Source organism: Passer montanus, unplaced genomic scaffold (genome assembly GCF_014805655.1).
Source record: "Passer montanus isolate IOZ18808 unplaced genomic scaffold, ASM1480565v1 scaffold60, whole genome shotgun sequence".
In the NCBI taxonomy this organism is placed as follows: Eukaryota; Metazoa; Chordata; class Aves; order Passeriformes; family Passeridae; genus Passer; species Passer montanus.
In genome coordinates, this window is record NW_024371038.1 from 3,277,848 (window position 1) to 3,417,363 (window position 139,516).

Consider the following 139,516-nt stretch of genomic DNA (forward strand, 5'->3'; position numbering starts at 1 on the left):
CACGCCTAAGCCCAAGCAGCTAAGCTCAGCTCTGGGAGCACAGGCTCAGTGCCCAAGCCTTGCCTCGGCTCCCAGCCCCGGGGCAGAACCGAGCTCAGCTCCAGAGCTCCACCCAGAGACCCTCTGCCTTCAGCCTCCCAGACTGGGCTTCCATGAGAAACCCTTGGGTGCTGCTTTGGTGGCCAAGGAAAGGAAGAATAGCATTAATTTGCCCCAGGGGCTGGCTTGTCCCCCTCCCCAGCTGGCACAGACACATCCCTGACTCCCATCCCCACCATCAGCAGGGTCAAAGTAATTGTGAGATTTGAACTTCTAACTGCAAGTTAAATGGAGGTGGACAGAAAATGGAGCCATAACCTAAGCCCCCAGTCCACAAAAATCAGCCTTTGCACAGACTTTGGAGGAGATATCGTGGCATGTGAATTATTTAAGAATTTTAAAGCTGATAGTTCACTTTGCTTAACATGCACATTTTTCTCCAGATCAGTTTGCCCTCCAACATGCCCTCCTCTCTCCCTGTTAGCAAAGAAGCATGCATTTTTTCCTGAGTCTTAAGTGAAAATAAAGGAATGCAGGGCTTATCTGACATTCTGTTTACTCTTATATATCACCATTGTGTAAGGTCTGTAAATATTTTCCATATGTTGGCTAAAGCAATCCCTCCATTTCAGCATCTGCAAGATCTGTCCACACGGCCTTTCAAATTAGGCTGAATAAATAATTTCTGATGAAAGTCAAATAAAGACAGCTCAAGGGCTCTTCACACACTCCCCACACATCCCTCCACTCTCCCACTGTTTGCTATGGCTTTACTCTCAGAGACAAATCCACCAAAGGGTTCATACTCACTGTAACTCTGAAATTTTAAGTTCAAAGGTCTTATTTAAAAAGTAAAAATCAAGCATATTCATTTCTTTAGGCTGCCTTACCTTTGCCTGCCAAGCTCGGAGTGGGCTCCAGCACTGAAGGTGGTTGATTCCTTCCCTCTGCATCCTGTACCAGGAAAGAGTCCTGGAGCAGAGCCCCACCTGGGTGTGACCCACGAGCCACACCCACACACCTGGAGCCCAGGGCAAGTGGGGACAGCTGACCCACTGATATTCCCTTAATAAACCCCCACTGGGCTGGGGTAAATAGATATTTTGCTATGTCTAATTTACAATGTGTGAGTGCTTTATTACAAGGATAATTCCACTGTATTGCTATACCTGGAGTATACAGAAAAAAACAAGAAATAGCTTGCTAATGCCTATTTGTCACTATCAGGGTTTAGTCATCACAGATGTCTCAGACAAGGTGGCCTAAATAGATATTTTGCTATGTCTAATTTACAATGTGTGAGTGCTTTATTACAGAGGTAATTCCACTGTATTGCAATACCTGGAGTGTACAGAAAAACAAGAAATATCTTGCTAAGGCCTATTTGTCACTATCGGGGTTTAAAAAGAAAGGAAATAAACACAAGCTGCTTCTATTGCAAAATGAACTCAACCTGTGAGGATGATACATACACAGAGAACAACAGTAAAGAGCCCATTTTTTATTGGATCTGCAGGGGAGGGTTTTAGAGGGAAATTCCCATTAGGCCTTCAACAGTTTATACAGAAAACTCCCTGTGCCTTGATTGGCAACAGAGCTGCAGTATTAGAGACCAGTGACACACCAGCAGCAATCAGGTTTCAGCTCTCTCTTTGCACTGCCCTAACAGGAACATCAAAGGAAAACCACTGCCAGGGAGAGATGTTTTTCTTAATTAGTATCACCAGTGAATAGCTCCTATTTCTGTGTTATGGAGAGCAACACCTGACAGTTTTGCAAGATTTATATGATAGCTTTGATCAACCAATCTTCCTCAAGAAAAAAGAAATGGGAAATCCTTCCATTATAGTGTTTTGCACTATCCCAATGACATCCACATGAATTTATCAAGTTATTTTAGAAGAATAAAACAAAGGTTTGAAATTTCCTCAGCTGGCTGCCTATTTGAATTCACAGCCAGAGGCATAGAGAGTCATGTGGTGTAATTCAGTAAATGAGTTTAAAATAGGCTTAATTTTAGCACTAGAAATCTTCAGGAAAATAAAGCAAAGTTTCAGGGAAAATGCAAGTTTTCCCATCAGATACTTGGTCAAGTCTCAGTTTGAATCACACATTAGAAGCTTTTAGTCAGGGGTCATGTAATGTGCACTTCAATGGCAGTCAGTCCTAGGGAAGGTGAGAAGTTCAGAGAACGTCCCTGAAGTTTCTTAGTCCTTGGCAATGAATCACAGAGTATGTTGAAAGCACAGCCCATGACACATGAAGAGCGGTTTCCTCAAATTTGGTGACTGATAAAAGAACAACTCTAATTCCTCAAAAATATTTTAGCACTGTGCAACAGCTTCATGTGTCTGTGTTTGCAAAACTGAAGTAATTTCTTTCCACAAACTCTAAATCTTTTCCAAAGGGTTCAGTACAATGAAAATGCTTATCCCATACAGTTATTCCCTGTCCCCCCCACCTATCTATTACTTGTCTAAGAGCACTGTGTGATTTTACTATTTTAGTTGCTATTCCAATGCAACTATTGAATGCAAGTTGCAGTCTATGTGCTTTTTTTTGCAGACTGTTATCTGGAAATATTTCTTTAATACTCAGGAATTCAAACGCCACATGCTATTTCTTTGTCTCCAGTGACATCACGTAACCTGCAAACTCACTCCCAGAAGACAAAGGCAAAAGTGCTAAGATAGAGATGTGCTTGCTTTGTCCAAAAGCATACTTGGAAGTGTGAATGGACAGCACTCAATGCAGGAATGGCAATGAGCTCAAAGGAAAAAGAGGAAAAAACCTTCCTGAAAACTTGGGTGAACAGCGCAGCTTTCAAGCCTCTCTGATGAGCAGGCTTCATCACAGGCAGTGCCAGCTAGCCCCGTGCTGGCCACAGCACGGACACATTTTAAAGCAGTGGCCATGTGGGAACATGGCCATTTTAACTGATGAGCAGGCTTCATCACAGGCAGTGCCAGCTAGCCCCGTCCTGGCCACAGCACAGACACATCTAAAGCAGTGGCCAGCTGAAACCATGTGGGAACAGGCAGTGAGAATAGGGTGTGTAAGGGGTGGGATGGTTACAGCTGATGCATGTGTGACTAATGCTGGTGTTTTCCTTGGAGACCTGAGCAAGTGTGGCTGAGAAAGGGACACGAGAGCAGCAGGGGCCCCTTGCTGACTGTCCCCTTGTCAGGAGCAAGCCCATGGCAGCCTGGAAGTCACTGACCTTCTCAAGTGCCAAAGGGACAGCACCTGGGAAACAGCCCAGTGCTGCACACATTTCTCTCCCTTTATGAGAGTGACATGACCCCAGAAAGACAATGTCCAATATAGCAAGGGGCACTTGTCTGGGCAAGCCTACAGCCACACTGTGAGTGAGGAGACCTCAAGTGCCACCCCTGTGTGCTGTGATCAGGAGTGCAGAACACCTGCTTCAACCTTTTCTTGGGGTTTTTATAGCAAAACCCACCCATGTCATTGAAGCTAGGATAGCTCTAATGCCTTGCTGCCTTGCATACCCTGCTCAAAAGACATCTTTTTAAAAATTCAGCGTGGCATTTTGCACTGGCTGGTCTGAAATGTGAGCTTTCTTGACTTAAATGCAAATAGGAGGACCAGCACTGCAATTGTCAGAACTACAGTTGGAAAGAAGAGATTTTAATGCTGATTAGAGTGGAGGAAAAGGACTTTACAGCTGTGGAGCAGAATTCACATGTTTGGAGAAAATGGGTAGTGTGCTGAACTAACATTGCAATAAGTATGACATGAGAGACTAGGGAATAGGTCCTGTTTGTAATAAAAGTCTAAAGAAGGAGGGAAGAGCTGAAGTTCAAGGAATCATCCTTGGATCTGTAATACACTGGCAGCTGTCAAAACTGTCTGCTTGCCAGATTATATTTCTGTTATTAGGTACTAAAGAACAGCTTACACACTTGAGAGATGCTCTGTTGGTGTAAATAGACAGAATCTGATGGAAGCTGATGGAGCAGGTTTGTACCAGGTGAGAATTTGGCCCTCAGTTTTCTTTAAAAATGAAAAATGTACTCTGAATAACACAAACTCTTTTTTCTTCAAATGTGGCATTGAACCTGGATCCTGGCAAATGCCTCCAGTTTTACACACATTGGTTTCTTTCCATGCTGTGAAAAATCATAAAGGTTTGTAAGCAGGGGGCTGGAGTCATCTGTCCTAGAGAGAGAAGCTGCATGCTTGTATGGCAGTGACCCTGATCTCCTCCAGTCTCCTTCCATGTAACTGTTTCCTTTATTGATTGTGCCAAAATAAACCTGTACTGTCATAGTCCTACACTGGCACCACCAGCACGTATAAGGTCTGAGAATGATGAATTCATTCAGATTGAAGCACACAGGTTTTTAAGAGCTGGTTTCCAGCATGAGCAATGCCCTCTGGAGAATTTGCCCTTGCAGATTCATCCTGGCCCACTGCAGGTGCTCAGTTAGGAGAGGGATTTTTCTCACATCTCCACAGGCTGCCTCCTCCAGCCACCACACAAAAGGCACAGGCTGATGGCTCCCCTAACTGCCTGAAGCAAGCCAGGCCTGTAAGACTGAAAGACAGCACAACTGAGTCAAAACTTCCAGATGTAAATTGCTTGCTCACAAGAGAACTGGCTTGCATACTCTACATGCTTTTTGCACTACTCATGGCCACGTGCATTCGCCTCCAATACACGTTGGAATTTTCCCTTCTTGAGTTCACCCAGTGCTAGATGGAATGATGTGTGTTTGTAAATACATGTGCATTTATATTGAAAACATAACCATGTCAATACTTTGGGTTTTGATATAACAGTTTTGCTTTTGCTCAGTAAAAGCACGAGAAATCTATAAAATGTAGCTTTGGTCTGTGTAACCATACTATTGTCGTTATCAAATAAACACTGCAATTAAAATTTCTTACAACACCTAGATGAGAGAACAGCAAATTTGGTCTTGGCTCACACTTGTTTAACCAGATATTGATTAAAAGCCATGGACTCTAAAAGTATGAGGTCTAAGTTTCAACATCTTATACATTTTTATCTTGTAATGCAAGAGCAATATAATAAATGAAAATTCACAAGAACAAACAACAGAAAAATCACCTGGAATCAGCTTGGTATAACCCTACTCCTACCATTAAACCAGAAAACAAAATTAACCATTCACAATGCCTTGCCAAAGCTAGATTTGTGAAGTTCCCCATATAACTGTGGCTTCCATGGTAGGTGATGCCATGATTCAGGTGATGGGCACAACCCAAGCAGAAGAAATCCTTCTGTCCTCAGAGCAGATCATCCTGTGCTTTCCATAGCCCACAGGGACAGCAGCTGGCCCAGGCAAGGCCCCTTGGCTTATGACAGACCCTTGTTGTCTTGCATGTAGTAAAATATGACTCACTTCAGGGACACACACTTGAGGGAAGTCACAGAAAAGTTCACTAAGCACTGCCAGTAAAAACATGGGCGTACTTTGTAATGGTACAAAGCATGTCAGTGGGGTACGTGCTTTCCGGGGCAATCATCCCTCAGGCCTCTCTAGAGAAAGCACAGTCATGCTATAACACTCACAATCACAGCATTCATCCAACTTTCTCTGTCAACCAACTTGACAATAACCTCATCGTGGATTTCTTCCTTTTTCCAGTCTTAATTATCAACATTGCCTTTCCATATCGTCAGACTGAGAGCACAACCAGCTTAGTGCATGCAAATCAAAGTAACAGCCTCACCTTCTTCACGTAGGTGTTTGTCGTCCTGTACCATCCTCCCACCTCCACCACCCTTCATCCCCTGGCACTCGTGTGTCTGCTTGTTCCGTGCTGCCCTGCTCATCAGAGCTGCCTGTCAAGCACCTTCTGTGCTTCTAACAGGGGGTTTGAGACATTTTGTCACAGGACTGGGATCCAAATGCCACCTTTGGGTTTCTTTCCACTGAAAGTGAGAGCGGGGCTGGGCCTGTTCGTGCCCGGAGCCCCGGCCTGTGCAGGGGATCCTCGGCAGGGATCCCTCCCTCAGAGCTGCCGGCGCTCCCGGGGGCTGCCGAGCCCTCACCGCTCCCCACACGGTGCGCCAGTGAGACGGCAAGTTAGCAATCAGGATAAAACCGTGAGCCACTCCCCAAAGCCCACAGGCATCTTTCACCTACAGTGACATTTAACTTTGTGCAAAAAGGGTCCCAACAGCTCTGCCGCTGCCCCCACAGCATCCCTGGGCACACGGGCAGGCACGGCTGCCCTCCTTTAACCCCACAGCCCAGCAGCCGAGCCCCACACGGCCGGCCTGAGCCGGCCCGAGGGCCGCGGTGGGGCCACTGCGCCGCGGTGGGGCCACTGCTCCATCCCGCTGCTCCTGTGTGAGCTGCACAGGCAAAAGACAGGAGCTGCTTCTTGTTCAGGATGGGGGTTTTTATTTTGAACTCCGGGAGTCAGTTTTTAGCAGCAGAGGAGCTCCCAGAGCAGGACTGGTGCTGTCCCTCTTCTCCTGCTTGCAAGAAGAACACTCGCTCTCTGACCCTCCCAAGCGCAGATGGTGATTTCCAGCTGAAGCCTTTCATATTTCACGGCCCTTCTTCCCAATGCAAAAGCCAGACAGATCCCTTAGCTCGCACACACACCTGGTTTGTGGGAAGCAGCCTGTTAAAAAACAACGGGAGTACCGCAGGGACAGCCATGCCCAGCGAACAGTAATGCCCGCCTGTAAATCCTGCCCGGCTGGCTGATGCCCGGCGCTGTGAGCTGCAGTTCCCAGTGACCGGCACTGTCCCAGCCCCCTGCCCTTGGCACGCCGGGGGCATGGCAGCCCTGGAAGTCTGCCAGACCCAGCTCCTTCCAGGCTGAAGTGTGGCATGAGTCTCCAGCCTCCCATTTCCAAACACTTCTTAACTACTTCCTTCATGTTATTTTATTTCAGTGATTTAAATTTTCTGTGACATGTTTTGGCACTCGAAGAATTTTGTGAAAACCTAAATATTCCTGCTGTGAATGCTCTGTGTGTATACTCCTCTAAAATCTTCCTGTTTATTTTATTTTTCAATACTAACAGCCAATGTTACTAATCACCTTTAGGATCATGAACTAATAAAAATATTGCGTAACGCAAAGGCTACATCCCAAGCTCTTACAACCCTATGGGATATGCCTACTTGTATAAAAGACAGAGTAAGAATTTTTTTGTCCTTTCACCCTATTTACAAAGCAAATCTGGACTTTAAATGCTTAGAGAACTGGGAAAACCAAAGCCACTTGCAGGGATTACACTGTGATTTTGCAGGCACGTAATAAAAATTTACTGACAGAACAGAGTGCTTGGTGAGCCACTTACCACATTGTTAAATACCATCAGCTTTCTCTGCTTAGTACTCAAGAGTTTGTTTTTTAAAATACTGGTTTAATTTTTTGTCTCTACAGTATGTTCTTTGCTAGAGCCGGCAGTTTACAAGCAGCAGTAACAGAGGAAAAGAGCCTCCACCCAAATATTTTTTAACCAATTCCTCAAAATATATGTGCCAAAACTGGACGGAAAAAATCTGTTATTTAAACAAGAGTGCAAGAGTAACACTTTTGTGCTGCTTATCCTCCTCATCTATCCACAAACCAACTCCTTTTCAGACTTTCCTAAGCACAGTGAACCTGCAGCTCAGCACAGCAGGCTGAGCAGCGCCGGCCAGGAGCCACCGGGGGCCACATCCCCTTCTGGGCAGGCTGCAGTGGCACCCTGAGGACTTCCAGCAAACGACAGAGAAATTTGCAATTTGAGCTGTAAACTTCTTTGGGTAGGACATAAGACGTAATTTGATCTTTCTTTTGCAAAGTGCAAATGCACGCAGGTTGGCAAGGATAGGTTCAGGGCCTGACATTTGGGAACACTCTACAAAAACACACGCTGCAATCAGGCTTCCAGCCTCATAAATATCTGCTTTACAATTACAAAGTGACAGCTGTGAAAATCTATCAAAATATTGTCTCCTTTTCCTTTTATATTGTCTTGGAAGGAATGCTGTGATAAATTTAATTCTGTTTAAATTTGAAGAGCTCTGGATTGTGTTTTTCCCAAAACTGGCATCTGGTATTTTTTGACCGACCAAAACATTTGCTTTGCTCACAATGTTTGAGGGAACAAATATGCACAACATTGATACCTTCTCTGAAATATGGCAATACTCTTACCTCTTATTGTCTAAAAATACTCATGCAAATATATCAGAATTCATTGGCTAATAATTGCATTTTAAAATTAATTCCACGTATGAGAAACTGATCATGCTTTCACACCATGTTTCAATCAAAATATAAATCTTACACGAGAAAGGGAACAGCAGCTACAGCAACTTTCAGCTGAGTTCACCCTATGGAGCTCATTTCCACAGGAAAACAGAATTATGTTGATGCAGTAACTGAAATATGGTTGTTCTGAAGCAATAAATCTATTGCACCTCTGTGAATTGTGTCATAGGCAACACATAATCTTAGAACTGCTTCTAATTAATAGCCTTTTCTGTACTGAATGAATCTTGGTTTTTAAAGTGATCTTTTAACATTTTAGATCCCCTTACTAAGGAACTCCCTTTTGTGAGTCAATAACTACAACATCTGAATAACCCAGGGAAAACCACTAAGGCTGCTCCCAAGTGCCCATAAAGAATATTCTGAACAAGAAATACAAGAAACAAATTAGAAAGCAGGATAGTAAACACCCAAATTCTTGTCCTGCTGATGCACAGCAAAACTGTCTGCTCCTGCACAGGAAGACCATTCAGTGATGAAAACAGAGTCCTGCTCACGTGTCTCCAGTGTAGCTGCAGAGCCACGGGCTTCACTGTGCTCAAGCCAGGCTTTCTGCAGAATTCTACTGAGGCTGTGTCTTGACATGCAACAACCAAATGCCCACAGGATCAGAACTCTGCACTTCAACTTTGAGTGAAAACCAGCAGCATTTAACTAAACACATCTGTTTTTTGCAAGCAGCCATGATACTGAGTAGTCAAACAAAGCCAATGGATAAAAGAACTCAGCAGTGGATACACAAAATCAAATCCTGCACACAATTCCCACTGAAATTTATGGGACACGAGACAGACTTAAATGAAGCATGACATCAATTATTAATAAATTGATATATACTTTATTATGCACAAGAGACTAAGATGACATGACACTGTGGTTATCAAAACTGTACAACTATGCATTTCCACAAGGCTCTGAAATACTGAATGCAACATGAAATACAAAATGGGGTGTTCAGACTGGCCACAGGTTTTAGCAAGTAAATTTCTCCCATTCTTTGATTTGGCATTTTCATCTAACAGAAAAACACTTATTTATTCAAAGGTGAGAATATTGTGTTTGAACTGTCAGGACACGGCAGCGAAGATCTGACAACGCTGTGAACATCCCGATGAATGACAAACAACAACAGGGCACAGCAGTCACCTCACGTGAAGGGCTGCCAGCTCAACCAACAGTACAGTCTTCTTGTGAAGCATGAGGTAGATATACATAACAGAAAGAACATACAGGACAGGAACAGTTAGGAAAGAGCAGGGAGAAGGTTACAATCATCAGCATCTACAGACATTTTGCAAAATCCATTTTCATGTGGAAAATGCTACAAAAATAGCCTGACACAGAAAGATCTGATCTCTTGAAACACATATGTAGTAATGTCCAAAACCAAATAATGTAAAAGGTTAGAGTTAGTGATTAGACAACACATGACAGAACAAGCAGTCTACTTGGGAGTTTAAGTATCCTACTAATAGCTTTTACAGCACAAGGTGTCCATTTTAAGCCCAATCCTCCCAGTCTTACATAAGAAGATTTGCAGTTGATTCCATCATGCTGAAATTAACCACTGACTCCATCCATCCAAACCCCTGCTGTAACACCCTCTGCTGGGACAGCAGAGTCTCCCTGGCCTTCTGGCCCCACAGGGCTCTGCCACGTGAGTCCAGCGTGGTGAAACCCCATGGGGCAGAGGTGGGGATCAGTGCCTCAGCGTTCAGGAGCTGCCACACCACACACAGAGACTGGCACTGGTGACACGGCTGCTATAAAACCGGAGACTAGAGGTGTGTCAGGCTCTGAGCTGAGGGCAGCTTGACAGCTGCTGCAAAGTACTACACACTTCTGTTATAAGTTAGTCACTGGGAATGCTTGGGTTTGGTTCTCTCTCTTTATTGAAGCAGAATTGACTCTTCCATCTGCTAAGCAATCATGTGCCATTTTGGTAAACTCCAACAGACAATTAACTCAGTTGTATTAAAATTGCTGAATTAAATAGCTGAGTATACCAAGTTCAGTTAATTTAAACTGTATTTCACACACAAGTCAACAAATCAAATCTTTGACCTTTATATATTTTTGGTTTATCCAATGGTATAAAGAAATCTGTAAATTATTCTAAAATTTAATCTAATTTTTGATAAAAAGATTGATAATGCAGCATGTTTCTCTCAAAAATATACAATTATCTATTTTACACAGAATTTTTCAACCTGTCCATCCCAACAACCAAATCTAATACTTCCTATGAGAAACTACTTAATAAAATATCTGAGGAAGGAAAGGGTTAAAACGGGGAAAGGAATTTACAAAATATGTAAATTTCACAGTAATTGAAATTAAACATTTCATATAGAGTAACTTACATTTATCTAAAACATTTAAATATATCTTTATACAGAAATTTAATGTAGTAAAATATAGCTATGATTGACATTAAAGACTCTAGTCTTCTTTGAAGACATCTTTAAAGACTTTACACATAGAATATGCTTTAACAATACATTCTGCTGAAGGTTAGGCAAAGCGCTTTCTTTTCAACCACACAGGCAGCACATTCATCCCCCAATGGCTCCGAGCAGAGCCCGTCCTGCACACCCTGCTGCACAGGGTAACCACGCTCACATGACACCCTGTCCAGTCACCAGCACTGCTCCCTGGCTGTAGCATCAAGGAGTTTTGCATGTGTAACTCTCAGGCCCCCCTGCCTGCATGGACACTGAGACCAGCCCTGGTTCAGAGCCCAGCACGTGCTTCCAACGTGAGGACAAGGTGTGCAGTTACCCCTTTGCACAGGTGCTTGCAGGGTTGGTGACAGATTGGATTTAAAGTGAGTAACACTCTGCCTGATCCTGGGCACTTAAATCTTTGCATGTGTTGCACTTGGACCATCCTGGCATCAGCAAGGCACAAGTGTAGAATCAGCAAGAAATCTGCAGCACAGACTTCAGAGCAGACTATCACTCGAGTGTAGTGAAGTCCCTTCCTCTCTTGCAGAACACAGGCAACCTTCACTACAACTAATGAAAGTTATTCATCTCATTTTTAGAGGAAAACAATGCTCTCTCTTCCTCAATGAAGGATCAGTAGAACACATTACAAAGTGGCAAGTAACAGTCAAACAATTATAGGTTAAAAGTGTCTTTTTTTGCTTTTCATTTTGCATCAATCTGAAGGTGAAGATAAGGCAATGACACTAAAAATAGTGTCAATTAGTACCCTTCTTCCATTTCCATATTCTGATACTACTTTGGGACTATCCAATCATAACATTCATACAACAGTTTGACACAAACAACTGCACAACTTTTTTCAGAGAATAGCAAACAACAGGCACTATTGTACATTCCTCGTGCCCTCAAACTCATCTCTTATTTCAAAGAGAGTTTAGGCTAGCTAAAAGATTAGAACCAAATCAACTTCCTTAGCTCATCTATCTACCTATTATAAACTGAAAATACAGTTTTAAATTTTTTTATATATATATGTATATATATATTTATGGATTATATGTTCATGTATGGAAGGAATGCTGTACTAATTTCCAATTGGTAAAGTGGTTAGGCTGTGTATATCCCAATATATATCTATTTTCATAAAGACATTGCCATTAAAGGTACACACCCATCTATGTTAGTGCACAAGACCATTCTTTGTCTTAATGTTTGTGTGTGCCTGTATTTGGTATAGCAGATCAAAAACCTCTTATAAAAGAGCTTTGGCCCATAAAACAAGAGAGGGAATGTTAGAGTGTGCTCTTTTCCAATTACCAAATCAATGACTATTATAACAAAAATACATGGAACAAACCTGAAGCTGCAAATACAACAGGAAAGCAAATGAGATGCTGTAGCTGTAAGCTGAAAAAACAAAGATTATTCAAAAGAGGCTAAATGTAGCTGAATAATAAAATGTTATTTACCAGGGAGATCTGACACTGATGCTTTCTTGCTCAGAAAAAGAGAAATCCTTTGACCTAAGATCATCTTTGTTCTTATGTAGTGATAGGACAAGGAGTAACGGCTTTAAACTGAAAGAGGGCAGGTTTAGTTTAGACATTAGGAAAAAACTCTTTACTGTGAAGGTGGTGAGGAACTGAACAGGTTGCCCAGAGAAGTCGTGGATATCCCATCTCTAGCAGTATTCAAAGGCACATTGGATGGGGCTTGAGCAACCTGGTCTAGCGGAAGGTGTCCCTGCCCATGGCAGGAGGGTTGGAACTAGATCATCTTTAAGGTCTCTTCCAACCCAAACCATTCTGTGATTCTATGACTGAATTCCCTTAATGAATACCTTGTGTCAATGATAAGGTTCAGGGAAAGGAAAAAATCATATAGACAAAGCAGCATTTTTCCAAACTGGCATAGATTTCACATTGAGGGCCCACAGACCCCTAGAACAGGTTGCAGTACTGTAAGGTTAGTAGCTTTGTCACATGTAGCATAACACGCTAACAAGATCCAACAGGCTGTGTTCACTCATGCATTGTGTGCTCATACACACACTCACACACACAGTGGCTTCCCCAAAACAAAATCAGTCTTTTTTTTGTTTTTCCTGTAGAAAAATCCCTCCTCATCTTTTTCAGAAGCAACCAAACGAATCCTTTCGAGGTGAAGAAGCTGCTGTCCGATGTCCCCACACAGTCCTGTGCTGCTCCTCGGCTGTGTCCCTGGGTTAGGTGGCACTGCTGCTGGAGCAGGGGGTGCTCTGTGTGCTGCCAATGCTGTGTGCTGCACTGCTGTTCTCAGAGGCTGGCGGCGATGTAGGGACCTGCTGTCTTCCCGCTGTCTCTCCTGAGGGACAGGCAAGAGAAGAAGTGGGGTCAGGAGAAGGGAAACTGAAAATCTTGTCATAGAAAACAACAATCCATTTCTTCCCAGTCTTCTTGTGGTTTATTTTCCCATGCAATTAACATATTGGGTAACAGACCTTAATTGGAGTATCTCTGAAAATCTTACTAGACTTTGGCACCTAAGCATTGCTGTGCACATGGGGAAAATACAGCGCTGTTTCCTTGAGCATTTTACAAGCAGCTGATGGAAACTGCCAAGATCAACATTGTCTATCTTCTGTTGTCAGCTGTCACTCAAAATGGGTCCTTTTACACAACTCAGACACTTTACAGCTTTGCTTTTTCCAGGAAAAAGGCCAGGAAATGTAGGCTTTAGTTTTAATGCCAGTTTATAGAGCAGCATATTTACTAAAAGTATAGCTCAAAACAATCTTCTTCAATCAGCTGGATACCACATATCCTGAGACACAGCCAGTTTTCTTCATGTAGAAAAACAACAGGCTATCCTGAAAGCTTGACTTGATTTACTCCTAATACAACATGCAGGAAGTTTTCCTATAGCTACCACAGTATGTGCAGCACTTAGAACCCATAGTGAGAGCATGATTCACCATTTCTTGTTAACTGTTTACTGACAATAAATTAAAACCCCTTCACTATTTAGATTGCCAGGCCGAGCACTTGGAGTCTCCTCACACCGTTCTGCACCTGTGGCTGGGATTGAAAGGAAAAAGCCAGCTGTCAACTAAGCACGAAGTAATAATTATACTATGTAATGCCTGAAAGATCATAATAAGGCCACATAGGAAACATAACTGTGGCATTTTTAAAGTTACAGTGCTCAAGTCTGTAACCTTAGCAATATTACAAAATAGTCTCTTCAAAACAGATGGCAAGACTTAAGTTTATATAATGTTCACTGTAGCTGCCCCCTCCCTTGAGCTCATCTCCAGCATGTGAAGCTGTGACCTCAGTGCAGTAACAGGCACACTGCTGCTGCCTGAGCTGCAGACCTGCCATGGCAGCCAGCACCAGCACAGCTGCTTTCCCAGAAAAGGAGCAAGACGGAAATGATTTGTGGAATCATGGGCAGAGAAATTAGGAAAAATCAGAGGCTAGTACATCTCCTGTCTCATGGTGACACAGCTCTCCTGCTCCACGTTATCCTGTTATTCAGAACCTGATGCCATGGGTCCAAAATTGCACACTCCAATTTTTCTTCTATGTTCAGGATTTGGTAGAGATCCCACTTCCCAGTGACAGGCTGAAGGCTGGAGGCACAGCCTGCATCCAGAGGGTTACAGTGCAAGGACGAGCCAGCTTCCTCCCCCAGGAGCTGCTCTGGCACATCCCCATGCCCTGTGTGCTGCTGCCCAGCTGCCAGAGCCAGGGCTTCTCGGAATGCGGCTGCAGAGGAAATGCGCCTTTAACGCTTTGTGTCTCAGGCCACAAAATATCCTTCTGCAGGCTGCTCAGTACTCAGAGGTGCTGCAAACTAACAAGGGGGGTCTAAGGATTTCTCACAGCAGAGGTTGCAAGTGCTCTGTGCAGTGGAGACCAGCAGATGTGCTGCTAGCTCAAGCCACAGCCACAGCTGAAGTGCACTTAAGGCCCCACAACACACAGCTCTTGTCTTACACCCCACTAGTTTAGGAATGGGGAGGAAAGAAGGGGCAGGACAGGACACAAAACCCAACAAACTAAACTACTAAACCACACTGCCAAGGAGGCCAAATAAACTTTTTAAAAGAGGGTGAAGATCTTGTTTCTACACTCAGCATTCAGTCCAGCATTTTACTCCAGTGAGCAGATTTTAAAGTCTGTTTTTCCCAGTGTAAGAAACAACTATCGTAGCTAATACACGAGCCGTGGATTTCTGCTCACAGGCAGTAGGTCAGAATCTACCCCCAGTCATCTGCAAAAAAATCAAGTTTCAGCTTTAACTTGCTTTGGAAATGGCTTTGTAACCCCCCAGAATAAACAGTATCAAATAAAAGTATGTGTCATCGTGCTGTACAGCTTTCATAAGCCTTGTTTGGATGTTTCTTCCCCTCCTGACTTGCTCCCTTCTCCTCCCGTTGTTTGTGTACATGTTTTCCTTCCTTTTGTACTACAGGATATATTTATAAAGGCAGTGATAAGCAAACTCCCTTTCATTAAAACTAAACAAGTGAAGACAAACACCAGAAAGCAGCGAGGGGGCTGCAGACCCCCAGCCCTGCTGCAGAAGCTGCTCGGGAGGCAGAGGAAGGGCGGCCGCTGGGCTCCCCCGGAGGGGCCCCCGGCCCCCTCCTCTCCCTGCAACGCTGCTGTCACCCATTTTACAGAGCACATGGTTACACACAGCTGTGGTCAGCCTCAGCACATCAATACAATCTGCAGGCATTTAAACATAAATTCATTTATAAGCCAAACACACGTTGCTTTTATTTTATGGTAAAGCGAAAGCGCAGTGCCACAGTCCCCAGCAAGCCCAATGGCTCACTCTGGAAAGTGTCCTGGGGAGGCACCCTCCCTTCTGTTTGGGTTGGAAGGCTCCTTCCTTCCACTGTAATGGCCTCTGCAGCACTTCATTTCTAGAGCACATCAGCAGCCCTGATGCACCACAATCACTTCTTGAACAATAACAAATGCTCTCTCAATGTTCTCAAGAAAAAAGAAAGTCCAAATCGCAGTGATGTTATGAACACACAGCCTAGCAACTACATCTGGACTGGCTGATTTTTCCTGTATTTTATTTCCTCAACACCTAGCTAAACCATAGCAAACCTTTTTTAAAAAGAGTATTCAAGAAAAGGATGTAAAGAAATGTAAACAATCACTGAAGAGGCATTCTCCATCTGTCTTTTTCATGTAAACAGCTTCATGTATCTCATGTTACTGAACCCAGACTGCTCAGAATGGACACATCTCATCTATTGACAGTAAACAAGCTTTTACCCATCTGAAAGCGACAACATGCACTTTATTATTCACGCTCAGGAAAGCTGCCAGTTGTACTCCCTGTCCAGGAAGTCTGAATGTTTGCTTTTCTATCTCCATTTGCCAAATATAATTGGTTGCTATGTCAGTTTACTTTAAATCAGATCTCATAAAAAAGGGAGAAGTGGGGGAGGAGGGGACACTTTTAACTTCTCAGATTTTGGAACACTTTATCCTCTTAATTTGCAGCACGGCCTGAAGAAGGGAAGCGCACTTCCTTAGAGAAGCAGGCACGGATGTTTTCTTTAACACACTTTACAAGGTTTAATGGTTGCATTAACTAATCAGGCTTGTGCTTGTCTCTCCTAAACATACTCAATGAACCCTACTAAGACATGTATTACATTGATACATATTTATATGATTAAATTATGAAGAGTTTCTGCATTCATGCACACTGCAAAATTTTTGCTTCTTTACAAGGCCCCCAGATAAATGAGGTTAATTGTGGCAAATGTCTGGTATTTCCCTTAGTTCTTGGGTGCTCTCCAGGCAGCACCAACACCTTTCATGCCCTTTAACTGACTAGAGAAAGGATCAAAAGTATTGAGGTCTTTTTGCAGACAAGTCAGCTAGAATCCCTCCTCTGTTGTTCTGATATTAGCTTTCCCTCTCTCTTCTCTTACTACCTATGTATCATAGGACATCTCTACTCCATGTGGAATTGCTTCAGAAAATCTAGAATTTTCTAAAGCCCAGCTATGATGCTTTGGCAGAAATTTTTCACGACTGAAATTAGCAAAAGCCCTACATGACAACTCAACAATCGTTGCTCAGTATCTGGAGTTGAAATTCTACCTATTTTGTAGTTCCTTTCTGCTATCACTTGCTTGAGGATTTAATGCTAATGGCCTATCAAGACAAACAAAAGAGCTCATTCACGTAACACTTTCTTTGTTGGCAGCACAGACACACTAAGAAAATTGTACCAGCAAATCTTACTATTGGCAAAAAGGTGGCCTTTTGCTGCGCTGCACATAGTGCTACAGCAACAAAATTAACCTACTTCACACATCCCAAGCTGCCATTCTCTACCAGCAGTAGCTTTTATCTGTGCTTCGAGTATCAGCAAAACAGTTTTAGAATGAACTCATATTTTCCAACCTTTTGTCTAAACCATGTCCTGGAAACCCAGTACTACTTACAACAAAAGATGCAATTTCAGAACACGATTCAGCAATGCATAAATTCTCTAATGGCAAAAGACAGCCACTCTGTAGATGAAATTTGGATTATCTTTTTTTCTTCCCCTTCTCAAGTTAATAAAAGCCTGCAGCAAGATCTAAAATGTTTCCACTGGAGCTGGATTATCTTGTCTGCCACAGCAGTTGTCCTCTAAGAGGCTGTGCCTGCCAGAGCCTTTGCTGCAGTCTGCTGCAAGTTATACTTTGCAGATTCAAGACACTACACACAGAAAAATTATGTGCACAGGAACACAGGTGCACTTTCACAATCCTTTGAAAATCTGAACCAGAAAACCTCCTAGATAATTTTTATAATTTCTGTGATTCTTTAATCTGATGAGTTACCATGTCCCCTTTCTTTCCTTATATTCATTTATTACTTTTTGTCTGACCTTTTTCTCCACTTCTTTTCATCTCTCAAGCACAAGCCAGAGCAGCTGCCCTCTCCACTACTTGTATGTGGTCACCACGACTGATGTACTTCGCCAATAGAATTCTTTTAATGGGATTGGTCCAAGTTGCACTGTTGCTGAAGGGTTTACCATGTTGGCTGCCCAGAGTTCCTTGAGTACTGACATACAATGTGTCTATAGATGGTTCTGTATGTGAATGCAGATTGAATTTCCACAAATGCAGGACCAAAGGTATTAATTAAATAATTAGTTAATTTTTTTTTGTTAATAAAGGTTATCAATATGGAGATGCAATTTCAGAACACGATTCAGCAATGCATAAATTCTCTAATGGCAAAAGACAGCCACTCTGTAGATGAAATTTGGATTATCTTTTTTTCTTCCCCTTCTCAAGTTAATAAAAGCCTGCAGCAAGATCTAAAATGTTTCCACTGGAGCTGGATTATCTTGTCTGCCACAGCAGTTGTCCTCTAAGAGGCTGTGCCTGCCAGAGCCTTTGCTGCAGTCTGCTGCAAGTTATACTTTGCAGATTCAAGACACTACACACAGAAAAATTATGTGCACAGGAACACAGGTGCACTTTCACAATCCTTTGAAAATCTGAACCAGAAAACCTCCTAGATAATTTTTATAATTTCTGTGATTCTTTAATCTGATGAGTTACCATGTCCCCTTTCTTTCCTTATATTCATTTATTACTTTTTGTCTGACCTTTTTCTCCACTTCTTTTCATCTCTCAAGCACAAGCCAGAGCAGCTGCCCTCTCCACTACTTGTATGTGGTCACCACGACTGATGTACTTCGCCAATAGAATTCTTTTAATGGGATTGGTCCAAGTTGCACTGTTGCTGAAGGGTTTACCATGTTGGCTGCCCAGAGCTCCTGGAGTACTGACACAAAATGTGTCTATGGATGGTTCTGTATGTGAATGCATATTGAACTTCCACAAATGTAGGACCAAAGGTATTAATTAAACAATTAGTTACATTTTTTTGTTAATAAAGGTTATCAATATGTGAATTACTTAACTTCCCACTTACTCACTGAAATAGCACTTACTTTTCTTCCACAATGTTTCAGTATTATATGAGACAGAATTAAACAATTTATACAGATTATCACAACCTTTAAATTTTCCATGTTTGCTTCAGTTCCAAACAAGTTTCATACACAGCTGATGCACTGAGAAGTATTAAACTGCTTATACAAAAATTGTTGCACTGCCAACTGGAAAAAATGCCATAGTTTTTATTTCCAAATTAACATAAGCTTCTAGGTCATAATATTTACAGAAGCTGTAACCCAACAGGGCCAGATTCTCACTCCTAAATAGCTTCCATGAGGTTTCAGATGCCAGAAAAAAAAAAAAAGTGCAGTGGGCTACAGGCAAATTTCAGTGCTCTAGAGCTGCACAGGCTTGGAGTAATTGACCTCACGTTTTTCCCAAGTCCCAGATCTTGGTAGGGTGGTCTTGTGAGGTCAAAAGTGGAAGTAGCTGGGAGCCCAGAATACTCTAAGGATCCTGAGATACCCCATAATCCACAAGCAGGTACGATCACATGCAGGAAATCAAAGCTCCACCAGTGTTCCAACCTTGTCTGGGCCATGCAATAGAAAGTTCCCCAAATGCCCTCTTCTTTCAATACAGTATTCCATTTTTGCTAATTTAGTTTAGCATGGGAAAAAATTCTGAGACACTGGAAGATTATCTGTGATTAGAGGCTGCACCAATTCAGACACATTCCTAAGTATTTGGTTGCACACAATTAAGATTACACATGACTTCTAGCAATTGAAAATAGTAGTTGAAGAATGAAGGAATAAATAATTGTGACAAAAATTCCATGTAATCAAGGCCCAAGAAAAATTTTCAAGTCTAGTTATACTCAGAATATGTCTGTTCAGATAAAACATTCTCTTAACCATTTGGCCCCATTTGGTCTTGCACACATCAGCCTAATGCAGTAACTGCAAAAAAAAAAAAATTAATAGTATGGGAACCAAAAGGGATCCATTAACTGAAATATTAACTAAATTTGAAATACAGAGATGTTACTAATGAGAACACACAAGCCAGGAATACTCAGTTTTACTCATGTCCCAGGTGAGTTTCCAAGACTTGTGTTTAAAATTATTTAAGCAAATTTTAAACCACAACACGTAACATCTCCCTTTAGGGAAGGGCGGGTATCATTGGGCTGAAGTGCAATAAGGCTCATGGGAGGAGCTGCTGGAAAACTCCTGAGTAAGGAGGAGAGGAAGGCAATGAAGGCCAGGATGAGCAGCGGCCGGTACCTGTGCGCGAGTAGATGAACCAGAGCGCTCCGGTCAGCAGGGCTCCGATCACGAACGCCGCGAAGGCGATGCCCACCACCGTCAGCGTGTCCAGCCCGTACAGCACGGCTGCTCAGGGAGACACAAACACAGGCACTGCTTATTTTCAGAGCCAGATACCATTCTACAGAAATTCACCCCTACACTTCCATGGAAGAGCTTTTTGAAATTTCATAGTTAACTAAGCACTGCTTTGAGAAACAGACTGGCAGATTCGCATCAAGGAAATGAAAGTGATGCTTTCAGAGTGGCTGCAGTCCAACCAACTGTTCCACATCACAAAGTAAAACTCCAGCTCAGCACACCCAAATCTGGAAAATGTTGCAAAAATTAAGCATTTTTGGTTGGGTGTTAATAACTTGCTTTCAATTAAGTATCCATTTATCTTTAAAGTATGTTTTAAAAAGGCTGAAATGTTTAGCAAAAATGCTTTTCATTTAAATGGCCTAACATTCAAGCAAACTTTCCCCTACATCTCCTCAAGTTCAGTCTGAAATCTAGGTGGAGAACGGAACTGCTGTTAAGAGGGAAGAGATGCCAGCAAAAAGTCAGCGAAAACATAAATAGAAACAATTGTTTTTCATATTTGGCAACACTTTCAATAACTGAAATTAATTCCAGATCACAAAAATAGAAGCACACACACACACGTAAATCACTTTCTAGGGGAGAGGCCCTTTTGTAGGACTATTTCAAGGGTAACAGCATTTGGTTCCTGGATGTATTGTCCTCCAGCGCTAATCATCCAAACAGAAAAATTTTTGGCCTCTGTGTTTTTCTTTTTGAAAAATAATTAGAAACACTAAAAAAAATATTAAAAAATCAATAATCATTCTGCAATCTTTTAGGGAAATTTCTTCTTAAAAACTGATTTCTAGTTTTAGTATTTTTATTATCTCCCCATGCAGAAAATTGCTTAATCCGAGGAATAACATTTTACTGACAATGCTGGCCAGGAAATGAGCTGACTGGATCTCAGTAGTAGCCTTCAGTGGAATTTTCAGTTCTCAGAACACAACCAACACCCTCACTTTACACATCCTGCATCCAGCAGATGCCCCTAAGGACATCCCTCATCCTCTTTGGACAAAAGGCTTCTCCAGCAGCTCCTGTTGGCAAGGGCCTTCAGGACCCATTTCTGGGTGTTTGTGACCTAGTTTGCATATCCAACACCTGACAGATAGTGCCTTAGAAGGTTTTTCTTTCATGTTTTCTATGAGACTGTTTCCAGTTCCTTTGGCTACTTCTAATCATTCAAATGCAAACACAAAAGACTAAACTCAACAGTTTTTTCCAGCAGGCACCAGTCAGTGTCCTCCCCTCTTAGGAGGAAACACAGTGGAGAGAAGAAAGTTGCATGGAGAAGTGGCAGAAGCATAATTGCTCACTGGCTTTGCTATTTTGAACGAATTTAGTTTTGAAGACACAGGGACAGGAGCGGAAGAAAAACCTTCTTTGCACGTCCTCTTTAAATCTCCCTTTTCTCCACTCATTCTTGCTTTTGGCTGCACATATCTGCACCTTCCTGTTTATTCTAGTGCTGCTTCTCTCCTTTTCTGGGTCACTAATCGACCCTGATTAAGTCACTACACCAAGGTAACATTAAACCCGATGAAATTAATTCATACCAAGGCAGTGCTCTCCTCTAAGCATGGCCTGTTCATGCTGGTGCTGGAGCACCTGGGGCTGTGGTGCAGGACAGGAGTGAGGCTGAAATTGGACACAGGTAGGGCACAGAAGCTCTGAGGGATGGCACTGCTGCTCTAACACTGGTGCTGGGAAGCAGTGGCCTCAGCAGAGAGGGGGAGATCACACACATCAGCACATGAACTTGCTAAGGCTGAGACTCTCAGTGGTGTTTCCCCAAACCTGATTTTCACATACACAAAAGGTCACAGTCCTCCCATCAGTGAACACTGATGGGAACCTCAATCAATGATACAGTCAGAATTCTGTTCTGTCTCTGAATTAAACACGCACACACTGAAACTTCTTATGAAAGCTTGAAGAGAATTTTCTTAATTTATCCAATGCTTTGTAGGCAAACATTTAAAGATTAAAACAGATTGTTTTGAGAGTTACTTACGTGGCTGTCTCACGTTTGGCTTTGGAAGGGAAGGATCTAATTTAAAACAAAGAAAATGCACAAAACATGAATCAGATAGAGTTCCACATGCAGCCTACAAATTATGCAGAAAGACATTAACTGTAATTTTTACAAACCATGAATTTTAAGAAAAGCAGACCAAATTCAGTGATCTCACTCATCTCAGAAAAATTATTTTCATATATTAATTATTCCTCAAGGGACTCTATCTAGAGTATAGTTCATGCACCGTGTATTTTGCTGGCCAGTACACTACAACATTTCCCAAATCAGATGTCATCAGGCATGACCCACAGTAACTCTGGTTACCCCTCTATGGAACTCTTAAAGTTCACAGATTGTGAAGGAACAATAATTGTGTTAAGGTGATTACATTCATCTGACCAATCATGAGATACCAGCACACTAAATCACACACACAAAAGCACACACTCATTAAAGAATAATGAGTTTTATAGCACAATACATACTGCTTAGTCCAAATTGCATGTATATGCATTGATTCACCCATTTTCCTGAGTCTTACATGGTATTCTGTCTTGGAAGTTGTAAGCTGTGTGGGTTTGTTTTTATGTGGCTTTTTTTGGTTTTGGTTTTTTTGGGGGGAGTTTAAAACTTTATTATTATACATAAGAAATAAAAGTTCGTAGGTATCATTCAAAGATCAAAGATATTATTTTAGGCCAGAATATCAAGTATCATCATCCTAGTGATAAAGATATCACTCCATAACAGAAAGGGACAAGTAAATGTTTGAAAAATTAAGAATTTCCCCTCCTTTTTCTTAATTGGCCTCTCTTATCTTTCTCCAAGAATGCCCCTTCAAGCAGAAGAGCTAGAGATTCTGGCTTCAGACCCAGGGACCTGTTTGGTTAGCTGCAGTTTGATTCTGGATTGCCCAGCAACTCAGGAATTTCATTTATGTTCTGGCATATCTGAGTGTAATCAGTGCAACAGATGTAGAAGGATTTGATAAGACTGTTTCAGAACTTGTTTTTGTATCTTTAGCAATGGGAAAAAATAGTTTAATTCATTTCAATGCAAATATAGCAGCCCAAGAATACTTAAAATAAATATATTCATTTATTTGAAGTGTTCTTAAATAAGACTAGGCTTCTAACTTCTAAAACCCAGATGCCAACACCAAACTTCCACAATATCCTTTAGACCATTAGGCCTTGAGACACCTGTGCCTACAAAGCCCAAAAAAGCATTTTATTCTTAAACTATGTTATTGTGTCTTGTTCTAACATGTATCTCTTGCAGATGGTACAAAACTGGTGGAACAGCAGTAGGAAACAGGTGAGGACATAGAGGGTGTGTGGGGTGGTATATGCACAAATAGCCTGGAAAGTTATCCAGTGCACACACAGCAAAAATACAACTGAATGTAAGATCTGCAAGGAGGGCTTGACTGAAACCAAGGAGCCCTGGAAAGTACAAACATGGGTAAGGGCACTGTTAGATTGTCCAAACACTCCACTGGCATATCCCAAGTGCCAAGAAAATGCCTTCTGAGCTGAGGAGAAAATGAATTTTCCATGCTATTTCTATCACTGGCCTCCCCACAGATAATATGAAATCAGCTAATGATAAGCTGTGTAGCTCATTATCAATTCTCTTCAGACATCCAGTTCTTAAATGTATTTTATTGCAATTTGCTCAGAGCAACTCAGAAGCAGTGAGAATGATTGAGGTCTATAAAACACATCGAATTTAAAAACAAGTGCTGCCAGTCTTTAGAATTACCAACACTTTCTATACCTTTCTAGGATAGAGGCACTTGTTAATTACCCTTTTGACCTTCCATGTCCTGTCTATTTTTGCCGTAGAAACAATAACCTAAAGTTTCCGCACTTAGCAAAAATCTGAACAACACTGGCAGATTATTTCAACAGAACATCTATTTCCTAGCATATAGATGGCCATCCATGTGCCTTTCATGGGAGTGGGAGAGAGCATGGGGAAATGCAGGAATGCAAAGGGAACGTATGTGGCATGGGGTTAGATTTTAAACACTTCCATTGGCATCTACTGCAAATTCTCATTTAGATATAGTATTGTGATTTATAATTCAGGCAATGATAGTTACAAGCTTGTCTGAAGAAAAAAACCACCTTTTCAACGACCAGTTTGCTCTGACTTTTGAAATGTCAAGCCCATGACTTTCACATGTGGCTTGATTAGGAGAACCAGGGGCAGTACCTCACACAGTGTGGTTTGCAATAGTGAAAGCTGGTTCTGTTCACATCAAAGAAAATGAAGAACACTACCTCTGAGAGGTAAATTCTCCTGTTCAATAACGTGATATAATTCCTTCTCCAAATCTTAGGTTCATGTATAGTCCAACAATGGCATTTGGCTTTCAGAAAGGGGTTTTGATTCACTGCAGAACAACTGCATGCCAACAAAGCTACATTGTTAATGTGCCACTTTGTATTTTGCCTGAAAGCTGGGATATGCTGGGGAGATTTCCACCAAGCGTCCTACAATTATACCAAATCACCCACAATGCAACAAAATACTCTATCACACTGTTGTCTTGTAAGTAATCTTTATAAATTTAGCTTGTCTTTGCACACTGAGACCTTGTGCCTCTGACAAAGACAACATTCTGAGTGGAGCCCGAGATGGGAGCTGTGCACAATGCTCCACACATCACAAGGACAAGAGAGCTGAAGTACGAGTCTATTTAGTGAAAGATGAATTTCAGTTGCAGGATTTACTCATTCCCAATAGAAAACCTACTGAAATAATACAAGAGCTGAGCAAAATGGAAGTCCAGAATCAGGCCCAAAGCACAATTTTAATTGTAACAGCAACAGACCAAATACTTGACTTTAATTCATAGTGGATTTGGTCTGTATTAACAATTTTGTTAAAAATCCTCTGAACTAAATATGAGCTGACTTGCAGACTTAGACAGAAACATTTGTTGCCTATATCCCCTAGCAATGCTGTATTTGAACTTTAAATTGTTCAAAGACTAACAGCAAGCACTGTCAAACAGAGATTAAAGGACTCCTGATCACCATCCTTTTGATGCTCCCTGAAAAGCATTCCAGAGGTCAAACAGCCTTTGGACACCATTGGAAGATTTTGATGTGTATGGGAAGCTACTGAAGCTTCTTATGAAACGTCAATGCAAACACAAAAAGAAAAGATAAATGAACATATTTTCTTCCAGGACTGCATCAAAACATGACTGATGCTCTTGTCAGAGGGATCTACTAAGAAAAACTTTTTAATTAAATGAAACAGAGAACAGTTTTTACTTTCCATCACTCACAGGGCATATTCTTAAAGTAGAAGTCCCATCATGCTGTTTGGCATTATTTCATAATGCACTTCAGCCTCTCCAGCTCCTTCAACTACTTCAACCGGTTACTAACCACACTCCTTTCTTTTCATGAAAGATTACATAATCAAATGAGTCCCACCAAAGTGGAGCCCCTTTGTGCATACTATCCTTTGTTCTTCATAGTTGAAGAATCTAGTGAGCCTCCAGGGGCCACCTCTTTGCCTTACAACTTATCAGGCTTTAAGATCCTTAATACCTTGTGATTCTATTGTTATTATTCATAAATTTATATTTACAAGCACAATAAATAAAGGACACAGAAGGGAGCAGAAGACTGCCTTTGATCTCTGGGCAACAAGAAATTGCTCTAAGTGCTATTGCCACATTCTTACTTCCAAAACCCATGTTATTTTGTACTACTTTCAGTATTCCTCTCTCAATGCTCGGCAAACCCACACGTCCAGAGAACAATAAGGTGGTTAAAAAATGGGTACAACTTGGCCTGATGACTGCTGCCAGGGAAATGTCCTAACAAGTAACATCTTACAGGCACAGTACCACCACAAGTTTATACAATGTCACATGCTCCCTCAAGTGACTGTATGTTACACAATATTCTACACATACAGCATTATTAAACTGGTCAAGCTCATTTTTATACCTTCTTGTTTTCCTTCATGTGTTATTACAACAAGGGGCTTGGTGAAGGTTTTCTTGTTGTGCATCATGGCCAAGATCATATCCACGTTGAGAGAGGTGCAAGCTTCATCAGGAGGAATGCACTGGAGTGCAAAGAACAGAGGTCAGAGTCACCCATCTGCTAGGACAGCTCCGCCAGTGGCACAGTTGCCTCATAACCAGTTTTACCCTATACAATTTACCAAAAAAAGAACCTCCAAACAACCTTATCTTTTGTAGCAATCAGATTACAGTATTATCTAATATGGTGCATGTCTTTGGAAATTAAAGCTAATATTGTTTGTGCTTTGGATATGCATAGAAAAGATAAACTTGAACCACTTGTGCAATAAAAAGCAATTTCTATTTGTAGTCACCCAAAGAAATTTAAACAGCAACTGCAAATTATGTAGTCAAAATGCACAGTATAATAATTCTTATCTACTAAAATTCTGAGCCTAGAGATATCATGTTCATTAGACAGTTCCACAGAAAACTATCTATTGCATTCAGGGTTCAGATGAAAAAATACACTGTTTTTATCTAAATCAGAAGTTTTGATAAATTTAATTAATTACTGACCTTTGGCAGTCCTTGAGTATCTTTGCCTTTATTTGTACACAAAGTCAACTCGCAGTGAAGAAAGAGCAGTGAGATGTTGAACATTGGTTTGAACACAAAGCTAAATCTTTTTCTGTCCTTCTGTGCATGTGGTATTGGAAAATTCTTTTTCTCAATACTGTAGAATTTAACAGATTCATCTTTAGGACAAATGTTTTCTATAATGGTATAGTCAGACATTCTATCTGGATTTGAAAACGGGGAAACAAAGCACGTTTGAATAGCAAAGCCCAACGATCTGTCAGCTTTAGTCACAGACACCTGCATTAAAGAAAGAGACAGTAAAGATCTCAGAAATGACATGTTTAGTTCACATTTCATTAATATTTTCAACAATTTCTTAAGCAGTTTTCCAGTGCCATTTCCAATCTGAAATATTGTGAAGGCTGAATGCTAAGGGTAAACTGTCAAACTGAGAGACAGAAAATCTGTGGTTTCAAAACCAGCAGCTGTTTGATAGCATAACCATGCATAAATACAGCAATTCCTTATCTTTTTGGAAGAAGATGAACCTCCACCCCCGCCCAGATAAGACAGAGAGTTAATGTCTGTGTCTGCCACCTGAGATGGCACTACCTGCCTTAGACACACAAGCTATAACAGAGCTGTACGGAAATCAATCACTAATTCCATGGTTTTGTATCTGTTCAAAATTACAATGAAAATAGAAAGAAAAAAAAAAAAAAAGGCAACAGACACACCAGAGAATCCACCCCCAGCCAAGACAGGAATGCAGAGGCAGAGAGGAGGTCATGGTCTGACGTGTGGGTGGCATTCCTGGGCTGGAGGGGGTGAGGGAGCCTCCTAAAAAGCCATCATTTCTTGTGAAAGGATCCTTTCAGCTTATTGTAAGTTTGAAATTCATATTCTTTTATTAAAAATAATTAAGACTGAAAGCCCCCAATGCCCTGATGTTGCTCAGCTGGATTGGAATGCAGACAATAAATGCTACAGAATAATTAAAAGGAAAAAAATAAATGGAATTTGTAACAAATGAGGCATGTTGCTCTTAATAAACAACAGAAGCATTTGTCCAAGCATTAACACTGCCCAATGAAATAGTTCCACAAGAAATCTTCTTAGAAGAAACGTGCCTTATATGCATATTTAATCCATATGTGCTGCATGCATCTTTAAGGAAGAGCCTGCCAAATTGTGTGGTCTGTGCAGTAATTTCTGGATACTAGGAGTTTTGCTGTGAATAAAAGCATTTCTCCTTTTTTCTCTCCCTTATGAGAGCAGCAATCAAATTACAGATGAAGGGATGTGCTGAAGCATCTAAGCAAGAAAGACTATCTTCTAAAAAGAACAGAAATAAAGATGGATGAACAAAAACCAGCCACAGATACTGAGAGGAAACAAGCTGATGGTGTAAACTAATTAAAAAGAGATTATGGAAAGTAGGACAGGCATGCTACAGTTAATTAAATAAAAAGATGAATGATGTCTCAAGGAAAGAAAAGAAACACAGGAGAAAGGTGGAAGATCAAAATATGGTAAGAAAATGACAGCAGAGAAGAAAGAATAAAACTGCAGAATCCAAAAGATTCAAACACAAAAAACCCCTTACCAAGCAAGGAAAAAGGAGATATAGAATTTTTACCAAATATATATTTATCAAAACCCAAAAATATTTTTCTTAGTAACAAATGTAAAAGAAAAACAAAAAAAAGGGGGGAAAAACCCCAGAGTCATCTTAAAAAAATGGAGTCACCAAAGTTCAAAACTGATATGTTTTCCACTGAGCAAGAAAGAAAAATAGAAAAAAAAGGCTTTTGCCAGGACAGGTGATGAAGAAATCAGAACATCTGTCTGAATAAACAGCTCCAGCAGGCTCAGAGTCAGGGGGATTCATCCCAGATCAATGAAGGAAGTGGATGTTTAAGTGTTTGTTATAAAAATATTCCTAACTGAGTGTGACAGACTTTATTTTTGCTTTAGCTGTCTTAAGGACTTTCTACTGGGTAGACAAAAAAGAAATTACAAAGCACACTGAAATTATGAAGAAAACTGCACCAAATGGGTCACTGTGCTTTTAATGTGCAACATGGGCTCACAAAGAAGAACTGACTTGGGCAAGAGAAACACAGCACAGCACTGCTCTTACAACCCCATAGCTCACACCTTCTGATTTAATTGCCTAGAAACTAGCAATGCTTCTTCATTGCCAAAGCTGCATTTATTAATGTCTACCACTATTTGAAAATCCAAAATTCTGTTCACATAGCTATTTTTAAAAATACTGACTGTATTGGTGTGAGATTCCACAGATTTCATAAGCAACTCAGCAACACATGGAAATATTGTGCAAAATGTACCTGAAGTCAAGGGTACATGGCTGTTGATTTTGTTTTAGTGTTATTTATCTAAATCTGCTAGATTTCTTATGTGGTAGCATTCAAAAGGATTATAACTGATGTTTTTAAGCAGATTGGAGAGAGACCAGAATCTGTATTAACTGTGTAATGTGAGAACACTGGCATATGAAAGACACACATTTGTAGTATTTTTTTTTGCATGTCTACATCTTTCAGACAAGGTTGAGACATACAATAAAATGAACCCATCAGGACACACCAGTTCAGAGCACGAGCTCAGAAAACACCTTAAAGTTTGGTATGGAAAAGCAGATTTATCAAGAATCGCCAATCTACCTTCTAAGTTAAATTAATCCATTTTGCAAGAATCCTTTGGGGTTTTTACCCAAAATATTGTCCTACTTCTTATCCTACAGTTTATGTTCTCTGCAGACATAAGAGAGGCCTGAACCAGCTGCCCAACAAAACCTTTCAACTGACAAGGACAGATTTGGCTCAGTCACACAGCCTTGCAAAACCCTTCTGCTAGTTTGAAGTCTTTTGTTACCTCTACATATACTGGCCCATTCTTAGCAACAGAGAAGAGTCCTTGGGAGGGAGCAAGGAATAAATCTGTTTTGTACAGGTCCATGTTGAAGGTCACATTGGTGATGTGTGGCTCAGGAGGCCATAAAATGCCTCTGTCATCCTCTGGCTGGTGCAGCGTGCAATTAAACTAAAATGAGAAAAAAACCACAGTAATATCATGAGTCAGGAGTGGCAGGACACATTTCTTATGTACAATACAGACCCACCCACGCTACATCTACTTAGTGCAAATCTTCAACAGGGTCATAAGTAACCGTAGTGAGAAGAAATGTGTTAAAAGACAAATGAATTTCTAGACAATTAATGTAATTCATGCAAAAGGCCTATTACAATAGGTATTTCTGCATTGTCAGGTGCAAAACCAAGGGTAGCATACCGCTATTTCAGGCCAGCTTGAGAAAGCCACCTCTCCCTCATCAGCATCCCCTGGAAATCCATTATCACCTGATTCCATGTCCTCATCTTCAAAGCCACTGCCTTCAGCTGGTGCTGACAGCTGAATGACAATCTGCACAGAGGGATTGCAAACAAATTAGATTAGGTGATAACCGAGCACTCTCATGCTTGTTATTTTCTGCTCTCTTCAGAATAATGCAAAGGCCACAAGAAGAGCACCAGCGAAGCAAATGCTGAAAGCATGTCTTGAACAGCCTTGTGCTGAGCATGTAGGATATGTAGCTTATATTTAAACAATGTCTGAGTTTTTTTCCAGAATTCAGAGCCAGTGAAGAAAGACACCAGTCTGGGTGTTGGTGTCTGAATGAGCAGCCCAGCATTTATGTTCTATTTTTAGTATTTCTATAGCCAACACTGAAAAAAGAAATGGCTTTCTAGAGTGATATTTTGCTACTAGCAGTTGTCCTTACTGTACTCATAAAAAAATCACTAAAAACATTAGGGTGATTAAAGGATTTTCTCTTCTGCCATTAGCAATTTTTTTTCAGACATGTACACCCAAAACCATAATATTCCTTCTTCATTTTCTCCTCTTTTTTTTCACTGAATTTCTCCCTCCTTTTTTTTTAATCATTCTATTCACATGTCTTCATTTCTTCACCTGGAAGTTTATGGTTTTGTTTTCCAGTGTTCTGCATTCTGCGTCTTTATGCTTGCAGCTTATCAGCTAGTTCCCTCCCTCTCAGGACTTCAACTTTATTTTCTTAAGACTTAGAGCAACTGCTATAAAATGACACACACACACACCCTTTGACACTCCACTGCAGGGTGTCTGTGTTTTAGGAGAAACACTCCCAAATTCTTAACAATTCCATACACGATTTGGAGTTCAAGTGTATAGCCAAGACTATTAAAAGACATGGTGGAGAAAGGAGAGGAGGTAAATAACCACTTTACTTTGGGCCATAATAGAAGACAGGGACCATGAGAGTATTTAGCTCCAGACTCGTGCTGTTCTGTCGTTTGGTGAAGATTCTATCTTGGTTTGGGACTGTTTCTAAAGTTAGGTGCTACTGACTCCCCAGCATAGAACAGTTTTAACCAGGCAAGGTCAGATCACATTGCCTGAGCTGTGTTTGGGTTGGACCACAGGCTTTCCATCATTTGCCAAAGTTACTTCTACGTACTGGAAAGCTCAGCAAGAGAAACGTGTCATTACTGTTGAACCCAGAATATCTGCATTGTACTCTGGCTCATAAGCTGAGCCAATCTGGAAGCAGTTGATTACAAACTAACTGGGCTCCTTTGCATCATCACCCATATACAAGTACTCAAGAGTCTCTTCATTATGTATAGCAGCTGCTAAAAAAATACAAATTCAATTTGTAAGAGCAAAGCATGCAAAAATAATGTCATTTTCCTCACATTGTACTGGCATCACATTTTAAAAGCATTTTTTCACACACAATTTCAGAAGAAAAAGATTTCACTTAATTCAGGATATGAATGAAGAGGTAGTGCTTTGTGCAATTACAAAACTTCATTCCTATTTCTCTATACAGCAATGTATTACTGCTTAAGTATGGATGATCAAAGCTTCACAGGGAACACCAGTGCAACTTCTCCCAGACTGGTACAGATGGTCTCCAAAGGGCAGCCGTGTTATAAAATGTATTTAACTCCAACTCCTCTGTTTTCCTTTGGGATACTGTCTGACCACAGGATCACACTGAATGTGCAGCCTTCATACCTCCTTGAATGCAGGAACCGTGGCTGCAACTAATTTGAGCTAGGCAGGAAGGATCAGGATGCCTCCTTTTTGCTAAGACTAAAGCTAACTGCAGTGGCTCCCTTGTACTACTACGATGTGCAGTACAGAAGGTGGATCCTCTTTGTAAAGTACTCACAGAGTTAAAGTAAACAATCTTGTTCAAGATATAAGCTGTCCGAGTGCCACACTTGTTGAGCGAGGACTCCAAGATGAAGTGGGTGCCGTTCATGCTGGCTTTGCAGGAGTGGTCCAGCAGCGAGAGCTCGGTGCGGGCGTAGCCGCCAGCCTGAAACAAAGGAGCTTTGTCAGGGGCTGGAGCACAACTGCGCTCGGCTCCTGCTCAACTGCAGCCCAGCCACTGTGCGTGACTGCTGACAGCAGGAAGTGAACTTCATTGTACTGACATCCCAGCAAGGCCACTCTCAAAATGCTGGTATACATGGCAGACAAGGAATAAATGTAACATGGAAAAAAAGGAAACAACAGGTTCATTATGAATCTGCTGATTAATAATGCTGACTCTGTTCAGTCTGAAATGAGCTAAAATGCTGTTTCAGGCTCTTTTCCACAATACAAATGGACAAAAGCAACCTATCAGCTGGTAGATGGTAAAGATAGATCTTTAGATCTATTTAGGTCTCACACTGCTACCAAAAGCAGCTTCTTTGGAAATTAAAATCTCAGACTGATGGCTGAGTACAGTAATTTTTTGACAGAACCAACCATGCACACCTTCAATCAGAAATCCCTCTAAAACCCACCAGATTGCTGGGAAGAGAAAACACTACTCTGAGTTATGGCAAAGAAGATCTACAGTATAGTTTCCTCACCAAACTATTTTGGGGGTGTTGTGTGGTGATGGCTGTAGTACTTCGAATGTTTATTTTTTCAATCAAAATGCAAATAAAATGGGCTGTCCAAAAAAGCCTCCCCAGTTCTGAGAATAAGATATCACACCAACCTGTAGAGAATCTTTTTCTACAGCTACTGTCATAACTTTGTCATCACACTTTATTGACAGGGCCATATCAGCACTGCCCTGAACTTCTTCAGGTTCTTTATGTTTTGAGAGGGAATGCCCGAAGTCATGATTTATTAATGTATCTACTGAATGCCTGGATGGGAAGATTTCTTCTCCCACTGTGTCATGTCTTCCTCTGTTAATGTGAAATGGAAAAGTCAGGCCATCAGTGTTCTTCGGAGCTGGCAGTGGGTTAGCACCCAGCAATTCTGTCAGCTCAGGAGGAAGGGAATGGTCTTCTTCATCATTCATCTCTTCTAAAAAAAAAAACCAAAACCAAACAAATCCCCATTATGTTACTAGATATTTTTCCTAAAAAGTATCCTGAACTAATAATTTTCATACCAAGAAAAAAAAATCCATAAAGGGAGCTCCTGAAGGCCATTAAAAGCAGCATCTTTGTACTTTTCAGGTAAGCAGTCACAACTCCTACAGCTAAGTGTTTAGCAGTTACTGAGGCATCTGATCTTGGTGTACTTAGTCCCTTGTCAGAAATCTGTCTCACCAAGATCTGAAAATAAACTTTTGATGAGTGGACCTATTATACGTAAAAGATCCAGAGAGATACAAGAAACATCACATTCATCAAATATACTATTTTGGTACTGCTGAAAGAGCCTAAGTGCAAATCATTAGGTGAAATTCTTCCACTACCTGACCCATCAGAAATTCAGTCACTACTGTTGTGAAGCTACTTATATAACCAGAATGAAGCCAAATAAGAGTTAACTTTAGAGTGAGTAAATGAGGAAAGTATCTCTCAGCTCGTGAGAGATACATGTGACTGCTGAGGGCAGAACCCATGAGAGTGCAATTGATAAAATTAATGTGAATATGAGCTTTATCAAAATTGTAAAACAATAGTTTTAGTGGTTGAAACTCAGAATTAGTGAAAAAACCGATGCAACTCTGCTAGCTTCAATGGACCCAGACAGCTTTACATCAGCAATTACTTCGGCCAAATACCCAATTTTTTTTTCAATAGTTGTATTTATTCTGTTTGCTCAGACTTTTTTGGTAAGCCACTCATGTCTGTAAACAGTTTCAATGTTTATTTAATCATCTCAAGGAAACACTATGCTCATACTTTTGGAAAAAATACACTAAAGAAAAAATCAAAGCTGGATTTATTAACTAACAAGATATCGAGTTGCTGACATCTATTTCAGTGAACACTGGGTACCATCAGCTATGAAGTCTTGTGCATTGGATAAACTATAAACATTTAATTCCACCAAATTTCAGGAAATAACACAACTTTGCCTGGACTTTTCTAATCAAAAAGCCACAGATTATTACTTACAACCACCATCCATAGATTATTACCAGCATTCTTGATGACAAGCAGTAAAAGCGCAACAGCCAAAACCAAAGCTTCAAAACTGAGAAAACACCATTTAAGTAATTGTATTCCTAGAAACACAAGATATGTTTTTTCTACATGCTAAAAGTTCATCTTCAAACTTACCTATATCTTCAAGTTGCAGATGAAATCTGTTAGCAACAGGTGCTTTTGTGTAGGAAATAACTGGACTATAATTATGCTCATAAGCCCACTTGATCAAGCTCTCATGTGACGAGGGAAGGTCAGGTATTACTGATTTACTCATAGTCATGGATCGTTCTGTTTCTTTTCCAAAACCAATACTATTCGATGTCTGTAAATAAAGAAAAACTTGGTTTGTGATTTACCACTTAAGGATACTTACAATGGAATAGTGACACTGACTGAACCCAGGTTTTTTATGTTGTTTTAATCTACTAAATAACAGCCAACTGAGGATACCTGGGAAATAAACCAAACCTTGCCACCTTAGGCACATAACTGCTGCACAGATGGAAATTAACCCCCTGCTTCCTCTCAGCCTCTGCCTGGAGTACAGTAAATCAAGGCAATCAAACTTTTAATCCCTAACCGAGACAAAGACATATTTACAGCCTTTTGTATAAGGCCATACTTTCTTCAGAACTGATCTGAAATTACTCCTGAAGTGAACTCAAGGTGACAAATGAATTTTCAATATTGGATTTGAGCATTATCTAAGCTGGATAAAGGAAAGCCTTTGTTCAAATGAGCATTACTGAAAAAGGCAAAAAGCATGCTCATGAAGTAAAGCTGATACCAGCTAATGCTGTAAGTCAGCTGGCACCAAGGACAGGCTGTGTCTGTATGAGCTTCACCATAGAAATGCTGTGTGCCTCCTCCAAAGTATTGAGTTTGTTGAACACAATTGAACTAAACACTCAATAGAACAGTAAGTGAGAGCATGCACATTTATGCATGGCCAGACTACTTAAAAAAACCATTTCCGTAAATGAAAATATTTTAAAATTACTTAACAATACAAGTTTTACACAAATACACCAATACAGCAAACTCATAAAGGCACATGCTGACCTTATGAATGAACATGCTAAATTATTATTACATAAATGAGCCACACAACCATTAATTTTCATTTTCCTGTAAATGTTTGGTAAAATTTCAATTTTTTTGTCCAAATGGGCAAGTCAAAGGAATATAACAAGCATCTCTCACTGTTAGAGAGGCAGTTCAAAAATATTCACTGGTATTACCTAAATATGTATTCAGCAGCTTGGCATCTTTAACACGTATTCATTCACACCAACACTAAATACATATATACTTATTCTTACAGTCACAACATTACTATTATCACTGCAACAATCACATCAATGGCTACAGAACAAGTGAACATAGATGCTGCAGGAAAGGCACAATGACCCACTTTTCAGCAATTTCTGTAATGTGATTGAAATGCGTTTTCTAATGCAGCTGATACTATGGAATGTTCCACAAACACTTTCATTCCCATGCTTGATTACCTTCTCCATCATATAGGTAGCATCTTCTTTTCATCCCCACTGGTTTTTCCTCAATGTGAAAAATCTTAAATCTTTCACTCTGGAACACCAGAAGATTGGCTAGAGAGATGTCTCTTAGGCAGTGCTCCTATGGACATGCTTTGCAGGTCAGAGAGCTCAGCTGTGCTTCTCTACCTGACATCAAAGTGAGTTTTTGAACTAAGGAATGAATAAAGTATGTAGAGAGTCCTGATGGAATGTACCTTTAGCTCCCTCCCTCATTTCTTCCTGAAGACCCAGTTCTGCAGCCTTTAAACACTTGGGGCTTCACAGCTGAAGTTAGAGATAACTTTAAGTACAGAGTGCCTGGATTCAGGATACTGTTGTTACCAGAACAGTTACCAATGCTCAGCACTGCTCAGCCACTGAAGATAAGAAACAAAAATGGAGCACCAGGTATCCTAATTTTAGTGCCTTATGACTCTTTGGGATCAACTAATCTTTGATCTTCAACACGTGCAAACCTGGACATGACTGATCATGTATTTTCATATTCCCACACAGCTTTGACTGGTAGGAGTTATTATGCTAACCCAACTTTGCTGCATCTCTTTACTTTTCTGTCATGAGGAGACAGCTGAACAAATATTATCTCAGAACTTTACTGTCCTAGCTGGCACCCGAGCGTTTCCAGGGCTTGCTTACACCCCTCCACTCCACAGTGAGCCTGTGAATGTTCAGTCTTGCATCGCCTCACTGAAACAAAGCAAGAACAAGGGCTTGCAGGAATAGACCTTCCTTCACCTGCCTGCCCTGCCAACACTCTCACACACTCTGACTGAAACCAGGCAATCTGAGCCCCCACCAACCTACTCAGAACAGACACCATTTCAGAAAGTGATGGGCAGCTGTTCTCAGGTAAACAACCATCCCCCCAAGTTCTGAAACCTTTTTGTGCATTGCACCTCTCTCACTCCTTGCCCCTCAAGAAACTTATTTCCTTTCTGGAACTTCACTGCACAGTTCCCAGCTTTGCAGAGGGACACCAGCTGCAAAGGAAGGATGTGAACAGCAGTGTACAAGCAGAGAACCACACAAGCACTGCATGTAAGGACTCCACACAGGAGTTAAACAGCCTGGGAAGAAAGCACTGCACGTACATCAAGTGCAATTAATTTACCTGAAGTACTCCCATTTTACTTGAGTTTGTGTCCATCCTCTTGCAGAGTTTCAAAAAACTCAGCAAGCTGGGAGATGAGCTGTATGACCTAAAACATCTTTTCAATTTTTTGTCTGTGAACTTAGACCTCAGTAACTTACAGTACAGGGTTTGAGGCAGCTTAGCACTAACCTTCCCCTCTCAGCTTGCCAATCCCCTCAAGACAATTCTAATTCATGGTGAGGGCAAGAAGTTAGGAAAATTGAAGTGCATGGAACTGCTTCAACTAATAAAAAGAACATTGTGAAACATTACCTAATTGCTTAGTAATGTTTTTATGCATTGTCTAAATTTGAGCTTGGAAAGGCTTAATAGAGATATGAAGAGATGCTAAATGCTGGATATGCAGGCTTTTTAATGGCATGGGGAGTTTAGTTCCCTCCCTTATCCCCTCTAAATAAAGGAAAATGAACATATATTCAGAAAATGAAGCATCTATATAAATCAAGTAGTAAAGTAGTCACTCACAAATCCTAACATGAATATGAAGTCTTTTAAATACTGACATTTCTGTATATATTTAATGTATTACTTTCTCTTTTTGTTAATCTAAATAAAATGTGACCTTCTGCGACCCATTGCAGAAACTTTTTGTAATTATACTTTTTACTTATGTTCTCAATAATTAATAAAGAAGAACTCTAGAAATAAAATTATTAAAGCAGTGTTGCTTTTCTATATTCAAGTACAGCATTTTAGAAATTTTAAAAACCTGTAGAAATTGTCTTGTGAAAATTGATCATCTATAAAGTGACCACTTCATGGACTTGAAAGACACTGCTTGAGCTATTTCCTAGCATGGTGTGAACTAAAGCACAATTCTCTACCCTGTGAAAGTAGATCTATATACGCCCAAATATGCAGTGGTGAATTTTATGCAATAACTCTAGATGAAACTTTTAATTCAAGCATTGCTTTTCATCATTCTGCTTACAAGAGTGGTAATCCTCAGCAACCAAACTTGACCTTTCTCTTTAAGGACTATTTCGGCCCTACAGAATGACCAGAACATCCTCTCCTGTCTTTAATATGTGTCAGGCATCAAGAGGGAACTTCATCATCCACCCTAGATCATTTTTCCATTCAATTTTCTGAGCAATGCCAAAATTAACTTTCTTTTATATCCTTTCACTCTCAAAAGCTGCTATGAAATCCTGCTTACCAATCTATTTTCTTGGGAGATTTAGATCAATTAGCCTTTGCATTCTGCCAGAATTTCCTCTGCACAGATTACAAGCAGAAAGCAATTAAGCAAAGGAAAATTTCTATAAATACCAAGAATTGGAGTTTGAAAATGTAACTGAATTGCTACAAAACTGCTAATTGTGAGGCTATTGTGTGGTCCTTAGCAAACATTCAGCTCAACCATACTATGTGCACTTAACTGATCACTTAAGATGGAAATAGGCTACAAATTTATAGGCTGCAAGATCAGTTCAATTATATTTATTTATATCAGAGCAAGGGAACACATATTTTCTTAGTAGAAAGGTTGTTAAACCACAAAGCCTGCACTGAAAATCAACATGAATCAGCATCTCCAGTAATTTTAGAAGTTTAACTTTAGTGAGCCTGGTTTTAACTTTAAAAATATTAGTTTTTGCTGTCTGAGGAGAGTTAGGTCAATTTGACCAAACACTTACTGGAGACAGAAGTATTGGCAGGAAGGAGGGGTAGATAGTACTACAACTACAAGCAGGAGTAAAGGAGTTTCCACTTCTAAAGCGATGTGGGTGTGTGCTGCATATCTAGTATTACCTATTCTGCATTTGAAGGCATCATTCCAACTTCTGGCATGAACCTGTTGATCCATACACCAAAGTAAAAACAAAAAGAGAAATGAACATCCTACTCTGTGTTTAGGGTACTTCAACAGAAGTCAAAAAGACACAGACTTAATCCTTGTTCTAACCACCTGGCTTCTGTAGTGTGTTGGTCAGTTTTATAGCCCATATATTGAAAGTTAATGAGAATAAAAAAATTATGCATTTACTCCTTAAAATGCAGTAATTATTAAAAGAACGAGCTAAGAAAAAACATTCAGAAATCAACATGGTCTAGCACAACATCACATTTAAATGGATTCTATCCTGTTGCATTATATAGCTCTCAAAACATAAAGGTGCCTTAACTTACAATCACTTCGAGCTTTCCTTGGACATCATGAGACTTGATAACCCAATTGACAGACTTTCTGCACTTGAGGATAAGCACGACATCTCTGACAAGTCTGGCGCCTGGCTGAGATGGTTTAATGTCAACGATTATATCCACCTGGAGAGCACTGGATGTGGAAAATAGAAAATTAGAACAGAATGCCAGAAATTTTCAGCTATCAACCTTCTTCCAATCCATCATGTTTCCACTGTCTGGCCAGCTGATTAAAATGCTGGATATTATCCCAGGCAACACAACATGTGCAAAACAGATTGTTATTCCATATACACTTAAGTGATTTTGCATAACAATAGAAACAAGTACTTCTTAGGAAAAAAAATTTCTCTCTTATTTACAAGAAGTGTGCTACTCAATTCACCTATTATTTAGTGCAGGTAAGTTATATGACTACCAGGTTGCTTTCTAAAGTAAACATAATTTTCTGATTTCACTGTGACAGTGCCTAAATATAACTGTTTCAGTTTCCTCTGGCTGTAACTGTATTAACTGTATATAACTGTAAACTTAAAATAATACCTTAAAAAAAAGTAAAGAGGACAAACATAAAAAACCCAACCCAAACCACAAGTACTATACTGGGGGGTGTCTCTGCCTAAACAGTTAAATGGTGGAATGATTTTGCTTAAGATCTTGCGTGCTTTGAGGAATTAAGCAGTGTATTCAGTTTCCACTACTTCTGGGTATATAGTTACTTTAAAAAGAAAAAAATCCAGATGTCCAGCCTACTGCTTGCTGGAAAATAGATGAAAACTGTCCAGATTTTCAAGATCACAGTAAAATAAGTAGAGCAAATGGGTTCTTAACCATCAATAACATCTCAATGTGCAAAATACCAATTCAGCAGAAAAACCTATACTTCCAGACCATCTGATGGGGCCATACATTACAAGAACGTGCTCATCCCCACTTAATAGGTTCCAACTAATATCCTACACTGAGACTTCATGTATCTTGGGACCTTTGATCCATCTCCTGCAGCCTTACACATGCCCAGCTCAGCTTCTGTATGTTTCTTTGGGGATTTAAACTTTGTAAGGATAGCTGTGGATAACACATAAAACTAAAAACAAAGTAACTTAGTACTTTTTTTTTTTCTTTTAATAGCAAAACATTTAAAGTTTTTGCAGTGTTATCATCTCAAAAGTGAATTCCTATTGTACTATTATCCAAAGCCAAAAGCCTGGAAACAGGGCTGTCATTGTGTAGCACTACAAGGGACTTGGAATGATGCTTTGCATCAGCTCTGCTCAGGATGGGGCTGCATCAACATTTGGGGTTACCTACTGCACTTCCACTACACTATCCACTCCACTTCAACACTTGCTTACTCTCCCCAGGTTATTATGCAAGAAAATTATCAGGCTCTGGGTTCAACATCTTGCAATGAGAATTATCCTTTTCACAAAAACACCTCCTCCCACCTCCATCTCCCTGTGTGATTTTCTCATTAGGGATAGGATCCACTCACATGCAGCTGCATGAGGAGCAGAATCAGACAATGCCAGATATCCAGTGAATGCAGTAAGCAGACAGGATTTTAAATCTACCTTATCTCTGATGAAATTGTAACCATCTAAGTTTCATAGCAAATTTCTGTTCTAGCAATCATACTTGGCCCTTAGTCATAGTTGGAAAACCTCTTCCTATCTGAAGCAAACCCCACTTATGTTCTCCCACTAAGATCTAGGAAAGACCAGAAAAAGATGAGTATTCTAGAAGTCTTACCTCCCAAAGGTACCTTTTGACAATTCTGAAAATCCTCATAATGTTTACAGAGAGTTACTTTTCCTAACCAGTAATTAAAAACTTAGTCAGTGCACCACTGTCAACCCTTAACATTTCTCATAATTATCAAACTATCCCTTAAACTCAGCTGGAAACTTGACAGAAAATACTGCTGTGAATCTTCATAGCAGCTGTGGAACACTTCCCATAGAGCACAGATCACAGAGCAGCCTCTGGACACTGTCTGGGAGCCACTGTCCTAGACCTTGCTGCCAGTCATCCCTACCTCTGACAGGTCAAGATTACTTTCAACCTCTGTCTCACCTCCTCATACAGTGGTCTAACCTTAAAACTTCTGTCAGATACTGCCCTTACTGATATCCCCTTATTCACCTTGGAAAAATGTGATTGATTTAGCAAGCAGGGGAGCACTATACAGTCCATAAAAGCTGTACTTTGCAGTCCTGTCCAGAAAAATCCTATGATTATGAAGCAGAATTCAAAATCTTTGCATACTGAAGAACCAACTTCTATTTAAAGTATTAAAGCCCAAGCTTTTATTTAAGGATGAAATGGCTGCTTTTAGTTGATTGTTATAAAACAAGTGAAGTTGTTAGCTATTACATCAAACAGTTTTAGTCTATTCAGATGATACTTTACCTGTTAGGATTGGAATTTGGAGTACTTAGTTCAATGATATGAACTTCTCTTTCTTGGACTAAGTTAGTCATAAGGCACCCCTCTGCTGGTTTTGGTTGTAGGTACCCCGCAAGGTAATTTAAAGAGAGAAAATTCTTTTTTATGTTGCATGAGGGAGGAAAAACTTGATCTGGAGGGGAAAAAAAAAAAGCAAGCAGATGGACCTTTAAACACAGATATCAGCTTAGATGCATGGATCAACTACAGGGTTCACTACATTGCTGAAAGGTGTATCTACCATCTATTAAAAGCTCTTACGACAAATCATCATATTGAAAGGGAGATTACTGTTGCACCAGTACATCAACTTTCTAATAGTTATTATTTATGTATTTAAACCCTTAACGAAAGAAAATCCCCACAAAGAGAATTTTGAAAACAATTCTGAAGAAAAATATGTGAAAAACTTTTCAAAATTAATAAAATACATTTAATTTGTTCCTTGCATCTTTACAAGAGATTTCTTTCTATTGCAATTTACTCAGAGATTACTTTTGGAATCAACTCCTTCTCCCTGCGGAAAAAGTTTCATTCTTGTTATGATAAATATTAAATGCTTTAAATGCTATAGAAAATACTCTCCATTTCCTTACTTAATATATTTCCTATATAGTCAAGAGTCAGTATTGTCTAGAAAGCAACAAATACTGCATTTCTCTTGCACATGGAACATTAAAAGCATCAAGAAAATTATGGAATCAGCTGTTGATATTACAAAACTCTGATCACAATACGCACAGCAGAAATTATGAAATTCTAGCATAGCTATTCAATTTCTAGTTTGGTTTTACCCAAAAAGCTGAATATGAGCATTACAGAACCCCAGAATGTGCTGAGCTGGAAGAGATCCACAAGGTCCAACTCCTGGCCCTGCACAGGACCATCCCCAAGAGTCACACCCTGTGCCTGACAGCATTGTCCAAAAGCTTCTTAAACTCTGTCAGGCTGCTGTTGTGACCACTGCCCTGAGGAGCCTGTCCCAGTGCCCAAACACTTTCTGGGGGAAGAGCCACTAGTGTAAAATGCAAACCCTAAAAATAGTCACTTCACATGAAATTCTCATGCACAGTCTATATTACTGTACCCCAAGAAACAGAATTTCTAGTGAAAATCAGGAGCACTTTGTCCTTCTGAGATAGCTTTACATATGAATTGTCACAATACATAGAAGGACTAAGTACCATGTTCAAGTACTTGAAATCCTATAAGAATACAATTCCACATAGCTGGGTCTTTGACCATTGCTGTACAAGAAAGACTTTTCTATTACAGTCAGTAGCAAGATACAAAAAAACTCCAAAAATCCAAAAGAAAATAAATCAACTAGCATGCATTGTGAACACAAAACTGTGAAGAAACTCTTATGAGCTGTGCTGAGGCCATGCACTCTCTAAATGAGAATTGAAATGTCACCTCTGAAGTGCATTTGTGTGTGCTACCCAACTTTGCAGGAAGACCAGAAACTCCTGTGACCCTGGTCTCTGCAGAAACAATCAGGGGAGTTTCTTCTCCTGATCTTACACAAAGCAGCCTTTGAATATTAACCCCGTTGTGTCCCCTACAGAACTACTAAAGCTGTGTAAGGCTGCAACTATTCATACTGCCCAAGCAAAGCACTTCTCTAACATCTGGAATGTGCCCTGCCAGATTAGCCTTGAATGCAGCTGCAGTTCTGCCAGCTCCTCCCACAACAGCACAGAATGGAAAATGATCCCAAATGGTCTATGCTGAGCTTGAATTTTAAAATATATATATACACACACACACTAGGTATTTGCTTCTTAACTGCTGTACAACACGATTCAGGCCATAAAATAACAGTTCTGGAGTAGTTTGTGGGTAATTACCACACGTGCTATCATTTGCCATTGCAAAGAACTCAGTTCTTGCTCCTGGCACTTCCATTAGGCATCTCTGGAGCTCTCCAGAAGTGCTGCTCTTGCTGCCAGAAGCACAGAGACTCCCCAGCCCGGGCCTCCGCTCGACAGCACGCCTTTCCTCTGCAGCAGATTTCAGCTCTAGCACAGGCTACTTGACATTCACACCAGAATGGATTCACTCTCATCCACAGCAGTTACCAAAATCAGGCTGGAGCAGAAAAGAAAAGAGGATCCATTTCATCTTTCTTTGCTCACTATACTTCTCTACTTTGTTAGTTTCAGGGCTGTCTATGTACTTTGGAAACGGACTGCAGGTGTCGGCAACCAATTAAAAACACTACCAAACCAGCCAACAAACAGCCAGTTGATGGATTCTGTGCCTCTCTAATCTCCCCAGACTCCCAATACGGAATCAGACGTGAGGTTTGCAGGCACCACCCTCAGCAGAGGTCTCTGGCCAGCAGGCCGGGGTGCCAAGGCCCTGCTGGCTGGATCACAGCGGAGCCGCGAGCAGCGGCCGGCAGCGCCTTCTCCTCCAGCGAGTGCCAGGCGGCTGGATGGACACACAGGGCTGCACACCAGGATCTGCAGTCTCTGTGTGCAGCACTTCTGTTTTACTGATGAGGACAGACACTGTCTGCTCTGTGCTGCACAAATTAGGTGTCATCCACAGGTTCTTGGCTGAAGTTGAATATCCAAGCTTAATATCATCCTGAGGAGGTTTTTGTGCAAATGAGAGCTGTTAATCAAGTGTCATTCCCCAAGACAGACACCCTGGGCAGCAGCAGTTGGATTCAGCAATAAAAATCCCATCCAAACAGAGCTTGCCTTTCAAAATCTGATTCTGGGCATAAGCAAGGTGTTTGGAATTTTCCTTGGGCACCCTGATGGTAGGGCTTATTTATGTGTATTTCACAGTTTGCTAGCCCTTAGCACAACAGAGATCAGAACCTTGGCTTGCATTTAATGGCAGGATAGAAATGGGATCAGGGAAGGGCCTACAGCGGTGTCAGGAGGGAGGATGAAAACTCTAGCAGTGCTCATCCTGCAGCAGGACACACAGCTAAGCCAGACCAATGGGACCATGTGGCAGCATTAAACCAAGCAAGCATGGCTTGCAGGATATGTGCACTGATGTGTACTGGCTATAAATTCAGTCAGGACCGATGTTTCAGCTTCTGACAGGACAGAAACACAGTGTTACCATCTGTAAACAGACTCACATTTTCCAACATTTTTAGCTACTGTTAAAGCTGATTTTTTTTTCTTATTTAGCTAAGAAATGTGTTGAAATTAGGGTCCCTCCAGGCCAGCATATTTGCCCTGGATTACTGGTGATGCTGGATCCATTAGGTAACATTTAGCTAACTGATACGACTTCCCAATTTGTTCAATCATGTCTTACTAAACCATGAGGAATTAAACTGACTTCTGCTGAAAAACACATACCAAGACCACTTTCACCATGAGCAGTCCTGCTTTCTATAATCTGACAGTGATTATCACAGCAGTCACTCTGCCATCTCCTTCATTACACAATCCAAGGGAAGAACAAGAACCACAGGTCTTGTGCCCTCTTCCTCCACATCCCCATTCTGGCCCCTTAAAATTCTTGCTGTGATCACCATCCCTGCAGTATTTGATCAGCCACTCTTTAGAATCAACAGGATTCAGATGCACTTGGCCCTGATCCAGTGTGCTAGTGCTCTCAGCTGCCTTTCATTTGCAGTTTCAAAAGTGACTTAAGAGACCCATGGCATCAGAAGCAGCTTTATTCTATGAAAGATCAGCCTTCTTCAGATCTTTCTGTCCTTTGGCTTGCGCGTTCTGTATTCAGCTACAGCCTACACTTCTACAATGCTACATCTTCCAGTTTCAGATTTGTCTAACTTGAGTGAAGCTGAAATGTAGACAATTATATGAATACAGCCATCAAATCCTGTATCAATCACATAGCAAGGAACTGCTTTGTGTGACCACCTATAGATTATGAGCAATACTAGCAGTGATTCACAGACTGTCAGCTGAGGGTACCTTACTAAATCTCATGAATCTCATGAGGAATGTAAGTTTTGTATGAAAAGCCTAAATTGTACGTCACTGCATGCTGTGGTTTGTGAAATCCAGGGACTCCACTGTTCACTCTGCAGAGAGGCAGACCAGGACCACATCCCACGTGGTTTTCACAGAACTCCTCACAGGACTGCTGCAGTTCAGGAACTGACCCTGTCCCCACCCCTGAACACATGCACAACCCCCACACATACACACATATTCACTTCTGCCAAGAATTTAAATCAAAATCAAATATGGTTACAGTTGAGCTAGTTTGTAGGAGCCTTCTCAGAAACTGTCTATTTTGGTTGCCTGCCAAGCTCCATTTTGTGTACTTTCTCCTAATTGAATTGTGTTTTAGCGCATTCTGAAGATGATGCAAAACCCTTCTCTTTAGCCTCCTGGTTTGACTGGAGACTTGCAAATCAACAAGCAAAATTTTATCTGTTTTTTTCAACGTATCTAATTAAATATTTGTCTCCACAATGCAGAGACCGCTGCTCCCATGTATATGTTTCAAGAGCATTTTAATAAGCTAAGAAATATATTTCTGAATTATTTTCTGGCATTAAAATCCATGACTGGTGCCAAATACAGCCAAAAAAAAAACAAAAAAAAACCCACACAAGGGAATCCTCTACAAATTTGGCAAGATTTGGATACAACTAACTCAGGCATGTTCTGATTTTGGGGGGCAAACCTCCTATGTCAGGAAATCAAATGATCAGATACATGTGGTTAGGAAAGAATGTTTTCTCCACAGAAAGCTTTTTGTTGTTTTTTTCTTTTCTGTAACCAACTAGCTCAGCTGTTTGGGAGTTTCTGTAGACATTCCTGCAGAGGATCATATAGTTATGTTGTGCCAACACTGCTCAGCTATGGAGCTCCAGCCTGAGCCCCACCCCAATATGGGCCTGTGTGAAGTCCCCAAAGAGCTGGAGTTCTCTCCCACCTGCACTAGGCCACCTGAAGAATCTGGCATGTGGCTCAGAGGGACAGGAAATCTTTCTCCTTGGGATGAAAATACATAAGTACAGACTAAGGTGACTTAGTTTGGTGAGGAAAGCAATAATTCTTTGCCCAAAGAAGCCTGGGTCCTTATACAAGCAAATACTGAAAAAAACCAAATGTAACCCAAGTCTTTCTAGAAATTTCCCCCTACTTCAAGGTCTCTACTTCTTCATATAAATGCACCCAAACAATCACCATGAGTAGTTGATTCTGTTTAAAAGGCAAAGTTTGACTCTTGTAAGAGTCTGAGCAATTGCATCCACATTTAGGAGCATGAAGTTATGGCACCAGAATCCATTAAAAGTTTCCTAAACCCAAGGTCTGGTCTTTAGGCTTGCTCTTATTTCTCTGCTTTCCCTTTCACATCATATGTCTTGGAAAATGAGAGGTATGTTTAAAAATTAAAATAAGTGAAATATAAGCAACACATTCTCAGTATCTTAAAGTGTCTATGAATTCAGTTGATTTTGTTCTGGTTTACCTTCTCCTACTTTAATATAGATGTTTCTTGATATTTTAAGTTCAGTGAAAGATGTTACTGCTCCATATTCCTTCTGGGCCCACTGTAGCAGATGTTCATTTTTCTCAGGAAAAAACTTTTCTTCTGTTTCTGCTGACAAGGAGAAGTTTCCCTTCTCAAACTGAACAACGGAACCTAAAGACACCTGATGGGAACAAAAACATATTTTAATGTGGTACACCATTTATCCACGCAGACACGTAGCATGTTTAAGCAATGTAATCTGTCACATCCAAAGGTGATTATGGCTCATTTCTCAAAATACCCAAATGTCTCATGTTTTAACATCTGCACAATGATTCATTTTTCAGAGATGGTTTTCAAAAAGAATGAAGTGCCCATCAGCCCAGGAGGGGTGTACAGGGCAGCTGATTAACAGAGGGCTCTGAACCACTCTCCAAAATTGTACTGCTGCAGAAGTAGAACCACAGTGCTGCAAGGGGAGATAAACTTTGGGGGCAAAGGGAGGGAGAGGATAAAAAAAGGATGGTCTGGAGAAATGAAGGCAGATAAGAATGTGAAGCTAAATAAAACTGGGAACTACTGAAGTAAATCCCAAATCAGAAAGAATGTGAGTTCAAGTTCAGTGACATATAAAGGCCAGTCCAGAAACAGAATGTAAGGAAAGACTAAGAGAAAAGGATGGTATTTACTGTTACTTTATTTACGGGAAGTGAGGAAATACTTTAGTTCAATAGATAAAGCAGATGAGTTATATACTTCTTTTGAAAAATTCTTAAAATTAGGTTACATAAACTGAGGTCTTGATTTCATGGAGCATCTCTACAATGCTCCTAACACATCAAATTCTGTGTAAATTCCAAGTGTACAGTCTCAGAGGATGGCACTGACACAGCACATGCCAGGTCATGCTGGATTGTATACTTTTATATAAGGAACACATGGAATATTTTCATAGAGCTTTGGCCTAACTAGAAAAATCTCCCATGCATGAAATTCACAGGATTTAAGGACTTAATCAGTAATTATTTTGCAGGAATATTGAATACATGTTGGCATTCCACCCTCAGAGACAAACAGTTTATTCAGTAAGAGCAGTAGCTGGTTTTCATTTACACACTGTTTCCATATTTTTTTATGGTCAGCATCAAGGTAAAGGAGCATCAGTGTGTCTTTTGAAACATTTCAGGACAGCATGAGAGAAAATATTACTCCTTGTAAGTAACAATCAAAGAAATTGATTACCTTGCAATAATACATTTTTGCTGTATTTTTCATTTGAGATAGTTAAATGTATGCTAAGACAACAGCTGTCTTCCTCAGAATACACTTGGTTTTTCATTTATTACTAATTAAAACTTGAAAACCTTTTTCATCATCCTGCAGCATGACAAATGCCTTCCTGAGGGACAGATGCTATCAAAGTGACCATGTGCTTCAAGGGAGGAACCAACAGACAGAAAGCAGAGCAACTAAAAAGTCTGGCACAAGCATCCTCACTAAGTGATCACACAGTAAACATCTTTAAACAAACATGAAGCTTATCATATTTATTTTTTTCAATTGCATACTAAAATCTATTTGAAATGCTGGTTCCACTACCCAGGTTTTAGAAAGGACTGCAGAGTTCTGCTGTGCTTGCCAATGTTGGGATTTTTACTACACAGACCTAAGGCAAGGTTAAGTGAGCCAAGCACATTATTTGTTCTGGAAAGAATTCAACAGACCCTTCCAAAAAAGGCAACCATCACTGTTTCAACACCTGCCTTGAACATTAACTACTTACTCTTCAGAACAAATCAAAAGCAAATCTAACATGCTTAGGATAATGCAAAGCATTAAAGTCTAATAATGTTTTAAACATTTGGGAAATAACCAGTTTTTATCTGAGCACTAATTACGCACTGATTGAGTGATTAAAAGACTGCTGCCACAGCCACTCTTATCTCCTCCCTTCAACTTCTTTAGTGGTTACTTTCTGAGGTTGCAGAGTGGAAAATGTGCCCCAGCTCTATTTCTTCCAGTTGTTGTGAGGACATGAAAAGGAACTGCACTGGAAACATCCTCTGCTGTTGAGTAAACCTACATGTCCTGTCACTTTTCTGAGACTAAATGAAGAAGCTGGACATGGAAAATCTGGAAGACCAAAAGATACTGGCCATGGCCACTAACCACAGCAAGCACCACAGTTCAAAGGGCTGTGCCTCAGAGGAAAGGAGGATCAAGCATAGGATATTGAAAATGCTACCAAAACCTGAGTATTCCATCAAAGAACAAAACATAATTAGGAACGTATTTTGGCTGCATACACTACTACCCTGCTGACCACTGGGGAAAACAGGGCCTGAAATTTTCTCTGCACCATACCAAGGCAAGGAAACATACACCTCTCAGGCTGGGGCAACAAAGCAAAACCAGCCTTCATACATCCCTTAAGAAAAGTTTGCAGTCAGAATAAAACTGCCCTCGCAAGGCTGCCATGGAAGTGCAGGACATCAGTTACCTGGCAGAAGTGCCAAATGTCATGAGTTGCTATTCCCCAGAGGGAACAACTCTCAGAACCAAACCTGAGTCATCTCAAATATATACAGTGGTGAGCGTGAATATTGCACATACAAAATGGCATATTCTGTTTCTTATTTTACCTATTTCCTTCTCTCCCTTTAAACATTTATTGCCTTTTTTTTCCTTTGAATCTGATCCAAGGGGATATTTACTTTGCTTTATAACATTTTAAGTGTTTAACACAGTTATAATTCAGAACTCCCAAGTAGGAAGTGAGTTCATAATTCAGCCTTGAGAGAGAGGTGGGCACCTCTGGGACATGACTCAGGATACAAAGGTAAGTGTCCCCAGCCACCCAGCATGAACTAATCCCTCCCCCCACAACAGCTACACCACTACCCATCGAGAGCCTGCCAGCTCAAGGACCACTAATGATATACTAGGAGGAAAAGAAGCAGCATCCTTCATATTTTTATCTGAGCTGTACAGGATCAGACCTGTGGTGGAACATGTAGGAGAGGAGTATATCTGCTCAGAATAAAATTGAAAGATTTGAACCAACTATTGGAGTGGCCTACATGGGGATCAGAGTCAGCCAGTGTTTTTTGATAATGTACTTTGATGTCATTTCATCCTCTTACAGAGGAAAAATAAAGCCACAGATGGAGAAATATCAGGTATTCCAAAACTCAGAAATGTATCTTTTGTTGTTCATAAACTCATATACAACATACTTTAATCATCAAGAGAACAATTCTCTTCAACAAGTGAATAAAAAGCATGCTGCTTTTGAAATTACATGCCACATTTGTGAATCACCTATCAAATTTGCATAGTCCTTACAGCCACAGAGGTGTGATGTTCTCAGGCAATGACAAAATGTTTCATTTTTTTCTCAAGACCACATGCAGTCATTACCAAATTCCTCTTCCAGTTCTCACATTTTTAAAAACATACATATAAGAAGCACCATCTTAAATACTTTTTAGATTTTAATTCAACCTCCTGAGAGACACTCAGTTTTGCAGCTACCAAAGATCCTTACACAATTAAGGCTGTTAAGTGTTTCCTCAGGATGAAAGCAGAACCTTACGAGATCAGAGAGTGAACAACATCTTTGTGTTTATACATCTAGGAAAAGGTCCTGGGATTTTCTATCAAAGCTGAATCTGTGTCAAATCAAGTGGAACTTTCAAAACCCCTAAAGAACAGTCACTAGAATGATAAAGAAACAAACAAGAAAATCTGTGGAAAGGGGAAATCTGGTACGAAAGTTTCAGGCTCAGCAGGAGTTCATTAATTGCACACAGGTAACCGCTCACTTTATTTAACAACATCTTAATAGACTCAACATAACACTTGTTTGATATGACCAAAACAAGGTAGCAGAAGCTTTTCCAGGGATTCTGTTTCAAGTCAGAGGCAATTTAGTGGAAGAAGTGAGAGGAGAATTAAAGCCTATCTATGCAACTGCAGCTATAGTTTCCACTGGAATCAGTGACTCAGTAACAACCTGTTGTGATTTATTATCTCCACGTCACTAACACCAGTAGTCTGCCAAAATCCACTGCCTGCTTCTGTAAACTTCCACTGGCTAAACCCCCTGTTTACTGAAGCAAGCAAAGAAAGGAAGGAGCCATGACCATACAGAAGAGAAAAGACTGTCATAGGTGCCTGTTCCAGGTCCTTCAGCCTCCTGCGAGATTGGTTTGGGAATACACCTCAACCACTAAATGCCCAAATAATCTTTGTTTCCTCACTCGTGCAGGCTGGATTAACTTAAAAGTCCACATCTTTCTGACTACCAGCTGTCTTGGTCCTGAAAGTGATGGGTCTGGGCTCCTAGAGGGACCAGGAGAAGGAGGAATGCTTAGAAGCAGTCAGAGGCAGCAGTGAGAAAGATCAGCAGGAGATACAAGAGGCAGCATCATCCAGATCTGGCCTATCCACACTCCTAACACAAATTCTGGCTGGAGCAATGACCCACAGAGACAGCCCACTCTCACAGCTGAAACAGACACCACACAATAAAGCCTGAGTTCTGAAAGATGTCTGAAATCACATGGGATCTAGTATGAACTCCGTGACACTCTTAGGAAACCAAGCTCCCCAAAAAAATGCAGGCCTTTGAAGTCTCGTGAAAGAAGAATCTAAGGCACAAGCACCTGCCTAGTTTCCTGTGAAATTTACTGGCAAGTTTGTATTCTTGAAATATTTCTTCCCAAACCGAAGTGATTACAGTGAAAGCAGAGGATAGCTATACATCATAAAACTTCCCTATTTTGGGACATCACACAAACAGAATTTTTTTACTATACTCTGCATATTCATTTCATGTACTGTACCTTGCTTCCTAAACCAGAAATAGCACTTCTCTTCTGTAATGTCTTCCTGAAGCAAGCTTTGAAGAAAAAAAGCCCTCCACCCCCTGGATATTTAAAGATGCCTTACTAGGGTTATTGTACTCTTAGACTCCTTTTACACGCACATCATATTCAAGCAAGTACTTATTACTCTGTCAATTTCTGCCATTCCTACCGCTGACAAAATCCTTCCGCTCTTTTGCCAAGAATCACCACCACATGTAGCCTGAGGTCCCCCTAATATTTCTGGGAGTAACTCATTTATATAGACTTTAGAAAAGCAGTATTTTGCCAGAGTTGAATCATGCCAGGAGACAAAGTCTACAGGGAAATTTACCATTGTGAAAAGCATAGTAAGAGTTACTGTTTACTAAGCACTGCTTTTAATTTGACACAAAATGTTAATTTTCACATTTTTTCAAAAGGCAAGGAAACGGTGTGGGGACCAGAAGGGAGAATATGAACTTTTCCAAGTGGAAAAGGGCAACTACAGGATTATTTCTAGCTCCTGCGTAGAACGATGAAGATTTATAAAAAAAGCAAACTCAGGATTCTGCAGTAATGTAAACGTCCTTTTAAATTCCTTTTCACACTGTTACACAACACTGAAAATCTACTGCTTTTACTTTGAATAGTGAAAGGTCACTATTTATACCAAATTTATCACTAGTCATGCATTTCCTATCCTTCCTCACTCTTCTCCTAGAAGAGCACTCTGTTCACATCTGGGTCTGTTTAACCAGTGATTGGAAATTTAGCCTCCTGATTTCCCGTTAAATACTAGGCACAGGAAAACAAATAGCACTTGTTTTTCAGTGAGTTTTGTCAGTCTTCCAAATCTAGTGCAAACCATAGAACAGCCTGTGGTTTGGTGGCAGTGACCCAAAATATGTGAACCATATTTTCATGAAGTGAGAGGAATAAACCAGCAATTGGCTAAAGTAATAAGAATATGGATATTTCTTCTTAGAAATACAGAAATTACTAATAATTAAACTCTTCACTCTCGCTTCATCTTCTTTACAGCTTTTATTTTATCTTTTCAAATATCAAACCAAGAGCAAGTGATCTGTTTTTGTATTTATCATTACTGCTCTTGCTTCCTCCATTTCACTACCTTAACACACACTCACTCCTAGCTCTTGCAAGTAAGGTTATTTGTTTGCATAAGTGTTTTCTTATCCATAACTTTTACTCATTCAATTGCCTGAACAACTAACTCAGAGAAAAAGCTCAAGCATCACGTCTTAAATAATACATTACATAAAATCACATATGTAGATATTTAAGGGGGTTTTGGATCTTTCCTAACAGGAAATCACAAAGGATTGGGATCTTTTTTCATTGATTTAATTCTCACTACTTTCACTTGCTGAGTAAAGACATTCCTAGGCTATAAAAGCAATTGAAAAAGCTACCAAATATAAAGAAAAAAAATTACTTTCTGAGTAGCACCTATAAAACCTTCTTTCTGTGCAGTTTCATAAAACTTCTGGTTTCCTGCCAAGACATGTTAGCAATAAACTAGTTTTAGGGAAGGAGAGAAATGACGACTTGATGGGAAGGAAGGAAACTATTTTGCTGTATGAAAACCTAAAACTGGGGTGGTGGAAGAGGTCTGGTAATGTTTTTCTGCAATATTGACTTGCATCAAAATCACAGATAAAAGCAGTTTCTACAGTAGCTGTCTAGCTTACATAAAACTGTGATGTCATAATCTAACCAGTCTAATCACCACTGAAGATGTCCTTCAGCTTCCTCTCCCACTCCCCTTTATAACACAATTTTGGCATTTGTTCCCTGCAGAGGAAAAAAAAAAAAAAGTGTAGCACAGCTGCCAAGCATTCCCCTTGCTGAACTGAACAGAGCTTCCCACCCATGCAATACTCTTCAGAGTGATGGGCCCACAAACACTTGAACAGAAAGTGCCCAATTCCCAAATTATTGTATTTTTGTGACATGTACAAATATGACTCCATGCACCAGTAACTGAAGTGATGATTTACAATTACTTAGGCCAGGCAGTCCATGCACTAACCCATTTCAGGTATTTTTGGATTAAAATGCCATGATACTAAGGTACATTTATTTTTAACACAATGAAAATAAACTGCAGACTTATTTTACTGAAATTACAATAATTTCACAGCATCACCTACTTCACCCATCAATATACAGCAACTCATGCAGAGTCTGAAAATAACCCTGTCTAGGCTAAATGTATTGCTAACACCACACTAGTCAGACGCCGTATATTCTTTTCTCTTTCTTGTGCACACACAGAAAATTGTTGTCAGGTTTATATCAAAATGCCCAAATTTTTTCTTAAGACTACTCACTGGTGTTCTTTCTGATTTATAGATAGGGAAAGCACCCTGAGAAGCAAAATGACAACACAGGCAACAGAACAGTGAAGTTCAACTCCCTTTAGCTGCCATGCCCCATCATGATGCTTCCTCCAAAGTACTGTCACTCTGTGAGAATCACTGGGCTTCCATTCTGTGCCACTTTGGAAAAAACTCTTCAAAACATGACATTAAAAAAATCCTGATGCTAATCCAACACAAACTTTGGTTTATTTGGGGTATGCTACCTAATTTTAATGATAATTTATTCCACTGTGAGGTTTAGCCACCAGTAGGCATCTTGTGAAAATGAAACCATGAAGATAAAGCACATATGTCACTGAGTGAAACTGTGCATTGCATGATAAAAATAAATGCAAAGCCACACATATACACCAAATTTACATGTCCATACTGAAAAAACATTTACCAAGACGCTAATTTGTGCTTCCCCCATACTATAACCATGCACCCAAAGGCTGGATTTTCTCCCACATTTATTTTAAGCTTCTTAACTGATGCAGGACAAGGTGGAAGGCAAAAATCCATGTTTGAACTATGTGATAAGAAGTTAAACTCCAGCCCAACTCAGTAGTATTGTATTTTCCCAGTCTTTTGGATATGTGCTGATACAAGCTTTAAATCTTTTCATCCTTCCTGGGGCAGCTTAGCTTTAAAGGAAACTCAAACACTAAATTCACAGAACGAAGGAAACAGACCATTTTGCTAATGAGGACACTGAGAACACACAGCCCTAACTCCACCCTCGTCTCCAGTACAATCACCATTCAAGCTCAGGGTGCCTTGGTTTCTCCACCTGTACAATGCTAACAGCACTTGGCCTCCAATTCACCATCTACCCATATCCTGGAGATACCTTTCTTAGAAATAGCCTACAATTAATTTTTAATTTTTATTTAGTTATTTACTTAAAGCACATGTCCCTGTAACAGTTTGAGTGTTTATTACGATACTTTACAAGGGAAAAAATGCTAATATTAAAAAGAAATAAAGAGCTAGGACTTTACTAATGGTTCCATGATCCTTTCACTACAAACTCTGACCTGACTCCAGCAGCGTGGTCTTTATCAGCAGCAAGTCCTGGAAGTTGTCATTTTAATTTCTTTACACTACTTACAATTCTAACAAGGATTCAATCAATGAAAGTTATTGCAATTCATACTTTACATACACTATATTAATACAATTGTGAATTAATGTATTGTCTGGAAAGTCTGAAGGAAAAGCTGGAAAGTCAACTAATATCTTGCCTGAGGCTTCCATAGAGACAGACACAATAGTTATGACACTCCTGTGGTATGCTTGCCATGGAATTCATGGGCACTAGAAAAGTTTCTTTGAATGCTAAATCTTTCATGATTCAACCTACTCAATCTTCTGTTCTAGCTATACATTTAAGGAGACTGAACAAGTCAGAGCCACAGAGCTAAGTATTTTTAAACAAGGGCTAAGGAAGCATGCTCTGCACTCCGCAGCCCTTGGAGCTGCTATTTACAGTCCTAGGGGCAGTTGTCTGAACTCACTGAAGGCTCTGGCACAGAGGCAGGGAGCCTCTTAGCCACTAGAGCAGAAGCACAATGTCCCTCTGCCCCACAATTCACCTAAAACAAGAACCTCTGCTTCTGGAAAAGGACAACCTTTCCTAGGACAGAGACTGTTGCAGGGGTTGCAAATTAGCACAGACAGCTCTATGCAGAGCAGAGCTAGAGCACCATGATCTCTATTTGGCATACTACACTTGCCTACAGGTGCTGCTAGGACTTCCTCCACATTTTTCCACATGATTCTGTGCTGTTTTTTCAGAAAGCTTTTGGGAAAACAATGTATTTGTCCTTATGAGCAGCGTGGAACTGTGCAAAAGCAACACATAGTGACCACATTTAAAGTTGTTCAGCCCATATCCTCATGCCTTAACACCCCAAGATGCCCTGAGAAACTGGGCCATGAAAAGTGGGAAGGCTGATGAATCCATGCTAAGAGACTCAAGTTAGCTTATGTTTACAGCAAAAATATCACCTTAGGGAAAGAACAAAGAACTTTAAGAGTGAGAGGGATGACAGAGACTAAACTGGGAGAGGTAATGGTGGATCAATACCCTGGTACATGCAATCTTGTTCTTTGAGCTCTTTGTAGGAAAAAAAAATAGAAACCTTAACATGGTGGAAGGAAAATTACACAAATTCTTATGGCACTTAATGAGACCCAAAATTGTTATGGAGAGCTAGCTATTCAGATGGATTAGGGATGGGTTAACACCCATCCCTAATGAGAGCCAGTTCAGTCCCTTGCAACAAAAAAGCACCCAAAATTGTTATGGAGAGCTAGCTATTCAGATGGATTAGGGATGGGTTAACACTGAGAGCCAGTTCTGTCCCTTGCAACAAAAAGGCCAGGACCCATAGGCAGCAGCATTGTCCCAGCACCACAGGCTGGCAGGATGGCACCAGGCACCACAACACTCAGCCCTTACCATGACCAGCAGAGAGTAAAAGATAGAGATGTGAGAGAAGGTATTTGATTTGAGTCCCCCCAACACTGCAGCAAATCTGTAGAGCCTACCAGGTACTCCTGCCCCCCTGAGAAACAGTCCACTCCTCCCTGCAGCATCAGTGGCCAAGTTTACCACGGCAGTTCTTCAGGTCAGGCAACTTCTGGCTTGGCAAGATCCATGACTGCTGCTGCGCACCTCTTCAAGCCTGAGTTTGCAACCAGAAGCACCTGAAACAATTTTCTGCAGCAAACACTTATCTATGGATACAGTTTTGACAGTCAGAGCCTTAGGCACATTCCTATTGTTCCTATACCTCAAGGCAGGCTGCTGAAACCCCACTGAGACAAACCAAGCAAGCTCAGCACAACCTCTATCTGAACTCCAGCACAATCAGATGAGCAGAAATGGATGGGTCTCAGCAGACCTCTCTCCACTCCCAGAGCAAGAGAAGGGGAGAGGGAAAATCCTGGATGCAGAGGAAGAACACAAACTAGCTGAATAAAATCTAGCTGATAGGAAATGGGAGTGATGATATATTGTAGGAGAAGATCAAAATGAAACTGAAAATAAGTCCAAGACTTTATTATCTGATGAAAGATCCTGCTTCTTTTGTCCATGAGAGGAATGAGGACTTGTCACACTGTTGTTCCACATGTTCCTCAATCATTTTCTGAAGAGCAGACCAGAACTGTACTGGTTGCATTAAGGACACATAACAGGAAGATAACAGTCACGAGTCTCCAAAACACCAATGAAAAACCTAAGATTGTGAATACCTTAGAATAAAACCAAAGCCATATTCTTTGCACCAATCAGTAATACACTGTACTGGAAACAGGACTGAGCTCTTCAAAGTTCAAAATATCAAGGCTACTCCTACTCTTACAGCTTGATGACAGGAAAAAGAAACACAATTCCAGAAAGCTTCCAGTGTCCAGCAAGTGACAGAACTCTTGGTGCACTTCATCGTGTCACCATCACACCAGGTCAACTGAGAGAGCAGTGTCCCTTCCCAGAGCTCTAATGCTGCAGCACTGTGCATCTTCCTGTCCTGCTGATGCACAGTGACACAACTAAGTTTCCACTGGGTGCTGCAGAAACAATCTTGCCTACCACTGTCAGCTGTGCTGGAGGAGCAAAATTAAGCCCTATAAGGACACTGCTAAAAATAATCAAGTTTAGTTCTGCAATTAGAGTTGAATATAGTGAAAGCTGCAACTTTCATAAAGACAACTCATGATTAGACATGATGTCATGCATTAAAAATGTAATCCAAACAACTTGTCTGTTTCACTACAAATAGCAAACTTGAATGTCCTGGCAAACAGTAAGGACATGATTTACAAATACTAGGTAATATTTGGATCTTGCATTATAAGCAGTGCTCCAGTCTTTCTGAGAAACAAAAATGACTTCATTCTGGGCTTAGCTTGGTCATTTCAATAGACCAAAGCTTCATCAGAGACATAAACCATAACTGGACATATTGAGCTCAATAGATACAAATTTTTGTTTTGGTCACAGACCACACAATTAGCATTCACTCTTAATATTTCCAATTGCCCTAAGGCTTTTTGCTTTATGGTACTATTAGACTTCCAATCAGGACTGGCAATCTGGTATAACCTCACAGCTTTTTGAACTCTAATGGCTGTTAGTATTAATAACTATATAATGTGCAGATTCTGAAAAGCAGTTTTGCTTTCCTTTCCTTAAATTCACATAACAAGTAATTGGCTACTTTTTCCAAACTGCTTTGCCCTACCACCTAACTGTTCCCCAGAGCCCTACAATGAAACTTGACCCTGTCTTAATTTTTTTTTAATCTAAGTTTGAAAATTTTCCAAATGAATGCCATTAACTCCATGCTTTATGTGACAAGCAGCTATGACAGAGAGCAGGCCAGAGGACTGTGTACACTTACAAAGAAAACTCTTCGGATTCCAGGTGCCAATCTTTCTGTTTTCAGCTTCCAGACCAAAGGCAAAGGAGAGTTGAGAAGAAACACCAGAGGCTTCTGATGAATATGCACTGATGAAATTGGATTCAAATGTAATGTGACCTACAGAAAAACACAGAAATATGTGAATACTTCCTGGAATTTGAAACAATGAATCAAAGGCAATTTTTATATATATATTATGACTTTTAGCATTCAGACCTCTTCACTCAGGATTACAGACTAATCTACTTCCACAAAAGTCAGTCAACAGAGTACAGAGAAAGTAAAATATGAAAGAGTTAACATTTGTGCTCCATGCTTGCAAAGCACTGCTAAAAAGAAAACCTTGGCAAATGCTGATGAAAAATATCTTATGCAAAAGGTCAAACCACTAAGTTGAGAGTTGGAGAACAAGGAGATAAAAAGAATTGCAAAGCAAACTCTGATTTCTGGTTTCTAGATGGTAGTCTACAAAGCTGGCTTAGAGTATAAAATCTCATCTGCTGATTCTGTTAAGGACATAAATCTAGCCTGCAAAACAAATAAAACTAAACAAACAAAAACCAGGAGGAACAAATCCAGAAACACAAGTGAGTACTACATTACTTTATGGAAGGAATGCCAAAAGAAATTTTAACATACACTAGGGAAAGAAAATGCCTGTGTTCAGAGGCTAAAAAGGTACACAGGGTACCTTTTTAGGTACCTCCATGATCTGAGGAAAGTTGACATCATGGAAGTGAGGCAACCTGTTAGAAGTGGCTTTGAAACAACCAGTTTGTAGTTGCTGAAGTCCCTCCTGCCCAGCTCCTCATGTCCCAGTCCTGCCCTTCTAGAAAGACTTCAATGTTGAAAAAAACCATAACCAAACACATGACAGAATAGCCTGTCCTTTTTTAGCATATACAGACTTGCAATTGATATTACAGTGGTTTTTGTGGCACCTAATAAGCTGTTTAAGCAGTGAGGATTTAGCTTGAAACTTCATCCCACATTACAGGAAGAAACCTCTAGTGTGCAATGGAGAGATGATCTACTGAGCAGGGAAGCTGATGTCCCACCATACTGGCGACAGGCAGCTTCCCTGACAATCACAGCTCTTTGTTAAAAAGGGTAGAGGAAGCAAACATGAACACAACCACCAGTTTGAGTGGTGGCAAACAGAAATGAGCACAAAGATAACTGAGAATTAATTCTGTATTCTGCTAGAGAATTTAAAAGGATATTTTAAAAGAGCCACTACATATAGTTCACTGCATGATTCTTACATAGTGGCAAACAACTATTAGTTTACCAGTAAAGTAAATGGAGATTCATCCAGTAAACTAACTAGATGAAAGCTAGAGACCAAACTGAAAATTAGGTACCTATTACTGTTGAAAATATTTTCCAAAATAGACAGTAGGGTGGTTTTAGTTTGGTTGGTTTCATTTTGGTTGGTTTTGGTTTTGTGCTTTGTTTGGGGATTTTTTTGTATGGTTGGTTGCTTTTTGGGTCTTTTTAATTTTTTTTTTTTTAATTTTATTTATTTCACCTTGAAAAGTTTACCATCACTATAAAGTCAAAGCCAAGCCCTGGTCTCCAGTCCGAGACACCCAGAGAACAGCAGAAAGACCTTTTATCACTACTTAAGAACTTGAAAAAAATCTAGCCAACAGCTGGCTGTGCTCTCACACTAACTGGTAGCAGTTGCTTACAAGCAGAACACACCAGATTCTGAAATGCCACTGAACAAAGGTGTCTCCAGTCCCCCCAGAGACAGACATCAAACCCCACACACACACCTCTGGGAGCACCGAGGACATCCCTGTCCTCCTCTTTGTTAAGCTTGATTAAAACTTGTTGGAAAACTGAGTAAATCCATATTTGTACTAAACCCAAGCAGCCTTAAAGAACGAGCTCCTCTCTGGCCAGCAGCTGGGCAGTGACAGCCCTGCCTGCAGGAAGGCCAGGCAGTGCCATCTTCTGCTCTCTGCAGCCACCTCTGGCACCACCTGGCCTCTCCAGCAGAGGACACGGTGGTATTTACACATTTCATAAAGAAAACACCAATACCAAGAAACACATTTCTCTCTATTTACTGTCTCTAAAGAATAAAATACCTCATTTTAGAAAAGTGCAGGGTGGTAGTGCTCTCAGTTCTAATGGGAGGACAGAGATCTGAAATGCTAAACAGTCACACTTTTAGCTATCAGCTATAGAGCCAAAGCAGTTCTGTTACCTGAAAATAAGAGTGAAATTATTCATTTTACAAGACTCCTGCTTTGTTGTTCTATCTAGAAATGGAATGGTGAAAGTAAAAAGTGTTTAGAACCACTATTAAATTCACGACAATTAACCAGCTTTCATTAATTCTTGTGGCTTTTCAACTGTAATCACTGCTAATTAATAATAAGCTGTTAAAACTATTAAATGTAATTAACTTGTTCGAGGCTTATATTTTCTTACAAAACAACAAAAACACTGTAATCTCAGTTTCGTAAAGTAAAAGTCCAGTTACATCTTTTGAAGTTCTGATCTCAGAAATATGAGTACAAATTTCAGGCTGATTTTTTTCAGCTTCAAATGGCATCAAGTGCATCCAACATACTTCCATGCTCAATAATAACTGATTTCCTTTGATCCTAGGTATTGATGAAATTACTTATAATATAGTTTGTGTGCTTAAATAACCAAGAATAAAAACCAGTAACAATGCTCTTGCACAGGCCAAAAGGAGCACTCAGTTTAGGCATGCATCCTGGCTGTGTTTTTGTCAGAATGTCAAGTCAATGTAAAAGATATGGCTCTTATTAGAAACTTCAAAAAATTTTTGCTATTTAAAATCTCTTTTATTTTTTAAAAGCAGGAATGATACAATACATATAACACACTGAAAACTTGTTCTCAGAAACAGCTAGGCCAAGTCCTTTGGGTAATAAGGACATGGAGAAGTACCTCTGTTTCAACTGATCTCAGACAAAACTGTTCAAAACCAACAACTATCAGACAAGACAGATGTTTTAGACTTCATGAAGATTTCTTCCTGTTGTTTGAGTCACATGAGAGTGCAAAGAGCAATCAAACTGCCTTAGGGAGAAAATCAGAGACTCTTTGCAACTGGATCTACTATCAGACTCTGTTGTTGCTATTCCCACAGCTTTAAAATTAAAGATGTCTATAATGCACACATACATTATTATTTCCATACATGCACAAAAATAATCAACAAAGTTTGAGCTGTATGCAAAAGTGGTGATGTATCTATCCATGCCTTTGGCTGAAACTGCAGGATAAATGATACCACATAATGGAATTTTCCTACATTTCTGCCTGAAAAGTGCAGATCCTTGGGAAAAGCTACAGAACTTCAACACCAAATCAACTTTTTTCATAACTAAATTAAATGTTGCTGTGCAAATTTTCCAAATAAAGGTGATTTTGCATTACTGCAGTCTTTAGTGATGCTCATGACTAAACAACAAAACACATAATGCAAAATTCATGTGCCTAGTCCTAAACTTGAGAAAGAATATAGTTAATGTGACCGTGCAGGAGCCTCCATCACTACACAACTCAGCATATATATTCCCTGTCACTACACTTGTTTACATAACAAAGTACTCAGGAAAAATCTGAGTCTTGAGCAAAAAAACAACTTGGTTCTACAAATAGGAAAATAAAAACCCAGAGCTCCACAGAAACTGCTGAGGACCATCTTGGTCATTATCTTTTTCATAATCACTTTCTTTAGATAGATATATTTCTTTATAGATAAAGAAAAAGCTTTAGAGCTAACACTGCTGAGGAACCTACCTGCTGGGTAGCCAAGTCTGAATGTGATTGATCCCACTGAGAAATTGTACAAAATTAACAGACTCCCCACAGCACAACCATTTCCTCCCTTACATTTACAGTTGCTCCAACATCACTGTCAGTACTTGATGATACACAGCAGTGGTATCTGTTATGAGAGACTTTTTTCTGATTCTTGGAAAGTTTTTCAAGCAAACTGCTGAGGAGTTACCAGCACTCAAGATCTTAACACCAAAACCCTGCTGCCAAGCACTGGGTTTTCACATTGCATAACTCCAGTCAGTGGGTATCACAGGGGAATTTTGCCCAAGTACTGTAGGCATGGTCAGAACAGCTCACCAGAGACGTGTTTATGTGAGGGAGAGTGGTTTGAACAGCAGAGTCCAAGTGAAAGCCTGGACTTTGACTATGCATCAGAGGCATTTGCATGCCTCTTCCCACTCCTGCTTCAAAGATTGAAAGGCTTAACAGGACTCTAAGGTGTTAAAAGTTATGACATCGACACAAGCACAAGTTCAACACTTGAGCTGCACCAGCACCCCAGCCCAACACCAGCAGCTGTGCCTTGCTAAGCTTTCTGCTGCCACAGATGTGCTCCCACTGACTTGGCCCTTTGCTAACTTCTGCCATGGCTGCCTCCATCCACAGCACCACAGAGGAAGATCTTCAGCCCTGCTCTCTCTACAGCAATCTCAACAAAATACCATTTCTGCTGCAGTGCCCCCACTGTGGCTCTAGTTACACCTTCAGCTGAATCCCAAGTGATCCCCCTCCCCTGGACACCTTTCTGTCTCAGCTCAAGAGCTATTCAAAACACATTCTTTCTTATGTCTACAGTTCACAGCACCTTCAGAACACAACACAAATTGATAGAAAGATACTGAATTGCTTTGAACCACCAAAAAAAAAAGTTTCTAATTAATAGCACAAGAGATAACTATAAATTTTCCCTTTCTTTTTGTATTTTCACTGGCAAAATTCATATTAATAAATATTTATGGAAGCCTTGCCCAGAAACTCCATCAGAAACTAATCTTATGTGTGTTCAGTAAAGTGTGTTTTGAAGACACAGTGTGAAACTCTGAACTCACTGAACTCTGTGGTCAAGTTCCTAACTTTTTTCTGAAACTCCCATATAAGCTTAAAAAAAAAAATCAGAGATCCAAAAAGGGACATTCTCCACCCATTCCTACAATTTCAAAGAAGCTCATAAAGTACACACATTTGGTACTTCTCAACAACATACTACATTCAGTTTTCTGCATCTCAGGTAGCTCTGTGACCAGTTTGATCAAACAACACCAAAAGAAAAATGAAACCAGAAAAATTAAATGGACTTGGGCAGTTTCAGGTCACCTAGTCCATTTAAAAAGCAGCTGCTATTGCTTTGCCTGTATTATTTTAAAAACATATTAAGAGACAGCATATTACCCAAGCAGACAGCACCACAACAGTACAGGAAAATAAGCCAATGTGGTCCAACACATTCCTCACTCCCAGTGAAGGGCTCATTTGATCACAAAGCTGTTGCACAGCCAACATTTTCATTGTGCAATCGATAGCTAGGCCAGACCTTCTGGGCATGTGTGTCAGCAATGGCCCTCTCAGCAAGGCTCAGCTTCAGCAGCTGTTTGTCAGAGGAAGCTCCTCTTCAGACTCACGTCTGGCCCCCTTTGGCACCCACTCCTCCAAAGAATACATGACTAACTTGTGAGGAATACAACAATTTGGTCATAGCTGAATATGATAGACTAAAGATATTCTGAAAATCTTAGAACAAAACCTAGACATTCCTCTTTAAAGCACCTAGGAACAGGCGGGATGTGAAGCCCAGCAGTTCTGTCCTATTTGCTAGAATGCATTTTTCCCTGCATGGGCGCAGTGCCCACCAAAGCTCTGCTGGCTCTGCTGAGCCAGCTGCCTCTGTTCAGACCATGCTGGTCACTGCTGCCTGCACATTCTGCACAGTTCCTTTAAGGTCTCCAGCAGCAGAAAGGTTAAGGTGGTTGCAGAAGCTTCCGTCCCTAGAGATCAGTTTCATGGAAGGCTGAGTATCACCACAGAAACCAACTAGAAAAACAGTCTACGGGCTCCTGCCCCGCTACTCTGGTAAAGCAATTTGTACTACGTGAAAGGCAAGGACACAAATGCTGAAAACTGATCAAAGTAAATGCTGCTGTTAAAGTACCATTTTGTTGTGCTGACTTCAAGGCATCAAATCACAGGCTCTGTATTTTGTTCTAAAAAGATGAAAGCTAAGTGCCAAGGATTTGTAAGGTTGAATTAACTATTCCGGCATGAAGACCTTAAGATAAATTCATAGCACATTTTCCAAAACAGCCATTACAAATCTGTGCTAAAAAGCCAGGACAAAATATGTGGTGTTGTATTGAATTACACTGTCTAGGCTTGGACAGCTGTTCTCTAAAAAAGAAGAAAAAAAGAATTTTAACTCTCAGATCACGTAAGTACATTTTCTGACTTACAAGTGATGCAGTAAAGACAGATTTATGACATCTTAACTCATTACACTGCTGCAAAGATTAAATTAACTAATTCAAAGCATGCAAAATTTAGAGCAGAAATATGAAAATTTACACCTATCTCTGCCCTAGTATTCTCATCCCTTTTGTTAATACAATATTTATAGAACATAGTTTATTCTGGTATTACAAGTTAAAGAAATTAATATGAAGGAACTTATTTTTACAGTTCACTTGTGTCTATCAGTATAGGAAATTTGGAATTTCTACTGAAATTCACTAGAAAAAAAATATAATGCTAGCACATTGGCCATAACAGAATTCGGTTAAGGATTAATCCATTAATTCTTGATCCCAGCTCAACTGGTGGGATCTGGTACTGTACCACTTTTCAGAAGTGTTTATCAAGTACTTTGGGAAGGATCCTTTTCTTCTTCAAATAAAACTAAAGAAAAAGCATACTCTTTAGACAGGGATTATGATTCAAAATGAAATACTGTTTTTTCCTCCCCTTCATATTTTTTGCTATGCTCACTGCATATTGTGTTACAGATTTGATACCAAGCCAGCTATAGTAGATCACACTACCCAGCTTTTGAGAGCCAACAGTTTCTGAGAGTGAGTTTGCTGATTTTTCCAAGAAACTCAAAATATGTTCACATGGTGTTACTGCTTGAATGTAACTTTGCTCGCAGGGTTACACATTTGCATTCTTAAATGAAATGATTGTATAAGCAGGTTCCTAAAAGCACACAAGATCCTGATGCTTCCCTTCTGGGAAGGTTCTCCAACACAGACTCTTTGTTCAGACAGGGCAAGCACCAATTTTTGAAAATTCACCTCAGCAATGAGATAGATCTTCAAAACAGTATCAAAGAAACCACTAACTCCAGGGAAACTGCAACGGCACTAAAAGAAAGTGCTCATACCCACAGAGAGTTACTTTTTCTCCCACAGAACCCAACACTGTGCCACCTTCCCATCCCTTGCCAGGGACACACCATGCCACTTTCCCTCTGCCCATGCAGCACTCATGGATGCTGCTGGGGCAGGGATCTTGGGAGAGAGAAGGGAGGGAGCTGCAATGTGTGAGGCACAGGGGAAGGGAAGACCTGCTGTTACTTCCAGGGTGAGGCACAACTCAATCCTTAGGGAATGGATCTGACTCCCACATAGCATCTACCCAGGTGCATAGGGAACTGAAGTTTATTTCCAAGGATCATGTACCTCTAATTTTAAAATCAACTCTTTGCTTATTTTACCCTAAGTACACGATTGCAAATAGATTGGCATTGCCTGGACCTTCTCGCCCACACAGTACTAGAGAATCAGATTGACTAAACAGCAGTTATAGCTCAGTTTTAAAAATCATGGGAAAGATTCACCCCTGGCATAATTCCACTGAAGCTACTGGCATTAAACCAGAGACTGATGAGGTCCCATACATTACTTCATAAAAGAGAGAATACTCTTGCACAATCTCTTGACTGTTACAATCTACCACCCAGACTGGAAAACTAGGCTCCATAAAAAAGAAGATAAGAAAACAGAAAAGTAGATAAGGACTGCCCAACTATGACATGTGGCTCACTGCACCCTCTTCATTAAGTACTCTCAAAAATCTTTACCTGAAAGGTGTTTGAAAACTCCTTTTCTCTTCACCCCCATTTATCCTACAATAGGGGCTAAAGGTCAGGATGTGCTGTGCTAGACACAAAGAGCTTAAAAATCAAGTCTTACATTGAACATGCCAACATCCACTAACAAACTATTTTGAATTATGCATGATGTTCCCATTATTAATGATTCAGAGGAAAATCAGAGAATCACAGAACAAGCTGAGTTGGAAGGGACCCTCAAGGATTATCCAGTCCAACTCCTGGTGCTGCACAGGACACCCCAAGAGTCACATCATGTGCCTGAGAGCATTGTCCAAACACTTCTTGAATTCTGGCAGACTTAGGGCTGTGACCAGTTCCCTGGAGGTTCCAGTGCACTAATATCCAAGCTAAGCCTCCCCTGACACAATTCCAGGCCATTATCTTGGGTCCTGTCACTAGCCACCACAGAGAAGAGATCAGTGCCTGACCCTCCTCCTCCCCTCCTGAGGAAATTGTAGAATTGTGGTACAGTCTCCTCTCAGTTTCTTCTTCCCTAGGCTGAACAGACCAACTGACCTCAGCCATTAAACAACAGCCCCAAAACGTGTTCAGGACAAGAACTGAACAAAGTTCCCTTCACCTTCAGAAGGGATGCAGCATCACCCTTGAGTTTGGCATCTATTCCATGTAGAGCAGCACATTGTTTTTAAGGAAGATCTAAGGTTTCAGAACCAGCTAGAAAACTGACCTGCCCATACACTGACTTCATGCTTGTATCCAACAGCTGGATGAGAGAGCGCCCTTTAGAACAAAAGCCTAAGGGCTTGCAGCATAGTCAAAAATTATCTGTAGTTCTGCCTCCAGCATAAGCTCCAGTACATTTCTTGCCCCAATATTAAATGACCAAGATGAGGGTCTGTGTAACAGGATGGAATTGCAGCACATTTAGATCTCCTCATGAGGCTTTGCAATTCAGCTGCACCACACAATAGACTAAAAAAAGCAAATTACAAGTAAAATTTAGTACTATAACATTATCAAAGACATCATAGGCGAGATGAGTATGCTGTATGACATCAAACATACTGCTCTGTTCCTGGCAGCAGAGTTGCCTGTGTCTGCTTCATAACCGGTGGTTTCCTGCACCAGTGATACTTTCTCCTCAAAAGTGGAAGAGCAGTCAACCATGCTGGTAAGGTTTTACTGGAAATGCAGTGCCTGTTCAGAAAGCAGCACAGCTCACACAATGTCAGAAAATTCTGACACAAGGAGACATTACAAAATAGTGCTTCGAGCTTCATGAAAATGTTGGGCTATTTCTGCCCACAGCTTAGTCACATCAAAACAGAGCAAATTAATTTCTGATGTTCCTAAGTTGTTATTCTAAGCTGGAACAGCCAAATGCTAATAATTTATGCAAATACCTAAGTAATAAAAGCTATTCCTGACACAAATAACTTGGCAAATATGCAGGACAGTTATTGAAGTCCTATTTGCAATAGAAAGGGGTATGACTTTCACAGTGCAAGAATAATGAGAGTAAAAAAAATTGAAGGTTTGTATAAGGACAGAACACAAAGGGCAATAACTATATTACCATAAGTCATACTGAGACAGTTCTGTAACAATCATCTTGAAAGTATAACCCAAAGAGTTTACTGATAAATTTTATGTAGATATCACACACACACTGCCTAGGTTAGCTTTGTATACCTGAATTATCCAAAATGCAGCTTCCACTGTGCATACATATTTCAGTTCAATTTCCACTGACTGTGTTCTGCATTACATGCTTTGAGAACCAGAATTCTCTTTCTTCCTGAAAAAGAAACTTTTTCAAAACCTTCTGTCTGCAGCAAAGAAAGCAGTCTCTGCACACGCAATTCTGCTCAGCTTTGCCAACCAAATGTAACTTTCACACCACAATCCCCACTTTGGTCACCTGCAGAGCAAGGGCTGCCCACAGTGACCAGCCCCAGTTTGGTCAATGGCAAACTGATGCCCATCAGTGCAAAGCTGGGACCCCTTTGCCCATTCTGTCTGTGACCTGATCAAGATGCTCAGGCTCCCAAAGATCAATACACTTGTGCCATCTGCCCTTCTGCAGATCAGCCAGGCTTCCCAAAACACAGTGCTTTGCTCAGCTTTGCATAAGTCAGTAGATGTCAATACCATTCACATGGCATATAATGAATCCTGAGGGGACAGTCTTCCGTTTATACATTTTGTGGGAAAATTCCTTGTTGGTTTTAGATCTGTTTAAGGGCAGAGGATCTGTCCCTATACACCGCAAGTACAGCATCTCCCCGAGTGTTGCTAGTGGCCTATTCAAAAAATGGTATCAGCACACTAAGTTTTATTTAATAATTAAGGTAGAAGAAGACTCATGAAGAAATGAAACAAATTTCCAGATTTTTCTAGTCCATATTTATTTGTACATATATTGCAAATCTAATTTTCCTTCAGTGCATTGCCTGCTGAGCTGCAAATTTTAATTTGCCTTCCCTTCTCCCACCCCTAAACTATTACTAGGTAGCTGTGTAACAGGATATCCAGTGCCCTGAAGAGAAAAAATGGGTGTGGAAGCAGCTAACTATGTCAGAGGATATATGATTACATACTAAAAAGCAGCTCCTGTCCCAAAGGAAAACCTTCTTAAACTGAGAGATAAAAGACACATGACAAATATCTGCCAGTACTGTTTTCCTTAAATGCATTTGGGGCCTTCTAAACTAATCTAGACAGGCGATTTCAAGTAAACACAAGTTTCCACTGCCTGTATTTTCACCATGTTAGATAGATGCTAGCCATCCAGCAGAAATGACAGAGCTACACTAATGTATCACTGAAGTATTGATCCATCTCAGCTCTCAACAGGTCTCTTTAGCCCAGGCTCAGTACAATACTAACACTGAATGCTCTGTGTATTCAGAGACAGCACTAGCCCTATCTCATCTCCACCAGGTCTGAGGCTGGAGCTGACACAGCAGGTCTCATCTCAACTGCAAAACACCATGCAGATGTAACATAGCACATGGCACAGTGTCTAAAAAACACCATGGCAAACCTGGTAAATGAATACAGAATTTCCAAATCTCAGGGTGTATCCTTAATGGTTTAGCATCATACTTTCCACTGTTTCACAAGCTGCAGGTGGGGAAGGGGAGGAGGCTGAGATAATAGGGCTTCAGACAGCAAGTAAATACTACAAACAAACATGAAAAAGATGACAAAGACTGCAGGGCAAAGGGTTATTTCATTTGAAAGCCTCCACACACAAAAGAGTTCGTTCCTCAGGGTTTGCAGCTAGACCACACATAGATCCAGATGACTGGAAAAAAGAAACTTCATTCTACAGGTGTCTTTTAAAGAGGCACTGTCACAGAGAAAGTGTAAAATGCAGTGTTCATGTCTTTAGTGGACATGCAAAATGAAATTCTTGCTTTCCAAGCCAGGGTAAGGAACAGCATGTGTGCATGACTCATAAAAAACAGAAAACCTAGCAGCAGCTCCAGATTTAGGAAACAATTTTGTTTACTTTACTGTCAGTAACTCACCAGTCCAAGTAAGAGCTTGTGCAAGTGTGTGTCTCTACTACATATGCTCACAAACAGTATTAGAAATTAAATTAAAAGGAAACTGCTTTCAAAAGATTAAAAGAAACGTGTGAGCCCACGTGCACAGTGTGCTTACACATCCAAGCCTTAGAGAGACAGGAAGAGCCCATCCAGTAAACAGCAGCAGCAGCCCTCTTGCTCTCTACAACCCTGCAAGAGCACATCAGTACCTGCAGCATCTTGCATCAGAGGAAAACAAGAGACCAGTTTACAGCTTCCAACATGACATTTTAAGCAGCAGTCAGCAAAACCCAAAACTGTGAGCAGTCAGAAAACTCTGTGACGTTTTTCCTTCTGAACCCGTTAGTGTTCTGTGGTAGGCCTTGGCAGGGCTTCAGCCACCGCTCCACACAGCTCTCAACTGAGAGCACGGCTCACTTTCTGCACACAGCAAACAGGCCCATTTCTAAAAACGGAAAATACCGAGGCTTTGCACAGCACTTTCCAAGTCATGAGATGTCACTGCTGCCTCTTTAAGGGCAGACACGCGTCAAGCCACGCTCCTGCAGGACATCAGGCTCTGTACAAACAGGCTCCTCTGGCCAACACAGGACTTCCTCTGGCAGTTCTGGTGGGCAGAACGCGAAAGGACTGCCAAATCCAGTGACCAGCAAATCCTGAGCTGGCTAAAAACAACATGCAAAGACTGCAGTCGAAACAAGACGAAAAAGCCACATTAAAAAAGGTGGGATTTTATACAAGCACAGATGCCTCAAAGCACTAACAAAGAGAAGAGGGGAAAGAGCATTGTAATGGTTTTCCAACAACAAGCAAACTCCACTTCTTAAAAATATGGTAATGTATGTTTATCATGAAGGCAATTCAGACATCAATGTCATTTTAATGTATCAGCTGCATGGAAGTTGCAGCTTTCAGCAGTCATGGAGTTATCTCAGTCAGACACTGAATGATTTCTGTGGCGCATGCTGCCACTATTTTTAAGGCTTTATAAGGTCTATAATGTACTTTTTTTTCTGATTCAGTCCAGTACTCCAGCTGGGCTCTTGGGCATGGCTGTGCGTAAAGGGAGTAAACAGCAGCCTGCAAAACCACCCTGGTGAGCCAGTGGGGCTACCACAATCTGTGGGCAAGCTTTGGAAATAACCCAGGATCAAAGATGCATGTGATGAGGAACTCCTGCTTTCCAAGCATCACATACAGGGTGTTCCTGGAGTACATTTGTCACACTGTCACTCACAGCTTGACTCTGAGACCTCACTTGCACAGAGCACTGGTGGAAGCAGTAATTCATCTGCACTTCCCATTCTCATCCTTCTTATGTGGCACCCTTCCCTCACAAAACACCATGCAAAATGATTACAATAAAAAGCAGTAGTCAACCTCAAATTTGACAGAGAGGCTCGCAGGTGGCCAAACTCATTTTCCATTGTTATTTTGTATAGCCAGGATGACTGATTATGTTGCCTCTGCACAACTTCATCAACCACCCATCATCAAGGAACAAGAAGTAACGGGTGAAGTGATTGAATTGACCTTGATGGGCTCAGTATAACAGGAGAGCTGGCCAGCTGAAGAGGCTGAAGATTCAAAACCCCTGAACATACTTGCATGGAAACATGCAGGTCTGCAGCTATAGCTAGAGATCCACTACTGCTGCCAAGCTAAGGTGGTCAGAAAGCGAAGAGGCAAGAAAAGAAAAACACCGTTGCAAAGTTCAGAATTTGTCTGTACCTTGGCAGAGGCACAGTGCCTTGTTTTCTCTCTCAGAGCTTCTTTTTCTAAAGCAGCAACTATTTTTCTTCAAAGCAAAGGCCTTTGACCTACCAGAAGTACTAAATATACCCACGTGCAGCACTGTGTACCTATTCAAACAAATGAATAGGTAACAAAATCCTCACTAAGTCCAGCTGTCAAGTAACAAACCTTGAATTCCCTTCCTGCCTGCTGTCAGCACATGACCTCCAGGCTCCCTCTGACCATGACTCTGGTGCTGCAGGTCAGCACATTTCAAATATGCCCAGAAAGTGGCCCCTTTATCTGAGCTGAATCTCAAGGCTGTTCCTGATCTCTGGATGCCTGAGCATGAAACAAAACATTTTTCCCTGACATAGCCTTGGGTAAGGCTGTTGTAGTATAAAACTTCTGAAAACAGTTGAAACAAACACACTGGGAAATGCAGTAAATATGTAACATAATACACAAAATTAACCAGGTTTTCATCACCTTTATCACCCAGATCTTCAAATCATAAAAAGCCAAAACACTGTGACACAGAAAAATTATCCTGAATTCAGGATCAGCCTAATATAATTAGCTTATTCCAGGAGCTAACAGCCATTTTAATATCATGTTTACTATCAAAGGAAACTTTAAAGTTGTTATTATTAACTTTTTGCCAAGCAGCACTGAATAAACAGTGGGGAAAAAGGTCCATCAAATTATTACACCCTCAGTGGTGTTACTCAAAATTATAAAAATTAAGACAAGTCCTTAGTTTTCCTGCCTTCATTTCATATAACACATGTTAAACATCTGTATCAGGCATAACATCTTAAAGTTTTTGAGGATGAGGATGTCAACGAAAACAATAGTGAATCCATTGCCAGGAACTCTGATTCCATGTATTCATATGTATTCAATCCTAAGTGTTCACATGAGATTAACTTTATATGCCCCTCCTCTCTCCTGTTAACTATTTCAATTGTAACTGTGTGCTCGAAGCAGCTCAGGGAAATTCAACCAGCAGGCATAAGAAAAGAATCCTCCATTAATTTAGGACTTGATAATATACCTAAAAAGTCGCTTCCATCTTAAAAAAAAATTATGCTCTTCTATACACATTCTTCTGGTGTAAATTTCTAGAGTTTCCAAGTGACTCTACAAACAATAACTTCCTCAGAACAAACAGCTCCATGAGGAAGCAACTATCTCCTTTCTAAAAAGTGAGAAACTGAAGCAGTGAAGATACCCAGCGCCAAAGAGAAAGTTATTGTAAGAGTTCAGTAGTTCCTGGCATTCAGCTGAGACCCAGATCAGTACAGAAATGCACACACGCACTCACTTCCCCAGGAATATTTGATCAACTAAAACAAACAAAAAAGGCTTGCATTTTTCTTGCCAAGTTCAATATAAACACTTGAGGCTATTACATGCACCCGTATTCTATTTCCTATGATAAAGCATGGCCAAATATGAATTGTGATAAAAGACATTTCTAAGAAATATTTGAAAAAGATTGGAACTTCGGGGGTTCTTACTTGAAGAAAGAAGACATTCCCAGTCTCAACATACAAGATTTCATCCCAATGGGATTAATGAATTAAAATACAAACAAATTCCTTGAAGATCATAAATGTGATAACAACATTTCATTATATGATCTTATATTTACCAGATTTCTGCCGTAACACAGAAGTGGTAAACTTCAGTTTAACAAAGGCTGTTCATAATGCACGCTCCTATACATTTCCAGTCTGTCTTTTATCTTCTTTATTCCCAGTTTATAGGGAAGGAAAAGCACCCAAATCTTACTAACCCTTACTGAAAAGCCTGCTTGCATCACCCCTGCCACATGCCCTCCCCCTCATCAGCCACCCCTCCTATGCTTAAATCTGCAAACGTTTGTTGTCTTTATATTCCACACGAATGCCAAAGAGAGTTAAATTAATGCATACACATATGTTGCATCTTTATGAGAACCGTGATAACTGCACGAGTATGTTTAATGCATGGACCCTCTAAGGAATTTGCTAGGGGAAGTTTACACTCCTCCCAGCAAGTAAAGAATGTGTAATTTAGCAGCATTCTAGCATAGTGCAGGTTAAAAACGAAACAACCCAACCTCCAAAGTAAGCCTTCACTTAAAAATTTTCAGATCTTGCATTCCATATCATCAGAACTTCAGCCAACCTCTGAACAAATACGTGATTTATTTAAACAGGCTTTCGATGTTGCTAAATCTAAGTAATGTGCTGTCAAACAAAACTACTGGTTTTATTTAGGAGTCTACTGGAAATACTACATGATAAACAAATCTCTACCTTTGCTATCAGCATTTGCAGGCAACAGGAAATACCTCAGCTGGTAAATCAAGCTCATGTAACTTAAGGTGATGGGTACATTCTACTTTTAGACAAAGGGCCACTTGGAGTTGGTTTCTACAATAATGGAAAAGATAACATTTGCTCTGCTTTGTTCTCCGAGTCTGATCCTATAAGTAAAATCTGATCTTTCCGAGTTGTTTACACTCTTTTGCTCAACACTGTTGCCAGCAAACCTTGCTCCAGCTTCCTGTGCATTTTTAGAGCAGCCATCTCCAAGGGCCGTGACTGGAAGTTGCTCAGGAAATGGGAGAAGGAGGCTGCGGGTTTCAAATGCTGAGATCCATTCAGTGCCCTACACTTCAGAACACCCCCAAAGCTCACAGACAAGTCAGCTTAGGGCAAACTGCTTTCTCATCACAAGCACGTTAGACGAGTCTCAAGCAGCCTCTTTCTGCTGGACACAAGTATTTTACTCAAAGGCAAGTATGTCATTGTGCCATTGTGTCACCCCGAGCAGGCGGCAGGGGCACCGCTCGTGCACTGGCTCACGCTGCGCGCTCACAGCTGCGCAGAGCTCCGCGTCACGCCAGCAGCGGCCCAGAGGGAAATTTGGATTTGGGCTTATGCAAATGCCCAAATCCAAAGGACTTGAGTCATGCTGCTCTCTTGGGAGGTACAAGCTCCAGCTGCAGCCCATTTCATCCCTGCCCTGGGCACCCTTTAGTAACCAAGAAGTTACAAGCTCCCCAGTACCACAACCTTGCGGGCACTCTTGTGGTCACTTTCAATAAAACTTGTGATTACCTTGTGAGATCTACTCATACCAAATATGCCTATGACTTAGCAATGGATTTAAAGTTTCCTGGGAGATGAGAGAAGCACTGAAAAACTTACAGCAGAATCACATACAGCTATTTAGTTCTTGTCAGAAACTATGCTCAAAGAATCCAAAACAACCAACCCCAACCACCCCTTGAAAGCAAACAACCCACAAAACCCAGAGAAAACCAAAAAGCCCAACAATTTGGTCTTCATGTCCAGAGAACTGATCATACCTACACTTTTTTCAGTCATTCACAGTGCACTTGTCAGGCTGATAACCCAGTGCCTGGCATACTAAGAAAGGTTTAAAGAACACAAAAACAAAACAAAACAAAAAAGAAATCTCAAAACAAACCCCCATCACCCCCTCCAAATATAAAAATATCTCCTCCTCATTCACAGTCCCACCAAAAAAGCATAATTTTTCTATTCATCTCATGACAGTAGAAGATCTGACAATTTTGATTAATGGAAGCCAATGAGATATCTACTGAAAAAACTGTAAATAATTTCTCATCATACAATAGACATTTTAAGACCATAGATATACTGAAAATGAACACAACAGCTGAAGTTTCATGGATGCATACAATACACACTGAGCTGAAGTCACCACACACCCAACAAGGCTGATACTGCAGTCAGTAGAAAGACTGATTCTGGCCAAGAGTCTCTGCTTTTATTTTAATCACTAAGAAAGACCCCCCTTGAAAGTTCTTTCAGCACAGATTTAGACCCTCTTTTCCTAAGTTTCTCCCTGTTAGAGCATCATCTTTGCTCTCTCTTTACAAATTCTCTAATTGTGTACCCACATGTTGCTCCCACAGGACACAGCACTAAGGATTTGTGTGTGTAATACTGTAAGAATATGAACAAAAGGCTCAGCTGTCATGGCATGCAATGTTTTCTTTGTTCTTTGGCACTCTGTTTTGATGTGTTTTGAGAGTAAACAATAATATGGCACAACTTTACATCAAAAATTTTATTCTGCTGTTGCTTTCAGAACAGCTGAAGTTTTTGCCAGTCCCTCCAAGTGCAGCACACATAAATGAGTAATTTGACTTCCACAGCCAGCAACACTTGCTTTCTGTACAGCAGTCCCCCCTCAGCAAAGCATTAAGGCTGTATTACACTGGTAAAAGAATCTAAACTTCAGTGTTTGTTTATAGTGGTCATGGCAGGGATCCAAAGGTATTCATGTTAATTTACAACACATTTAGGTAAACGATCTGCTTTTGAAGACAGCCAATTCTGCAAAGGCCTGTGGGAGATCTAAATCTGTTTCTTATTTCCTTTGCCCACCCCCTACCTTTTTCAAGTATACTTTGTGGTTGTGAAAGATAATGAAGAGGGTGGCTAGGTATGGAAGCATTTTATTCATATGACATGTGAAGTGTAGGTGGACACTCTCCATGCAAATTGTACATGGTTCTTTGTGGTACTTCAGTGACAATTCAGAAATAACTTCATGCAGCAAATTAACATATAATAATCCCATTTTCAGACATACTTATCACCAGGGATCTGGAGAAAAAGTAATTTCCCCTTTACCTCTCTTTCATGATGGCCAAGAGCCTCCTTGGGGTTCCTGAGATTGAGGACATGCACCTCTTGGGGCAGGCTCGTCGTGCCCCGGCTTGCACAGCCAGACAAGACTGTAAAGCTTTCCAATAAGGCATGGACTGGGTGTGAATTGTTAACGGGCAATAAGACACATTCCCTCTGAGGCACAGGACCTGCACAGAAAGACACAGACATACATCACTGGGAGAAAGAAAAAGCAATACATTGTTTATACTTGTCAAATAGCGATCACCCTTCTGTTCAGAAAATCCACGGGAACGCAAGCAGAAGCTTCGTGTTCATTCTCCACAAAATTAAGACTTTTACTCCCATTGCACTTCTAAGTTCTCCTGAATATGCTAACTCATTGGTTTGTTTCTCTCTGAAAGCCTAAATTTTCAAGTATGAATTCCAGAACTGAACATATTCTTTTCTTTACAAGAGAGGAAAACAAAGAGGGGGGGAAAAGTCTAACAAAAACCCACTAAACAAAACCAAAAATAAACAAAACAACCAAAAAATTTTAACCAAAACCAACCAACAACCCCCAAAAAACCTCCAAAAAAAACAAACAAAAAACCCCACTACCACCAGTGACAGCGGTCAGGGGAATTGGTTTGTCTTAGATGTTTATGTCAAACACTGTTATCTGCAACTGTAAATGCCATCATGTGTATATAACAATGAAAACTTAATATCTACCAGAAAGGTAATTATGTCAGGAAGGATTTGGGCGAGCTGGATTTGTTGCTTTTGAAGCAGTGCTGATTTATAGTGAACATCATTCAAATACATAGTACAAAACAGCAGGCATCTGTCACATGATAAAATGAAATGTTTGTTTACTGAGTCTATTTTGTGTCTGACAGCAATTATCTGCACTGATAACAGTTATCTAGTCCAAAACAGAGTGTACGCCCTTTCAAATAATCACCACAGCATGATGTAGTGCCATACTCTTATATAGTACGTGAGACCGTGTGATGTGATAGAGCAAGATAGCACAAAAGCAAAGCATACAGAGCAGTTTACATTTAAACTATATCCCAGGAAACTAAATCAAGACAAATATTTATGAAAAGCAGCCCTGCTTTTCCAAAATGGCTCAAGCCCACCCCTGACAGTAACAGATACATGTATGTTTTTGATTCAGAAGGTCACAGGAGAACGTAATTGATTTAACCCCTAATTTGCACCAAAGTCACTCAGATAAGAATTAGACTCACATGAACCAGTCAGTTCAGAGGCAGCCAGGCATAAAAGAGAAACACAAGGCAGAAGCATAGTTTTTTTTCCATGTTGTGCACATCTGCAATTGAAGTAACATGCTTCCTTTGAAGGAAGTTCAAAATAAAGAAAATTCAACTGATTAAATGGAAGAGTTCTATCTGGTTTTGTCAAGTCTAAAGCCAGCTATTGTAGCACTAGAGATCATCTGACACTGCCGTACACTATGTTTAATTATATTAGCACTGACCTACACTTTGCTGGTTAAAACCACGGTTCTTTCAAAATACAGTTTGCAGTTGGCCATTTACTCACAAGTCAGAGTCTGTCTTAAACCAGACTATCTGGAAAAAGCAAAGCCCTTGAGCACAGGGAGATTTCTGCAGTGCCTCGGGCCACAAAGAGGCCGTTCCTGAAACCCACCAGTGCATAGTGCGTATCCTATGAGCTCCCACAGAGCAGGAATATTTGTAAAGGCAATGCTCAAGGCATAAATTACTCATGCATGTGCTTGGGGTACAAAGGATCAACAAACTTTCTTCTCCCTACATGAGGAGCTTGGCAGTAGCACTGACTTGAGGTTTTCTGGTTTTTATTTAACTCCTTTTAAAGAATACACATTCAAAATGAGACCGGTCCAAGCAATGATATGATTCAGTTTAAGAAAAAAAAATTAATTAAAAAGTTGCCCTTTGTAACAGCTGAAGAAATATTGAGGATTTGTAACAATAACAAAGCCAGTAGAGAGGCTGCATTTTCCTGATGTACAAGAGCAGATCAGAAAACCTACTGATAAATTAACCCAGCTGCTGATGTGTAAGTCCTACAGCACACCATGTTACACAACCTGCACAAAACACTTCTCTAAACTCCACAAGCATTTCTTGGGCTGGGAAGGAAAGGAGCACTTGTTCATTGAATTGTTTCTTGTTGGGCAGAATGGAATTGATGGTTAAGATGTTTCAATCAGAACACACACTCACCCACAAAGAACAAGGCACAAGACTGAACAAAACCAGAAATGGAGCTGCTGATAAAAATGTGCATTTTACTTAGCAAAGGCTGAGGAGAAAAAGTAAATACCTCCCTTGTGATTTCCTTGTGAACACCTATTCCCATGCAGGACATCTGCCAATCCTCCCCTCCAGCCTTCATCTGGTACTTACTCTGAACAAATTTAATACATTAGAGTAAAAAGACATCTGGATTTTCCCCTCACATCCTACAAGGGGAAGATGATTGTGACCGTTTCGTTCAGGCTGTAACTGCCTCCTTTGCTGGCACCGCAAATGCACATTAAGAAATCCCTCTGTTCTGCTCAACATGCAAGATGGAAACAGTCCCGGAGGGAGCAGAAGTTCACATCCTGGATGACTGTGTGCAGCTGAGCTTATCTGCACATGGACGGGCAGAATGAGGCATGCCTGCTCTGCCTGTGCTCCACCCTGGCTGGACAGGGGCCAGATCTCCAGCAGAAATTCCGTCACCTCGCTGGCAGCGAGCCCACGTGCCGTGCCACTCCTGAGCAGGGCTTACTGGTGTAGGGCCACTCTTCTAGCAGTGCAGCTGCACAGCACCTGCCTGCACACCTTGGCAGCCTGGGGCATGTCCCCTCTGCCAGATCTGTTTGGAGGGAAGAGGTGCACAAAGCTGCTCTAAGCCACACAGTCCAAGAAACCAATGCTTTGGGGAAATTACTGCATTTGATAGAACTGCTTTCAGCCAGCCTTGTAAGAGAAAGGGATATAGCCCTGGAAATCTGAACCAACAACTGGACTACCTGGATGATGCTCCACTGCAAACAGACCACACGTGCTGTGAGACTGCCCATGTGCAAGGCATGCTGTGGGGATAAATAACTGAGAGGTTACTTATTAGACAGCTCCTGCTGTCTAATTTTTGCCAAGTTTCACACAGGTGCCTGAGTAGGTGTGTCCATACTGCCCTTCCCAGCAACTCAATCATCAGTTCTCTTACACTGGCAATATCAAATCATAACCCTCATGGGCTGCTACTGGCATACCTGCCCAACCACTAACCCGGGTGTAGTGCCATGCCCACATACACTGGCATGCCTGCAGGTAGCAGCAAGTAAAAGGAAAAATTATTTCTAGATTACAAAGTCCACTGAATGCTCAGCCTGTAAATGGCACAAGGCAGCTCCTTCTGCCACCTCCTCTGCATTTATGCTGTACTTTAGTCTGTTCTTATACTGCATGCACCATAACAATGCTGGAGCTGCTGGCTCAACATTCATAAACTGCATTTCTTTCCAGCCCTTCCTACTGCACCTGCACATCTGCCCCACTCAAAGGTGGATGCTGCTACAAGGCACCGTCACTCTAGTGGGAGTGCAAGAGCTCTCTTCTACCCAAATCAGCAACTTTTGCCTCCCTCACAGAACCTTCATCTTCCTTCCTTCCTGCCACTTTTCTCCGACTAGAAAGCCAGCTACCTCATCTATGTAGTTTAAATCCTACAAAATGCACATTTACCACTCTGAAAAAGAAACCAAAACAAAGTCCTCTCTAGAATTCTACTAATCTGATTGTTTATCACCTCCATGCCACCTACCTGAAAAGCCAACATGAAACCACAGCCTCATCCTACCTGGGCTTTACTGTTGCTCTGCCCTCCACAAACCCCAGGATGAGCCTTTGCCAGTTTCCCACTCCAGCCTCACACCCTGCTCCTGCCAACCTCACCTGCACCAGTGACACCGACATTCTGCCAAAATTCATTATCAATGTCCAATTAAAACATCAAGATTGCCTTGTAAATATGTACAGATAGTGTCCTGCATCTCCATCCCAATCAACACACTTAAAGGGTCAAAGATATCTTCCAGTTTATCCATCCTAGTGCTGTCACAAGCCTTTAATGCCCTCTCTGCTGAGAATTTAAGTGTGTGAACACACAGCCACCCTTGGGTTTTATTTAACTTTGGAGCATGTAACCACTTAATCCTGTTAGTGAATCCTGGCTCCTACAAAAATCAAATTTTTGTTGCTTAATGCCTTTAGAGGATGGAAAGCAGATTAGGCAGTTTTATTTATAAGAACCAATTATTAGGTATATATTTTCCAATATAATGCTTATTGCAAATGTTTTGTGAATTCAGAATTCTGGAGAATTGTTGAGTATGGAATTATTTTTCACTTTCAATTAATATGTTAAAGGAAATCAGTGCAGACCCAACCTTGTTTGATACTGTGTAGCTGTGTCCATCTGGAACATATTCAATCCAACTTTAACATTCCTGTTTCCCATATCATCCATGCTAATGAGTAACATGTGTTCTGCTGTAAGAAGGTAGCAGAAATGGGAGTAAGACAAAGGGGGATAACACAACAACCCAAGACCAACTCAACTGTGATTGACTTTATTCCAATAGTAAAGGGTAATGTAGTTTCTGTTGTATTTCCATGGTGATTTCTGGAGTGTTGCCAGCTGAAAAGCGCGAGCAGCTCCTGCAAATTGCGTGAATCTGTGCTGGGGGCTCCACAGCACATTAGCATGGTTCCTATATGCCCCAGCAGAGGGTACAAGCCACACCCATGGGATAGAACATTCCTCAGAAGAAGGACAGCTTAACTGAAATTGATTTTTGAATGAGAGAATGACAGTAATCTAGTCATTATTTATAAAAACAGAATTCATCACTTTATGTTGAAAGGCGCATTAAGATGTGGAAGAGGCTAACTAAAGCAGAGATTTCAGTGTGCCTAAATGAGAGACTTTCACAAAAGTTCTTTTAGAGAAAGTTAATTTTAAGGGTATTCTTTTAACTCTCTTTGTGACAATGATGGCTTGAACAAACCTACTTCTGAATGACAACAGAGAGCAGAAATCATATGAATCTTGAACTAAAAAGCTTCACAGAGCACTTGAGCAAAACTCAGCAATAACTTCTTTCCTTGATATTCACCACTCATTTCTAAAGATAAAAGTGCATGGGCAAAGGGCCACTGTTCTACATGGAGCAATTGTTATCACCTACACAACCTCCTTCTCATAGAGGGTTTCTTACTGAGGGAAGTATTCATACCAAAAAATATACACAAGAGTTGAGGCAAGTAAGAATTTACAGAGGGAAGTGACAACTGTCACTACCAGAGAAATGTTAGTCACTACTACTTATTCTCTATGAGTGGCTCTCTAACAATAAATACTAAATTCCTTCCTGCACATACCTTCACAGAAGACCACCTGGAAAGCCAAATTCCTAGTCATTTGAATGTAGAGGATAATGGACAACCTCCACTATTAATATGAAGGGCAGCTTTCATTAAAGGTAACCATGAAAAAAACAGTTTCACTCTCACAAGCAAGCACTTGAACACGATATTAATGCTCGGGACCAGTTCATTCCGGCAAGCAGCCCTGAGAGATGGAAAAGACAAGATCAGATGGTTGGAAATATTACACAGCTTTGTGTCGAGAGACAACAGCATAGAGGAAACCTCAGCGTTTCTGCTCACGAATAGCAGAAGCACCTCCACAATGATCAGCACCCACAAGGAGCTGGGCTGTCCAAGACTACTCCTGGATTCCATGATTTTCCTCTCTGAGTAAGTGCAACCACTGTAAGAAAGATGCAGGGTACAGAATATCAGACCTTCATACTGGCCAGGATAAAGACTAAAAAAAGATGACTGTCTAAAGCATTTTTTATTTGTATAAATTTACACATTTCCCTTCAGATCCTTAATTTTCAGGGAGTTCTTTTACTGTCACATTGAATGCATATTTTTCACGGTGGAGCTACTTTTGACTGAATCACCATTGGAATAAGGATGAGAGGTTTAAAGTTGCAGGGAGAAGATTCACAATCATGGACTAATTTTGGCTATTTTGAAAAAAATAAGCCAATCAAATCAACCAAAACACCCCAGATATCAGACGCCACAGGTATCTATTTGAATTCAATGAGCTATGAAACCTCTACTGAGAAAAAATATATCCTGAAGAAATATCCAGTACAGGTGGCAAGATTTGGTTGTAGAAGGAGTTAAAACACACAAGCTGTACTAACTAAAAACGTGCTTTTGCCGAAACTCAGCAGTGGTTTCCTATTCTAGTGTATTGAGCTCACTAACCTCCAGCAACTCCATGACACCATCCCTGCACCCTTCCCCTTTCTTCAAGGAACAACAACAACAAAAAATTCTCTGGAACTATGCATTAACCTACGTTCTTCACCTTTACACTGACACTTGGTGAGAATGCTACATGCAATTAGACCCTAGCTCCATGTGCTGTCTATCCCCAACCATTATCCGCCAATTAATTCCTATTCCACTATTATCAACTCTGCCCAGACTTATTCCATGTATGGACCAAACTATTCAGACATTTCAACACATTAGATTACACTTAATCTCCCATGTCTTTTGATCCTCTGCTTTCTGCAGTTTCTCTAGACATTTCTGTTATACATAGTAAAGTCCATCTAACATCATCTGCCGGCCCACTGGGAATCATTCAGATTACATGCCCCATACCTTTTTAGGTTGCTGTTTTGCTTGGTACAAACTCCTGATGCTGGCTTCTCCTTCTAAGCAAAGTAATTTTTTATGCCTCTCTGGTGGATGTGTTGCAAAACATCCACTCCCATGGCTCCCACGCACTGGTAAAAGCACAATGTTTATCTCTGTTTAGCAGAGATGATCTAATTTCAAGTGTTACCTGCGTGGACCTCACAGTTTTTTCCATGTACAAAAAAAATTCAAATTAAATTTTAAAATCAGAAATTTCTTCTTTTACTTTTTGAAAAATAAGCTTATATTGATCTTTTGTCCTTATTAGGACATAAAACTGAACAAAATTTAATTGGAAAGGTTAACTCTCAAAACTCAACGGCTGTAGTAAAATGCTGCCACTTAGAAAATATGAATTAAACCTAAATTATCCATTTAATGAAAAATTGAAAACTATAAAGTCATACTCCTTTGTTACACAGCAAAACTCTATTTCAATACCTAAGCAAGCAAGGCAAAGATAGAAAATGTCAATCAGTTAAGCATCTTGTTTAACAAAAGAAACTCTAGGTGTCTTATTTATACACATATTAAGCTAACTAAACAGAAAAGGCAATGAATGAAAAACCTGTTTGGTTTAACATCCGCTAAGCACAGTCTCAAGACATTGCTACCCATGAGGCATAATCTTAGAAAACAAACATCTGCACCTGGAAAACAAAGAAGTCTTTCAAAAGCAGATGTACTCTACCACAGAGCTACATTTTATGTAACCTCTGCTGTACTTCGTTCTGACCAGAAGTACTGTCAGAGCCCTACCTTCTCTTGAGGTTTGCTGCAAAACACTGCTTACAGGAACTCTTCCTAGTATTTTTCCATGCCTCAATGTGCAAACTCATCCACATATGCTCTTACTCTCTCTTCCTATTCCTTCTCCCAAGCCAATATTTGGAAAACATTTCCACTAACATAAGAGCATCTTTTTAGTACTCATAAACAGAACAGCATGTATGCATTGACTTTCATTTAAACACATCCAGAAAGCACATTTTCTGGTTTCCACGTCAAAGAACTGAAAACAAAGTGGTCCACCAATGTTTCAAAAAGAATTGTTGACTTTTTCCTTTTGTTATCCTCAAGTAGTAGGAAAAAACCCCAAGTTTCAAGCAGTTAGTCTAAAAATCAAATGCAGATTATTCTCTTGCACTAATCTTCTGCCCCATGAAGCACCCATATTTTTTGAACAGGTCAGTGTTAAACTGAGGGCTTCCCTGCCCCCCAGGCACGGCTGTATTTCAGAAATGCCTGATGCAAATCACAAACTTTTAACAAGACTGTAAAAGATACAAAAATTATTTGAGATAACAAGCAATACCTAAAAAATGCAAAGAAACAGCAAAGGCCTTAACAGCCTTAACAGAAGAAGCAAATTTAGCATTCAATTTTCATCACTGTTAATGGATGAAGTAGTCTTCAGCAAAGTGATTGTGCAAAGAGAAAAAAAACAAACAGACACAAACTATTTCTAACGTTCCTTGTTCATTAGTCCCAAAAACATTCAAACTTCATGTTATAAAAGTCTATTTTCCCTAGAGGCAGCCTATAAATTGTCTCAGATTTACCCCTCTTTACCACAGAAAGATAGGAAATTGCATGGAAACAATGAATGGAAGTGCACTTTTTATCAGAAAACAACAGGAAGCATTCTGCTTGGTTTACATGAGAGCTCTGTATTAGGGCCAAAAGGGAAAAAAACTGCATAAAAATTTAATGCCTGCTTAGAGCAAAAAACTCTAAACTGGGTTTCAAAACCATTTTATTTTAATAAATCAGTATTGGAACTTGTCAAACCAGCCTACCCACATTACTGCTTTTACTGTATTCCTAAAATTGGGTAAATTAAAGATGACAGAGAAGGAAATCACAGATTTCATAAAATCAGTTTCAGGAGGCAAAGAGAGAGAACCATACTTACTTTCAGGATCAGCCAAACAACAATTCATCAAAGAGCATGCACAAAAACACACATGTAAACTTCAGCAATCTGTGCTTATCTAAGGAAACAAGTCTTCTGAGCCTCTTGCAGCAAAATGTTACCTATTTAAATTGCAAATATATACTTCAGTTCTTTGCATACTCATGGGTATTCTTGAAAATGCTGATAGTAGTTCTAATGATTTTCAAACCAACAGAAAAACTGCTGGATTCCCATCTCAGGCAGTATCAATAGTATAGATGAAGGTACCAAAATATACAGTAAGACTATAAAATGCATACACTAGACTGGGAGGACAGGGGTAAGATTTCTGGCATAGATGGATTTTGTTGATTGTTTTGCCTTTTTTTTTATTTTAATCATAATGATTAAAAATATCCCATGGCAATTTTTCAGAATTGCAAGCAGCTGTCACATGCTTGATCTTTACTGTCTTTCATTTGGAACTACATATGCAGCCATCTTTTGCTCAAAAATACAGCGTCCAAGGGGCACTACTATGCAATGAAGAGTTTATCTTACCTGGTGACTAATGAGAGCAACCCCAATGAGATCAGAGAGATTGAGAGGTGTCTTGTGTTTACTGGTTCAGGGGCATCCCAACCACAGAGCTGATAGTTACTCTTGCAGTTTAGAGAATTTTCCAATTGCTTTTACTGAATCTATTAGACACTTCACAAGCATTCCTAAACAATTACAGTATCACACAATTCTACAAACCATTAACAGATTTTCCTTTAATTCATAACATTAGTATTATTTTTGATAGGTTATCCAAGCTTCAAAGTAAAAGCACAGCCAAAGTTTTCCTTTTATTTAATTTCTTTTATCTGGCCCAAGCTTCTTCCTTTTCTTCACACAGACACACTGAACTTATAGGAGTTCTGTTTGTACCCTTTTTTTTAATCACCTCTATGAGCTCCTTTCCTTCTCAACAGCTGGTTTTCTTTCCAATTCAGCCCCTATTATTCCATTTAACCATTCCTACCTAGTCCCCTAAGCTTCATCAACACTTGGCATTCACTACACCTGCATGCACAGGGCTCTTCTTTCAATAAGATGTCTTGCTTTTATCTGTCAATTCAATTATCAGCAAGTCATATTTTGGTCTTCAGAGGGTGAAAAATGAATTCTGGATGCTGGTGCATATGGATGCATGCACATCTGGAGAGTTAAGAGAGAAATTATTTCCTTTCAAAAATATCTTTTTGACAGCCACAGAAATGCAGAGTACCAGATGGTACGGCTGTCAGCTCAACAGCAACTTCCTGCAATCATCTTCTGCTTTAACTTTGTCACTGGCCCAGGGCTGCACGGGAGCCTTGCCATTTGTGACTAGCCCATCAGAAGAACAGGCTAGCAGTCCTGCCTCTAGTCCTTGGCCAGTACTGAAGCTTGTGCATTCTGCTTGCAACACCAGGCACTCGGTGAAAAGCAGCTAGAGCGGGCTTTTGGTCTGGGGCTTGGTTTTTCCTCCCCTTAGTTCTGCCTGTCAGAAACTGACATATAGGTGCTTCACTCAAGCATGAAACTTTATAAGCCTTCCCTTTGCTAATCTCAGTTTGCACGTCAGAAGCATCACTCCATACTAAAAAAGGGAACATCTGCTCAGTGCTGTGTGTCAGAAGATCTGATAAACACCACTGCTGGACGCAGGGCTGGAATGAGAGCAGCAGCATTGAAACACGTGATCCACACGCTGCCAGCCACCCCAGGACATGCCGGGGCTGCTTTTCCCAGCTCCTCAGCTGCAAGGGGACTGAAAACCCTCATCAGTGGACAGGACCCCTCATAAAATAAAGAAATGTGGCTTTGTTACTCAGGCTTTCAGGTGCAGCAGTTGGCAACCGCTTGCTTCAGTCCCATCAAATGCAGTGGGGATCTCAGATACAGCAAAAGCCAAAAGGAGAAAAACTTGGGGAAAGATGGCTACATAATTGAAAGCTACCAGCTTTTTCCTAATCAAAAATAACAAGATTACAAGTTCAATTGAAGGCTGAATTCCTATAACTGACCCTTTAAAGATGAGTTCATTATCACTAAATGTCTCACTGAACAAACCTTAAAAACTGATGTTCATCAAGTGCTCAAGCAAGACAAAACTTCCCTCCACAAAACAGTTTAAAGCTTCAGTCTTCTCTTGAAAAATACAAAAAGAGATACTTTAAAAAAATCAACAAAGAAAAAAGGCAAAAATTACCGTACTCTTCCACAGCCCCACTCAGTTAACCAAATGCTTCTTGCCCTCAGCTGTAGAATCAACAAGGAAGTCAATCCTGGAATATGCCCTGCTACAGGTTCTCTCTTCAGACTTCTGAATATTTATTATACAGTTTGGTTTTAACTAGGAACAATTCTGCTCAACATTTTTCTAGGCTCTAAAGACCAGGAAACACCATGTTGGCCCCAGTGCTGAGGAATGCCTCAGGCCAAGGCAGTTGTGGGCACCCTGACTTCATGCCTGGATATTGTTTGCAGCTTGCTCAGAAGCACCAGCCTGGCTGCAGGACAGGCCCCAGCCCTGGTGGCTGTTTGGCACGTAACAAATGCTGTGCCTGGCACCCAGGGCACAGCTCTCAGCTTCACATAGACAGGGGGCCACATCATCTGGGTGGAGATGGAACCAAGTGAACAAGTCTGTGGGATGGCAGGTTTGACAGAGCTATACCTACACAGTTATTTCTACAGGTAATGAAAAACCAATAAAACCTAACATTGCAGGTTTATGAGAAGGATGAATCATCCAGCATCTAACCACAGCCAAACCAAGCACCTCAGTCTCTCCACCTTTCTTCTTCCCACCAACACTTTCCAGCTATCTTATGCCTCTTTTGATGCTGACCAAACCTGCCTTCCCCAGGAGCTGATTCAACTCACTAACATGACAGGAAAGTAACCCAGTAATAAAGAGACTAAGCAGGTTTCTGTTGGCCTTTAGTGCATTTGAGAGCAAGAAGAAAGGTTTGGGGAAGGCTGGCTGTCACCAAGACCACTGGAATAACCTGCACCCCTGTCCCTACTATGGGCAGCTGGGAGCCTTCAGATTTGATTGTGCTTGTGAAACCTCACTGACTCAATGCGAAAAGACCTTCCTAGAAAGAAATAATACTGTTGATTTTAGAAAATGTGCTGACCGTGCAGGTGCAATTTCCTTTTGGTCCATGATAAGCACAATAATGACACAAACTATCGCTTTCAAAAGCTCCTCATGCATTTTCACTTTGAATAAATATTTCTATGGTGGAGAACACAAATAGTCACAGCTTAACTGCTCGGATTACCAAAAAGACTTCATTCCACACCTCACTACACTATACATATGTGCATATTTTTATGTGTAAATATTTATGTATGCACATACATGTTCTCCATAGCTACCTCATCTAGATGCTGACAAAACATTCAGGGGAAGTGAGATCAATCAAACTTTAGTCATATAAAGGTATTTGTTTCACTTTTGAAGAGCATGTAAGAGACTGTTGTTTATAACATGAAAGTTTTTCCTGAAGGAATTTCATTTAATTTCCTCAGCACTACTAATCTCACCATTTACAATGATAGGACATTGCAGTCATGACACATGGTCTCCTAAAATTGCTTTCCTAATCAGTGTTCATGGAAGCCCACTCTTAACACCTCATATGGAGTGCAAAACTGGAGCTACCCCCTTTGTAAGGGCTAACCACATTGCACTTCTGCACTCCCCTTGCTTTCTCATCTCTGTGTTAATTTCCTGGAAACTACATTTACAGCTGCAAAGAATCACCTTAGATGTAGCAATATTAGACCTGGTATGGGACAAGTCTGAACTGGTTTTATAATTTATTAAGTGCATACAGTGTCACTTCAATTCATTTACATATTTAGGATCTCACGGCACAGTCCTTTGGATACCATGAATTTATTTACTATTGTTGAATTAACATAATGCTTTTTATTCAGACAGAATTGTTTTTCAAGGAGACTGAAGAAGCCATACAATGCTTATATCAGCTCAACTCTCAGTCCAATTTAGACTTGCCTCTAGCTTTCAGGGTGGGGTAGAAGAGTGAGGGTAGAAATGCTAAAAAATAACATTTTAATAAAAAGCTGAAAAAGAGGATCACAAATTTTTGTTTACTGTTCTGATTAAACAGATTCTGAGTAACCACAGTCTGGTTTAGAGATTTCTCATCATTTCAGGTTGCTGCTATAACATTTTCTTATGGTACAAGCTGTATGTATACAAGATGTCACAAATTTGAAAACTGCTGGAGACAACTTCTCTATGCATTCACCTTGCAAGATCACTGTTCTAGCCAAAGAGATCAAGTGGCCTCAGAAATCCTTATTTTGAACATTTACACAAAAAGACTGACCAGAAGCAACAAAAACAATACCTGAATTTTAACAAGCTCAGTGCTGACACCACATTCTAAACAGAACCTGTTTTCAAAGTGTGATGTTACATCTTAAACTCAGCTGTTACTCTAATCCTGATGTGTGAAAAACAACCAACCCACCTTCCACTGGACCACAGGCCATTACACCACAGCTCAGTGTTGCCATCATCACAGAGAAGTTATCCTGAAGAAAGATTACTTAAGCCAGAAATTCCAGGTGCATAAACCTAGACAAATATTTTTCAGGGTATTTTCGAGAAGTTAAGGATCTGAGACTCTTGAAATGCTTGGTCCCAGTTTGCTAAAAACATAACTATCATTTAAAGTGCAACTTAGCATTTAAGATAAATGGTTTGCACTAACATGGCTCCATTGCTACATTTTGCCCTTTTATAACCTGTTAACATTATTACCACTAATTTATAGGGCAAAAGAAATTCAGCAGCTGAAAAAATGAGCTTATCCTTAGGCAACTTACTTGGTGGCTGTTAAATGAGAATTCAAATTAACCCTTTTTAGCTAACACAGCAGGTTCTCTTTGAATGTTTTATATGAAAAACACCACTTAAAGTTTGTTCAAATCTTCCTTAAAAAAAAAAAAAAAGAGGCATATTGCAAAACATACTTAATGGAGGAGAAACTGATGGTGAGAGTATGTAATCAAACAACACCTGGCCAGAGTGCCAGAGTACAGCATATGCTCCATGCCCTGCCTGATCTTCCACCCCGCGGAACCCAGCAGTCCAGCCCTGAAACACAGTAACAGCCATACATGGGAAACAACAGAGTGTTGCAGACTTAAATGGAATTGCAATCTCAGAATTATATAAGGAAAATTGGGACTGGAAAGATTATTTGGTATCAATTGCCAGGAAAATGGATGCATGCTCCCTCCTCTTGGAATCACAGAATGGTTTAGGTTGGAAGGGACCTTAAAGATCATCTAGTTCCAACGCCCCTGCCATGGGCAAACACATTCACTACTCCAGATTGCTCAAAGCCCCATCCAACCAGGCCTTGAAAACTGCCAGGGATAGGGCATCCACAACTTCCCTGGGCAAGTCCTGATGCCTCCTCCTTCCTGCCATCCCCCATGTACCTCTGATAACCATGAACATATACAACACAGATTGAATACCAGAAATTACGTTATTGCCTTCCTTTCCTTCACAGCCTTTACATTCTACTTTTTCAAGCCCCATCCAACCAGGCCTTGAAAACTGCCAGGGATAGGGCATCCACAACTTCCCTGGGCAAGTCCTGATGCCTCCTCCTTCCTGCCATCCCCCATGTACCTATGATAACCATGAACATATACAACACAGACTGAATACCAGAAATTACGTTGCCTTCCTTTCCTTCACAGCCTTTACATTCTACTTTTTCTTTTCACAGCTTCCCATTTCTTTTCTCAGCCAAACCTCATCTTCCTTCCTCCAGTCTCTACAAGGAAAGTGACCACAAAGTTACTGGTTCACAGCACTATCTTGAATAAGCATGAAGGTGTACAAGAGCACTTTTACTAGTCTTTGTTTCCTATCTTTTTTTCATTAGAACCTCTTTGGGGTTGCATTGCTTGGGCCTTTGCAATCTGCTCTGCTGAACTCACAAAACATCCAGGCTTGACTATTCCTATCTGTATAAACATTGTGTGTTACTAGGTCATCACAGCAGAAGTCCATGTTGCAGGAAGATAAAACACATCATGCTTGTAAGCACACAAGTGTTACATGTTTGACCAGATACTATCCAACATGCAATCACAGTGACACCCAGCCCTGTGAACCTTGTACAGAGACAATTATAGGTGCATGAAAAACAGAAGTATATGCACCAAAAAAGTTTATAAAAACAGGAGTGCTGGTCTCCAAATAGTGAAAGCATTACCACCAGAAAACTACGTACATTTTTTCAGTGACAGTTTGTTGGTTTTTGGTTTGGTTTTTTGTTTTTTTTAAATCTTGCTTTAATTAAATATTACATGTGTTTGTGGTGAGCTTTTCAATAAAAAGTGACTTTCCTGGTAGGCATCCTGTAGCTATGCTATAAGCCTTCAAATCAAGAAACTTTTGTCTTTTAGGGGTTATTCTTTCAACGTAAAATTGAATTTCAGGCTCCTTCTTGTTCCTAGGTGCAACAGCATTCCAAAAGAAACATATAAGCAGTAATACAACATTAAAGAATAGTTTTTTATGTTAGAAATTATTTGCAAGTCACAATGCATTTTATACTTACCCAGTTTTTATAAAAAGCTAATCTGGGGGTTATGTGAGCATTTAAATATTTCTTTCCCCCTTCAAAACTCGGAGGTTCTGTGGAATTCTTTTTAAACCTTGGGTTTGGGTAGTCCGCCCTATTAAAACAAAGAAAGTCTAAAGAGCATTACCCATACAAAGAGCTGAAGGTCACTATCCAACCGTGCTCATTATATGGTCTAATTCAGTAATGTGTTTTCTTCCTGGATGTGATAATTAGCTTTCTGTTTCTTTGTTTCTAACAAAAACGTGGAGATACTGGAATCTTTTAAGGAAACAGTGAATCATTTTGGAAGGCTGTGTGCAATAAGAGTCAAAGTTACGACCCTTCCTAGTTCTTACAATTTCATGGCCTCCATTTCCCAAAGCAATCTGCTCTTGGATCCCTGCTTTTAGGAAAACAGCTCCTAAAAAAGTACAAGTACCAATAAACTGAAATTTTCTGGTGAGAAACATCTCAATATGCACACTCAGAAAATGAAAATTCATTCTAAATAAGCCACAAAATCCACAGAGAGACTATGTGTTTCCCTTTCCATAGAGGATTGAAATTATAGTAATATACTCACAGCTTAATCAAGTTAGGGCCAGTATGTACACTGTAACACAGCCAAGTCCTTAAATCATTACCTTAAACCCAGCATATATGCTGAAGACTTTAGCAGCACACACTGCCTTCAACTCCCATTGAAATCTGTACATTTTTGCAAGGATGTTGAGGTTTTATTATCTCACAGGGTCAAGCTCTTAGTCCTTAATCAGGCAAGAATCCAGATGAGGTCCATGGGAGGTTTGCCAGAGAAAGGACTAAATGGAGAGTGAGAAAGGATGACTCTAAACAAGTTGGGAGCAGATCTTTATACAGAGCAGAGCTTGCATATTGTACGTCTGATTCATAGGCAGTAATTTAGCTCATGCAGATGGCAGCCACATGTAAAAAGATTTGGCCGTATATATCCTATACTTGCACCTCATCCACACTGAAAAGAAAAAGGCCCATCAGCAGACAGGCATCAGTTCCATTATTTAAAGTGTAAATTTTGACTGGGTAAGTTCAGTAACAAGATTTTCAAAACTGTTGAAGTAGCATAAAGGGATATATATTTAATTGTAAAATAAAACACTAACTAGTATCCCTGAGGTTGTTTTCTGCCCACCAGAAATCAAACAAACCCTATAGTAGCATAAAGGGATATATATTTAATTGTAAAATAAAACACTAACACTAACAGAGGTTGTTTTCTGCCCACCAGAAATAAAACAAACCCTACACCAAACCAAAATCATTCTCAATGAAAAAGTAAAACTGCTCACTTAGGAAAGGTTTCTCAAAAGGCCATCTGCAACCTCAGAGCTCTGAAATGAATCACTCACTAATGTATCTCTTTCCGTTCCCCCTGAGGTAAAGTTCTGTTTAAGGAGTTTCTTACTAAATGCCACCACTCACTCATCTCCTCGCTATCTGAGCAACAACTCACACTTCACTCATTACAGCCCTTCTTCCCTGCCAGAACACCAAACGATTTTCTCCTCCTTGACTTCCTTTTGCTCATTTCTTCCCCTATTAATAAGCACGTGCCCATTGTGCTACCCTACAGGATCTCTCCCCACATAGTTCTACAAGGGCAATTGAAGAAACACAGAGATGTGGTTCTACAAGAGTTAACCAATTCCACATCTTCTCAATGCACTGCCCAGCTGCTTGTTAGCTGTAACCAGAAGGAGCACACACACTGGCAGTTAACTGCTAAATGCATTTTCAAAACTAATAAGAAGCTGAAAACAATTCAAGCTCTGGACATGTGTACAGTGTATTCTCCCAGGCGAGCAGCAGATATAAAAGGAGAACTGAGATGGCCTCCATATGAAATCACAATGGCTCTTCTCCTCAAATAATCTTTTACTAACTTTTTTTTTTTTTTTTAAAAGGGAAGCTGGGGAAAGGATTTTGAACTCAGGAAATAAGTCATTTGTGCCCAATGCTAACATAGCCTTTATAAGGCATGCATCTTAGTATCATTGCTGCACAGAAAAAAGTCTCCGGGGACCTCAAAGCCGATTCAGGTTTCACAAAAATATAAAATGTTCACACGCACATCTGAAGCACTTCCCTTTCAGAGACCCCACAGGTGTAGAAATCCATCTCTCTGTATGGCAAAGGTTCAACTCTCATTGAAGGGCTTACACAAAGGAAGCATGAGCCCCCTTGACACTACAGGGAACACATCGGGGCCCAACAGCTGGCAATGCAGCACAATTCCTTGTCTTCTCCAGTACAGGAAAATGCCTGTTGTTCCTTCTTCCACAAGCAAACAAACAAGGCTTCAGGGGGAAAAATGCAGGTATATTCTGTAAAAACTAACCAGAAAATGCTAACTAAATGTTAAAGTGCAAGATCACAGAAGCTTTCTTAGCCCCTGACAGAACTGTAAGCAGAGACCTCAGTGAGCAGGATGGCTTTTTGCTTCCTACACAATGAACAACCAACACCTCAGCCCTACATCTGGGGTAAGCAGTGAGAAACCTTTCAGTGAGCCTTTCAAAGTGACTCGGCAACACTTAGAACAGCACTATTTGTTTTCAAGTACAATCAGTAAAGGATAGTGTTATTCAGAAAACAGTCACAATATCCTGGAACTTACTAGATGCAAAATAACTATGCAGTGCAGTCAGCAGTCTGAGGGGCCTCATACACGATTTGCAAGCTTTCAAACAGTCCCCCAGAAAGGTGGAGGAATGAGTAATCTCTCTTCCTGCTAAACATTCAAAGTGCACATAAAAGCTATCATTGAGTCAGCACTTGGTGGTGGCAATTCATCTGGTTTGCTGGAATTTTTAACAGCTTGAAAGTGGCCATTGCTATGCATATTACATGGCCTTTTATTTTTTTTTAATTACTACTATTGTTTTTGTAGAAGAAAATATCATGCAAGCAACCCATTTCAGCATATTTGTAATTAGGAGCTAATATCAGGCTTTGATTTTGGGGAAAAAACCAAAAGCTAGGGACTGAAACAACTTAGATGTAAAACAAGTGGCATCTTAATACAAACAAAAAACCAAACAGACAGACTAATGCAGGGCCCAGTTAAACTGTATGGCTGGGTAGAGTTTAACAAGGTCAAATGGTTCAGGCTATCCCTTGCTTACATTATAGCATAACACACTGACTGTGGAGGGTTCCAGCTCAAGAGTCCAGAGGAGGACTGTTGCCTCTCATTTATTGAATAGTCTTCATAGGAGAAGCACAAAAGTTTCAACATTGCATTTACAGCGGCACATTTCCTTTTTGTAATGTATTGCATATCACTGTGGGAAACTAGCTGGCAAACTCTTGCTATGGGTAGAGTTACATTAACAAAAAAAAGTGCTTCTGTCAGCTTTTTCATGTACTTTTGGGTAAGGATGTATAGCTGTGCCAGTAAACCAAATCGTTTTGTTGCTGTATATTCCAATTCTGACAGGCTGTTTTACATTGTGGTTGTGTGTGACTGTGCCACCAGGTGAGCCACAGATCAAGTTACTTAAAATACCTGAACAATACTTCAATGCTCTCCTTCTATAAGAGGAAACTAATTTCTGACCTAGTACAAACATTACCTGCTGCAACAAAGGGAGGCTCCACTACCCCTGCCACACACTTCCAAGGGTCCCTTATTTGCTCTAGCAATCATGATGGTTCAGAGAAAACCAGCCACTTCTAGGACTTCAAAAGCTCTCATGTAAGCACACAGGAGCCCAGCAGAAACTTATTCTTCTCATCAGTGGATCAGTAGTTTAAATTCATTGAACGGAATGGAAGTTAACAGCCATGCTTTCACTAACACCTCATGAGATCTGTGGTAATTTACTGGCCATCCAATGCAGAAGTAGGCTTAACCTTACACTGCACAAGGCAAGCTATATGGTGAAGGGAAAGCCTGAGTGTATCCTGCTTAAATATATTCAGAAATATAGCACAGAAGTATACTCTTATCTACTGTTTTTTAATTGTGCTTACCATTAACCATTAACCATTTAGTTAATCCCTTTGGAGAGCTCACTGCAGTTTTCATTCACTGTAAATGCAGAGAGACCCCATATGTCACCCACTACACACTGTTCAGCCATTGTATGAAAAAAAATGTTTATCTTTAAAGCTTCCAATGTAACTGCACTTGAGTTGTATTTGAATGTTCTTTGAGATCATCCAGGATATTACTAAGATGCTTGTTTAAAAAGTCTCTTCCAGCTGTTCTATGTGTATATTAGGAACATTACAAAGGCATCAAATGCTCATTAGTGATGAGATCATCCTAACTAAAAAAAAACCCATACCAATACACATCTTGGATACAAACAATTACAGGGAGATATTGAACACAGGAGGAAGAACATAGCCCCAGGTAAAGAGGGGAGCAGAAAGCATCACACTCATTGCAGGGCCCCACTGAAAGTGAGCAATAGCATGATTTCCCTTCACTGGCACAATAGCCCTTGCACAGCAGGTTCTCAGTAAATCCCTCTCCAACTCCACCAGTTATGGCCTAGTTAACAACATAGCCCAGAGGACCTAACAAGAAGCTGCTTTGAAGAAAAAGCAAACAAATCCATGTGTTGCCAATGGAGAAAGCAGGCCAAAAGTCTTCAGACCAGAACACAAGTTTTGTTATCACTTCAGGACATGAACCCTAGGATTAAATCCATTAAGAATGAGGACCTGTGCTACACCATCTTCAAATTTCTGCCATTAAATCATCCTGGAGACATAGTGCTATACAACTGCATCAGGATCAGACACCTACTGACTGGTTCAGAATGGGATTCAAGGGAAGAAGACACAGCAACTCTGCAGAAAGTTATGGTCTCAATGTGAACCTGTTATGTCTGCAGCACTTGTAGCCCACCAAGCAGCAAACTGAATCCTCAAAGAAGCATTCCAGCAAGAGATGGCACCAGGGAGCACAGGGACACCAGTACACAGCCTGGCTCCTTCCAAAAATTTAAGGAAAGCAACTAGAACAAGATGACAGCACAGGTATCAGAACTGAATCAACTTAATTAGTTCAGTCAACTAGTACCAAAAATGTTGATTGCTACAATTAAATTACTTCAGTCCACTAAGCCAAAAAGGCACTGATTCATTGCTCAAAAATCCTCTTGGGTAAATCCTGATTTTACTCCACTTTTTCTTTGAGCAATTTTGTCAAATCATAGACAGTTACATGAATGCTTGACCTACAAAACCATCTCAAGTGCATTATTATTTCTCTGGAGAAAGTGGGAAGGCACATTTTAGGACTCTTCAAGCAAGGAAGAAAAACCAAAGGAGTTCTTTGCTAGCAACTTTCACTTGAAATGTTTTTGACAATATATTTTTCATTAATCCTTTACTTAGTGCTTGTGCAATTCCGAAACAAACAGAAGAATAAGCTGGTTTGGTTTTCTCCACATACAAGATTTTAACAACACCATTAAGCAATTCAATACTCAGAACTGTTTCATTAGAATTCTTTTCTCCTGAATCACATCAATAAAGCTGAAGTTCAGTCTAGTATTTATAAGAGCTGACTTATAGGCTTCTTGCTACAAACATACTTTCGAGATCCAGTAAATGTATCAGAGACCTAGAATTAAGGAACTTTATTTTTTTTTAAACTGCTTTATTCAAAATCAACCATCACACAGTCTTAAACATTATTTTATCTTGGGCATGAAATTGCTGAAAAAACTAGCTTTGCTAATTTCAAAACCGGGAAAAAAAGATTTCAAGAGACACATGTAATACAACCAGATCTTTTTCAGGGTTGCTTTTATTTTTCTGTTACTGGCATGAAGCATTCCTTATTCTGATATTTCAGTTCCTTTTTGTTTTTTTGGTAAAGAAGCCATTACTGAAGTCAGATAACTGGCCTTTTCACAGGAGGCACTACAGAAGCATTTGTCAAGTATTACAATCAAGACAATTGTAATCTTCAGAAAAACCTCAGAGACCCTCCTACGATGCATACCTGAGCTCTCTTACTTCCATCTGTGATAGTAAGTGTGATCACAGAGATCAAACATTAGCTCTGGGAGAATGAAAATGAATGCAGTGAACAATATGGCCACGAGCACTATTTCAGCAAGAAAAATAACTACTACTGGCCTACTTCTAGAAAGCAACTGAGACAAGTAATTTCCAAAGTAATCTCTGAACAGTTTTCTTGCCAATTTATTCAAATACCTATTATTTTTCAGCTTGAAGGTGAAAATATCCCACAGAAAAATTAATTACTGCTTTGAACTTATAAGTGCCATAAAAGAAAATTTTGCCAGACTGACATGACATTTCAAAGCAGAAGATACAGAAATCTGGCCACTTTTACAAATTATATAATTATTATATAGTCCAAAGTCAAAATCTACCCTAATGCAGGAAACTGAAGGCACACATTAACTTGTATCATGTTGCTCAAACCTTCAGGGGATTTAATGCAGTCCTACCTGCTGTTGTAAGTTGTCTCCAAATTATGCAAGAAAAGAGTCATATTTCACCTGAAAATTATTTTTGGTACAATCTCAGCTTTCCCACTTCCATGCTTTGGTATGACTGATTCTACTTCCTGCAAATATGGTGATTTTTAATTTTTTTTTTTCAATAAGGATGGCAGGTAGAGTAAAATAAGTAACTCAATGAGTTAAGACACTTCTAAGAACATCATGCTTTACCTATGACTTGCCAAAACATCAACCACATTGGTCCTTATCAGAGATCTCAACAAACCTCTGCAGCTCAGCATCCATGAGTCTAAAAACAAGCAAAATTGGCAAAAAGTCTGGCAGTACCTTTAATAAAACTTTTGCTATTTTCATACCTCCAAAAAAGGCAGGGGAAGGTTTTGAAGAATTACTAAGATAGCAGCAGTTAGCAACAATGTGATCCATGTGACTTTAAAGTGATTACGTTGGCGCTTCAAACAGGCCTGCATGGACAATGCCAGGGTTGAACACATCCATTTTACATATCAAGTAACTAAGACTGAGAGATTAAATAACTCGTGGGGAGATCACAGAGAGTGTCACAAAACCAGATCCAAGCCTTTGATGTTTCAGTCAAAAGCAGAGATTAGCCCTGTGCACCTAACACAGCTATGGCCATCGGGCACAGGGACTGCACAAGGAGAACAGGTCCAGCTGCTGCTCCAGCATCCCTGTGCTCTCCTTCTGGAGTCCCTGCTCATGGCTGAGCCACAGCTGGAAGGAACTGCTCTGACAGCCCATAACTCACTCCCTCTCCCAAAGGTCCTTCAGACATTTCCATCCAGTCACCACAGAGGGTGAACACGCACATCACGTCACAGGGGGCTGCCGTGCTTGGCTGTATCAAGAGTGCACATCACTCCATGGGCAGGAGAAGACTCCACCATGGCCCTCAGACACAGCAGCACCTGTCCGGCCGTGCTTTTATGCTTTGTGTCCAGCCTTTATGCTACAGAGCAGATGTTTCCCAGGAGTCCAATTTGGACTAAACACACACATGCACCAATATATAAAATGTGTGACCACTGCTTTTAAAGTTCTTAATCTTCTACAGATTTCCTTAAAACAACTCCAAATTTGCAAACTGAACTATGCTAAGCTACTTCAGTAATAGCTAGATTTTCAAATAACCTTTTTACCTTTATCCACTTTCATACAATTCCTGAAGGCTAAAGAATGACCAGGGCATTATGACACTAAGCGTCCCTCCCTTATTTTTACATATTAAGGAAAGGCATACATTGTTGTGATGGAAAAAATTCATTTTGACATAGTAGCTAGAATCAAAATAACTTGAGGAGCATCTCTAGTAAGACATACATATTACTGCTCCATTCAAAATAAAAATATAAATACAGAAAAATATTTTTTATTCCAAAAGACATCATCCTTTCTAGACACAAGGCAGATTTGGTGATCAAGGAAATTAAGAAAAAGTAAAGAGGAAAATGAGGGAAAATAACCATAAAAATAAATTCTTCACTCACTCTTGGCTTCAAGTGTTAAAGAAAACAACAGAAAAACCCACCACCAAAACACCAAAGCTCCTTCAGATGAAAGCAAACTTTTTGCTGAAGAAATAAAACAGCAACAAACCTTACATACAATTCCATCGCCCAGCCCCCAATTCCTTTATTTGTTACTTCTTCACTGCACTACTTCAATAATGAGAGTAAATGACATTTTTAGTTAGTTATTTCCATCCCTGACAGGTAAAATCCCTTTTTTATTAAATACCTATTAATAAGTCTCACAGTGTGGAAGCTGCCAAAAAAGGAACAATAGCTCCATCTTTTATAAAGCACGCTTATGAAGAAAAGCATAGTGTGCTTAAAGCAGCTGCACTTCATGGCATTACTAAAAACCTTTGCTTTTGTCACCTGGGGTCAAAATTTATCTTTGGTGAAATTCCATTGACTTAAAATAAGTTCACACCAAAGAAGAATCCAACTCAGTGCCTTCAGGTAATGAAACATGGTACAGTCTTTGTGCTAAATATATTTTTTCACTCCAAATTCATTTCTCCTATGACTTACAGCCTAAGGGACTTCAGTTCTTTTTAGTATTAGCTACAGAGGATTAAATTATTTCTTTTTCTTCAAAAGGCATGTATCTGGTCCCTATATTTTCTCTACACTATAACATCTCTGGCAGTAAAATAATGGCATTGAATCATACAAGCGTGCTTCAGTAGAAGTAGCTTATAACAGAAACAGATTTCCAGAAATTCAGTACAATTTTCATGTGAAAATAGCAATTGATTTTCTAATAGCAGGTGATTCACTTCTTGTTGAGGCACCCCAGAACCACATTTGGGAATGCTGGGTATGGGGTTCTACAGCATGTGAAGTCTAATATGTAGTTAACTGAATATGCCCTTTTCACTTTTTTATTAATTAAAGGGATTGAGGGTTCATGTTATTTATAAGACAAATGACAGATAGAAAAGCGAAGAAATAGTTAATAAGGGCCTGCAATACAGAAAGGATATTAAAAGATCCACAAGCAAACCCTCAAATCCCAATTCCCTTCAGAAAACAAAATAATTATTTTTAGCAAAGTATTTATAAAATAATTATGTGAAGCTTAGAACTTGTTAAAGACAAGTTTCTCTTCAACAAAGAAAAACTTGAATAAATTATCTTACAAAGACAAGGATTAATGCCATCCCCATTCTGTGCCATAAAATTTTCCTCAAACTACTCTTCGTCAGTGGAGTACCTCTCTCCAGAGAGCCTTAGTCATGCCATTTGCCTGCACCTACGCAATTCCAGCGCTGCATTATGGGCTGCATATTTCTTAGGCCTCCTTTGGCAGTGCCCAGAGTCAGTTTTAATCAAAGAACCAGATATTTGTGTTTAGTGATAAATGCTCAGGTTCAGCAAACACTTGGATATACACTCAGCTGTTCTGCTGAATCAGGACCCACAATCCTACATCCTACTGCTCCACATGGGTGCAGAATTGGGCAGAATTCTGCTGAAATTCAACTGCTTTTAGCTTGAGAGCCTTGCTGATACAGGAAAAATGAAGTCTGCTCAGTTCAAGCCATTCCAAGTCTGTGATACAATTACCTCTTTGAAAATACATAACCCTTCTCTGTATCCTGACTCTTTAAATTCTTCAGAATTTCTGTGTGGGTTTGCAAGATAAAAAAACCACTATTTATGCATAAAGCACATAGAAATGGCACAGCATTTGATTCAATTCAGTTGCTGAAAGACAGACAGATGAACAGATTAAAAAAGTAATTTACAAAGGAATAGATCATTATGCAGCACAAGAATGCTGAAGAAACTTAAATCAGGGAACACACAGATTTAGTCTAGCTTCCCAATTTTAACCAATCTTTGTATTTAAAGTGCTCAGTTATAATAATTTACTGCTTGAAAGGTATTATGTTTTGTGTGAAATGAAAATTAACTCATTTTTAATGTATATTTTGGCATCTCAAAGTTACGTCACAGAGCTCACTGACATGAAGTTAGGAATTCATCATTTGATTCCCTATCAGATAAACATGTGGTATTAATACGTTTCAAATCATCATCAGGGTGATGAAGGAATAAAAAAATTAGAACAATTTCCCCTTTTAATAGGCAGTTACTGGTTTCTCAATAGTATTTCTCAGAACTGAGAGCACGTTAGCCTGCCCTGAAGAGCATGGGCATTCCCTTGCAGCCCCTGCAGGAGGGCTTGCAGCCTTTCTGACATGGCACAGCACACAAACCAGCCCTTTGCTCCTCTAATTCTCTGAGACTGCAAATCTTCACATGTTCTGAGTGCTGGTTCATCTCATCCTCAAAAGTCTGAACACCCAGACCATAAACAGATAGGAATAGGTGATTTTACAAGGGAGGCAGAAGTCAGCTGATTATGAGAAAGATGTGAAGGGAAAGGGAAGTAGAGAGTGAAATCTTCATCCATTCAAAAGCTGCAACCAGCCTATGCTTTACTTCAGTCCTAAGAATTCAAGATCCATCCTTTGTCCCTTGGTTCTCATCCTCTAAACACAATTTAAACAAACAAAAACTCCACACTTCTGGCAACAAATACTTTTGGGAAAAAATAATTACAGTCTAATTACATCTGGGAAATACCTAGCAAACACTGTTTAAAATAGAAGGAAATTTGTGTAACTCCCAGTATTAATTTCTTTTTTTTTTTTAATCATGTCCTTCACCTTCTAGTGGAAGATTTTTCTACTGTGCTTTGAAGAATCATATATTGCTTTTGGAAACACAATGTTCAAGGTCAGGGGAAGTTCATCTTTAAAAAAAAGAAAAAATAGATGTCATGACAAGGCCTGTTTCTTCCTGTTGTTCTGCTTATTAACATGGCACCCATCATCATATCTGGGGGGCACAGATCCAGAAGATACATGAGCTTGCAAATGAACAGTCTTACTGAAAATGAAGCACACATGCTCTGAAAAATGTAAGATTACTTACCAAAAAAAGTAAGTAAAAAGAAAGAAAAAACAGCTGCGATTACAACAGAGTGGAGAATCAGGGAGTAAAGAGCTGTCAGAAGAGAAGCATAAAGAGAGACCTAATGTGAGCAGATAAACCAGTGACCTCAGTATTACAGAAAATAGGTCAATTCTTCAATATATCTAATTCATACAGGGTCTTCATCTGCCTGGCCACAACCATGAAACGCAGTCATAAGGAGAAAGGTGTCTACAAGTCAAGCACAGGCAGTGCTAAATATCAGGGTGGTGGAAGGAAAGTGAACATGGCTCCATGGCCAAAATCCGGTTGGTATCCGGTGCCAGAGCTGCACTGCTCTGTCAGCAGCAGGAATGATTTGCACCAACGGAGGATCTACCCCAGAGACTGCAATGAGAACCTTTGGCCACTGTAAATCCATAGGCTGTACCACCCTTCTGTCTTCTTTCTGCTGAATAGTAATGCAGGAGAGAAAAAAACAACAACAAAAAAACAGAAGTTGAAATTAAAAATGTTCCCATTCCTTCACGGAAGGACCTGTTGAAGGTTTGGTCTGGAGCAGGTATGCATTTCAGCTGTTCTCTAAGACATTTTATTGAGACATACATCACGCACCCAACTGCACTAATTTGCCAGCAAGCAAAATAAATATGTTCCAGCCTTTGATTTAAGCCACATTAGGACAGAATATTTTTGCTCCAAGATTACAAAGCCAGACTAATTTAAGAGGTCATCCAAGGCCTGGATAACTGTGTGTAGCTCTGAGTGTTTGTGTGCAGCTCCTACTGCAGGTTGCCAGACCTTAATTTAATCCCACTTCAAAAACTTAATTCCTTCAGTCGGGTAGATAGCTTGCCAGAAGTTTTTCTCTCCATCCTGCCTTAGACTTTCCATGAAGTAGAAAAATCTCAGAGTAATCAAGGTTTTCTTTGCAGTCTTTTCCTGCCCAATTAAAGCTTTATAAATAAAAGCTTACAAGAAATTAATATACAAGACAAAAGCAAATAAAATTCAGATAAGCATTTAGCTACATACATCCAAGTAGTATGAAGAGGTAGAAAAACAGGCAAATATTCTTTGAATATTTATATAGACTATTTTCAATGCAGTTAGTGAGGTGTAATCTTTAAACTATTAGCTTGAAAAACATGCAGGTCTGTGACTCATCTTTGACCATCCATTTCTGTGCATCATGGTGTGTAACTCCAGGGTTCTGGGGTTTTTTTGATATATTTAACACACTAGTACCTTCAAGAGCAAGACTGGAAAAAAAGAAACCAAGCATGGATTTTGTCTAGAAGCTCACTTACACCTGAAAATACAAGAATGCTGAAGCTATTATAATGTCAGCAAACCCCCCCCATAAACAGTGGCAGCAGTTTCCGTGTAAGATTGGCAAACAAAAGAAAGGTGTGCTCTGCTGCAGCAGCCTCACTTCTTCTGAAACAAAGAGCAAGCTGGGGAAAGGCTCAAATGTAAAAAAAATCAATACCCTAGGGAGGTGGCATGCTGCCCCCTGCCTCCCCCAGGCTCCACCACAAGCCAGGGATTTTATTTATACTTCTTGACTTTATTTAGACTTCTAGTTTTATTTATACTAGTACATTTGTGGTGGCAGACTGAAAAAGCATGGGTTCAGTAGGCTGGCAATGATGAGCCACGCCTGCAGTGCCCTGGCCATCATGCTGACCAGAGCCCTGGGGCCTCTGCCAGCTTTTCACACAACTGGAACGTGTTGTTTGCTCCCACCTGCTCCTCACCAAGAGCCACAAAGTCCCTGCATTTAAAGCATAACTGTTTGCATGAAAAGGACTCAAAATCTCAAGTTGCAAAAGCTCTAAATAACCTTCAGAGAGCTGTCCATCCACAGTTTCAATTACATCTGCCTGACATCTCTTCCCTCTTCATCACAGACCATCAGTTATTGCTCTTATCTCACTGTACTCATTCTACTCTGTAAAGGACATTATCTAGTTGTTCTCCTTAAGAATTTATTGAAAAAATTAAAAAGCATGGAAGAAAACCAAAATATACAGGCAGATATAGCCAGAAACCACAAAGACAGTGCTTCCTCACCTTCCCCTAACAAACTGTGATCCTTCCTACTCCCCTCAGCTTACTTCTTCTCATGCAGATAGAAGAAAAATCACTCTCCAAGAAAGAAAGAATTTGAAACTAGCCTTCCTCCAAGCAGGGTGCTGGTCTAGACTTCCAGAGGTCCCTTCCAGCCAAAATAATTCTGTCACTCTACTTATGAATAAGCATCTGATTGAATCCAAAGTTTTTTAAGAGTTTGTTTCAAGAATATCTGCCAGAGGAAAACACAGAGATGGGGAGTAAAACCAGAAAAACCACAACAAATTTCAAGACAGACACATTATGTTTTCTGAACACTGAATAACTTTCTAATAGTAGTACTGTTTGATAGTACTTTTAAGTCAGTGGGTTTTAACTCAAGCTGGCATTAAGAGGTAAACTGAACTGACAGGAAGCATTCTCCTCAGCAGCAAAACAGAATTATGGTTGCGATCAATTAAAAAAGCTTTTCTGCACTGGCCCCTCCTTTCAAAGTAGATTTTTACACATCTAGAATGATACAGATTTGCTCCAAGTAATGGCTCTTGTCAGCCAAGAGCAGCATTGATGTCCTCAGCTCGAGCTGCAGACACACTCAGACACACCCTGCATTGCTGGAAGTCTGTCTCTAATGAAGCTATTGCAAAATGTCAGCATCACGTACTATTAAACAATCAAAGTTACTCGTGTTGGATGGATGCCTTCAAGGAGGTCAAACCCAGAGAAAGTCCCATAAGGCTTGAGGGCTTGAAATAACATAATTTTCCATGCTGAAGATGAAATGAAGCCAAATTGTAACACATTTAATTGTTTAGCTCTGTCTCTTCCAAAGCTGGTCATCTTTTCCACAGTGAGGACATCTCAGATTTAAGCAAGCCATCTGTCCACTGTCTACTTTTCCCACTGTCTCATTTTGACTGACTGTACATCCACTTGGCCTCTTCTCCTAAGACCCACGCTGTACACAAGCTGGACACATAAGAGGCTTCCCCTTGCAACCACAGAAAGAACTTTGACAAACAAACATTCTGAGTAGAATCACTTCAGTGCTTGAAGAAACTACAGAATAAACTAGGTACTTGAACTCCACAGATCTTTCCTTTCTCTGTCACAAGTTATTGCAACATACTGTTTTAAAAATCCCCAGCTAGGCCAAAATGTGGGACAGGAACAATCCCCTTAAATGGCAATGCATGTTCCTAACCTAAAAGGACTCCATTAACACAGACAACTGTTATTAAAAGGCTTTTGCCATCATCACTAATGGCGGACTAAGTCAGGTTAGACAGCTGTCAGGAATGACCAAGGTGAGGTTTATCCCAATAAGGCAGGAAGGGTGGACAGACTCAGCGACCTATTACAAACCTTTCTGGGATTTTTTTCTGATATTTTTTATAAAGTCAAATAATTGGGGCTTAATTCCACATTATAGGTCTTGGAGGCAACATGGAGCAGAGCAGATACACCCATTCAGCCCAGCTCTGTAGAGAGAGACTCTAGGAGCCTCAGCTTCAATAGCCCTACCCTGCACCTGGGAAAAGAAATCCAGCCACTACACTGCTTCCACTCCCAAAGGCTTCCATATCAACCCTCTCCTTTATAATACATGTGCACCATGCAATTATTAAAAAAATAAATAGGTAAATAACCTAAATAATTTACATTACTACTTCAGTTCTTTAATTATTTTAAGGGTGAACATAGATGCAAGAAAGCATTCTTATAGGAATAGCACTGTTTCTCACATCATGTATGATGCAATTATGATCACAATAGTTTTACAGAAAACCTAGACATAAACATAAACTTTAGCTGACCTACTTTCTTCAGCATAAAAAAGTATTTCTGATCAACAATTCTAAATATGTGCATCCAGTTACACTGAATGCATGATTTGCATAATACCACCTACCTGCTGCTGCAAAGCACAAAACCATCAAAGCAAACACTGAAGTCACACAACTTGACATTTTTGTAAATGCTGTATCTTCTCAAATCAACTTGCTTTGTGGCTCCTCATGTAGATGTACTTTCTTTGAAATTTGTGGTGAGCTTTGAAATCAGATCTTCTGGACTTGTAATTGCCTACAGAAAGAAGTAGAATAAAAATTACTACAAATACAACTTACATAAATATTGTTAGATATTTTAAATCATCTCTCTTGTAAGAAGAGAAACAGAACTCTCTCTTAAAGGTTTAGTAGGGGAGTGCATTTCATATTGTCAGATACCCTAGTACCAATAACCTAGTACTCTTCCCCCTGTATTTCAGTACTTCTTTGCAGAAGTATATTATATTATACCCTTATATTATACATTGTGCAAGTTAGGATCTGCCTGGAAGTGAGGCCCCAGAGTCCTTTCTGTCAGCTAATACCGAAGTCCCACTGAAGCCTGCCAATGGTACTCACACCCTCAGACATGTTTATTTTAAGTAATCAGACTTTCTCTGGTGCATATAAACATTTGTTTGCTCAGTTATCTGCTGCTACCTTTATTATAGCATAGAGAAATGTTTCGCATGTGCTCTAGCTGGTTGATGGGGAACTCAATAAATTTAATTCATTTCTCAGTATGACAAACTCTGAAAACTTTTCAATGCTACTTGACACTAAATATAAACATAAAACTGTTCAGAATCTTTATTTTAAGAGACTTTGAGACATGATATACCAGGTCAGTTAAACAACTCTAGTATGCTACGCTAATAAATGACAATATAGCTGATGCCTGCAAGCCTTACAAACATTGAAAATTCTGACCCCAGAATGCATGCTGCAGATTTTGGAGGGGAAACACTCCAGATCCACAATATCCTCTTCCATTTTTTTTTGTTTTTTTAATTCTAGTCTCAGTTATCTAGAGGTCTAGAATAAGATGACAGACCAGGAAGGTAAAGAACTGGAATGTTGGTATTGTGCCTTTGGGAGCAGATGACAGATGGCACCTTGGCAACCACTAACACTCATCATAAAGTATTGCAAGAAATTACAAACCCCCATCATGGGACTAAGTGATAGCAAAATGCTGAGTCAGGATCATGTGGCAACATGACTACCATTTAAAAGGTTCTTGCTGACATTAAAATGAATGAAGTACAAGGACAAAAGGCCAGATTTTGTTACAAAGTGTGTGCCGTGCTGTGCACCAGCAGAAGCCTGCTCAACCAAAACCTGCACCTAGAGCAGCACCCCTGGGGCTCTGAGGAAACTCCAGAAACTCTTCAGCCCTCTTTCTGCACGGGTTATTTGGTGGGGACAGCACTGCCCTGTGTGCACAGAGCTGCATCTACACTCCTGAAAGGGCTGCTGGGGCCCAAGGCCAGAACTCCAGCCTCCTGCAGGTCCCTCACTCAGCACCCAGCTCCTGGAACCTCCAAGTGGTGTTGGCAGTGCCCCAGATCCCACCAGGAGGTGGTGGGGAACAGGAGCAGCTCGGCAGGCTGCTGGGAACACCAGACACACACTCCTGCAGGACAGCAGCCTATGGGGACAGCAAGGAGCTGACTATCTGTCACATCATCGGAGTTCATGCAAGTCCTTTTCACGTGTCCCATGTAAAATGGCAAGAGATGACAAATATTGAGCATTATTTGGGAAGTCAAATATAAACTGGAATAATTTGCTATTTCTCAAGATGAAAAGAAACCAAACTCTACCTGGTGGTAGTATTTGGTTGCTAGTTCAATTTTTAAATGCTGCCATAATGAAAAATTATCAAATAGAGCAAATTATGAGGTTCCTAGTCAGTATTATCTATAGAAGACTATCATAATGTTCTGCAAGATGTCATATGTGCAAATGGGCAATGAAGAAGCATTCTGAAACTCAAGTTACTGATGTACAGCCATTTTACCACTAACAACAAACACAAGAGAAACCGGAAAATTGGTAACTACAGCACACATGCTAAAGAAAGAAGAAAAGAAAACCAAATAAGAAAACCCAAGGTATGACTTAGATCACTGTCACATCTGCATAAGCCTGTCATTCCTCAGTGACAGTTTTACAAGGCACCAAGTTGTGTAGAAACAGGGAGCTCAAGCAAAGAACTGGAGAATCCCATTAGAATCCCATTCTGAACTGAACATCCAAATATGTTACAATGTCAAGCTGCAATTCAACCTGAGTGAAAGTCCTTTTGAAAATGGTGATTTAAAAGGCAGAGAACACATAGACATTTCCATCTGTAGGAGTGATTTGATTCCTACCACAACCCACTGACCAATAACATTTCCAAGGTATAATTTAGAGCTGCCAGTATATGATTGAAAAGCCCTAAACTTCTACCCTGATTCTGCCAGTTCATGAAGGGTGAATGAAGACTTAAATGAAAATCAAGAGCTTTCTGAAGAGTGAGCTCACTTGCTTGAAGACATACACACAAACTTAAAATGGAGAGCAAATATCAAACAACATGAAAAGGTGACAAATTGACAGTGAGTTTCATGAATTTAGGATGAATGATACCCAAACTTTCAGCTCCACAGCTGCAATTTAAGTCAAAAGACAGACAAAACTGCTACTAATAACTTTAAGAGTAAATGTAATAAGCAGGCAATTTGTCAATATTTTACAAAATTCTGATCATGTGTGGTAGGAATCAGCTACTAAGATACTATTTAATAACCATCTGACAGTAACAAACAAACCAACCAACAACAACAAAAAAAAAGTGAGAAAATTAAGCTGTGCTGCAAAATCTGCCAGATTTTGCTTCAGTGTAAGACCTGCTGTCAATAGAATAAAATGTGAAACCTGCAAACTAGGAAAAGTAGGAAAAGCCAGTCCACAAAATAGGAAGATATTTCCCTGGAAATAAGAGAAGAAAGTGTGCAAAGGGATAAGGAACCTAAACTATTTACCCAAGAAGTAAACACAACTGCAATCCAACTTGACATTCAGAACAAAGTTCCAAGAGAATCATCTTTTCCTTTGGGGTATATCTGGGTGGCTATTTTTGTAAATGAGATCACAAAAGGGCATATTAGAAGTATAACCAAAATATCCTGATGTGGAAGAGAAAGAGAAGACGACATGAGAGTTTTGGGTTTATTAAACATGTTTTCATGCCAATGCTTTTTACTACAACAAGCTGCAAGGAAGGCTGGCAAAAGAGGGCATCTAACTCAAAACCATTGAAGACTATGGGGTCATTTTCACTGAAGTCTGCTGTTGTAAAGGCCACTAGTTCTGGTAAAAATGAGTGCCTAAAAAGAACAAAGACCCTATTTTGTTGAGAAATACATATCTGCAGATCAAATCAGGAATATGTGCTGCTGGGAACATCAGGAAGAACCTGACTACTAATAGCTTTTATTAGGTTTGAAAGAAGACTGGGGAAATGGAAAGGGAGGAAACACATTTCAAGTACATAAGGACAAGCAGAGGAGAAAGCAGGAGGTTTTAATTTGGTTTCAACTAGGAGCCTCTGATGCCCGTGAGAATTTCAATGCATAAGGCTTAGCTAGAACCCAGTGAAAAGCATGAAGCTTTTGCAAGATAGCAAAGTACTGACTGGTAGGACAGATCTCATTGCTATGCTAAACTAGAGGACAACAAATGCTGTCCTTAATTCAGTGGTACTTAGACCAATCTACATTTGTTAGAGCCAGCAGCAGAGGAAACACAAATCACTTGAGTGCACTACTGTTTTCTTTCTGCCTTTCACCTACATATATAGTTTTCTTTGTAAAAATCGGCTACTCATCTTCCTCAGAATTTCACTCTGGATTTTTTTAAAGCTAGCCTTTGAACTAAAAAGTCATCTTTAGTACTACAACAACATGGAAAAATTCACAGGCTAGAAGCATGATGCTTACTCTTAAAAAAAACCCCATGGATCCCTAGATCTCTACGGATTTTCCTGCAGATTTTCCAGTTCTTACTGACAGGCACTCCCAGACCATAAAGCTTTGTGGTCTATGGATGGCTTGTCACTAAGAAATGACATTCTGCACTGTTCTGCCACTAGCAGAAATGTCCCCACCCCCACACCAGCCTAATGCTCTTTAGGAAGGGGATGGAACTTGCTCTAAAGTGCTTGAAGAATTACAAATGAAAATGAACAAGAGTACTCCCTGGGCTAGGTTCAGGCTTCAGGACATTTGAGCACCTTTCTACTCAGCCCAATTCTGTACTTCCAGCCAAGTACCTATTATGCAGTAGCTTGAAGCTAAGCAGTCTCAGATTCAACTTTTACGCTTTTCTTCTCTTGGTAAATTTATTTTGATGCTTACTTCTTCAAAGCTTCTCTGCCCAGTCCAACCTGCAGGCAGCCAGAGCCACAGATTCTAGGGTGTTTCTGTTTCCTATTAAAGTCTTCTCTACCATAGGAATTTGCCACATTTCTTGCTGAATCTTATTGTTTTATTTACCCCTTTTCCTTCTGTTCCCTTAAGCCCTTTCCCCAACAGCCACCATCTGTTTCATTAATCAGCACCTACCTTTCCCACACAAGTTCTTCCCCTGCCTTAACTCTATCCTCCTTGTTGTCTAAACTTTTCCTTTACTGCCTGAAGAATAACTTCCACTTCCTCTCTGCCTTATCAGCATGGACTCTGGTAATTCCCTCCTCTTTCCACGTGTGGTGCCAGAGGTTGCACAGCTCTCTACACCACAGCTAACAAACACTTCTCTACCAAAGCAAGCCAAAATTCCTCCTCCTCTCAAGTCACATCACAAGTCCCAACAAAGTGAATGGGGATACTTGAGCGAAGCCAGCAGGATCTGTCCCTTTGTGTTGTTTTGCCATAGCAACATGAACCCAAGTTTCTAGGCCATCCAAGGCCGCCTTCACAGCCAAAGCTTTTTCACTTTTTGTTTGCTTGTTTTATGCATGGCAACCATTTCACTTATTTAACCAGTTTTTCTTCCATTTGTCCGAGCTGCTTCCCTGTGCGAATGCAGTGAATACATGCATGCCATGTAAGTAAGTAAGGCAATCATTTGTAATCAAGTACACCCAATCTCAAGCAAGAAAAAAAAATCACAAATAGTTAACTATATGAGCAGTTCTATAATCCTAGGAACAGCAGAAGAGCTTATTTATAACACTACTCCTAATAAAAATATTTTTTGAAGACTTATTAGCTGACATTTTATCACGTCAATTTGGCACAATTTGCACACACACAGGCAAGAAAGCTGATTGACAGGATTAGCAAATGTTCATGTGGAATTGAAAATTTGTCCATATTTTTAAATGCCTGCATCCAAGGCATATACACAAAGTCCCACAAGTTCATTCAGAACTCAAAATAGTAACTTATTCATAAACTATAAAGGGATAGATTCTGGTTTAGAAACAACAAAGTGGTTTCATTTTCAGGGAATATATGAATAGCACTAAAACTAAAAACCCTGACATATCATAAAGTCCAGGGAAAAAGTAACTCTGATGTCCTGCAGTTCACATGCTGCTGTGCTTGTAATGGGACATTTCAACAAGTCACAGTTAAAGGCTATGGGAACTGGAAGAGTGCCAAATGAAGATGTTTTATGCCATTTAGTAATATGCCCCTCTATTCCATGTGATTTCTGTTTTAGTATTTTATTTATTTATTTTCTCATTAATGTATTACAATGTAGCCTGCCGAATTACAGGAACAAAAATATAAGCAAATAAGTCCAATAAAAATTTCAAACTATTCTACCTATTTAGTAATAGTATAATGGAGGGGGATTTTGTTACCTGGTACCTATTTTGCCCACAGCTGTAATGAAGTCCCAGTGTGGATAGGGGTGTCTATTCTCAGTGTCATTTCATAACCAACTTCTCCTACAGCTTGACAATTTTCTTTTTTTTTTTATCACCTGATTTTATTTCTGTCAATTTAGAGGACACCAGACATTGGAAGTTGCAGATGTAGAATCACTGCATAATACAGCACAAAAGTATGAGACAGCTTACAGAAACAGGACCAAAAAATCATTCTGTTATATATTCCCAGGACTTCCCTTCCCCCAAACACAGGGAGGTATGCAGCTAAATCTTCTAGGCTGAGGGCAAGGTTTTTCTTACTAAGTGTAAACAAGAGAATAGTCTTTAAAGGATCAGGATGCAGGAGGGTTTCAATGCGTGGAAGGGAAGGAAGTGCATTCGGGCATCTTTTAGTGGAAGGAGGACACAAGGCTTCCACAAGGAGTAGACTGGAACAGATTGCTTTTTGACAACAGCAGTCATTCCTACAGGTTACTGAACCTGTACAGGAAGAAGCACAGATGGCACTGCAGACAGAGTTTAACAAGACCAACACCCCACACGTAATCTAAGTACCAAATCAATTTTTTTTCTTTTATCATAGAGCCCTCAGGCACTTCCTACATCAGGACATCTCTAAAGGGAGTGGAGAAAGCAAGAGGCAGGGATGCTGTACAGCTCCTGTACTGTAATGGCTCAAGTTATCTGCAATCTCATACCACGTTCAGCTGTGTGTTTTCTGTGCAACTCACAGCTACTCTATTCTTCCACAAGAATAGAAGTCATAGCAGGACCTCACCTTGGCCACAGCAGCACTCCCTTAACACCTGCCTGGAAAGACAACACTACTTTAGGCATTCTGCTTCCACCTTCCAGTTAGAAGATGGACAAGAAATCTCACTGATCTTACCAGGGAATATCTGCACCACCATTATATGCCATCTTTCCAATACTAAGGAAGCAAAAAAGCAGAGATTGCTAGAAACATACATACATAAAAACATGGCAATCTAAGAAATCTCAGATGTACATTTAAATAAAACTCAGGTTCCCAATTAACCAGCAGTATCTCACCACAACTAACAAGAACTAAGCTCATGCTTTTTAAATGGGACTTGCTGCTTCTGAGAAGTTTACCCTAAAACAAAACAACATAAATAGGAATCTTCACGCTAAGCAAGATCATCATAACTTGCATGAAAAAAACATCTCTACAACCTTTCTTTCTCATAGTTAAATTTCTTTGGACTAATTACCAACTTCTTTATTGTTTCTAATTGGAAGCAGAATAGGTTTCCTGGCACTGGACTATCTTACTCTTCACAAACACAGTAGCAGCCAACAACTTCACACAAATTTAATTTATCTGAAGTTTTACTTGGCTGGGTTTCTAATTGCACACCTAAACTAAACAGATAACAGCTCTAATGCACCTATCAAGGCAGATATAGCCCTAGGGAGGGCATCTCTGTGGAATTGAAGCCACAGCAGGATGGAAAGTTACCAAAAATTCAGCCAGGCTTCTTCCACACAGGGTAAAAGATTTCACAAATTGCTGTTAATGAACGCTTGGCACTGTTATTTTTTTCAAGACTGAAAGACTGAACTGCTAAACCTTAGGACTGCATCTAGAAATATTCTACCTAGAACCTTCTTAACAGGAAGAAAAAATTAAATCCATCACTGGTGGATTTCAAGTCTTGAAATGACCTTTACACATTCAGAAAAGTAGTTTTGAAACCATGACCTATAAATACCTGAAACTGTCTGGGTTAATTGTGAAAAACCCACAAAGAGTATGATGAAAAGCAAGGCTACAGCATTAAACAAATTCACTGTCTAAGGATGCAATCCTCTTTGGGAAGGGTAAAACATACAAACAAAAAAGAAAGTAAATAAATGAACAGGATTGAAAATCAGTGCTTCTCATTACAGGGGAACTGGATGAGGTGATACAAACCAGCTCTTCTCACTGCCATGGGCCATTAGATACTACAATAAGTAAATTAACAGGCTGAAATATTAACTACTAGGTATTTTAGAGTTAACTGCACACATTATCAGACCCACATTTTGGAAAAAGATCCAAACAGAACAACAAAAGAAGCATGCCTTTTGGTCTCTAGAATAAAGCAAACTAATAGGCAGGCAGATGAGTAGATTATTTGTTCAGGTTGCTAAACAAGAATGCAAGATAAACACACTTACCAAAAGTTAACTGTTCACCACTAAACTTTCAGCTGCACATCTTACAGATAGGAAACTTCTCCCACACAAATAGGGAAGGCCTTAGAGGGACACACAGTTAAAAGAAGGAGTCAAAAGGAGTTTGTCTTTGTGTGGGGTTATCTACCCTCTCACTTCCTGTCATTCCACTTGTTGAGCAGAAAAACCCATTCAGGTTGGAGCAAAATTTTTAATAAAATTTTTTACTTATTTATAAGCACTTCATTGGGGATTTGCTTCAGTCAAAGTATGAATCACTAGCATGTTCCACTCAGAATGAGTGGAGAACACTCCCATAAAATCTTTACCATTTGGAATTTCCTTTAATCATTTTACATTAAATGTAAAAAAAATTTTGGGCACAGGTACGGGAGAGGGAAGACCACAACAAATTCCTGTAGTCGTATATACATATAATTTATCAGAAGGATGTTTCTGTCAGAAGGAAATTATCATCTATATAATCATCACTGAAGTGAACCAAATCACCAGATCTACAAGTATTTAGAAAGTGGTGATTTTAACTGCTGGGGGGAGGAACTAATCTATCACAGAACACAAGCTGTACGTACTGGAGGAGTGACTTGGTTCATTAATGCAATAGCTTTATTACAAGAAAAGGCTCTTTTCAAATACTGCAACAACTGCTTTGGAAAGCAGAACAGAATTTTGTTTCACTCAAATCATTATAAAAAACAACACATCACATGTGTGATAAAATGCTACCATAGTTCTTAATCATACAGAGTCAAATGCAGCTACAATCTAACAGTTTATTTGACAAATGTAAGGCAAAAGAGGACATATCAGTCTTCAGTCCACCTCCAGCTTCTTGGCAAAGAAACACGTGAATTCAGCAAATTTATACTACACAGTGAGCTCACTGGACACTTTGGGATTTTTTTATTGTCCCTGACTCACACAATAAAGCTCACCAATTTGCAACAGAAAATGCCTATGCTTACAAAGGAGAATCAGAATAAGTCAATTGCCACTATTCTTCAGAATCACTAACAACTTACGTATCACAGCCCCGATTGCCTTCTGTGCAGAAAAACAACCTCTACACAGCAGCTCTATAATTAACTTGTTTCAGGCCCAAGACCTCTAGATAAACTGCTCTCCTGCAATCCAAGCAGGTCTCTTGCAAGGTCACAACAGAAATTATCTAAAGGAAAGGCCCTTTCCAGCTGACTCTCAAAATTTTGTAAAATCTTATGACAGGAAAGAAGAAAAGAAAAACAATCTGAATTTTGGCAACTAGTGTACTGAAATTAGACACATTATAACAGAGAATTGCTAAATATAATGCAATTAAATTTGTTAAAAATAAGCAGAATGAAGATGAAATTATGGTTTTCACATTTTCCTCAAAACCACCATTCATTTCATTATAGCAACATCAGAAACTAGCATACTTTTCAAGACATAATTATTTGTAAGCAGAACAAATAAACAGTTATTACACTTAAAATGCAATATATGAAATGCTCTCTGCTGAACTCAACAAATATGACTACTTAGACAATAAAGGTCATAAAGTAAGTTCTTTAAAAACATCTATTTTGTGATACTTGAAATTAAAATATACCGAATATAAATTAAGTGGCAGCTTTAAAGTCCCTCTTTCCACTATTTCCAGAGATATCTGGAATCTGGTAAATCTCTTTGACTTTGGCTACCACAGAGTTAATTGTTGCTGTAACAGCAGAAGAAATGCTGCTCTGTTGGATGAATGCCAGCACATAAAAATGCGAATCCACAGTGATGGATAAAGCAATTCCAACTGCACTACTTTTTGCTAGTACATTTTTATGGCAAAACATGCTTGTGTTCATGAAGTGGCTAGAAACTAGCATACTGTTAATCACCACAAATAGAAGCTATAGAACTCACCACATTGCTATAGAAGTAATGCCTATTTATAATATAGAAATATTTTGTGGAACTAGATCAAAAGCAATGTAATTGCAAAGATATTTGCAATCTATATCCCAGATAGTATTTTCTGAGATTCACATAAATGGCCCAAGACTTGATAATTCATGTTTTAAAATTTAACACAATATTATTGGCAGTATCAAAGAAAAGAATTGTAAGACAAATTAGGCAAAGATTTACCATTCTTTTCAAAGCACATTAAAGCAGAAATTTCAGTTTGGCTTTACCAAGTACACACTTCAGCATCTCAGAGAACCATCTGGAGAGAAAGTTTTGGGATTCCATGAAAACACAGAAGATCAAGATTGCCAATGGAATTTAACATACACCTTTTTGTACCTTAGTAGCAGGCAACACCATGTAATGCTCTTAGAGAACAATGCACGGCCATTGAAATATGCATATACTTTATATACATTTGTATCTATTTTACACCTCACTGTGCAATTAGTGCCGCTCCAGAACCAGAGCTTACCTATCTTCCTTTAAACCTGACCTGGGACTGTTAATTTCAGATGAGCTCTGTTGTGTCTGTACTTGCTCTAACACTTAACGCAATATACAATTGTTATCACTCACAAGCAGCAAACTGGCTACTCTGTAGCAAATGCTCCTTGGCATGTTTTTATCCACCATCAGTGAAAGGCAGCTTAACCCCAAGTAGAAGCGGCAAGATCCTGGCATTTACTGTGGGTAAGAGCCGTTCCCCAGCTCCTGCTGGGGAATAGCTGACACTGCAAATTCCCATTCAGCCACCTGGGTGTGCATGCACACCTTCAGTATTTGCTGTTTGGCTGCACCAGACTTCACAGACCAGAAGCAATATGGGTTGGGGCAAGCCATCCACAGAACCATCTTTGGGAACAGCCTTTGCATTCAGTATTCCTGGCACAAAAGACTCAATCATTCTGCCAATATGAATCAAAATTATTGCTCTGTGCTGGGACCATCAGTTGACCTCACCAGTAATAAGCTAGTAATGACTTCTTAAAACCTAAGAGAATATCTAAAAATATTTTCTCTTATGGAAATCCTAAATACTAGAAATAGTTTCTTGTGAGAATACAACTGCTTTGGAAGTCAACTTGAGCTCTCAAGATGTCTACATACAATCATATGTGATCTAGTAAGAGCTCCACTGTGAAAATATTTTGTCTAGTTCATTATCTGAAACTTTGCAGGATTATTCAAATATCATTTCTTGGGTTTAATTCACTTCAAAACATCTTCAAAAAGAAATTTCACTCACATAAACCTGTAGTGTTTTCGCAAGTCAGTCATGGCTAATATGACAAAAACTGCATTCAGAAGAATGGGAGATATGCCTGCTAGAGGAAATTTATAAACAAGTATTTGAAAATAATGTGTTTATTTCAATGTATGTGTGTGATCCAAGTAAATTAACATTCACCTTCTAAAGAAATACTACCAAAAGTATAGGCCCAAAGTTTTAATAAATTACAACTGTGAGAGGAGGAGAGACTTTATAGACAGCAAGTTTTGTGTTCCCCCTGCTGGTTTAGCAATTGACTTCCAAACACTCTTCCTGTGGTAGACATCAAGATGCTGGGGTATGAAAATATGTTTTGCATGCCAGGAGCAACAATTCAAAGTTACTTTTTAAAAGAACTCACACTCTTGGTGGATATCACTTACACGCTTTGACTAAATGAGGCACTGGACACACAAAACATGCATCAAAATCAACAACGAAACAAGATCTCCCCAGGGACAGAAAGCATGTCAAGAGAGAAAAATCTGAAGTGTCACTTTAAACTTGAAAAGGTTGGACTGCAGCAAACAATTGGGGGAAGCAAGTTTCAGAGTAAAGGACTCTTCACTGAAGGAAGCCAATGACCTGCCCCCCCTCCAGCGCCCCTCCCTTCCTCCCCCAGCCCAGCTGCAGCAGTGGCCAGGTCTGCATTCGAGGAGCAGCTCCTCCTCAGCTGGAACTCAAGCCCTGCAAGCTTTCATGGGTTAAACTGGAGCTCTTCAAATGAATAAGCATCTTCCATTAACATTTTACTAACACTGTTGTTGGGATTACTTTGACAGGATACCTGTGCAGTGCTAATTAAAACCCAGCTACCAACTCATGCTGTGGCAGGCATTCATGGAAAAAAGCATGCACTGTAAGGGAAATAAAGTAATCTTCGTAAGTAGCAATAAGCAAATAAATTTTGTCTTGGGAAGACATTTCATTTACACATGAAAAGTCTTCCACAAATCAGACTACAATAGTATCAGTCCTCCAGGTCACCCTGAGACAAACCTAATTGATGCCACAGTTAGTGAGCAGGCAGCTCTCTCACTTTGGGTTTTCTCCCCATTGGGGGTCTAATATCACCCTGTTTGACCTCACCAAACAAGAAGTATATAAACTTATATCAGTACAAACACAGACCCAACCAGAAAAACTTTTTGTTAGGACAAAATCATGGCACTTGCACGTCCAAGTGTCTCTTTAACAACTTACAAACACTACCAGAAATATTCTGTAACAAATTAACTGTGCTCATACACTTGAAAAGAAAATAATAAATGATAACAAATCAATTTTAACAGCTACATCTTAATAGAACTGAGATAAGTAGATTTACACCTGGTTACATCCACAGCAAGTAGAAAAGGCATAACCACACATGCACACTACACCTGAAGAAGTCCTTTTATTCGAAAGGGAGAAGAAGTATCACATCCTGTGCTGTTTGACATCCATGGCTGTGGAACTGCAAGTGCACTTGAAACTGGGGAAAGCTCCTGTTTAAAAAGTTACTTAATTTACATCTAACAGTGAAGCCACGTCCTTGTTATTACTAGGAGAGCCGTACTCAGAAGCCTGCAGTGACCTGACCCCAGTCCATCCCCTGCAAAATTTGCAGCAGTAACTCCCACATGTCAATTCCTCAGTGAATAGCACTGAAGGGACATGATACTGGCCCTTATATTGTTCTCACTTACAGTAATCCCACACTCCGCTCGTACACTGCCGAGTTCTCACCTGGCCTCAGGAAAGATACGAAGGCACGGGCACAGCAGAGCGAGCCTCCGCAAAGCATTTCGCTCGCTGCCCGCACCTCGCCCAGCACGTACAACCGAACCAGCCGGACACAGCGACTGCGGCTGGGGCACCTGTAGCTCCCCTCGCCGGGCGCCCACCTCTCGGCCGTCCCCTCGGCTCCCACAGGGAGCCCGCAGCTCGCTCGGTCCCGAGGGCGAGCCGCTCCTCACGGCACGCGTGTGAGCCGCCCCCGGCAGCTCCCGCACCCCGCGGAGGCCCCGGGACCCTCCCGCTCAGCCCGGGCGCGGTGACACCTCGAGGGGCGCACGCCCCGCGCCCGCCCCAGCGCATCCCTGCGGGGCGCCCGGCCCGAAACGCCGCCGTCGGGGCGGGGGTCGCGGCCGCCGCACCTACCCGGCGGCAGGTCCGTCCACGCCGCGTCCCGCGGGGCAGGCGCGCAGCAGCGCGGCTACGCCATGGGCACCGCCGGCCGGGACGGGAACGCAGCCCTCGTCAAGGCCGCCCAGCGCCGGCCACCGCTGCCCGGCCCGCGGCGCGCGGAGGAGGCGGCGAGGAGCCACCGCCCCTCGCGCCCGCGTGCCGCGAGCGCGCGCCGCGGCCCCGCCCGCCCGTCCCGTCCGGTGACACACCTGAGCCCCGCCCGCCCCGAGCCGTGAGGGGGTCCCGGGGTCGCACACGGCCCGGTTGTGCCGGCAGCCAGCGGCTCGAAAACCCCCGCGGCTAGGGGCACAGTCCCACTCACGGCAGCCGGAGCCGGCAGCGCCCTTTAAGTTACCGGTCTCCAAACCGCCTGAGGCCGCCGGGCACCGCGTCCGTAACGGAGCCTGGGCTGCGCTCGGTGTCGGGCCCAGCGTGAGCGGCGGTGTGACGGTGCCCTGGCCTGTGCACCGAGGTACGTCCCTGCAGCCCCCGAGCGGCGGCTGGCGCAGAGCGGGGCCCCCTCAGTGCTGCCAGCCCAGCCAAGGGCGGCCAGAAGCCCCAGCAGAACGAGTTCGGGCCAACACCGCAGAGCTGACATCGTTTACAGCACAGCACACCATTCCAGTTCACTCGAGGTTCATTCTGCTGGAATGTAACAGAAAGTGCTGTTCAGTGCAGAAGGCACGCTTAAGGCTGTCAAATCTCCCAACTTCAAGACTATCGAGTTGTGGAGCAAACTGCCTTTAAGGGAGCTACACCACAGACGGGGCCTTTGCACCCACAGCTTTATCCTTCAGCAGGATGAACAGTTAGTTTGTGACACAGTCCTGAACATCAGGTGTGTGCTGCTCTCCAAACCTCTATGTCCTCTAAAGGTCATGGTAACGAGAGCAGTACTAGAACTTGGCAAACATTGTTATAGCAAAACTCCATCATAAATTTGAGCCCTACTCCTATTACTATCCAAGTAAGCAATTGTTCTTCTGTAGGCATGGAGACAATGTGGAGATACAGAGAAGTAGAGAGTAGTTTCAGGATGTTTCAGCAAAATTTTACTAGTTTAATTGGCTTTCTTACTGAGGGATTAGGGGTGAGCTGATTTTTTCATAATGCTCTTTGACTTCAGGCCCTTTGCCCTGAGTCACAAGTTCTTACACCTACCCAAGAGGCATGTTACAAGAGTTCAGCCACAATTTAGCCACTCTTGAAATGTCAGTTTGCAACCTAGAATAATCCACTGCTGTTTACCTTTGACCTCATTGTGTTTGGACAAACCTTACTCACAGTTCTGCTGCATGTACCACACATCAGTCAATGGCTGTGTCCCCCAAAGACTAGTCCTCAAAACGACTACATTATCTGTATATGAGAGCTCTAGCAAGGAAATCAAAGCAAATCAAATAACAAGCATTTAGTGTACATTAAATATTTTAGCAAACAGGCTTACAAAACCTGTAGAAAAACCTGCAGAAACAAGTAAAATGCAAGTTCAGACTGCTTGTTGGCAGGCTGAGCTCGCTTACAGAATTTTTTATTTATTTTTAGCATTTGAAAAGTCGTGCATGTTGGAGCATGACATACCTCCTCTCTTATCACTCTCATATGTAGGATGCAAAATTTTTGCAAGAGGGATGTGGAGGTGGGGGAAGTCCCTTCAACAGAGAAGAAAACTAATATTCTACAGCAATATATGTATTTCAAGGCATATTGTGTGTCTACTATATTTCTGCTAGCTAAAATTCCAAACTGCTGATTAAAAACGGGATTGAAACTTAAGTAAACACATTATTTTAATTACTCATTTAGGTCCCAATCCTGCAAAGATTAAATGAAACAGATTAGGTTTACTCAAATAAGTAGCCATGAGAGCTGTTCAAGTATGTGACATCAAATATGTACACACAAGCCTTTGTAAAATCAAATTGTTTGTATATAGGTCTAACCTTAGCCAAATTTTCACCATTTTCAGTGATGGTGGTAAGAACTGGTTCTTGTCCATGGAGCCAATTCTGTTAGGCAGTCAGCATCCTTGAGCAAAGTCTAGGATTTACACCACTTGTCCTGGTGTTTGAAAAAGTCCAAGACTAAGACACAAAGAGCACTGATTTTTAGTTATAAACTAATATGTAACTCAGTTGATGTACATGATGTTCAAAGACTGAAGCCATGACAAACTGCCACATTAAAGTACAATTAGGCACGTGGGTTGGGTCACACACGAACATAATGATATACAGTTGGCTTTGGCATTTTTTTTTATTTTTACATTTTGTGGCAGAATAAACAGAAACCACATAATTTCCTTTTAAAACCATGGAAAATTCCTGCAACCTTAACTATAGTGTTCAATCTTTGCAGCTGAGGAACACAATTATATACATAATTTACATTTTACTTACTTTTTAAGTATTTGCTGATCTAGTGATTATCTTCAGTCCTGGGCAGAATTATTTCACTTAGCAGGCATTGGCCCAATCCAGCAATGCAATGTATTATCCTCACTAAGATGTATGAAAGCTGTGACAGTTCACTTCTGCAGGAGGTTTAGGGGTTTTCATGGTGTGGTGCTGCAGAATTAGGCCTAAGTAAATGTAAAATCTTTAAAATATGCACTGTTAAAACTATTACAGTTTTAATTTTTTCCTCCTTTCCTAGAAAATACAGCAGGGACACTCCTGTGAATAGCAACTACCCATTTACTACTCCCAAAAAGTTCTAGACTAGTTTCAGTTACTGATTTCATGTTATGGTCACAAAGCCCTAGCCTGCCCTGAGGAGCCAGCTGAGTTCAGGCCACTGACACCAGGAGCAGCATCAATCTGTTAAAATGGCATCCAGGCTGAACTAACCAATCCTTCCCAGGAACAGGTTACTGAGGTTGGGACTAAATGTGGAGCTGGGGACTGTGTGCTGTCATTGATGGGGCAGTTAATTAGCAGAATACACTGCCTGCTAATTAACAGATTCTTATCATGGACCCACTGCCACGAGTCCAAGTGCACATTAAATAGTTGCTGCTCGATGTAGGCATCTAATGATCACTTACCTATTCAGAGCACTATTTAAACATGCTTTACCCACCAGAAAAAATGAAGGATACAACAGCTCTACAAAATGTTTATTCACAAACTGACTTGGAGATTCTAATTGAAAACAGAGACTTCTATAAACAAGCATCTTGGTATGAAAATGTTTTCTTGTCATAAAGTATTTTAAGATCCCAGAAATTATTTTCAGACATTAGTAAGGACTAATTATCACAAAATTCTCTTACTTCATACAGTGTCTAGAATCTTTTCAAGACTAAAAGATTGTCCCAACCAATAAAGCATTAGAAAAGAAAAAGAAAGCTAGGAAGGACCACACTGTCCTAAGAGCTGTTCCTGTTTCCTTTTAAATTAATGGATCATGTTCTACATTAAACCAATACAGGTTCTGTAAGAGTGGATCCAGAAAACAGGCCAGCAGCCATGTTGTTGAACCACCAAGAACCACTAAAGAACCTCTGCTAGTTTTGAGACTCCAGAAAAGAGTATGCATGCTAATTCACTGAATTTCAAAAACCAAATGGATGAATAGGCATCCTTATGGGATAGCTCGTACATAAGATAGGTTTAAAACTGGGCTCAAGCACAGACAGTGTGTTCACATGAGTACAATCACTGTGCAGCACATCCATTCTGTCCCTCTCTGAGGTAAAATGTTGTTATTTAAAATTAGCTTTGTGGTTTAAGCTGATTTATCGTGCCACTGAAAGCAAGGAAAAGAGAGGTCTGGAAGCATTAACGATAGGTTGCTGACTAGGTATGGGTTGTTATGCTGCATTACATTAACTCCATTGTTTTAGTCATATGACTCTACCCAACAACCTTTCATATGAAGGGTCAGTTAATGTAATTAAGCCATTAAAAGCTTCTTAGGAAAAAAGTCATTAATACAAACTAATGAGGTAAAATTCTACATTCCTTACTAAATGATCCTGCATTCCTTGAACACCTAAAACTTTTGCTAAAGGTAAGTAAATGTTAGTGTTGAACTGTTAGGCTTGTCTACACTTGAAAGTTACTTTGGATTAAGGCAGGGAGTGAATTTCAAGTGCAGCAGCAAATCTGGAATAATTCCAAACATGGACAAGTCATGTATAGTACAATCCTGCAAGATACTATTGGTTTTAAACTCAAACCAGAGGCTACATATCCAATTCAAATAACACATTCTGATAGATTTCAGATTTTCAAAATGAAGTAAAAAGACCAAAAGCCTCCAGCATGACTAACCATCTCTTTTGTGCCCCCTCTTCTCCCCTGCCTGCCTCACACAGGCTCCTCTATACCCAGCACTCTTCCTGACTCTGATATGCCCCTTACCCTCCTTCCAACATTTTTCTGATAAGATGTTTATAGGCCCTCAACCTACCAAATGCAAACACAACAGAGCAGAAGAGGGAGGAAAGAAAGAGATTATATGAGAGAAGGAAAAAATCAACAAAGGATCAAACACAGAAAATGTGAAACTAGCATACTTTCACTGTTCAATCACTTTCTTCTGGCTGGATCCCATTTCTTATATTGCAGTTATCTGTTTAGAGCTCAACCTAAAATATAATCAAATAGGCAAAAGTCAGTAGATTACTTTAAACTATTCAGTTCCAGACAATGCTCTTTATGTTCAATCATAACACACCTATGACTTAGTCACATAACAATTATTTAATAAGATATACTTTCATATTAAACATATTGAATAACTGATATTCACCCTCTAAAACCTAAAATATGGAACTATACATATGGCTAAAACTACGTGTGGTTTGCAGGATTGGGTTCCAAACTGCTGTATTCTGTTTTGAAGTTCATGTTGCATGCTTGTGGTTTCAAAACCAAATTATGGATGAAATTCTTTGTAGCCAAGATGAAAGTAACACAGGTTCTTCATGTCTACAATTTCCTAATTACTTTATTGTTTTTATCTACATAATTCCACAGGGTGCCAAATGTTTTACTGAAAAACATCGAGACAAAGCTGCTGTATAGAGAGCTAACAACTTCAATAAGCAAAGGTAAGTGACTGAAACTGACGTGAGAAAGTGTAACTGTGCATTGAAGTTTGATACACTGTTACAAGATTTGTCTTGGACATTTGCTTCTAGCCCTTTTGATCTTTAGTTGACCTGGTTTTCTCTTTTACTTCCCAATCTGATTTAATTGCAAGAACGTGATAAAATGGGTCATGATAAAGAAATGGAAGGAGATTTATGTGCAGTCTGCCTCAGAGATGAAGCAGAGCCAAAAATCAAGCTGCTAGATAGTCATTATCTTTCTTTAACCAGCACAGTAAAAATGCCTGAAATAAGACTGGTTTAACTATATTTCTGTCACATAATTAATAGGTTGGCTAAATGTTCAGAATCTAGCTATACTTGCCAATTAAATTTCATGTCAAGTAAACAATCAAATCTAAAAAGCCCTTAAAAATCTCCCAAACAAACAAACAAAAAAAAAAAAACAACCAAAAAAAAACCCAGAAGTTGCAAGTCCATATTTTATTAAATAAATCTACAGTTTTACTATCAGTTTCCAAAGTGGTTTGAGGAGGAGGAGGTAATGAGATGTTTATAAGGTTAAATACTGTGTGGTATTTATGAAGCCAAATACAGGTAGACACATTTTAAAGCAAAGCCATAAAGTGAGCCTCTCTTCAGTATACAGTGTGTTTCCAAACATGCTCCCTGCAAGAAAAAAGTCACCTATTTAAACCTATTAGCTATATGAACTTAAATACCAACCTGTGGCAAAATTTTGGGATTTGAGAATTACCAAGTAATGCATTGCTCATGCTCCAAATTATTTCTTGTTTAAACTCCAAAGATTTGAGGAAGGAACTCTGCACTGCTGCTCTGTGCTTGGGTTTAGCACTGCTCCTGGAGAACACACCTCTTTTTTTAATTTTGCAATGAAAATTACCAATACTATTGCAAAACAAATTTGCAAAAGGGCTTAATTTTATACTTTCCTATGGGACTTACAGTTTAGATCCAGCTGGAATTATGAATCAACATAAAAGTTTTTCCTTCACATACACAGTGCAGCATTAACTCTTTCAGAGAACATATTCTTTTGTCTTTGTGTATAAGAGAATTAGTCTTTATGCAAGTATTGGATCTGATTTTTATCCCTCCAAGTGATCTGCAATACACGACCTTATTTTAGACTGCTACTGACTAATGCCTTATGTTGGATATTTGTTTGTTTTTCCCACCTGCTATTCCATCGTCCTTGGAATTACAATAGTATGTACCAGGGAATGTGACCTATCAGTCTTAACTGCCCTTCATTGAGTCTGGATGGGGATGTAAGGCAAGTGCATATATATAATATATATATTACATATAATATACATATAATATGTATGTATGTATGTTTTATATATATATATATTACACTTTATTCTGACACATAATTTGCTTCTGGAAGGCTTGAATGTCATATTGATTCATGAAGTATCAATTATTTAATGCATATGTCTGTGAATTGCTATAAAAATCCAGTATTTGTTACCATTTACACATTTAAAAAGCCAAATGCAAGTTTCTTTTCTCTTCAAATATGCGCAAAAGGTCAGGAGAGATCTTGAGTCATGAGACAGTGGAGGAAAAAACAATCCAATCTTCCAACTGCTCCTTTACCAAATCTTGAGGGAAAAGATTGGTCTTTCGACCCCTTGGGTCTCTTGATTGCACTAATGGGAAAAAGACTTGTGGAGAAAGACAATTTTTCAACATAAAAATCAATACAACTCAAAAGCAGCTGATCAACCCCTCTAATCACAGCACATATCTGCAGACAAAAAACGAGACATACCAGATCATAAGCAGTCCAGAGTATATTCAGCTAGCTGTATTTTCATTAATAATTCTCTCTAGGAGCCCAAACACAAGCCCTAGTAATTTTCACAGCTGCTTCTTTTAAGCCACCACCATTCCCTCCTTGCACAACTTCAAAAGAATTTTACGTATTTCTGGATTATTACTTCCACAGAACTGGCAATGTCAAATATGAAGGTGATAATGAGCTGAAGGACATCAGCAAACTCAGTACGTCAGAGCCAGTGCCCCCAGTGTTATCAGGTGGAAATTGCTTAAAAGCAGGGACAGTCCAGGCCCTGCTACATCACAGGGCCAAGAACCTTTTGCACAAAGCAGGTTGCTTACACTTGCCACCTGTAACCTGCTCATCTGTCAGACCATCTGTGTTTAGCAGACAGGCAACAAAACTGCACACTCAGTGCTGTTGAAAATGGACAAAAGGAAACAATCAAAGGCAAGTTATGCCTTTAGCAGAGATTATAAATATATGCATCCAGTAAATTTACTATTCAGGCCTTTCACATTTTGCTGTTGCCTGAAGGATTAATTTTCTCTTAAGGACTGAGAGTTTCATTTGCACTTAATTTTTTTTTAAGGTCTTTACAGGCTGGCATGGTAGGTGGTCACCACAGCAATATAGATCTGCAGGAGGTTTCAAAACTTTTACTGAAAACCTCATGTTTTTATGAACTAGCCAAAAGGTACCTAAGTTTGCAACTTCTATAGGGTGTAAGAGCCCAAAAATTTGAAGAAAGAAACATTATATATTTACATTTTCTTTTTGATACTTCATTTGTTTAATTCAGTTGTTTTGGGGGTGCGGCAGGGGGGGAAGAAAAAATGGAAAAATCTACAAGCCATTTCTATACAATGTACTCTTTTTAGAACATGGAAGGAAAACTTTGCCCCTAGAAAATATACTGATCTATACAAGTACACAGAGAGAGATAGAAAAATCCATAAACCAGAGAGGTTTTTGTTATCTCACAGACAAAGAACACATTTTTTTCAGATTACTTAGATATCTAGATATTTAGATGTCAAAATATTTAGATACCAAGAGGCAACAGAAGCAGAATAGTTAACTACATTGAAAACTGTTCCTAATATGCAAGCCACAAAACTATCACTGTGAGGGTGAGAAAGGCCTCATGCTAAAGAACACTGGCAGGCCTCCATCTGTCTCATCCTGTTTCTCCCATGAAATAGACCAATCACTTTGTTAATGAGCTGTAATTAATTCCAGAAGGAATAGGAGATATGACAGCAGCCATTTCTATACAATGTACTCTTTTTAGAACATGGAAGGAAAACTTTGCCCCTAGAAAATATACTGATCTATACAAGTACACAGAGAGAGATAGAAAAATCCATAAACCAGAGAGGTTTTTGTTATCTCACAGACAAAGAACACATTTTTTTCAGATTACTTAGATATCTAGATATTTAGATGTCAAAATATTTAGATACCAAGAGGCAACAGAAGCAGAATAGTTAACTACATTGAAAACTGTTCCTAATATGCAAGCCACAAAACTATCACTGTGAGGGTGAGAAAGGCCTCATGCTAAAGAACACTGGCAGGCCTCCATCTGTCTCATCCTGTTTCTCCCATGAAATAGACCAATCACTTTGTTAATGAGCAGTAATTAATTCCAGAAGGAATAAGAGATATGAGAGCAGATTCCCATAATCTTTTTTTTTTTTTTTTTTTTTAAAGCAAGACCTGTTAATGATCAGGCTGTGGGTGTCTCTCCATTAACAACTAGTCAGGTACAATAGGAAGGGGTCTACAGAACAAAATCAGATGTGTTCAGAGTCTGGTATCTACACTAGACACAGCTTATTGGAAGTTATTTCCAACCAGTTCCAGTGTGGACTGCGTGTCCATTAGTTGCTGGAGCATGTTAGGTCCTGGGTCCCAGTTTAATTTTTCTCAGGAGGTAATCCCATTTGTGTACTCTGACACTGTAAACCACCTCAAAAACCAAAGCCCCACATGTGGGAACGACCAGGAGATTAATTTCCAAAGCCTGCTCCTGGTCCAACCTAAAATGCTGGAGAAGGTATATCCCAAATACCTTAAAGGACACAATTTAATCTAATTTCTCTTCAGGGACACACATGGGCAAGAGAACTGACAGGTAAGGTACTGCAGAGCACTGACACCACTAGAACTTGCTACCTGCCAAATACATACATCTGATACTATTCTAAGATGTTCACATTCAAAGGGAATGCAAGTTCACAAAACATTTCCAGGTCTTTGCTTCTAAATGTCAAAATGCATGCCAATGCAGAGAAATACCTTTCATGTACTGCTCTGCCCTCCTTCCTTCCTATTTTGACTCCTTGTTGTGTCCAGGATTTGTACTGGCCCTTTGCTAGGGACAGCTTCACTGGCTCTCCATGAAGGGATTGTAGAATCCTTCTCCCCAGTCCTCCTTCTTCTCCCAAACAAAACACAAGTGATTCTTCCATTAGAATTTGAACCTTACATATCCATATTTGTATGCATGAGGTAAATACACCAGAGTAGATACTGTGTTGTGCTGACCATTATTTTGTAAATGGTTTTACTTCTTCGAGTTAAAAATATTCAACCACAGTTCTATTTCATTGTATGGGATGGAGTTCAGATCCCTGAAGAGAAAACCACTGAATTCCTTGGTTCAAAAAGTTCAATATTAGAAATGTAAAAGGAACCAAATTCTCTTAAGTGCACAAGGGATTACGAAGGTAATTTCATAACAGCTGCATAATAAATCCCACATACCTTAATGATAAAACAGCCTTATTTACCATAGGTTGGGAAAACTTTTTTTTTTTTTTTTTTACCAAAATGAAGACTGGTTTTTCAGATACAACATATTTATTTTACCTTTTGTATTAAAAAGTGCAATGACAACAAACAAAACTATTCATCCAGCAGAAAGGCAGTTAGCATCTGCCAGGTCAAGTCAGCAAAAGACATAAAATATCTGACTGGGCTGCTGCCTTTTCTAATTACAAGACACGCAGTTAATGTTTGAGAGTAAATCCTACCCTAAAAAGTAATACTAAGGCCTATTGATTTCGTGTATTTGTTGAATTTCTGTGTGTAACAAAAAGAGTCCAAACTAATCCATTCAGCAGTTTAGTTGCATTTTCTTGTTCTGTGTGTAGTTTTTGAAGTGCAGGCTTGTTGTACTACTCAAAACTTGGACCTTAGTAACTATTTGCATTTTGTTAACAATGCTAAATTTACATTTTTTTACTGTAACCATATACGTCTCTCAGAGGGGCATAATCTGGGGGCCATTCATAGCTCATATTTGTTTTCCCCATGCAGCCCCACATGTGGTGAACAGCTGTAGAAGTTGTAAAATTGTCTTTACACACTGCACATGCTGTTGAATATAATATACATACACATTATGTATGAACCAAGTCCTGAAGCAAAATAATGTACTGAATATTTCTATTTACTTATTTTGTAAATATTTGTCTTTATTTAAATAAAGACAAATTATTCCTTTTAAATTCTATCAACAAAATAATAGCACTTAATTATTCAGAATTGCAGGTTTACCAGTTCTTACCACAAGCAAGCCTTTTAACCACATCCCCTATGGCAAGGAATCAAATGCTGTCAAAAGTGAAACTGCAAAGCAACTGTTACTATGGTATTGTGACCAGCTCCACTGCAATAAAATACAGAAATGAAAATGTAAATTGTTGCTTACATATACATTTTGCTCCAGGGTACTATAAGCAAAAATGAAAACAGCTGGCAGTGAGTCACCCTTCTAGATAATAAATATTGCTAATATGAATCTGATGTGTTGAAGGGTGGGATGAAGCTCCAGAGACTAACACTCCCCTCGTTAATATTCTATACCAAATTGAAAGAAAGGTGGGGTGGTTTCCCCATCTCTAGTGTGAGCTTAGTTTTCTGAACACAGCTAAATCAATCCCCACAGAGCTATCTTATCTGCAAGGCTCATGAAAAATATCTGACAAGTAAATGGTTAGCATTTGGAATGGACCACACTGAGTGAAGTAACAGTTATTTCATAAGAGATTTCCCATGGTATATATTCCCAAAGCCAACTACGAGGCCTCCACTCCCACACCCACCACAAATGATAATATTTGAATCCTGTGCTATACTATTAATACACTCAGGGCCATTTTAAGCTGCAAAGTACATATAGCCAAGCACACTAAAAGAATAGTGTATTTCTTGGTTATTATTTAAAAAAAGGAAAGTAGATCTGTTTCAATGAGGAACACTTCCCTCTGCTCCCATTTTCTATCTGCCAACAAATAGAGATACTGCACGTGGGACATATCACACACCAGAAAGAAAAGTGTTATACAAGCCCACTGTTAAAATAGCTAGGTTCATATGAGCAACCTTTTTTTTTTGTATGCCTCTTTTTCTGCTTTCTCACAGTCCTTGTAACATGTTCAAAAGAATTAGCATCATTCTGAAAAATATTATTATTATTTCAAAATTATTTATGATATTTTGATCAACTATATACTGTAAAAATGCTTTTTTTGTATGCCTCTTTTTCTGCTTTCTCACAGTCCTTGTAACATGTTCAAAATAATAAGCATTATTCTGAAAATTAATATTATTATTTCAAAATTATTTACAATTATTTATGATATTTTTATCAACTATATACTGTAGAAATGTGCTATCCTTTGATTTTAAGGTTATCATGTATGAAAAGAGAAGCAATTGCCTATACAAATTGTCTGCAAGTCTTTCACACTTATCTACTACATATTTTCTGCACACACTAAATCTAGTCAGAATAAATTTAAATATTTTAATTGTAAATTTATTTTTAAAAAAGCGCAAACATGAACTTAATCTTATTTGTGGATCTGAAAAAAGAGCTTACATTAGCTTGACAGCTGATTCGAGAAATTTTACCAAACATTTTCATCATAATATCTAATTACAGCACTCTCTCTTTTTCTTGTTTAAAAACACCAAAAAAACCCAAAAAACCACCAAACCGAACTTTTACAAAGCGGTTTTACTTTACTACTTTTAGTATTACCTTATGTTTGTTCTTCATGCCAGAACAGCACATGGATTATTGTGGTGCTCTGATACAGGAGATCATTTTACCCATCTGTGCCAGTGAAGTTCTTAGGGAACTTTATCCATAATGCAGATCTTATGAAGCCCCAGTTCTACCATTACTGATGTATGTACCAATCCATTAATAAGTTTTTCCCCTCAGAGTTAATGAAATTGCTCAAGTGTGTGAATTTTGTTGCCAAGAACTATGATGAGATCATCTGCCTGGAGAGATGCAAGTTGGAACCCCTCACTATTTCAGTTTGCATGAATTCAGATCTCCTAGTGGAACTAGCAAACAAATGCTAGCCAAAGACCAAGACTCAAACAAAGATGAGACTCAGCCAGAATAAGCAAAGAAAAAATACATGCTATGTTGTAGGGTGCTGCTTTTTCTTCCTTGTGGAATACTGCATAATTCAGCCAAGGTTCTGATAGCTCTGCTTATTGGGAAAATTCAGACATTGACCCAAGTGCCTGAATCAGGCCACTGCAGATTAAAGACCCTGGGACTTCTAGCATTTAGGCATAAGTTCATCAGACAATATGCTCTGCCAAAAGTTAGGGGTTTTTATTTCTGTTTCACAGTAACTGTCATGTAGCTAAGCCATTGTTGGTACATACAGATGAGATTGGACTTCTACCATAAGGATTATCAATGCACCTACTATAAGAGATCCAGAACCAGTTTCTTCAAACATACAGAGATGGCTTTTTTTTCCAGCAGAGATCTGGGAGAAAAGGAGGAGGGGGAGTTGGAGAGATCCTCCAACCAGGAATGTAACTTCCAATAATCACTTACAGATGGCAGAGTTATGTTCTAGGATCTTCCTATTTGTCCAAAGCTATTATTTGTAACATATGCAGAACGAAAGCCCCTTGCATAAGACTGTAAATAAGCTTCTTGACTGAGCTAGCTGTGGCTCAGCCAATGTCAGCCCTTGGGACAGGGAAGTGCAAAGAGGGTAAAAGATGCCTAATTTAGTAGTACCATGCTCAGGTTTTCTTGTAATTTTGCTATTACTTTAGAGATGGGATGTCTTTAGCATTTAGATTCCAAATCACCACAAAACTATTGGAAATGCTAGTGATAAAGCAAGTAAAACCACACCCAGCATTACAGGAGAAAGGTTAGAATTCAGACATGGAACAGAAATGCAAAAAAATTGAGAGCTTTCACTTAGAATTTATTAAATTCACTGCTAAAAAGAGAATGAAAAGCATCCAAGTAGGGTACTCATATATTGAGGAGAATTTATGTTTAAGTGTATCCAGTTTTCACAGTAAAGTGTAACATATAATTAATCATATTTCAGCAGTAAATGTTAGAATGCTGGATGCCTCATTTATTGGAGAGCACTTCCAAGGTTTCAATTTCAAAGTAGCTGTTTCATAGAAATTGTTTTTATAAATTAAAATAACAGTTGATCTTCATGCTAGTTCTTAATTATCAGATAAAACTCTTAATAGTGTGTCTTTCATGTAAATCAGGGGCACACTGGAGCTGATGTATTTCCTTTACACATGAAATAAATTGTTTACAGTGTCTGTCATCACATGTACTTCAGAATCAGAGACAATTTGGCTGCATCCATTAGATTTTCATTAGGATACCAATCCGCATTTTTTTTCCAGCAAAAAGACACCAAAGTGTGGGCAAAAGCATCAAGCTGTGTCTGGCACCCAGGTTTGCTGACAGAGGAGCAAATCAGGAAAGAAAAGCACACCTGGAGTCTCCTAGACCCCAGTGTTGGAGATCAGTAGATGGCCCAACACTTCCTTTCCGCAGCCCTAAGCAGCCAGCGGGGTGCCTGGCAGTGCCCGGCCCCTGCAGAAGGACAGGGCATTCCTGGCAGGAGCCGTGGCAGCTCCAGCTCCTCACCAGCAGCACTGGGGTACCTGACCAACTTGAGCTACACTGATGGCCCCAACACTGGAGTAGCAGCTTTTAACCCTTGGTGCTTCTACAGGCCAGTGCAAAGTAGGAGGTTGAACTGCACCTTGCTTACACCCCAGGACCTAGAAAACACACTGCAAGCTAAGAGGTTCCCCAAAGCTAACAGGAGTCAGGGCACTGCAAGGACCTCGTTCTGCATCATGGGGAATTACTGTGCTGGGCATGCATTGTTGTGCTGGATGAGGCCCATGGTTCAACTGGTGCAGAGCTCTGCCCTTGGCCACAGCTGCCTCAGAGAACTTCAAGCTGTTTTGCAAGAGGTAGTTAGGTCACACCTGCCTCAGGTAAAGATTCTTCTAGACCCCATAAGTCAGTAACATGTTTATCTCTGCCCTAAAATATTCAATTCTTTAACAGTATGTCAAATCTGAGTAAGGATGGGTTTTAGGGTTTTTTGGTCGGGTTTTATTCATCATGGATCTAGAAACTCTTTTTCTAGATCCCAATAAACTTTAGATACCAAACCATATGCTGAAATAATTATTTCCCCAGGGACAATGTACATTGCATCAAAAAACTTCCTTTCAATTTTGCAGGCAAAACATGACTATCTTATTCACTGTGTTTTGTAAGATAAAGTGAACAGTCATTCCTTCTCTAACTTAGCAACATTTGCTATTACTTTTTAAAACTAGATGAGTTATGGCACATCTTATTTATCTAAGGTATATAATTATCTGATTTGAAGTTTTTTGCCTCTCTCAATCTGAAAGCTTTTCTGGATTTTTATAATTTCTTTTGACTAAATTAATCTTGATGTAGCCTGCTGTAATTTGGGGTGAGAAAGACATTGCAGCAGCAGGAGTCTTAGAAACATCTGTGACAGATACTCTGTCTTTTATGTTCCTGTTACATTCACAGTGCACAATCATGAGATGCAGGAAAAGCCCCTTGAGTGAGTGCACACAGGGAGTTGAGGATGCTTGCAAGCAGCAGCACTGGGCTTTCTGTATTCATAGATGTCAAAAAGACAAATAACATCTCTATGATTTTACTTAGAGGCAAAACATTTTGCCCAACAATAACAGAAGACAGTTTCTCTCTCTATTAACAAGAAGTAGCAATGCAGAAAAGTGAAATGTTTGTAGCACTGAGGTTAATAATTTTAGGATGTGTCCAATAGCCCTTGTTGGAAACCTTGTACAAATGAGGACTGGCATTTGCCAAAACATTTCATCAGGAGGAACACTGAAAGAATTGAAAGCTCTTTCAAATTAATGAAAAAGTAAATGGCACATTAAAAATTTTACAGAATATGTATTCAAAAGAACTTCAGCAACACAATTCAATTTAGGTTTCCCAAGAGCCTCAAATAAAAGGAAAGTATTGAATAGGCCTTTATTCATATTTCATGAACTATCAGAATTATTTATGTTCCCACATAATTTTGCAGAAAGCTACAGCTAACTGAGCACCACCTGAGAAATTTACATATTCTGAGTAAAATCATACAGCACAAGATTGCTTCAGGTGGGAAATTGTACTTTCTTCATTGGAGCCTCACTACAGGACAATAATAACTGAACACAAGCAGATTTGGCACAGAGAAACCAGTCTGAGATTCCTCTCAGTGTTTCATTCGTTTGGTAACGTAGCCAATGAGCAGGGCCTTATTCTGCAAGAATTAGCTGTCACAAGCCTCATATTTACAAACTGCTGTCAACACTTCACACTTCTCAAAATTTACCATTAACGCATGCAGTACAAAGTGTTCATAGAATATTTTAAGAATCCTATAAGACTCCACTTGAGCTCCTCAATTTGGCTATTCAACTACGCATAAATAAATTTGTTCAAAAGTATTACTGTAGTTTACAATTATGAAGCTTTAAAATTAATGAGATGCAATATATAAATCAGATTTTTTTCACTTTTCATATTTTCTTAGATCATAATTTCTAATAAAGTAAAAGAGGGGACAAGATTAAAACCTCAATTACTTTTAGCAATAAAAATACTTCTATTAAAAAATCCATATTCACATAATCATTATGCATATGGATCTGTTAGTGTCTTTTCTTTCATTCTAAGCAGTAAAATGTCTCAGTTATGTTAAAATTATGCAAATAGAAATGAAGAGTATCTGCCATACTACAGAAGTAACTACTGTGTCTGTTCTGTGGCAGCCATAGAAAAATCTCTGTGAAAATGCAAACAAACAGAAAAATTCTACCTCCTTTTCAACAATTCTCCAACAATTATATTGCAACTGCAATTCAACAAAATATGTTTTCAAAGGGCAATAATTAATTTATTATTCTACTATAAACCTATTTGCACTGCCAGCCTAAGGTTTTAGCTTGATAGAAAATTATATTATTATTTTTTATTAACTTTTCACTTTAGATATAATTCTAAAGTAAGTTTTACATTACTCAACTGACCTTCGTTTCCATTTCAGTTGTTCTCCTATAAGAAGGAACAGAACAGCAGCACCTGAAATAATGTAAGGTATCTGATTAATTAAAAAAGGTTTCATAAAGCAAGTTTTACCATGTTAAATCTACCTGGGAGTTATTTCTTCTTTAGTGAAAAGAAAGATATAGTTCATAATTATTCATTTTTAATTCTTGACTAGTGAAGTCAAGAGCTGTGGCGCCCCATGAGAGCTGTAAGAAATCCTAGGCTTGATCCAGCTCTTATTAACTTTAACAAAAGCTCCAGTTTTCCCTTGATATTTCTACTGTACTGCAGGCAAACAATCTTTTTCAGTTCTTTTCTTCTACCCTTTCATAGATAATATATTTGTTTATAATGAAGTAAAAAACTGTTTTCTGCTTGATGTAGGGATATATTTTCATTCATATTTTTAGATTATTAATTTTAATTATTGAGTTGATTAATTGGATTAATCAAATACTCAAATTAATACAGAGCACTTACACATTCCACAGAATTACAGGGGTTTAGATCTATTTTGGGACTAAACTCTAAACACGTAACATTCTTTTACAACACAGCTGTAATTTCATCTGGCACTCAGCACAAGAACCTACAGAAACATCTGAAAACACACAAAGTACCTAGATGCATTTTTTCCTCCAATATGGACATTGTACAAATGTATTCACAATAATGTGTACACAAAGTACAGTGGGATTTGTCCCCTGCTGAACAGGGAGTGCTGAAAGGTCACACTGGTAAAGAGTCAAGTAATATCTTTGCATTTAGAACATTCCAGTGCTGGATGGATACCACAGTGGATTTATGTTTTTAAGAATCACCTGGAAAAGGTATAGGAAGAAATGAAAACAAGTTGCACAGTTTCTGTTACTTGGAGGCAGAAAAGGTGTCCAGAACAATTTGCTCTTAATGGCTGTTTTAGCTCAAAAGAGGCCCTGAAGTGAAGAATAAACAAACTGTCATAGCAACAGAGCATAAGTCTCTTAAGATCAGGGTTAAGGTTCATTGGTACAATTGCTCTTGGCAAAACATTACTGCATCTTGGATTAATCTTGGCATATAGACAAATATAAAGGTACAGCACTAATCTACATTTAATACCTTTTCTGTAACCCCTGCACATGCAACATAGCCAAATGCATCATGCAAAATAGAGCATATTGCGAAAATGAAATGGGAATTCTAAATATGTTGAAACAGAGGTTTAGAAATTCAGAAAGCTAGATAATAATAAACAAAAGTTAGATAAACAGGCTCTGCTGTCAGACTTACACAAGTTGTATTACTCTTGTTTAAGCTAAAACAGACTCCAGCCAGCCATTTATCTCAAAAAAAAAAAAAAAAAACAACAACCCAGCTATCCCTTCTACAACCCAGCTATCTTTTCCCCCCCAAAAAAGCCTCAACTGTTTTTTTTTAAGATTATTATAACATACTTTGACCCTCCCATGGATAAAACCAAATATGCACAGTAGAGTTTCATGCTGGAGGGGTAAATCCTCCACATAATTATTTAAATATTATTACATTATTGAAAAGTCTCTCCGTTTTGCATCAGTAAAAAGAAAGGTTGTGCCAACATCCCCTTCTCTTCTGTCTCTTTATTTGCTCTCACTGAGTACCAGTCCTGAATGTGGGCACCTCTCACTCCCAGAAACATGTCTCTCCCTACACTCCCCTGCCTATTCCATCTAAAGGCATTTCAGCCCTTGAAGCTGGGTCAGAAGCACTCAGGATGCATTCTCAACCTGAGCACTCTGTTCTCCTTTGCCACCTTCAAAGTTCAAACCCCCTGTAGGGATTGTTCAGCTTCAGGCAGTGGCCACATGGAGAAGCTGGGACAGTCCTAGCTGCAAGGACCTTTCTCATCTCCTCCCATGTGAGGTTCCTCATTCCCTTTCTACAGACTGTAGCTTTAATTATCACACCACATCAACCCCTGGAAAAGTCACATATTACCACAAAGATACAGTAATAAACATTTCCCACAAGGACTGTTAATATTGCAAGAACAGAGCTGTAAATCCATGCTGTTTATCCTTCCTCATCTATTTGCAGAGCATAGCTGAGAGGATGAAGGAGGAGAAGCCATTCTGATAGCAAGCATGTGCTTCCCAGTGCAGCATTGCATTATCCTTCCTCCTCCCTGACAAATAATGCTGCTCAGCATTACCTATGAGAGCAACAGCAGTCGGATTTCTGGACTGGGCAAACTCCCCAGGACTGGGCTGGTCACTTACTAAGCCTCTCCATTTGCTGATACACTGCTCCCTTCACAGGCTCCTTGGCATAGAGAGCTGGAATATTCCCACTGGCTTCAAATATTAGTTCTTTTTTCCATTGGGATATTTTAGCAACTGTTGTATTCTCCAGGAGTTCTCTGGCCTGAAACAAAGTTAGAACCAGCACTGGTAACAGAGGAAGGCCAAGTTCTAACATTATTTAACTGTCCTTAACATAATGTGCCTGTGGACACTAATAGCAAGAGCTGCTGCTGACATGCACAGAGCAGGGAGTGTTTAGCAATGGAGAAAAGTCAAGCCAGACTTGGATGAGTTTTCCACAGAAGTGGATGCAGAATGCACAGGCAGAACAGCAGGACAAGTTTCTTGCAGAAGGATAGAGGCTTAGGAGCAGGACCTCATGCTTGTGAAATCAGTCACCAGTCTGGGGACAAGAGCTTGCACACACAGTGTCATAGTGGCTTTTCTACCAGCTTCAGCACCAGTGCCACTGCTCTGAAGCACCAGCACCCCTATGCTCAGCATCAAGTCACTTAACACGAGGAGATGTAAGAACTGCTTAAGTCTGGGAATGCAGAGTTCTTCATTATATCCATTACCACAGAGACTGACCTTTATTACTCTAATTATCAGGGGCTCACATAATTTCACTATAGCTGTTTTAAACACATAAAGGTACATATCTTTTCAAATCACATTTCATGTGAGCTCTTTTCTCTGTATGTGAACAAGCACCTAGTAGGCTTAAAATGGTTGGCTTTAATGGAATAGTTAATGATTTGGTTTATTATTAAAATACATTGCTATATGTGTTCTGCATATGCAGAAGAACCAAGGAA

At 39.9% G+C, this 139,516-nt stretch overlaps 1 protein-coding gene across 1 annotated transcript; it reads right to left on the reverse strand.

The window, feature by feature from the left end:
• Positions 1 to 9,131: 9,131 nt before the first annotated feature.
• On the reverse strand, positions 9,132 to 120,258 carry TGFBR3 (transforming growth factor beta receptor 3). Its single transcript, XM_039727071.1, has 17 exons — positions 120,100 to 120,258; positions 106,729 to 106,901; positions 76,437 to 76,621; positions 58,546 to 58,683; positions 46,897 to 47,080; positions 41,431 to 41,599; positions 39,004 to 39,151; positions 34,291 to 34,480; positions 32,763 to 33,079; positions 31,938 to 32,087; positions 30,011 to 30,142; positions 29,594 to 29,761; positions 26,690 to 26,989; positions 26,091 to 26,211; positions 22,108 to 22,143; positions 19,983 to 20,090; positions 9,132 to 13,109 (listed from the first exon to the last, which is right to left on the reverse strand). The coding sequence occupies exons 2-17, from the start codon at positions 106,784 to 106,786 to the stop codon at positions 12,991 to 12,993; spliced, it is 2,523 nt and encodes an 840-aa protein (XP_039583005.1). The 5' UTR covers positions 106,787 to 106,901; positions 120,100 to 120,258; the 3' UTR covers positions 9,132 to 12,990.
• Between the last annotated feature and the right edge of the window lie 19,258 nt (positions 120,259 to 139,516).

What these genes read in the sequence shown, in the direction of transcription:
- TGFBR3 (XM_039727071.1), bottom strand. Translation starts at nt 106,786, where the DNA reads ATGTCAAGTTGTGTGACTTCAGTGTTTGCTTTGATGGTTTTGTGCTTT. An exon ending in GAATCCGAAGAGTTTTCTTT is followed by an intron (nt 47,081 to 58,545) that starts GTAAGTGTACAC and finishes TGTTCCCATCAG; the next exon opens with GTGTCTTTAGGTTCCGTTGT. An exon ending in CTATATTAAAGTAGGAGAAG is followed by an intron (nt 41,600 to 46,896) that starts GTAAACCAGAAC and finishes TTTCCCCTCCAG; the next exon opens with ATCAAGTTTTTCCTCCCTCA.